General features: G+C 36.1%; 1 pseudogene; it reads right to left on the bottom strand.

The window, feature by feature from the left end:
- Positions 1-77,477: 77,477 nt before the first annotated feature.
- LOC112392751 (zinc finger CCCH domain-containing protein 18-like) lies at positions 77,478-77,893 on the bottom strand (annotated as a pseudogene).
- Positions 77,894-144,179: the final 66,286 nt, after the last annotated feature.

Below are 144,179 nucleotides of genomic sequence, written 5' to 3'. Positions count from 1 at the left end.
CTCCTTTGCCTTGATTGCCTTGATTGAGCTAAACTCCGAAGGATCATCTCAGTATCATAGCTTTCAGGTCATCACCTGCAATTATGTCACATTTCGACTTCCCCCTTCTGCCCACTGCAGCTTTCCTTTCTCTGCCTTCACAATTGTTCTCAATAGCACTGCCCAAAAAACCTCTGCACACAAGTCTCTGATTTTCAGTGTCTGTTTCCAGGGAACCTAATTTGCATCAGTTGGTACTGAGAATGGTGCTAGGAAGCAGACCATAAAATGGAATTTTGGAGCTGGGCAGACCAGCTGGCCATGAGGATTCCATCACTGATGGTGACTGGAGCATGGATAGCTCTTGACATGCTATAGTAGAGCAATTGTTAAAACTTTCCTTTTTTAGCAGTGGTGAGTTGGATGTAGTATAGGATATTGGTGCAAGGGACTGCACTAATAAGTGCAATATCTCAAGTTTTGAGAGATTTGAGGGAAATTGTAATTATAAGTGTCATGGCTTGGATGGCTGCATTGAGGGAATCTACACATTGGAGAAAGCCAGTGGAAGGCTGAGAGCAATCACGAATTACAAGCTAAGTGTGAAAGCCAGGGGGCCTCCTCATACAGTGTGAAAAAGACTCTCATCTCCCATGGTTTGAAGGCAGAAGAATCTGAAGTTCAGTCCAGGGCTTAGTTATAAGAGTAACAAATCTCCAGAGGAAGTTGAGTTCTCCATGTTAGCAAACTTGCTATGCCAAGGAGAAAAATGGGTTAAGGTTTTATGCTCTAAAATTCTTCAATATTTAGACTCTCTGAATTGTCTGGGACTACAGAAGTGGGCCACTGCTCCCAGTTAAAGGCTACTGCTTGATACTGAGCTCTCTGCTTTGCAAGACAGTACATAACCTCTACATCTAACCCTACCTTATCTCCTGGTGCCAGACCAATAAATAAGTTCAAATCACAATAATAAATCCAGCAGATAAATGCTGAGCCTGCTAATTTGGGAAAATAACTATTACCCTGATAACAATGGGAATGGCAGGATCCCAAAAATAATAGGCACAATAGAAGCAAGAGAAGTTGTGATGCAAGATTGGAGTGGTAACTAGGATGTAGGGAGATGTTGACTTGCTGAGAGCAATGGAGATGATTAATAGAACATGTTTTTCTCTAGGTAAATGGGCATATATCAAGGATATTGTTTACATATGCCATTTTTATTTTTTATAAATTTATTTATTTTTTATTGATTTATTTTTGGCTGCGTTGGGTCTTCGTTGCTACATGCCGGCTTTCTCTAGTTGTGGCAAGCGAGGGCTACTCTTCATTGCGGTGCACGGGCTTCTCATTTTGGTGGCTTCTCTTGTTGTGGAGCATGGGCTCTAGGTGCGTGGGCTTCCGTAGTTGTGGCATGCAGGCTCAGTAGTTGTGGCTCACGGGCTTAGTTGCTCCGTGGCATGTGGGATCTTCCTGGACCAGAGATTTAACCGGTGTCTCCTGTATTGGCAGGAGGATTCTTAACCATTGCACCACCAGGGAAGTCCCTATGTCATTTTTTTAGAAAAAGAATTGATAACTAGGAGGACAAGGGAAACTGCCATAAATAAATCATATCCCTTGCTCAGTTTCTATAATTAAGCCTGTTTAAAGGTCTAGACTCATCACTGACTGAAGAAAAGGTCCCAGGAAGACCCTATAATACTACAGCAAGTAAATATAATAACTAACACACTAATTTTTTAAGTAAAGAACTCATGTCCTTGTACACTAGTAAAAGAGGATTACTCAGACATTTTGAGGACTGTTGGTTAAAGTGTCTCAGTTAATCTTGCTATCCAGGGTACCTGTTAGAGTGGAGTATATGAGGCCCAAGAGGAGACATACTTGATATTTGGCAAAACCAACTACTGCACTGATTCCTTCACTCTATGGAATAAGAGCCATCACAGGAAAGGCCAAGCAGAAGTCTCTGAAACCTCTCCCTCAATGGCCTAACCCAAATTAGTTAATCAAAATAATTCTGGAAATAATGGCAGATACTGCTGCAACTATTAAAGACTTCAAGGATGCAAGGATGGTGGTCCCCATAATATCCTCCATTTAATTCTCCAGTCTAGTTTCTATGGAAACACAGACGAAGCCTAGAAGATGACAACAGACTTCTACAGAATCAACCAAGTAGTAACACCGATTGAAGTTGTTATGCCAAATGTGCTGTCTGTGCTAGAAAGATCAACACGGCCTCAGGCACATGGTATATTACCGGTGAATTGGAGCGTGTACTCTTTTTCATCTCCATCAACAAGATGGACCAGAAGCAAATTGAATTCTCACAAGGTGAACAAAAGTATTTATTTACTATGTTGTTTTGTATCTTGTGCTCTCTATCAAAATTTAATCAGAAGAGATCTAGACCACCTATACCTGCCAAATAATTTCACATTGGACTACTACACTGATGACATCATGTTCATCAGAGCAAGTGAGCAAAAAGCAGCAAGTACATTGAGGGTCGTAGTAAGTATGTGCGCTCTGAAGGATTAGAAATGAACCCTACAAAGATTCAGGAAACTGACTCATTGGTGACATTTTAGGGGTCCAGTGCATGCCAGCACATCTTTTCCAAAGTTAAGACAAATGGTTGCATCTCATATTCCTACCACTAAGAAATAAATATGGTATGTGGTAAGCTTCTTCAGGTCCTGGAGGCAGCATATTCCACGTTTAGAATTATTGCTCCAATCCATTTACTGAGTTACATGTAAAGCTGCCACATGCAAGGAATATGTTCCAGGCTGCATTTCAAGCAGTCTTGCCACTTAGACTATACAATCTGGCCTTCCCTCTGATATTAGGTATCTTGGTGGGTAAAACTCCAAAAGAGAATCATAATATAGACATGCAGCGATCTGGAGTCAGTCATGCCATCTGCAGCATAGAGTTATACACTATTCAGATAAACAACTCCTTGTGTGCTACTGACTGCTGGCAGACATGGAGAATGGGACCATGAAACATCAAATGTTCATGTGACCAGAGATTCCCATTGTGAGCTGGGTGCTGGCAGACTCGCTGAATTATAAGTTCAGGCAGGCCCAGGTATACTCCATATGATGGAAATAACTCATTTGGGATGGGGTATGAATAGAGCCATGGGGTACAACAGGCTTGAACAGGTTGCACAGAACCACACGTCATCTATCATAGTTGCACTGTCACCTTTTCCTTAGGCTTACACGTATGACCACACGAGGGGGTGGCCTTTAGACCAGGTGATAGAAAAGAAAAATGGCTGATTCTGTTTCACAGTTGGGTTGGCTTGGAATGAGGGTACAAATGAAGGAGAGTTCCACTCAGAGATGATCCCAACAGTGTGTTAAAGGGAAATTCTCTCGTTTGGCACAGCTTTGGTCAGTGTCCCTAGTCAAGCACTCCATGCGGAAAGAACCCCAGCTAAGAATATATATTTGGGCTTGTGGACAGTGTCAAATGGCTCAGCTCATTGGTTAGGTGGCTTGAAAAGAGAAATGAGTATTCAGAATAGAGAAGAGAAATATGAATAGTCCTATGTGAGTGGCATAAAGTGAGGTGATCTCTGAAATGCATGTTAATTTCCACCAGAGAGCATTCACTATGGGAAAAGTTACTAATCAACCAAGTAGGCAGCATCAATCAGCTGGTTGACATCAGTCAGCCTTTTGTTAACAGCCACCCAAGTGCTGCCAAAATGGGTTTATGAACAGAGTAGCCATGGTAGAAAAGATGGAGCTTCAGAATAGGTGCACCTACTTACCAAGACCAATCTAACTACTCTTGCTACTTAGAGTTCAGTATGTTGGCAACAGAAACCAATGATGATCCATTGATATGGCACCAGCCCTCGAGGGGATCAGCCACCAAATTAATGGCAAGCTGATTTCACAGAATTCTTTTTACTCTGGAAGGTGCTGTGATGGATATTGTCTGAGATCATGATAGGCTCTTGGTATGGGTTTTCACTTCCAGCATCTGTGCCTCAGCCAGCACCAATACCTGAGAGTGTTTGATCCACCAACATAGAATCTTGCTTAACATTTTCTTGGCTCAATGAACCTACTTTACAGCAATAGAGGTGTGACAGTGGGCACATTGTTATGAGATACAATACACCTGTCCTATCATATACTGTACCATCCAGTGGTTGCTGGTTGAATAGTCTCTTGAAGGTACAACTGAGGTAGTAATTTGTTGATAATACCCAGTGTTGATAAGTATCATTCCATGGGATGCACTAGTCAATAAAATAAATGACCATTATAGGGTGCTATGTCCCCCAAAGATGAAATGCATGTCTGCGAAAGAGGGTGTAGAAATATAAGTGGCCTCACTTCATACTTTTTGCAGTGACCTACTTGGGAAGTTTGTACTTCCCACATCTGTAACTAGTCTCCATACACCTAGAAATACTAAATCTTACAGGGGGATCAGGGGATATATCATGAGTTCCATTAAACTTTACGTGATGGATCCCACCCAGTCACATTTGATTATTTTTGCCAAGAGACCAACAGGCAAGGAGAACAATAGTGACCTTTGTAGGTTAACTCATTCTTATAATCAGGAGGAGGTAGGGCTGCTGTCACAGAGTGGGAGCAAAGAAGAATAGATTAGGCACCCAGGTGATCCACTGAAGCATTTCTTAGTACTCTCCTATACAACTTGGTGGTAAAAGGAAAAGGGAGCAACCATCGTCTGATAAATTTGTGGTGACCAGGGAACCAGACACCTCAAATATTAGGATCTAGTTCACTTACATGGTGACCTACTTAAACTAACAGAAGTACTGGACTGGGGGAGGATAATTTACAGCAGATTTTGGAAGAAGGAAAATGAGTATCAAATGTAGCCATGAGCTCTACTTTGTCACACTAACCTTCCTCTTGTAAGTTGTTCCAGTAAAAGAGCCCATCCAGAATTCTGGAGTTTCTCCTGGATAGGGTGAACCTGCTCTGTGAAGCAAGTAGGTCTGAGTGGCACAAGGGGTCAGCGGAAGTGGATGTGTTGTGGTGCGCTGGTCTGCTTTTAGGACCTGCTTGAGTCTCGGCTATTTACAGCTAGTTACATCCTTCTCTCTTACCTCTAGTTTAAGAAATCTTCCTTGCCAAAGGCTATGTCCAATTTTCAGGGCAGCCTGCACCCAGTGATTTGGCTTTATCCCTCTTCCCATGTGTGTTCCCCAATACTTCTTAAACTTTAACAACAGTAAGTTAGTGCTCATACCTATCATTTTATCAACTCTGTGAATTTATACAAGCTGTTTCCTTAAAGGAAACATCCTCTCTTTATACTTTTTCTCCTGTCATAGGATGGGCTCCCTAAGAAACTGACTCTGGGACTGTGAAATGTATACACAGGGGTTTCACTGGGGTGTGCTCTCTGGAATGATACCTGAAAAAGAGCAAGGGAAATAGGCAGAGGTTGAAGTTGCACTTGGATCAGTGGACTCAACTGACCCTACGGAGAACTCGGAAACTGGGAAGGTCATTTAGAGAGGTCCCCAGCCTAGGTAAAGCAGATAGACCTTTGTAAAGGTCTTTCACCCCAGTGAAACCCCTGTGTATACATTTCACAGTCCCAGAGTCAGTTTCTTAGGGAGCCCATCCTATGACAGGAGAAAAAGTATAAAGAGAGGATGTTTCCTTTAAGGAAACAGCTTGTATAAATTCACAGAGTTGATAAAATGATAGGTATGAGCACTAACTTACTGTTGTTAAAGTTTAAGAAGTATTGGGGAACACACATGGGAAGAGGGATAAAGCCAAATCATAAAAGACTTTGAATGTCAGGATGATTGCCTGAATGCCTAATTTAATGTACAATGTGGAATATTCATGGATTTTAGAGAAGGCAACGAAAATGATCTGAATTTGCTGTGGGAATATTGAACAGTGTGTAAAAGGCATTGACGTGGAGGGAGAGTTCACACTTCACCATTTGAGGAATTACCTTCAGTGTCCTAAGGGAGAAATCATTGTTTTGGCAATGGTAGTGACAATGGAAATAGTGGGGAAAACTCTGATGCAAGACAGTGTGAAGGTAAGCAGACTTGGTATTTGATTTGATGTGAGGACAAGTGAGAATTGGCAAAATGCAATATTTCTGGAAGTTTGAGTAAAACGTTTTGAGGCCTTTATAGAACTCTTTAGAAGAACCAGGAAGTGCCAGTTGCCTGGGTTTCCCTGGAGATAATATCCTAAAAATCTTCAAAGGGCATGTGGAAGCTTTTTGTTCAGCAGTTCCCTACTATAATCCTCCCAGCTGACTACAGAAATGTTTCCTAATCTCTGTGCCCATTTTCTCCCTAGGTTCAGCCTGCTCCATTCATCCTATGGTTTTGTTCTTTTGGGGATTAGCTGGGACAAATTGTGACCAGGCCAAATAGCTGCTTCTCTATTCCACAAACTAGGGCACTATTGTATAGGTCCCCTTTAAGAGCAAAGTTTCTTAATGACCCTAAGCTTTGACTTAATTATTCTTATTATAGTATTACTTAAACACCTTTAAACATAAAAATACATATAAACTCTGTGTGCTTATCAGCTTTATAAAACCATGTATAAGAAAAAGCATTTTACAAGTAGAAGTCAATAAAAACTACAAAACTCATAAAATTTAAATTAAGATCATTAATTTAATGGACAGATGAAGTGGCTTTGTGGAAATTAAATTGCTGCTCACAACCTAAATGACAATCAGGCTCCTTTGAGCTCGGAGCGCCAGTGCTATCTTGTCACTTATTATGACTTAATTCTCTCACCAGTTTCTATATCAAACTATAGAAAAATCTTTATCAGGATTTCAAATGACATTAGTTGGCCTTTATTGAGCAGGTACCCTTCATTTATCTATGAAGCACACTGCTCATTAGCCTTAGACAATTATAGGGGTGCAGATTGATCCAGTGATATCCTGAACACAAATGTGTATCTGGGAGTCAACAGTGAGTTATAGTACGTGGTTAAAGAGTTGTCACCCAATGTCCACAGTATGATTCCTGACAAAATTTTAGACTATCAAACTAAACGTACATCTACTGTTTTAGGAGCTCAGGACTCAAGCAGAATTTTTTTTTAAATTAAGTTCCTTGGTCTACTGATGGACTGTAAACTGCTGCAGTGGTGTTAGGGTCTTCCTTTGTTCTTTTGGATCAGTGACAAGCAATTCTATAGGATTTCATCTCAATGTACAAAGCCCTGTTATAGGCAAAATACTATGTAATTTATTCAAGGTTCCATGATTTGGTGTTTATAAGCCAAAATTTGTATAGTCTTAGATTTGCTGGATTTCTTTCTTTACTAAATAGTCTCTGACACACAGTGCCTGATGATTCTGAGAAGCTTCTAGAGATAAGTGGCACTTTCACCATCCTTAGGAAGGTTGCTTGCATGAATGTTGTGAAGCCTGTCTTGGGTTGGTGATGACTTTTTAACTATTATTCTTAGCTTTTAATTATAAGTTCCTTCTAGTTTAACTTCATCATTATCCACTTTGTTGTGTATTGCTTATTTAATTCTACAGTGGGTAGCAAGGCACAATTTTATCACTAATTCTTTTGTCTTCTAATCTTATAACTTGACTCTAAGATAGGTATTGTGAATTATATATGAATCATCTAACCCTAACCTCTTCCAAATTTAATGGTACAGTGAATGACATTTCATTCCTATCATGGAGTAATATTTCCCGTGGGAATTAAGAACAGGAAATGTAAATGAGTTTCAGGGTCATTTGCCATGTTGAAATGAGAACTGCTCAAAATAGTTTGAGAGTTACCATTCTAATTAGCAGGAGAAAACAAACCAGATTGTTTGTCTTTGTTCCTGGTTCTCCTCTAGGAAAGTCACACCTAAAAATGTGTTGTTTAACTAAATTATATTTATGTAAACTAGTTTTCATAGTTTACTGCTTAAAATCCTAAGAAAGAATGTGGAAAGGATCCTTAGTGTAATTCTAGCCATAATAGGTCAGGTTTGGTATAAAACTAGTACATGTTGGATCAAATCCAGATGGGTTTATTACCAAATGAACCAGAAGGATCTAATTATAACACTTGCACATAGAACATGTTCCATACAATGGATTTTAAGGATAACATAGTGAGAATGTAGTACAAATGAGAATGAGATGGATAGTTCTTTTGATGGATAAGGGTTGTAGGTAGAATAGGTGATAGAACAAATGGTTTAGAGAACACAGATGAAGATGATATAGGGAACCTGAGTCTGGAGTTATTTTAGCACTGGCCTTTGGGTATAAAAGGCAAATGAAACAAAAACTAAAGTCTATGAAATTTAGGTGAATGTCAGAGTAGTTCCTGGTTGAAAACATTTGAAACTGTTACACTAAAATCTGTTCAATATGTTCAGCATTATTATTATTTTTATAACTAATTTTTTTTATACTGTTGAGTACTATAATAAACTAAACTTCTCAGAATTTTTTTCTGGCAGCTTTCTAGAATAGGGCCTTACATATTTTCTGCTATCTGGGTTGTTTAAGGCATTCAATTGTCTACTAATTTCCCTAGGTGTCTTAAGTACAAAAATATAAATTTAAGACAATAAGAAAAAGGTTTTTTTTTTTTTTTTTTTCGGTACGCGGGCCTCTCACTGTTGTGGCCTCTCCCGTTGGAGAGCACAGGCTCCGGACACGCAGGCTCAGCGGCCATGGCTCACGGGCCCAGCCGCTCCGTGGCGTGTGGGATCTTCCCAGACCGGGGCGCGAGCCCGTGTCCCCTGCATCAGCAGGCGGACTCTCAACCACTGCGCCACCAGGGAAGCCCAAGGCTTATTTTTTAAAAATAAAGTTGCTAAGGGTTATGGGTAACCAAATAGAACTTTTTCATATAGTATTTCATTTCATATTTTCACTGCATTTCTTTATTATTTGCATAAAGGTCTTGCCTTTGGGATATATTGATATAATAGACTTTGTTAAGTACAAATCGATGGCAGTACTTTTGGAAGAAAGATTGGTGGTTAGTTGATGGTGGCAGTTTTAAAACCAGAAGCTCTGGTTTTTAAAATATGAATTTTAGTGCTCAGCTTTTTCTACAGAGTGAAAAAGGATGTGGATAGTACATATATAAATCTAACACTCTTCTTTGGGAAAACAGAAATTACCAAGATAGTCTGTTTATACAAATCTATTTCTGAGTCTAATTTCTTAACTTCTCTTAAAGTCACAACGGATGGGCTTCTCTTTCTCTAGTTGCTTATTTTTCTATCTAAATCTACATGTGCATAAAAATTACAAAGTGACTAGCTGGAGTTGCATTAAAATAGTTTTTTAACTTTGTCGCATCTTAAGCAAAACTTTACTTTTTTACTTTTGCCTCTACCTAAGAATATGCATCTGAAATGATGTTTTCTTAAATTTGTAATGGTTGTTATTTAGGCAAAAGCTTTCTGATAAATTCAGTGAATGAAACTCATACTCTGCTTTACCTCTCTGTGCTTTTTTCAAAGCAGCGCGATAACAGCTATGTCTAGAATACTGAAATTCCAGGACAGCAGGACAAGTGAACGTGTAGATTTTAGATCTGGGAGCTGGACATGGTCTGGTTTCAGTACAGTTCTATCTTCTCCAAGTTTGTATAATCCCCACATACTCCTTCATCCATGACTAGCTGTTCCCACACTCTTTTTGTCTCTGGAATTTTTTTCTGTTTATGCCCTGCCAACCATCTCTTCTATTGCTTGCCAACTATGTCCTCCCTTTGGTCTATTTTTCCACTAGGAGACATTTTCTGGTCTCTTTTAGTGGCTACATTAAAGGAGAGGAGACAATTTTGAACAAAAATGTATTTATACACTTTTTTTCCTGAAAATTAGAAAAATTTTAATCTCCCCCAGACTGAAATTTGTTCAGATAATGTCACATGTAGTATAACAAAGTCATATAGAACTCCATTATATTTGTGCATGTAAATAATTTTCCAGAACTTATCCAGGTCTTTTTTTTTTTTTTTCTTTTTTTATGGTACGTAGGACTCTAACTGTTGTGGCCTCTCCAGTTGTGGAGCACAGGCTCAGCGGCCATGGCTCATGGGCCCAGCCACGCCGCGGCATGTGGGATCTTCCTGGACTGGGGCACGAACCCGTGTCCCTGCATTGGCAGGCAGACTCTCAACCACTGCACCATCAGGGAAGACTTATCCAGGTCTTTTAAGAGTACAGTAATTCATTGATTGTGTCTACATAATGCCCAAACATCATCCTGGAAAATTCAGCCAAATCATTCAGTTGTTTGTTCCACAAGACACCAAACATTTGGATATTTGTTTAATTAGAAGATATCAAAGAACTGTTTCTTAATATCTGTATGAACGGGTATCACTAAATAATGATACAGTTTTTTTTAAGCTACTCTGGTTTCCAGTAGAGACAACTTTGTGGATGCTCTTTTAACACCTAGAGAGTAATCTATGTACTGTGAGCTCACTGCTGATATTTTTTCTATAATCAGGCTTATTCTAAGAAAAATGTTGGTTTCAGTTCATCACACAGGTTCATCTTTATTACATATGTCACACAATCAATAGGTCTTTATATATACATATATTATAAATTAACACAATTCATAGAATTCAGTTCTAACACAGAAATTTATTTTATCATGCAGTAATATATCAAAATAGTAACTGAAAATTTATTTTTATACTCATAAGATGTGCAAAATAAAGAATTTATACAGGAAGGGGCAGGGATAAAAGAAATATTTACCTAATATTATATTGGTGTGAATATAAGAACTCTTTATCAAGAAAAGTTACTATTTATCAACTATTTTTGTCAAATGAATATTTATTTATTGGTTTAATCAATTTTTAAATTTCATTTCTTCCTTCCTAACTTCCTAAGTATTTACACAATTCTTAACGTGAACAGGCATTTTGTACTAAATTTACATGGAAACATCTCCATGTTGCATTGTAAATGTTGTTTTTCTTTTGAATTTCTTTTTGATACTGTTTAAAAAATTTTCTAAACTTGTGTCTACACACACACACACACACACAGAATTACACAGAATTTAAATCATGACCAACTCAACAATACTTTGGGGTAATTTAACTAGATTAATCTGCTATAATAATGGAATTTCTTGGTCACAATAAGTTAAATAATTTATTGATTTTTTTCCCCTTAATCTATTTTAGCAAGTGTTTATTAAGCACCCATTTTGTACTTGAAACAATATGTGTACATAATAGCTGTTTGGGTTAACTACAAGGTTCAGTGCAGTCAAAGCAGATAGTGATTTAAAAATACAGAAATGGCATTTATACTTTTTGTTTTTGTGATGTGGTTGTATTTCTTCACTCAACCTTATCCCTATGTTTTCTAAGGTAAAGTTTTATTTGTTGAATGTAATATAAAAATAATTATTGATTCATAGCTCTTATATGGATAACTCAAACACTATAATTGTGATTTAATAAAATTTCAAATAATTTGATAAACTAAAGTTCAGAAAACCTCAGACATAAAATTTCCATTCTTCACATAAAAGAAAATTATTTTGCTTGCATATAACATAACTAAATAGTTTAGAAATTTATATTACTTCCTTTACATACTTTTTTCTCTTTAGTTTCTATTCGTTGCCTGTATATGCATATCATAATATTTGATAGTCACTTTATTAAAATCTATACTAAATTGTTATGATGACTTCTATATGAATGTATATTGCTTATTTCTTTAAAGAGTCAAACAATATTTATTAATTATCAGAAATAGAACTTTTGTAACTGTGTATAGTTTCTGCAATGTAATCAGATGTAACTATGACAAGTCTTTGAAAATAGAAGAAAACATTACATGGAATCTAGAATAGTAAAGATTGATTCACCAAACATTTATTCAAGTGCTAGATCTCTTTCTCCCTAGCACTAGACATCAAAATGTTTATAAATATTTATAAGTTTATAAATTTATACACACGTATAAACACAAATACGGCCACATATGAGTACTTAAGATTTCAATTGTTTTTTCAATTGTTATTTCAATTGTTTAAAAAACAACAAAAACAAAATGGAAAAAGATCGTTCCAAAATGGTTGGATATTTACCTGAGGTAATTATTCTCATGCAAAATTTCTAGAAGAATATCACTAACAAAAAAGTTACTGGGGCCAATAACACTGAAAATGTTCCTCTTTTTGTAGCAAAAATAAAGACACACATTTCTTAATGAAATAAGAAGGAGACAAGTAGTCTGAAACATCTAACCAAAGCAAATGGCTTAAATGAGCACGTATTAATTAATAAAAATGAAATTAAGAATTTAAACACACACACACAAAATCACTATTAGTGATAAAGAAGAATATTACATGACTTTCTTTAGGACTTCAGTCAGAAAGAGTTTGAGCTTAGCTTCCCACTGTCACTGCTAAAGAGATTAGTGATGTAATTGTCATCTAATCTGATGTCTTTCTAAAAAAAAAAAAAGAGTGGAATTTGAAATGCAAATCAGAATTTATTGAATCTTTTATGACACAGTGGAAGAATGAAAGAACTCTGGTTTATAATGAGAAGAAAAGAATGATAGCTAGGTGAGACCAATGTTTTTTAGCAAAGTAACAAAACAATATAAGCCTTATGACCAGATTTTGGGTGGTTTCATTGTAATAGGTAAGCAGATCTTTTTAAACTATTATAAGACAATTACAAAATTAAAAAAATTATCTTCTAGGCATTTAAGCATTCAAATGGCTACCTTCCCTTCATCTAAGCCACTTACTTAATGGGTTCAAATGAAATTCACAGAGGAATCTTAAATACTTGAAAGTCCCATTGTTGACAATGAGAATTGCCTGTATACACATACTATGCCCAATAGTTGCAGCCCTTAACTGTGTCAATAATAGTGGACATATTTGTTTTAGCTTCAGGGACTTAAAGGAACCTGACAGACATATCCAAGAATTTATATTTATATTCTGTAATGTAACATCAAGTAATATTGCTTATTTCATAACCTGCATTATAGAGGGAAACTCTATATAATCCTGGGTCTAGTTGAACTCAATCCAAAGAATTTTAGTGTGCGAGAATGTGTTTTATAATGCAAAGGCAGATACGGAGCCACTGTTAAAGAAACATGAGTTATTGGTTTTAAACAAAAGAAAACAAAAATGACCAAGTTCCCTGTTGAAAGAACATGGTCACTGACTTGACCAGGAAAAATAAAGGATGTCATAAACAGTGGCTAGTTAACTCCTTGGAGTCTGTGCAGCATTAATTGTGATGTTTGTAAAGCATATATTACTTGTTAAATCTAGGCACAAGAAATACAGGAAGTGACTCCTTAAAACAACTGTCCTTTTTTTGTTTTGTGGATATAAAAGAGATCACCTTGGACTGGTGCTCAACTGACTCATGAAGAAAATATTAAATTTATAAAGATAAGACAGAAAGCGGAGATCATTTTGGGCAAGGGGTATAACACACGAAAAGTGAAAAGCTTGAATAACAATATTAGGTTACAATAATAATAATAACTGTAGCAAACATTTATTGATTACTTGCATGAGACTCTGTTCTAAGCACTTTACATCTACTACCTCAATTCATCATCAATCTTTCTTATAAATGAAGAAATGAGAGTCATAGAGAAGCATGTGACTTGCCAAGGGAGGAGCTGAAATCCAGACCCAAGTAATTTTGGAGCCAGTTTACTTTCTTGGTTGAAATGATCAGATGTAAAACTTGATGGTTATGGGAAAGAATCCACTTAGTGCTGATGACATATGGACATCTTACTTGGTTTTGCTAACTAGTGTCAGGTATGACATATTCTATTTTTATTTTTTATTTTTTTGTGGTACGCGGGCCTCTCACTGCCGTGGCCTCTCCCGTTGCGGAGCACAGGCTCCGGACGCGCAGGCTCAGCAACCATGGCTCACGGGCCCAGACGCTCCGCGGCATGTGAGATCTTCCCAGACCGGGGCATGAACCCGTGTCCTCTAGCATCGGCAGGCGGACCTTCAACCACTGTGCCACCAGGAAAGCCCTGACATATTCTATTTTAAAATCAGATTATTGGGTTTCTCTATTTTCAACCATAGGAAATTTCAATTTCAGTGTTTGTAAAAATAAGTTACTGGTCTTATCCAAATGTGAACAGTACATGGCCAAAATGAAACATTAGTTTTTAGTAACTTTTAGTTTAATTGTCCTTTTTACTGATTTTCTTTACTGCCCCAAAGCAAATTCAATCGGTTAACTCAGAAAAAAAAAATCATGAAAGATAACGTTTAAAATGACCGATTGTTTGACTAGAAAAATGAAAAAAATCTCAATCTGTGAACACAGTCTAAATATGGAAAAACCATTAAACACTAAAACTTGGGGCAAACTTACAAGTTCTTTCTAAATTAACATCAAAATTAATATTACAAAGTCATTACAATATAGAGCTGGATATAAATGTAATTAATTGACATTAGAAATATCATACAATTTAATAGAATTATTTTGCCAATAGATTTTGAATTGAGACTTTGAAATATAAAATAAGTCATTTTGATAGATTTTTTCTGAGAATCCCAATAGACACTGTTAATATACATTATTTATGCTCAGCAATGTTTTTTATTATGTACATGTGCCCAAAGGCTTACACAATGGGCGAGGATTTTTTAAAATAAATGGAAAGAAAAAATAAATTAAATAAAATTAAAGCCATATGTTACTATTTTGGGGGGGGGGTGGGAAGCCATATTTATGTGACTGTTGGCTACTCCATATGTTAAGCTTGGGTCTGGCTTCAAGTAATCTTATGAGTAAAGGCCTATTCCCTAAATAGTCTAGGGCAGTCTGTAGTGACATACAGAGAAGGCAATGGAAGGATATTCAAGTTCAGCAGTTCCTCAAGAATCTTAAACACAATGCATAGAGCCTTTGACATAGCTGTGAGGCATCCTGGTAATTTAAAGGGATGATTTCTCCTAAGTAGGTAAATTTAGAGGTGTTCAGTACAATATTAGACAGTTTAGATCATCAGACATGGGCTTTCTTGAGGCTCTTCACAACCCCAAACCTGAAAAAAATATGAACCAACCAGAATTCTCATCTTTTCCAAGAGACAGTCTGGAAACAGATCAGAAGAAACAATATATTTCTCTATCTACTTTTTCTCTTCATCATCAAATGTAAGGGAAGAAGGGAGATAAAAATGTCGGGGAAGCAATATGAAATTTGTTAAAAAAAAATCTGCTATTATGGATTTACTTCCAATCATTCCTTGACTATATGATTATGTATTATGACAGTGTCATAATACCAATTTTTTGATGGAATGTCAGAAACATTTTACAAGTCTGTGGTTCCCTGAAAACTCAAGTGCTTTTATAACTCCATAATGTTACTATAATAGGCTTTATTCTTTCTTTTAAATGACTGTCAGAGGGACCTACCATTATCTTGACACTTATATTTGAGAAACTTTTGCTGGAGCTCTTATATACCTTCATGGCAACATTCAATTTCTAAGCCCTTTTGCAGCTTCCTCTGTCTGCTTCTCATTATGTCTAACCAGCTGAACGTTTTGTCTGTTTTGATCAGCAAGGTTAGAAGTGAGCTGAATTCTGAACATTTTTTGCACTGTTTTTCAGTTCTGCTTAAGAAATATTTACTGAAGCTCTGGACCCATAAAAATAAAGTGGATTTTGAGATTTTACTGTTGTAATTGAAGAGGAACTATTGCCCATTGTTACTATATCCAAAACATTTTAGAAGTACAAGCAGAGAAATATGTCTCTATCATCAGAATTTAATATGAAATCATGTTCTTCTGTCATACAGAAAATTTGTCATAGATTTTTATCTGCAATAAAAGCTATGTCAGTGGTGCCACATAATACATTTGTAAAGGTTGGAGATATTTTAACCCTCATCTGTGACCAGAATTATAATAGTAAGTAACCCACTGAAACACCAACGACAGATTGTTAAGAATCTAGAAATTTCCTGCAGACATAAATGCAAAAAGGAATCCATACATTGTAACACAGTGGGACCATTTTGAATAATGTTCTTGAAATGATACATTTATTACACAAGTAAAAAATATGTGATTACAAATTCCATCAATCTCATGTCCTTGTCATGGATTTGTGTTTTTAAAGTCCATAGAGATTATGCTGTTGTATTGGTTAAATTCTCACAAAAGCCTGTGAAAACATAACAGCCACATTACTTTAATGACTTCCTTTTTGAAATGTGTATTGTCTCAAAAATATAGGTTTTACTTCTCTAGATTTCAATTTCCAAAATTTATATAATTCTCTGTTTTTAATTCTGATAATTAGGGAAACAAATATAGAAGTAAATATTTGTAGCTGGATGGATTCCTTGGAAAATTAAAGCTGCTGCCATTCACTTTTGTAAAATTGTAATATCTCTTGTTTCCTTCCTATTTATATTTCCTGGTTTGACTTTACAGGCAGAATTTACTTTCTCCTTAATTGAACATTATATTTTTAAATTTAGAGCTGAATTTCAGAAGCTACGACTTTTCTATCAGGCAGTTCAGCAATTGCTGAGCAGCCACAAGACATACATTTCAGTCACGATAACCAAAATTGAATTATAAGAGAACTGCAATTCAGAACAAGCTAGAAAAATAAAGTACATTCTTAGATTTTCTTTTTCACTGCATGTACATAAGAAACAAATACTATTTGTACTTAAGAAAATCCAAATAAAACTTTTTTTTTTTTTTTTTTAAATAGCCCAGACAGTGGAATTATCCCAGCAACTGGGTGCTTTGCTTAAGGTTCAGTCTGGCTACTGGTCATTTCATTCCGACGTTCAGAATATATTTTGAATACAAGATGATTTAATTTAGTTGGTTTAATCCACAGTTTCAACTTTTGCCTTTTCTTCTAAAACAAGTTTCATAAAAGCATCTGCAGAAGCCTTGTTTTGATTACCCTTTATCCTTCAGCCTTAGATCAGTATCAGTCTTTTCCCCTTGCTCATAATCCATTATAGAACATACTATAGATTTCTACAGCATGACCAAAACTCCACATTATGTTTGCAATTTTCCGTAAGATTTGTATAGTATAAAGTAAAAATGTTTGCTTTAAGAGACATCTGCTATAAATAAAAAGACAGTGTAAACTTTCAAGAGAGCTGCACAATTGCTGTAAAGTCTCAAAACATGAGCCTACTAGAGCGGGTTCCAGCACTTTGTGATTTTCCAATGAGTCAATAGTGTTCACCTCAAGGTTCTTGAACTGCCTCCTACCCCAACTGCTGGTTCTCTCAACCTCCTTCCCAGCCCCTGAAATTGCAATGAAATTAGCCTGTAATGCTTTCAACGCCCCGGCAGATCAGCTTTCATTCTCTGGGAAACATGTGAATGGCATTAGAATACCCTTCCCACTCTCACAAAATATTTCCTCAGAATACTTTAGAAACTCAAACCAGTTACTTCAGATTCTGATAGTATGTTTCCTGAATAGCATCAGCCAGCTTGAAAGGGTCAGCCATCCTGGTCAGTGGTGCATATTGTTTAAGAAGTTCCCAGACCTACACATTAAAGCTCTGCCTCAGGAGAAATTTGTTAGGGAGAAGAAAGGCAGACTGGAATTTCTTCTTCCAAATCTTCCTGTTAGCATTCTTTAAAAACAAGTAACAGAATTCTCATAATATGCTCCTTTTGAATGACAGAATTTTTTTTATGTTTCCTCAAGTGAAGATCTCCATAGTGGTCGTGGTCAGAAACTGAGTTGAAAAATCAGTGATAAGAATGACAATGATAGCCCCAATATCCACTGAATTTCAGAGGATAGCAGAGCCGCTTTATTAAAAACTGCCATTGAAGAATATTAAAAAAAAATTCATTTAAAAACTCTTCATGAATGCCATTTATATTTTTTAATACAGAAGGTGAAATCAGAGCATCAAATAGTACTTCACAATTTGAAATATAAAATTCTGTAGAATAACAGATATATTATATTCAAGCTTTGACCTTAATAAAGGCTTCAGGGTTTGATGAAGAAATATGTAAATTAAGACTCATTATTTTCCAGATAACAAGAAAGGCAGTAGCAACTCGTGTGAATATTTCTTCATTTATTTACTGCATATCTAGTATGAAAGTATTTTTCAGTATTTATAGAAATATATTTTAAATTGCTTTTTCATTATAATACCCCAAAGGCAAATTAGTTTATTGGAAAATCGATTTGCTATCAAATAAAATAGAGATAAGAGTTTAAAACATCTAAACCAGTCAAATGGTAGAAATTTAGCTCACAAACACTACTGAATGTGTTACAATAGATTTGTATATGTATATATTTTAAACCTTCCCCTATTTTTTGTCCTCAAAATTGACTTTTTGTAGCAATGGAGGAAATGCTAGGCTGCCACTTTTTCAGACAGCAAGTGCTTAATGCACACAGAAATTACATAAATGGTTCTGACTATCAAAACCAATTGCCACATTTTTTTTTAACAAAATACTTCCCCCCTTATAAATGGTTTAATTTCCCCCTATCTCTTTGAGTCTTTTATCTTCTCCAATGTCCTACCCTGCAGTATGTGTGAAATTTTTTCAAAAGCTTTCTGATATTACCATAAATTACTGTGTAAGCAGAGCTATTGCTTATCTGTCAAGGGGGCTTTTTCCCCCCTTTCTTTAGCAATTTTCTCCATTTCTATATGTGTGAAAGTTTTTCCCTGCTCTTTCTTACCAAGGACTATACCTTAAAGTCTCTGACTTTTAGTAAGGGGATGTAGTAGAAACTTGTCCATAGAATAACCTCATGACACCACAAAAGGGCAAGAAAAGCATTTTAGTTCATCTGTTCTTCCTTTAACAAGTATTTGGGAAGAATAATTCCTATATGGTGGGACATATTCTTATGTTAAATATAGAAAATGTATTTCTTTACTGTGTTTAATGTATTTTTTTACCCTTTTGTAGTTCATTTTGGTTGTTTATTTTTCATGCAATGACTATTTACTATTTTTCCAGTTATTTATTTTTAAATCTCTTACAATATGTTTCATTAGTGCAACACAGTAAATGTTAATCTTTTGATAGGAATTATTTTACGGGGCTTTATTGTACCTGGTTAGTCATAATTTTTGACAACCATGCAATTATCTTTTCTATTGTGAGTTTTCTTAAAAAATATTCAAGGTTAATTGGATGAATATTATACTTTGGAAAGAAGTTATGATGATATCCTATTATGGACTGTATAATCTGGAAAGAGGCTGAATATTAGGGTTGTTTTATTACTGCCACAGGCAGAGATGGAGTGAAAATTCTATTTTGGGCAGCACAGGGAAAAGGGCACTTTGAAGATCCAGACTTTAAGAAGAATTGCCATGATAACAGAATATCTAAAAATTACTTTAAAGAAAAAAACCGTAAAGCCCTAGATGATGTGCCTGGGGTCTCATCAGTCAGCTGGAATTCCCTGTTTTGCACGCAATGACTTGTCCTGCCATATCTCTAATTTTACGTAAATGCCACCTCAGGCATATTTCAAAAGCCTTTACAAAAATTAGACAACCCATCCTTCCCTTTTTAGCACACACCATGTATTAGCCTCACAAGTGGATTGAAAAGCAAAATAGGAAAATGTGTCTCTGAATCTATCCATAATGAGATCTATACAGTAGCAATAGAAAATGTTCATATTAACCAAAAGACTATGTATGTCAACAGTGGTCAGATGCTTTCAAAGGCAACAGGAAAGATAATAAACAATGACACAAGCAAACGCCTCAAACTATCAGGCTTCCTTCTTCAATGGTAATTTTCTTCCCAGCACAGCTACTACAAACAGATGCCTTCACTCTTTGACCACAAGGCATGGCCACCTCTGCACACTTGATAGGAAATATACTTAGGCCAGCATGTCTTGTTATACCTGTTCTTTAATCACTGTATTCCCCTTGTATATTTAATGCCTTTGGTGAGGGTAAAATTGAGAGTGCTTCTTCTGGAGATGATACATTCTGGGTTCCACCACTGATGCTCCCAAGAACTAGATGTATGAGCTATTATGAGCTTGGACAAGAGTCACATAACCTGGGTCAGTTTCCCCATCTTCAAGATGGAGATAATCATGGAAACTACATCAAAGTGATTTTATAAGGTTTTGAAAAAATTATATATTTATCTATTACCAAGTTACCAATGACATGTATTTATTTATTTAACTTAATAGACTTCATTGTGGGGGACATTTTTAGGTTTACAGAAAAATTTCACAGGAAGTATAGAGAATTTGAAGGTACTCCCTGCCCTGAAACTCCCTGATTATTGACATCTTGCATTAGTGTGGTATATATGTTATGATTGATAAACCAATATTGATACATTATTATTAACTAAAGTCCATGCTTTACAGTAGGATTCACTCTTTGTGTCATACAGTTCTATGGGTTTTGACAAATGCATAATGTCATTCATTCACCAGTAGAGTATCGTACAGAATAGCTTCACTGCTCTAAACTGTTCCCTATGCTCCACCTATTTATCCCTCCCTCCCTCCCGCAAAGCCTTGATCCTTTTACTGTTCCCATAATTTTGCCTTTACCAGAAGGTCACATAGTTGGAATCATACATTATGTAGCCTTTTTAGACTTCCTTCTTTCCCTTAGCAACATATATTTAATAATTCTCCATGACTTTTCATGACTTGATAACTCATTTCTTTTTATTACTGAGTAATATTCCCTTTCATGGTTGTACTACAGTTTGTTTATTCATTCACCTATTGAAAGACATCTTGGTTGCTTCCAGTTTTTAGTTACTCTGACTAAAGCTGCTATAAACATTTGTGGGCAGGTTTTTGTGTGGATATGTTTTAAACTCATTTGGGTAAAAGCGCAATTGCTGGATCATATGGTAAGATTAGTTTTTTAAGAAAGTGCCAAACTGTCTTCCAAAGTGTCTGTACCTTTTTGCATTCCCACCAGCAATGAGTGGCAGTTCCTGTTGCTTCACATCCTTGCCAACATTTGCTGTTGTCATGTCAATGTTTTGGATTTTATCCATTCTTTTTTTTTTTTTTTTTTTCGGTACGCGGGCCTCTCACTGCTGCGGCCTCTCCCGTTGCGGAGCACAGGCTCCGGACGCGCAGGCCCAGCGGCCATGGTTCACGAGCCCAGACGCTCCGCGGCACGTGGGACCCTCCCGGACCGGGGCACGAACCCGTGTCCCCTGCATCGACAGGTGGACTCCCAACCACTGCGCCAACAGGGAAGCCCTATCCATTCTTATAGATAGGTAAAAGTATCTCATTGTTGTTTAATATACTTATTTTTAAAACAAACATTTGTTAGCTTTTATGTACCTGGCACTGTTCTAAGGACTGGGGCTACAGGAATGAATAAAACAGACAAAAAAGCCTTCTGTGGAACTTGTATTCTAGTGGGTAGAGGCTGGAAACAAGAAAAATAGTGGGTAAATGTATATAATATGTAGGATGCTGATAAGTATAGGGGGTGGGGACTACAATTTTAAATTGTATGGTCAGAGGAGGTGTCACCCAGAAGATGACATTTTAACAAAGACCTAAAAGAGGAAAAGTAAGCAGTTTTGCAAACATCTGGGGGAAATGTTCCAGGCAGAGGGAATATCAAGTTCAAGGCCCAGGGGAAGAAGCATGCCTGGAAGGTTTATGAAGTGGCACAGAAGCCAGTGTGAGCAAGGAGGAGATGATATCAGGGAAGTCCTGGGGGGTCACCTTATGTAGGACCTAGTAGGACAGGGTAAGGGCTTTGACTGTTACACTAGGAGAGGTGGAAAGCCATCGAAGGGTTTTGAGCAGGAAAATGATATGGTACTATTTATTCTTTAAAGCATCATTGGGCAAGATATACTGAAAATAGGTTGTAGGGGTCAAGGGAAAGTAGCGGATAGACAAGGTTGGAAGCTACTGCAATAATCCTCAGGAGAGATGCTGCTGCTTGCATCAGGTTTGAAGAGAGTGGTTGCAAAGTGCTTGTAACATTGCCTGTCCCATGGTATTATAGCTATTATTATTTTTCTTATTATTTTTATCACTAACATAAAAATATAAAATATCTCTTTTTCCTACAACATGTTTCCAATTACTATGATATCATATTCTGATGTTAATTATTCAACTATTTTGGTAAAATTATTGTAACTATAGTTATGAATCAAAAAAAAAATCTAACCTCTTCTACTTTGAAGAGTTGAAAAAGTTCTTATTGGATTACAGTTTCATGATATTGCTAGGATATATCTTTTAAATATATTTCCCCTATTGGAATATATTTAGCTCATTTAAAATATAATTCAGTTTCAATTTGCAATCCTTTTAGCTAGCAAGTCAAAGTGTCACATGAAATAAAGGCAGAGGCTTGTTAAAGTTTCAGGCTCTTAAACTTTTTTTTTCTTCCCCAGGAGCAGCAAAATTAGGGGGAGGAGTGTGGTTACAATACTTGTCATTCAGAATTATGAATAGGGGCACTTTTGTTGGAGGTTCAGATCACTGAGAGTGGAACTGGGGAGATTGTAGGGAGATAGCTATTTTTTTTTAAACAAAAGATTAAATCTGGAATGCTAAACGTCCAGCTAGCTGTGAATGGGAGAAACTGAAATCAACCCTGCTATCCTTCTTCTTTCACCCTAGATTGGAATACGGTCACTGGGTCTCAGGCAGCCTACAGAACCATCAATTATACTACAAATGAGTAAGAATTCTAGAGAAACTCTCCAGCAATTTGCTACCTGAATGTGGCATTAGGCAGTTATCTAAATTCAGTCCAACAATGACCTAAGTGTAGATATAAATATAGATGTTCGGTCATTTAACAAATATTTACTGACATGCTCTATATATGAGGAACTCTTTTAGGAACTAGGTTTACAGAGATAAATAAAACAAAATGTCCCTGCCTCATAGAATTTACATTATAGTAGGGGAGACAGCTGATAAACATTTAAGCAATTGCATATATAATATCATGTAACATTGTGATAAAGACTAAGCAAAAAAACATGAAGCAGGGTAAAGGAGAGACAGACTGTGCATTTTGGATAGACTTTTTAGGGAAGAGATCTCTGAAGAAATGACATAAGGATGAGATACAAATGCAGCGAACATGCAAGCCATGTACCTATTCCTGGGGAAAGCATTCCAGGCAGAGAAAATTCCACGTGTGAAGTCTCTGAGGTGGGAAAATTTCTGGTTTGATGTAGGAAGGAGGCCACATCACTACCTACCCTGAGGGACAGAGGAGAGGAGGGGTAGGAGATGAGGCTGATTGGGAAGGATGCTGGGTTTCCACATCATGGGAAGCCACGGGTGGTTGAGAACATCAGAGTATTATGCTTTGATTCTCATTTTGAAAAGATCACTCTGTAGAGCAGGAAGAGTAGGGAAGAAGAGACAGAAAGAGAAGGTGTAATCAGGCACCCAGGGAAGACCAGGGCTTGGACTAACTTAGCAGTGATAAAATTTGAGATACATTTGTAGGTAGAGGTGACAGTATTTGCTCATGTGAGAGAAAAAAAGAAAAGAGATTTGGTGTGAACGGTGCTATTTTACCAAATGAAGAGTTGCGAGAGAGAAGTTGGGGTGCAAGGAAAAATTTTTCAAAGTGAGGAAAATACGCCACTTTCTTATGTTCTCCATAAAGCCCACAACACATCTGAGACACAAAAAACAATTTCCGTTGTTTAAAAAAGAGTATAACTTGAGACAAAAAAGGAGATGAACTATTTACCTTTACTCCCTTTGAGATGAACATAAATATTTTCTAAAACAGTGATTCTCAAAGAATATTCTGTGGCCCATTGGTGATCTTTAAGCGACCTCCCAAAGAGCTCAAATGTACAGGTGATCCTTTACATCATTAATGAAAAATCAGGCTTTATTCCATAGACCTATCTTATCTTTATTTACAACTAAGAGGTTTTTGTTTTGTTTTATTTTACTAGTAACATATGATATTAACACTTGGTATTTATATACCAAAAATATCAAGTTGCTAGAGCTTCCTGCAGACTAATTCAGCTTTACACTCAGAAGTGTTGACAATGCTTGACAATGTTCCCTCAGTTTTTAAGGGAGGACAATTTGTTATCGGTGAACCAGAAATGTCTATATTTGGCCATTATTTTAATTGTTGTTATCTGTGTTTTTTAATTATAAATTAATTGTTGGTTTAGTTTAATCATTATCATTTTAGTTTCTTATGGGATGTTTCACTAAGCTTGCAGTGGGTAGTCATGTGCATTTGATCGAATAGTATTTTTAGATTGTAATATCCCCAAAGCATTGAATTCTAAAGTATTGCAATTTGAATATGAATCATCCATACCCTCTGTTGCTAAAACAGATGTCTACATAATTTCCCTCCTTCATCCCTTAACTTGCTTAGGCAATGACACATTATTGTTATCACTGAATTCATTTTCCACTGGAGGAAGTGATCAGGTAGGGTATGTGAATTATGGAGTCTTTGCTATGATCAAATACTTTAGTTGACAGTTTAGATCAAATAGTGCTACCTGTTGGTATACCCACAAATCTTTGTTTCTTCTAATTTCTCCTCTCTATCATGAAACACTTTAGTGATGAGTTTTATATTTTTTGTTCTCTTTTAAGTTTTCAGATATACAAAGAAAAGTGAATAGAAAGGACATTCAAAATTTGGGGAATTTTCCCTATGCTTCATTTAGAGTCAGACAGGTCTGTAATTAAGTTCTGGCTGTACTAATAACTAGCTGTTTGATCCCTGACAAGTTACCTAACTTTATAGCCTCAGTTTTTTCAGTGTAAATTGGGATAATATTTTCTTGAGATGGAATATATGAGTTTTATTACAGGTCAGGCACTAAAGTGATTTCAAAAATATCAATAAGAAGGTGATAATAAAAATATTAGCCAATATTTAGAGAACCATTACTGGAATAATACATGATTTTAAAAATCATTCTGGTCAACTGTTAATAGAATGATTTCAGTGAGTTTGACAGATTTGACTTTGTTATCAAAAGTATGGCTTTTAGATGTAAAGATTGAGTGAAGAATTAATCTGATGTAAAAAAACACATTGTAGAATATCTTTCCATTATATAGGATAAACTAATTACAGAGACTCTTTTCATATGAGTGAATGTATTTATGGCTAAAGATGAAACTTTGCATCAAGAATATATCTAAGTGGAGGTCACCTTCAAGATGGCGGAAGAGTAAGACTTGGAGATCACCTTCCTCCCCACAAATACATCAGAAATACATCTACACGTGGAACAACTCCTATATAACACCTACTGAATAATGGCAGAAGACCTCAGACCTCCTAAAAGGCAAGAAACTCCCCACATACCCAGGTAGGGCAAAAGAAAAAAGAATAAACAGAGACAAAAGAGTAGGGACGGGCCTGCACCAGTGGGAGGGAGCTGTGAAGGAGGAAAGGTTTCCACACACTAGGAAGCCCCTTAGTGGGCGGAGACTGTGGGTGGCGGAGGCGGGAAGCTTCGGAGCCACGGAGGAGAGCGCAGCAACTGGGATGCGGAGGGCAAAGTAGAGAGATTCCTGCACAGAAGATCGGTGCCGACCAGCACTCACCAGCCCGAGAGGCTTGTCTGCTCACCTGCCGGGGCAGGCGGGGCTGGGAGCTGAGGCTCGGATTTGGAGGTCGGATCCCAGGGAGAGGACTGAGGTTGATGGTGTGAACACAGTCTGAAGGGGCTAGTGTGCCACAGCTAGCCGGGAGGTAGTCTGGGAGAAAGTCTGGAGCTGCTGAGGAGACAAGAGATGACTTTTTCTTGCCTCTTTGTTTCCTGGTGCGCGAGGAGAGGAGATTCAGTGCACCACCTAAATGAGCTCCAGAGACAGGTGCGAGACGTGGCTATCAGCGCAGACCCCAGAGACGGGCATGAGATGCTAAGGCTGCTGGTCGCCACCAAGAAGCCTGTGTGCAAGCACAGGTCACTAACCACACCCCTCTCCCGGGAGCCTGTGCAGTCCGCCACTGCCAGGGTCCTGTGATCCAGGGACAACTTCCCCTGGAGAATACAAGGCACGCCTCAGGCTGGTGCAACATCACGCCGGCCTCTGCCACAACACGCTCGCCCCGCATCCGTACCCCTCCCTCCTCCCGGCCTGAGTGAGCCAGAGCCCCCGAATCAGCTGCTCTTTAACCCCGTCATGTCTGAGCGAAGAACAGATGCCCTCAGGTGACCTACATGCAGAGGAGGGGGCTAATCCGAAGCTGAACCCCAGGAGCTGTGAGAACAAAGAAGAGAAAGGGAAATTTCTCCCAGCAGCTTCAGGAGCAGTGGATTAAATCTCCACAATCAATTTCATGCACCCTGCATCTCTGGAATACCTGAATAGACAATGAATCATCCCAAAATTGAGAGAGTGGACTTTGGAAGCAACGATATAAATTTTTCCTTTTTCTCTTTTTGTGACTGTGTATGTTTCTGTGTGTGATTGTGTCTGTATAGCTTTGCTTTTACCATTTGTCCTAGGGTTCTGTATCTCTGTTTGTTTGTTTGTTTTTTTAGTATAGTTTTTAGTGCTTGTTATCATTGGTGGATTTGTTCTTTGGTTTGGTTGCTGCCTTCTTTCTTTCTTATTTTTCTTTTTTAATTTTTAATAATTAAAAAAATGTTTATTTTAATAACTTTATTTTATTTAATTTATTTTTCTTTCTGTCTTTTTTCTTTCTCCCTTTTATTCTGGGCCATGTGGATGACAAAGTCTTGGAGCTCCAGCCAGGTGTCAGGCGTGTGACTCTGAGGTGGGAGAGACAAGCCCAGGACCTTGGTCCACCAGAGACCTCCCAGCTCCACGTAATAACAAACGGCAAAAATCTCCCAGAAATCTCCATCTCAATGCCAAGACTCAGCTCTACTCAACGACCAGCAAGCTACAGTGCTGGACACCCTATGCCAAACAACCAGCAAGAAAGTAACACAACCTCACCCAATAGCAGAGAGGCTGCCTAAAATCATAATAAGGTCACAGACACCCCAAAACACACCTCCTGATGCGGACGTGCCACCCAGAAAGATAAGATCCAGCCTCATCCACCAAAACACAGGCAGCAGTCCCCTCCACCAGGAAGCCTACACAACCCACTGAACTAACCTTAGCCACTGGGGACAGACACCCAAAACAACAGGAACTACAAACCTGTAGCCTGTGAAAAGGAGACCCCAAACACAGTAAGTTAAGCAAAATGAGAAGACAGAGAAACACACAGCAGATGAAGGAGCAAGGTAAAAACCCACCAGACCAAACAAATGAAGAGGAAATAAGCAGTCTACCTAAAAAAAGAGTTCAGAGTAATGATAGTAAAAATGATCCAAAATCATGGAAATAGAAAATATATTTTAAAAAAAGTTTAACAAGGACCTAGGAGAAAAAAAGACCAAACAAACAATAATGAACAACACAATAAATTAATTAAAAATTTTCTAGAAGGAATCAATAGCAGAATGACTGAGGCAGAAGAAAAGATAAGTGACCTAGAAGATAAAATAGTGGAAATAACTACTTGAGAGCAGAATAAAGAAAAAAACAATGAAAAGAATTAAGGACAGTCTCAGAGATTTCTGGGACAACATTAACCTCACCAACATTCAAATTATAGGGTCCCAGAAGAAGAAGAGAAAAAAAAAGGGACTGAGAAAATACTTGAAGACATTATAGTTGAAACCTTCCCTAATATGAGAAAGGAAAGTTAATCAAGTCCAGGAAGCACAGAGAGTCTCGTACAGGATAAATCCAAGGAGAAACATTCCAAGACACATTTTAATCAAACTATCAAAAATTAAATACAAAGAAAAAGTATTAAAAGCAGCAGGGGAAAAACAACAAATAACATACAAGGGAATCCTCATAATGTTAACAGATGATATTTCAGCAGAAACTTTGCAAGCCAGAAGGGAGTGGAGGGACACATTTAAAGTGAAGAAAGGGAAAAAACTACAACCAAGATTACTCTACCCAGCAAGGATATCATTCAGATTTGATGGAGAAATTAAAAACTTTACAGAAAAGCAAAAGCTAACAGAATTCAGCACCACCAATCCAGCTTTACAACAAATGCTAAAGGAACTTCTCTAGGCAGGAAACACAAGAGAAGGAAAAAACCTACAATAACAAAACCAAAATATTAAGAAAATGGTAGTAGGAACATATATATCAATAATTACCTTAAATGTAAATGGATTAAATGCTCCAATTAAAAGAAATAGACTGGCTGAAAGGAAACAAAAACAAGACCCGTATATATGCTGTCTACAAGAGACCCACTTCACAACCAGGGACACATACAGACCGAAAGTGAGGGGATGGAAAAAGATATTTCGTGCAAATGGAAATCAAAAGAAAGCTTCAGTTGCAATTCTCATAACAGACAAAATAGACTTTAAAACAAAGAATATTACAAAAGACAAAGAAGGACACTACCTCATGATCAAGGGATCAATCCAAGAAGAATATATAACTATTGTAAATATTTTTGCACCCAAAATAGGAGCACCTCAATACATAAGGCAAACGCTAAGAGGCAAAAAACGGGAAATCGACAGTAACACAATCATAGTAAGGGACTTTAACACCCCACTTTCACCAATGGACAGATCATCCACAATGAAAATAAATAAGTAGCCACAAGCTTTAAATGATACATTAAACAAGATGGACTTAATTGATATTTATAGTACATTCCATCCAAAAACAAAGGAATACACTTTTTTCTCAAGTGCTCATGGAATATTGTCCAGGATAGATTGTAATTTGGGTCACATATCAAGCCTTGGTAAATTTTAGAAAATTGAAATCACACCAAGTATCTTTTCTGACCAAAACACTATGAGACTAGATATCAATCACAGGAAAAAAAATGTGTAAAAAATACAAACATATAGAGGTTAAACTATGCACTATGTAATAAACAAGAGATCACTGAAGAAATCAAAGAGGAAATCAAAAAATACCTAGAAACAAATGACAATGAAAACACGATGACCCAAAACCTATAGGATGCAGCAAAAGCAGTTCTAAGAGGGAATTGTATAGCAATACAATCCTACCTTAAGAAACAAAAAACATCTCAAATGAACAAGCTAACCTTACACTTAAAGCAATTAGTGAAAGTAGAACAAAAAAAAATCCCAAAGTTAGCAGAAGGAAAGAAATCATAAAATCAGATCAGAAATAAATGAAAAAGAAATGAAAGAAACAATAGCAAAGATCAATAAAACGAATTGCTAGTTCTTTGAGAAGATAAACAAAATTGATAAACCATTAGCCAGACTCATCAAGAAAAAAAGGGAGAAGACTCAAATCAATAGAATTAGAAATAAAAACGAAGTAACAACTGACACTGCAGGAATACAAAAGATCATATGAGATTACTACAAGCAAATATATGCTAATAAAATGGACAACTGGGAAGAAATGGACAAATTCTTAGAAAAGCACAACCTTTGAGACTGAACCAGGAAGAAATAGAAAATATAAACAGACCAATCACAAGCACTGAAATTGAAACTGATAAAAATCTTCCAACAAAAAAAAGCCAAGGACCAGATGGCTTCACAGGCAAATTCTATCAAACATTTAGAGAAGAGCTAACCCCTATCCTTCTTAAACTCTTCCAAAACATAGCAGAGGAAGGAACACTCCCAAACTCATTCTACGAGGCCACATCACCCTGATACCAAACCAGATAAAGATGTCACAAAGAAAGAAAAATACAGGCCAATATCACTGATAAACATAGATGCAAAAATCCTCAACAAAATACTAGCAAACAGAATCCAACAGCACACTAAAAGGATCATACAACATGATCAAGTGGGGTTTATCCCTGGAATGCAAGGATTTTTCAATAAACGCAAATCAATCAATGTGATACACCATATTAACAATTTGAAGAATAAAAACCATATGATCATTTCAATAGATGCAGAAAAAGCATTTGAAAAAATTCAACACCATTTATGATAAAAACCCTTCAGAAAGTAGGCATAGAGGGAACTTACCTCAACATAATAAAGGCCATATATGACAAACCCACAGCCAACATCGTCCTCAATGGTGAAAAACTGAAACCATTTCCACTAAGATCAGGAACAAGACAAGGTTGCCCACTCTCACCACTATTATTCAACATAGTTTTGGAAGTTTTAGCCGTAGCCATCAGAGAAGAAAAAGAAATAAAAGGAGTCGGAATTGGAAAAGAAGAAGTAAAACTGTCACTGTTTGCAGATGACATGATACTATACATAGAGAATCCTAAAGATGCTACCAGAAAACTACTAGAGCTAATCAATGAATTTGGTAAACTACCAGGATACAAAATTAATGCACAGAAATCTCTTGCATTCCTGTACACTAATGTTGAAAAATCTGAAAGAGAAATTAAGGAAACACTCCCATTTAGCTTTGCAACAACAAAAAAAATAAGACACATAGGAATAAACCTACCTAAGGAGACAAACGACCTGTATGCAGAAGACTGTAAGACACTGATGCAAGAAATTAAAGATGATAAAACAGTTGGAGAGATATACCATATTCTTGGATTGGAAGAATCAACATTGTGTAAATGACTATACTACCCAAAGCAATTTACAAATTGAATGCAATCCTTATCAAACTACCAATGACATTTTTCACAGAACTAGAACAAAAAAATTCACAATTTGTATGGAAATACAAAAGACCCCGAAGAACCAAAGCAATCTTGAGAAAGAAAAACGGAGCTGGAGGAATCAGGCTCCCTAACTTCAGACTATACTACAAATCTACCCTGATCAAGACAGTATGGTACTGGCACACACAGAAATATAGATTAATGGAACACGATAGAAAACCCAGAGATAAACCAATGCACATGTGGTCACCTTATCTTTGACAAAAGAGGCAAGCATATACAATGGAGAAAAGAGAGCCTCTTCAATAACTGGTGCTGGGAAAGCTGGACAGTTACCTGTAAAAGAATGAAAGTAGAACACTCCCTAACACTATACACAAAAATAAACTCAAAGTGGATTAAAGACCTAAATGTAGTAAGGCCAGACACTATAAAACTCTTAGAGGAAAACATAGGCAGAACACTCTATGACACACAGGCAGAACACTCTATGACATAAATCACAGCAAGACCCTTTTTGCCCCACCTCCTAGAGAAAGGGAAATAAAAACATAAATAAACAAATATGACCTAATGAAACTCAAAAGGTTTTGCACAGTAAAGGAAAACATAAACAAGATGAAAAGACAACCCTCAGAATGGGAGAAAATATTTGCAAATGAAGCAGCTGACAAAGGATTAATCTCCAAAATTTACATGTGGCACATGCAGCTCAATATCAAAAAAACAAACAACCCAATCCAAAAATGGGCAGAAGACCTAAATAGACATTTCTCCAAAGAAGATATACAGATTGCCAACAAACACATGAAAGAATGCTCAACATCATTAATCATTAGAGAAATGCAATTCAAAACTGTAGTGAGATATCAGCTCACACCAGTCAGAATGGCCATCATCAAAAAATCTACAAACAATAATTGCTGGAGAGGGTGTGGAGAAAAGGGAACCCTCTTGCACTGTTGGTGGGAATGTAAATTGATAAAGCCACTATGGAGAGCAGTATGGTGGTTCCTTAAAAAACTAAAAATAGAACTACCGTATGACCCAGCAATCTCACTACTGGGCATTTACCCTGAGAAAACCATAATTCAAAAAGAGTCATGTTCATTGCAGCTCTATTTACAATAGCCAGGACATGGAAGCAACCTAACACCCTAAGTGCCCTTTGACAGATGAATGGATAAAGAAGATGTGGCACATATATACAATGGAATATTACTCAGCCATAAAAAGAAACGAAATTGAATTATTTGTAGTGAGATGGATGGACCTAGAGACTGTCATACAGAGTGAAGTAAGTCAGAAAGAGAAAAACAAATACCGTATGCTAACACATATATATGCAATCTCAAAATAAATAAATAAATAAAAAAGGTCATGAAGAACCTAAGGGCAGGACGGGAATAAAGACACAGAGGTAGAGAATGGACTTGAGGACACGGGGAGGGGGAAGGGTAAGCTGGGATGAAGTGAGAGAGTGGCATGGACATATATACACTACCAAACGTAAAACAGATAGCTAGTGGGAAGCAGCCGCATAGCACAGGGAGATCAGCTTGGTGCTTTCTGACCGTCTAGAGGGGTGGGATAGGGAGAGTGGGAGGGAGACCCAAGAGGGAGAGGATATGGGGATATATGTGTACATATAGCTGATTCACTTTGTTATAAAACAGAAACTAACACACCATTGTAAAGCAATTATACTCCAATAAAGATGTTAAAAAAGATATATCTAAGTGGAGTAAAATCCATTCTCTTCTGGAACTATAAATGGTTATGATTAAATGAATCTGTTAATATATCCTAAGTAGACATTGACTCAAATGGTTCTTTTCCCCTTAAGAAAAGAGACTAAAGTTAATTTTGACAGATCTGGCAATTATCTGATAACTGCCAGCTTATTTTGTTAAAAACTACCCAATAGCAAGAAACTTTGATTATCAGAAATCTTATCTGTAAAAAGCCATATAGTGGCACACTAAAGGGACAGTGATGATAACCTGAGAACCAAATTTTGCTCCAAGAAGAGAAGGACCGTCACCAGCAAAGCCCATTAACTATTCCCTGGGATTAAAAATAGAGAATCTGTGTAATAAAATAAAGTTTAACCTTTTTTTTTTCCCTTTGTGTTTAGTCTAGTTTGACTTGCACATAGTGTATATCATGCAGAGGCCTTGCACTTGGCCCTTCAGACCAGAGTCCCTTGTGTGAAACGGTGCCGACACCTCAGATTGGTGGGCTGTGGCAGCAGCATCGCGAGTGACCTCCTCAATCCAAGATGGTGGTGGCAGGCTGTGTGCAGAGATGCTGCACCCGTGCCGGGCACTGCCATCTGGAACCTGAGCAGTACGCCTGCGCCTGACCCACAAGAACTCCGCCTCCTCCTCGCGGAAAAGAACCCTACACAGCATCCCTGCCCACAGCCTGTCAGGGAGAGTATACTTTAGAGCGCGAGCTCGCACCTCTCCATTTTTGATGAAAGAATAAATCTCTCCTTTGCTTCTGAACCAAACTCCGTCTTGTTCTATTGGCACAAGTGATAGCGGGCGGAAGGAGCCTTGTTGGGGACTGACTCGGGAGGGTCCTTAATAGGTCAGTGAAGAAATTCAGGGCCAAAGTGAAAACATTCCCTGGCCAGATAGGTGGTGGTCTGCTAACCCTCATAACTAAGAAATGAGAATGGAGATTGTTTTCCCCTAAGTCTTGGTGTAGAAGACTGATTATTATTAACATTTGCACAAGACTTTTCACATTTTGTTAGGTGCTTATAACACAACAATGAATTTTAAAGCGGGACCAGGAGAGAAAAATGAGGTAAGAGGTCAAAGAAGGAAAATGTCATTTCAGCGCTTTGACTCTTATTGCCAGGTACAGTTTTTCCCAACTCTCAGAGTCCTGTTAAGTCCTCTTGAGAAGGAAATTGGACCATGGCTTTCTCCTAACATCATTTATTCTTATTCTGTGCCTTAGATTGTCAAATACCCCAACTGCCTCCCCTCCCCCCATCCCCACCCCTGCCCAAATGGCTTAGTCACTAAGGTCAGTTTATAAGTAGTAATGGAATGGTGATAGGAAAGACCAGTGGTTGAAACTATACAGTTGTTTTACTAACTAGAAAGGCTGAAAATATGGGGAAGGTTTTTAATAAGACCCACAGTGCGAACTCAAATTTGTGCACAGGTGAATAAGCCTGTGTCAATGGTTGTCACTGTATCACATAGTGCTGTTCTTGTGTAAGGGCTCACATACTGTTAAGACATCACTCTCTGATGGTGAAAATTGGACAGCTATATAAAGTTAACATCCTATTTTAATGAGTCTAAAAGGTGCTCAAGGCATTATAGAATTTCAATGAAAAAGGGAAGTCTTGGGGTTTTGAGAAATGATTCTATCAGGATCCAAGTCTAGGAGTTATGAGGCTAGTTGTAAAACACATTCCAAAAATCGTAAGCTGGAAGTTGTAGATGAAACCCAGCCCAAAGACAAAGAGATTGGGCTCTGATGGTAAGTTTTAAGACACGTGATCCCCAATGTGAAAGAGCCATTTTCTTTCTTCTGGCCCTTTGCTTCGGATCAGAAAACACGCAAGAGACTGCGGAGATTTGGTCCCCATAGCTGTGAGAAATGTAGTCACATTTATGGAAAGTCAGAGCAGTACTCGAATTGGTTGGTTTCATGATGCTCCCTGAACCCAAGTCTTAGCAGGTAAAGAGTTAGAAGATGGCCTTTATCCTGACTGTGGTGTTCCTGTGGAGTAAGAAAGGGCGTATCTAGAGCCCTGACAGTACATTCCTGAAATTCTGCCTGATTTCTGATCCCCCGATTCCTAACCTAGGGGATGCAAAATGTCTAGAAGGACACTGAGAGGATACTTAGGAAGCAGTTGAGTTTATATAGTTCCTTTTTGCTTGCTTTAATGAAAGTTTATTTTCTTTGACTTTTTCATAGAAAGTACTTTCATTACCCTTCATAGTCATGTTTTTGTATTCAGTATACCACTTGTTTCCTATGGTTTCTCTCTTGAAGAGACAACATAGCAGATAGCCTAAAATTATTTCCCTTACCTAGAGGCAGCTACCCCAGAACTAAACTCTGAATGAAGCACAAACATTTTTCCCAAATGAAGCGCAAAAATTTTCCCCAAAGTCATGAGATCATGAAGTCCTGAAAATGTGAAGGGTCTCATGATAATAAAGTCCCTCATTGAAAGAAGGGAGGGATGTCACCATTCTTATCGTGGATGGGAATCCCAATAAACGACAATAGAGAGGGCAAGATAGCAAAAAGGAGCCTGTGACATCTAATGTTTTCTTTTTTTGCGGTACGCGGGCCTCTCACTGTTGTGGCCTCTTCCGTTGCGGAGCACAGGCTCCGGACGCGCAGGCTCAGCGGTCATGGCTCACAGGCCCAGGCGCTCTGCGGCATGTGGGATCTTCCCGGACCGGGGCACGAACCCGTGTCCCCTGCATCGGCAGGCAGACTCTCAACCACTGCGCCACCAGGGAAGCCCTCTAATGTTTTTAAATATTTATAAATTAAGACTTTGAGGATTATCAGAATCAGATCAGTTTTGAACCATTTAAGCTAATGAAATTTCATCTAAGCCAAAGACGTGGTTAAGACACCCTTCAGAGCTAGAATGGCTACATTTAAATTCTTTATGCCATTTACTAGTTATGTGACCTCTGGCAAGTTATTTAATCACTCAGTTTCCTTATCAATAAAATGGAGACCACAATTGAATTAACCAAATTAGGTAGATTATATGAATCAATATATAGAAAGTTCTTAGAAAAGTGCCCGGTGTTTCACATTAGTGAATACTATGTAAGAGTTAACTTTATTATAATTGACTAGTTTCTAAGACCAGATCTTAAGTTCTACTAGGTCAGTTATCACCTGAATTACTAAAATGCCTCCCTGTCTAAGGTCAGCCTTCTGCAAAGTATGAGGAAATAGGGTCTAAATCGTAGGCTTAGTATGATGGTCTTTATATATATATATATATATATATATGTATATATAAAAATCCAAATAGGTACCCGTTACTATTTTTATCATTATTATTTTTTTGTAATCTCAATGCATGCTACTTAGTGTTTTTTTTTTTTTTTTTTTTTTTAGAGATTTAAAAAGAGTGACTAATTCTTCAGTACCATTTAATGAATTCACACATTTGCTTACTCTGGAAAGTATGCAATTGTGTTTACTAAAACATATGGATGTTTACTATAAATGCTTCATTCCTAGGATCTGCTTTCCCATGTGCATATCAGGCATAATGATAATATTTTAACCCTAGTAAAGTAATGCATGTTATATCAATGTGTATAATGTGCTTCACAAGATCATTTTCATCCTCACGTTAATTATTGGAGTAAAATGCAAATATTTAATTGAATGTAAAAATTGATCCTTTACATATTTATCTGCTTTCTCTACTCTCAGTATATTTAGTATGATTACTACGAGCATAATTTCAACTGACTTCTATGAAAAAGGTTTCACAGTTACCTGAAGTAAGAGCCTGCAGTCGTCATTATGGAAAGCCCCCAAAAGGAACTTGCAAAATCTTGGGAGGATTTCCTAAATCTTATGAAAAAAAGAAAGAAAGAAAGTAAAAGCAGATTTCTCCTCAAAAAGAAATTTGAAAATGCAGTAGTAAAAACCAAGGAGTTCTTAATCTACTGACATTTTAAACTCTTACTATACCTAGATTTTTCTTTCATTGTTCACTTTACGTTATTATGTATCTCATTTCAATAGTACTTAAAAATTGCTGCATATTCTTAAGCCACAAAAACAGATGAAAATTGAGATGTAAAATTTTTGTACTTTAAAAGTACTTGCAAAATGGTTTCTTTGAAGGGTCACACACCAACAAAGGATAAAATTAGTGCATTAAGAGAAGCTGGAATACAATATGGTGTGGCTCACCACTAGAAAATATGATTTTATTTCTATCAAAATGTATCTTGAAAACTTCACGGATTATACATCTCTTTTCAATGTATTGTTTAGAGGATAAAGGACAGAAATACTGATGAAAAATTAATGGGCCAAGACAGGTTTTGTGAAACCCAGATCTTGCTGTTAATATGTTCATAAATAATATGTGAATGTTACAGCCCAACAATCTTTTGCCCTATTCAGGATACTGTAAGCCAAAATATTTTACATAAAATGCATGTTTTTTTTTCTTGCCTTCTTTTTCTGTTTTGTTATCTTCAGTTTATACTGTGTTTTTGATATTATAGCAACTTGGACTTTGCACCACTAAATGTAACTCTATAAAGGGCCTCTGATACTGTACTTTGTTATATTTATGTTTTTAAAATATAAAAACAATATACCCTTGAGGGTAAACAAAAACTCAGAATTGCATGATTTCAACTCATTTGCAATGTGACTTGTTTGACATTACATATAGTATAATTATATCACTCGTAAAACAGAATATTTACAATCCTTGTACTACCTCTACAATCTCAAGAATTTTAACGCTTGAATTTCATGACATCTTAAGAAAATATGTTGGCTTAATGGCCACCTAGCCTAACCTGGGATTTTCATGTAATTTTAAAAGTTCTGGGCAAAGACAAGAGAATAAAATTACTTAACTAGGAGTCATTAACATGTAATAACCTTGTTGTTTTTTGATTTTGGAAGAGTGCCCTATGAAAACTTACTTATATATGAGAATGATCAGAGATGATCCTATAATATTATTTATAAACTTTCTTACAATAATCTATATTAGCAATTTTCACCAAAAATATCTTTCACCAAAAAATTTTATCCTTGTATCCTCTTTTGGACCTCCTTCAATGGGTCATAGTTATTCTTGCATCCAATATCAAATTATACAGACACTTTCACACAAACACATTCATAAACAAAGCAAATTGAGAAATATGTCAAAGTTAATGTGGGTTATTGTATATTTTAAAAATGCCTGGGAATTCACTGGTGGTCCAGTGATTATGACTCAGAACTTTCACTGCTGAGGGCGTGGGTTCAATTCCTGGTCAGGAACTAAGATCCCACAAGCTGCACGGTGCAGCCAAAAAAAAAAAAAAAAGCCTGAAAGATAAAACTAAAAAAAGAACTACTAATACAACTGTGGAAGATCTCACCGTGTTTTCCATGGACTCTCCTATCCATCAATATTCAGCGAAAGCTGAAAACAATCATTCCATAAAATCTTCTCAAAATCCAAAATATTCTGTTTCTTTCATGTGAACCTCAATAGTACTTACTGTCTCTTTTTTGTCTTCAGAAGATGAGTTCTACTTGTGTTGCTACCTAACTTGCTGCGTAGTTTTAGGCAAGCCACTTAACGTCTCTGAATTACTATTCCTTAATGTGAAAATTTGGATAAAAATATTGGTCTCTGTCTATCTCACAGGATTGTTGTGAAGATCAAATGAAGATTATATACACTAAAACATGTATATATAGTTTATATACACAGTATTTAGCTAGACACATAGCATTAGATGCAAATAATTTTTCATTCGTAGAAAGTAACCTATGACTCCTCATCTTTTTTTTTTTTTTCGCGGGCCTCTCACTGTTGTGGCCTCTCCCGTTGCGGAGCACAGTCTCCGGGCGCGCAGGCTCAGCGGCCATGGCTCACGGGCCCAGCCGCTCTGTGGCATGTGGGATCTTCCTGGACCGGGGCACGAACCCGTGTCCCCTGCATTGGCAGGCGGACTCTCAACCACTGCGCCACCAGGGAAGCCCGACTCCTCATCTTTTATAGACACTTCTGTTTTATTTATTTATTCTGCAAACCTTTATTGAATATTCTCATTCTGAGTGATGAGTGTATGGTAGAGCTGTCCATAGGGAATGCTGCAGGTGAGATGTCTGGAAAGTAGAGGTATCTGGGTCTTACTTTCTGTGCCAGTCCTTGCTGTTGAACTGCCTGAGATTTAATCAGGTGCTGTAACAAGAGGCTGTGCAAGGTCCATACTAGGTGCTTGGGGGTGGGAGGGATGAAATTCAACCTCCTCTCTGTTGTGCCTCAGGCCATATGTTCTGGCAAGCAAGAGAGGTTCTGTATCTGCTTGGAGCTCGGGGTTCCTTTTTTCATTCTTCAAAAGCCAGAGCGTGAGATAACCCTGTGTCTCTTTCCTTGGGATCATCTCTATTGTCTTCAGGTGAAATAGGATTATTCTTAGCCCTGTAAGAAGTGCCAGATCCTTTTTTTAAAAAAAATAAATGTATTTATTTATTTTTGGCTGCGTTGGGTGTTTGTTGCTGGCTTTCTCTAGTTGTGGCTAGTGGGGGCTACTCTTCGTTGTAGTGCGCAGGCTTCTCATTGCGGTGGCTTCTCTTGTTGCGGAGCATGGGCTTCAGTAGTTGTGGAATGTGGGCTCAGTAGTTGTGACTCACGGGCTCTAGGGCTCAGGCTCAGTAGTTGTGGCCCACGGGCTTAGTTGCTCCATGGCATGTGGCATCCTCCCGGACTAGGGCTTGAACCCATGTCCCCTGCATTGGCAGGCAGACTCCCAACCACTGCACAACCAGGGAAGCCCAGAAAACCCAGATTCTTCAAGACATATTTTAGAGAGTTTTTCTCTAGGTCCTAACCATTTCTCAGACCACAATATAGGAAATTTGCCTGACCATATATTTCTAACATCCCCACAGATTCCACACATCTGAGAACTGCGCCAGAGTCAAAACTCTGTCAACAAGGCATAGCACAGCACCTGGAGATGAGGTGACATGTCCTTCATCCTTTTGTGGACACTGACTTTCAGCTCTCGGGCTCAAAATATCACCCACATTTCAGAAACTTTCCTAACCCCATTTTTTCAGTTTCACTGTAAAATATTTGGGTTGAACTTCTCTGCCATTTATGCAAACTTCAACACAGAGTTCTGAAAGTGTGCTATTGATATGGCTTGGAAAGTTTTACATCTTGGATTGTACACAGAGAAAAGTTAAAATTCTAAATATGAATGTCCAGTTAAGCTACAAAGGATCTTTAACTATTGCCATATATTCTGTCCTTGAAAATCCTTATTTCCCATTCGTGCAAAATCATTACATAATCTAAGAATATAGAATTATTAAAGCATATAAATTCTAAAACTTGTGGCTTGTTTCTGGAAATAATTACATTGATTGAGGCACCGTGAATTTGAAGTAGAATGCTTTTGTGACTTGCTGCAGGAGAAAACTCTTAGGCTTCATAAATCTAAATTGAGTGACTGAGAAAAAAGAAAAGGTCTATAAAGCTATGAATACCTATTCTAGTAAAGGATGCAAAAATTTCAGTAAAGAAATAATTGGTAATCTTGAATTCAGTGACAGAAAATTATAATATGTCTCTTTTATGAAGTCTTTTGTGTGAAATATGGATGTGTTGAGGTTATAAAAAAACATGTTTACCAGCAGGAGCCTAAATCAACAGCTTTGAACATGATAGTTCAGAAATCAGCAGGGAGCCACTGTTCCTGAGATGGGCAACACTGACATTTATTTAATTTTTTACTTTCCCACTGTATCCATTTCATCTCTTGTCATGCACCTCTCTACCTTTGTCCTTGGTTAAGACAAACAGTCATAGCGTTAAATCTGTCTACTACAGTTAATTACTTCAGTTCTGGGCTGAAGCGTTTAGTTGCAGCCCCTTCTCTCTATGGGTTTTGAAAACACAGTTTAACATTAGTTTGTATGGTGGTTGATGTACATCTTCAAACCATATCAAGTGCTCCAAGGAATAATGAAATATTAATTTCGAGACAAAAAAGTAAGTGGCTTAAAGAAAAAGCTGTTGTCTATCCCATGAGTGGCTTTTAAGACACTGATATCTGTGCTTTGAACGTAAAAATTCTTAGCCATTCAAACCACAGGTAATGAGCCCTAAGTAACTGTCTACCCTCAACTGTGTAGCACACAGATCGAAACCACCAATCCTTTCTTTCTGTCAGAGCACAAATATGAAAAAAGCTTCCCTTTTCTTATCCACAGTCTTTTATTTTTTGACAATACTATGCCAATATAAAAGACCAGTTATTGTCTTATAAACAAGAAAACTGGAGAAAAGAAATACATCTAATGCTTAAAGAAATAGTAACAACCAAATATTCTGTGGTATGTATACATGTGGATTTGGTAATGCTTTTCCATACTTATTTCATTAAATACTTTACTTGTGAAAAGAAAACCCCAAATGCCAAATGGAAATCTTTTTCTCATTCATTCATACAATAAATATTTATAGAGCATTCTTTGTGAGTAAGGGTTGATACACAGATGATTTGCTCATCCAAAAATTAAAAAAAAAAAATCATTAAAATAAAAATGGATAGAAATAAATTTTTGTTATAAGAAGTGACTTAAATACCACTGGTTCTCAATAAATATTGAGCAATGATAATAATTTCAAAAAGTAAAAAAGAAAAAAAATACCTTTTTTTGGCTATATGTTATTGGCCTTGAAATTAAAAGCTACATTCATAAGTGTTATACTAATTTGATGATGGCATCAGCTTTTTTTTTTAAGTATTTTTTTAAATAGATCTTTATTGGAGTATAATTGCTTCAGAATACTGTGGTAGTTTCTGTTGTACAACAAAGTGAATCAGCCATATGCATACATATGTCCCCATATCCCCTCCCTCTTGAGCCTCCCTCCCATCTTCCCCATGTAGGAGGATGGGAGGGAGGCTTAAGGTCGTTGCAAAGCACGGAGCTGATCTCCCTGTGCTATGCTGCTGCTTCCCACAAGCTAACTATTTTACATTTGGTAGTGTATATACTACTCTCGCTTCACCCCAGCCTCACCCTCCCCTCCCGTGTCCTCAAGACGATTCTCTATGTCTAGGTCTTTATTCCTGCCCTGCCATTTGGTATGCGGGCCTCTCACTGCTGTGGCCTCTACCGCTGCGGAGCACAGGCTCCGGACGCGCAGGCTCAGCGGCCATGGCTCACGGGCCCAGCTGCTCCGCGGCATGTGGGATCTTCCCGGACCGGGGCACAAACCCGTGTCCCCTGCATCGGCAGGCGGACTCTCAACCACTGTGCCACCAGGGAAGCCCAAGGTATCAGCTTTTTAATTTCACTACCAATTTTCCTGCAAAGTAGTAACTCTGAATGCTTAATTAACTCAAACAATAATTATTTGTAAATGGTTTGTGGAACTAGGGTAAGATGCGAAGGGGTATAGAGACAATGTATTGGGGGCAATTCTGATAAGGACTGACTGCAAGCTTTAGGACAATTCTTGAAGCCGAGAGATGCTGGTGGAAAAGCTGAGTAGGTACATGAACCAGCAACCTCTTAGAAAATCCTCAACACAACACTATAAGAACATGGTGGAGAAACATCATTTAAAGAGTAAGAGCTTAAAGGGATCCCTTTTCTCATCAAGAATTTTATAAAATATACATGGACCACATGGATTATATGCACACATTATGTTGAGGGACATGATGTCATGAGAATCTCTTCTGTTAACGTTCCCAGAACTCTGACAGAATCAATATTCATTGTCCTGGTTCATTAAAAAATACATTTGTCTCCAATATAATGAAAGCTTACAGAACCAAGGTTTTTAAGCCTCTCCTACTTAATATTCAAGACCTGGATGGCCAAATAGGATAGATATCTTACTGATTGATTCATGGGCTTATCAAGTACCTTCAGCAAACTGTACTTAATGCTCAGGATTGGTATGTTATTCATAACTAGAATTACTATTAGAAAGATCTACCGTTTGACTTCACAGACAAAGCATGTTTATAATATTATATAGCCTGAGAAAACCCAGGCTATTCATGAATATATGATTTCTCATCACCATCTCTTTCAGATGGTTTAGTCTGCTCTTAAGTCTATGCTCTTATTTTGTTGCTCTTCTACACTGGGGTTTGTTTAGCTTAAATGTTTATTTATTCTTAAGATGTTATGACAACCACTATTTTAATTTCTCTGTAGAGTTTCAATTTTTTTTTTTTTTTTTTTTTTGGGGACCTGGGCCTCTCCCGTTGCAGAGCACAGGCTCTTGACACGCAGGCTCAGCGGCCATGGCTCATGGGCCCAGCCGCTCCGCGGCATGTGGGATCCTCCCGGACCGGGGCACGATCCCGCGTCCCCTGCATCGGCAGGTGGACTCTCGACCGCTGCACCACCAGGGAAGCCCTAGAGTTTCAATCTTAATAGTCCCACTAGGAAGCCGATTGAGGAAGCAGGGCTTGAGTGTTGAATGATTACATCTGGAATTTTGTCCCACTACAGGTAGAAGCAACTGCAAATAGCAAAAGGAGGCAAAGTCTCAAAGAGAGCTGTACTGCATCCTCAGTATTAATCTCTGGTGAGACATTTGTCAATTTACATCTACAAACCAACTAGTGCTTCTATCGACACCTTCTCCAAGTTGCTACTTTTAGCATCCCTTCCTTCTGTGTCATGCACTGAACACAATATGTCCTCAGATACATTTAGTACCATGAATGTAGCAGCGCTCAAAATATTATTAGTCTCTTGGAATAATGCACCTCAGCAACACTTGAAACTGAGCTAAAAATGGGATTTCTTTTTTTATCCAGAGTGTCAATGATTTCAACACCTGAGAGTTGTCTCTTTTCATTAACAAATATAAAAGTAAATGGAAAGAAATGTACCAATCTGGTGTGCGACGTTGACATTGGAGGAAGCTGTGACTGTGTGAGGGTAGGAGGTCTAAAGGAACTCTCTGTATTTTCTGCTCAATTTTACTGTGATGCTAAAACTGCTCTAAAAATAGTCTTTAAAAAGGGGGAGGGAGTAATACTTCATTTATATAAATAAAGGTGACACATTTAATATATTATTTTAGAGATTTGGTTTCATGTTTCAGATTGATTTTATATTTGCCATCACTTACTGTTTAAGGTGCACTTATTAGTGAATTTAAGTCTTAAGCCAAACTTTTTCACCATTGTTTGCTGAATGCAGCTTTCTCTGAAGTTGTAATCACCATGCCGAAAATTGTAAGGATTTTATACATTATTTTTCAGCCTACACAGCTGAATGAATGAATGTAATAGGCAAGATTTTGAATTATAAAGATGGCAATGTAGAAATATAAGATTCTCGCTTTTGATATTTTTCTATATGTACTGTAATATGAAAAGGAAATGAATGGAAGAGAAAAAGTGTATGAGGAAGAAGGACACTAGAATAACTGAGAGATCAACCTTGTTGAAAAACATACTCAACATTGAAGACTGTGTTATTTTTCTGTTTCTTACATGTTCATAAATCTATCCTTATGTTTTATTCACTACTCAGTTAAAGACCTAATCTTTTTTTTCATATAGTGATCTAGAAGACACCAAATCTAAATCAGAAATGAGATGCAGCGGTAGAGCCTTAGAGTGTGTATAATGTTGAAAGCATATATGTAAATCAAACAATCTAACTCACTCATCAGAAAAAAAAAAGGATCATGGGTATACTTGCGTTGCACTCACCAAATAAAGCACCTGCTTTGGTAGGAGTAAAAACTTGTACAGACAGAATCTTTCTAATCTCCATCTCACATATATTTTGCACGGAACACTCAGGATTTAGAAACCAGAAAACCAATTCACAATGCGAGACTTGGTGTTCAGAATGTTGAACAAAGAATTTGAACTGTTCATTGCTCCACAAACAGAATTTTCAGAAGCCCAGACAGCCAAAGCCTGGCACTCTGTGCAGAATGATGTGCTTGGATCTGAGAGAAGAAATTCAACAGCACTGACACAGTCTGTCTTCATGTGATAGAGTCCTACATGACAAACGGATTTTTTTTTTCCCCAAAAAAAGGTTTAATTTATTTTCCCAAAATATAGACTTCTTTTACATCCTCTTAAAATATATAGCTTTTTTTTTTGCATCAGGTTTGTTTTTGTAGGGTAAGTGATTCAATCACTCAGGGACTCTGTCAGCAAAGGCTGTTTGAGGGATTCCTAAGTGCTAGAAGGTGCTAACTTGCCTCTTCTGTAGCCCGGATTCACAGAGAAAATTAGATTCCCCCACACTATGGCAAAGATATTAGCTCTACACAACTAAAGTGTAGGGCAATTCTCTCTTCTCCCTGGCTCCTTTTCAAATAGGTTAGCAATAAAAGTTGTGTACATGAAGAGAAAATTAAATGCCATCTAATTCAGACTGCACTGGGGTATTCAATAGATTGTGGGAGGGGCCAGATTTCCTTAATATTCACAATAATAGTGGAATGTTAGGAATAATTTAAAATATATATTAAGAAATAGACTTCTATAGATTTGAAACTGGCTGCCCATCACCAGGGAAGAGAACAAAGCATGGGGATGTTGATACACACACAAACTGAAATAGGAGACCCTAGTCAAAGACAGCAAACAAAACCACAAAGAAACAGGAAAAGGGATAAAGCGGGAATCAATATGTAACCATGCAAAAAGAAAAGTTTGGATTTAAGTCTAAGCTGCAAAACACTGGATGAGCAGGTTTATTGTTCTCTTGAAAAAGAAATCGCTACTTCAGCATTTAAAGTGAGAATATACTCAAGAAGGCCCCTTTAGGCTTTGGCTATTTTCACAGTATCCTATTAAAACGTACCATTGCATACTAATGAAAGTAAACATAGAGGAGGTGAAAGGGAAGTTGGGGAGATTGAGAGTGACAGAGAGAAGTAGAGAGAAGGAAAGAAGGATCAAGCCTCTCTTTCAAAAAGAATTTAGAGTTTCTAAAAAGCAGAGTTCTCAAACCACTGAAGAATTCACTGTTGGTTTTTTTTTTCCCTAATTTTTCTAAGAGTAGAATAGCCCTAGAAGAAATCTCCTAGTGACAGTTTAAATAGGAACTGAGATAGAAGTTTGGAGGAAAAGAGAATGGAAAACAACAAATGTAAAACAAAACCAAAATAAATATGCTAACTTAGTCAATCAAGGTGAGTTTGTGTGAATTATTCTAGCTTCTCTACAACAGTCAGTTTGTACCACTGCAGCTGCTTTTCTCAACTGCCTGTGGCATTAACTTTTAAAACTTTAATTTTCCAGTCAGATGCCAAGCATACCTGAGTTCACTTATGATGGGCATGATTAGCCATGCTTGTTAGGCATAGTAACCATGGGGTCTTTACTGCAATGAGGAATTAAACTTTAAAAAGTCATTCTGATTTACAACTATACAAATTCTCACAACGTGGTAATAAAGAGGCTACATGATGAAACCTGACAGGATGTTAAGCTTATTGCACAAGTGTGGACAGCTGAAGAGGCAAGAAATAATACAGTTGTCACTGGGCTGTTTCACCTCAACACGGAGCAAACAAAAAGAGCGTTGTTAATCAGTTCAACTCTTTGGCTGGATAATCCTAAACCAGTAATTGATAAATGGGAAAACCATACGACCTCAACTCTGTGATTCATAAAACACATGAATATTCATACCATCTCCTTTGGTCAAGAGGCATTCTACATGCTTCTGGGCAGGCTTTGAAAGAGGAATACAAATAGTTTCTTGCTCAGCAGTAAAATACTGCCTCCCCTTTCAGGCCTATTTTCTCCTATTAAAAGTGAAGTTTAGCAATATACAGAGGACAGTAAACACAGTAAATGAAGGTAAATGACAAATGGTTCCGTAGGAAGTGCTGTACTTTAGCTTTTTCATACTGCTGCATTTGGAAAAATATTAAATCCTTAAAGGAAACTGAAGACTTACACTACCAGAGAAATCGTGCTGGCAATATAACATATTCATCCTGGAAAAATGTACTCAAGCCCTGCATTTATGAGAATCATTTCTTTGCCACCCCACCAAATCTTAATATCTGAATTATTGATACTCTTTATACAAATAGTAGATTTTGGACAATATATAAAAATAATTTTCAGTATAATGTTGATATAAAATATTCTGCTTATTCTTAATAAAATCCGTTTTAAAAGTACATAAAAATAAAGTTTATGGTATTTGTATCAATTAATTTTATCTTTAAAAATGTATCTAAATTATAGTGAAATAAACTCAAGGCACATATCAACAGAAATTTGTGCACTAAGGCATATAATTTAATATGTTATAAATATGAGTATACTTTAAGCACATTTGTAGTTTTAGACCTTGTGGGAAACCATTCATATAAAATGAAGAATTTGTTCACAGTTTTCTCTCTTGTAGAAACTGATTTTAATATGTGACTTTCCTTAAATCAGAGCACCTGTTGCTATACCTCATTTATGATATAAATATCATGGATTATTCCAGACTTCAAAGATAAAAGCAGAGGAAGAGCCAAAATTTAAGGAAAATAGTGGTGTATTTTGTTATACAAAAATATCAAACAGTCAATATAAGGATACTCTTCAACATTATTTAGAATACTAGTAAAGGCTAACCAAAATGACCATTGCAAAATAAGGACTGATAAGATATACTCATGAATGGAATTCCAGGCAGCAATTAAAAGTCATAGCTTGAAGAGTAAGTAATGATATGTGCAAGGTCTCATGTTATAATATATTTATAAAAATGGGTTGGGGCTTCCCTGGTGGCGCAGTGGTTGAGAGTCTGCCTGCCAATGCAGGGGACACGGGTTTGGGCCCTGGTCTGGGAAGATCCCACATGCCGCGGAGCGGCTGGGCCCGTGAGCCACAATTACTGAGCCTGCGCGTCTGGAGCCTGTGCTCCGCAACGAGAGGCCGCGATAGTGAGAGGCCTGCGCACCGCGATGAAGGGTGGCCCCCGCTTGCCACAACTAGAGAAAGCCCACTCACAGAAACGAAGACCCAACACAGCCATAAATAAATAAGTAAATTAAAAAAGAAAGGGTTAAAATGACTTATGCAGTGTGATCCTGATATATGTGTACGTATGTGTAATTAATCTATATTATCTATATATATAATTAATCTACATGTTTGGGGGGATTTTTCAGTCCCCAGACTCTCCCCTGTAGTTTTTCTCAAACATATTAATTCTGCCAGATCACTCTGCTCCAGTCCTTAATTTCTGTTTAATAAGAGTTTGATTTTAAATTGTCCTTTTTTGTGTTAGTTTTGTTTCTCCAACTAAATCATATGCAATTTGAAGATAGGGAAAATTTATATATATAGTGTGTATGTGTGATTCTAACAATGTACTGCATGTAACAGAGTGTCAACATACTCTATTTGTGATTGTTCTTTGAATTTTCTATTATTTGGATTTTAATGAAATTTAAAAAGTAATTCTTCTGGCACAACCCATGGGGAGAAAAAATTTCTCCATCATGAATGACATCCTTTTTGTCTTCACACTCCATCAAAAAATAGAAAATTTTAAAGCAGTACAGTGATCCATTTTTTGTTTCACTGATAACTTTTCTACAAATTTTATTTTACATACAAAATGGAAATAACTTTTCCTAATAGGTAATTTAAGCTTTTGCATAAAATATAACCAACTTCGAGGAAGTAAAGTCTCTTATTAATTCCTACTCTTCACACCATTAGTTTGCTGTGTAATTTCTAGACTCTACTTAATTGTATGTAAACCTCCGCCACCCAACATTTTAATATGAAAATTTTCAAACATACAGAAACGTTGAAAGTATACTACAGTAAACACCCAAATACACATTACTTAGTTTCTACAATTAAATTTTACTATATTGTATCTTAAGCTTTTAACATGTAAGAAAAATCATGTGTCTTATTTCTTAATCATTAAATGACTTTCATTTTACTGGCATGCAAAGTATGTAATGAAAAGGAATCTTAACACAAGAAGAGAAGTGTCATTTATATTTTTTCCTGGTTCTCTGAGGTCTTCAGACTAGGAGTGAGAAAGAGGCTTGAACTGGAACAGATTGAAAGCTTGACAGAAAGTGATACGTGTGTCCTATCTACTTAAAGAAACCCCAAACAAAAAACAAAGAAGCAGAAAAACTTCATGTGTGTTAAATTTAAAATAGGTGGCAGCTGATTACTTTCCCGAGTTTTGTTTCCATAAACGTTGCCAGCATCTACTGTTATCTTGCAGGTGCAGCCTGAGAGGATGGCTTGTAAGTGTTGCAAACTTTACATCCAGTTCTATCACCATCAGACCAAGAAAGGAGTTAACAGTTTTCTACAATTGCTTACTTACGCATTTGCTGCCACAGGTTTGTCTACAAATTGCATAACAAATCTCCAGACTCTAGGACAAACATTCTAGAATTCTGGAGTAAAGATTTATAGCCCCTAGTAAAGTCAATGACAGATAGTTAAATATAGTGAGCAAAGAAATGGCAAACTTTAAAAAAGTCTTCCTATTTTTAACACAGCACAGTGCTTTAAGTTTAAAATATCCATTCGATCCATTTTAATCAATAAAATGACGTTAATACAATACCCATCACAAACATATCTTGAGGTCAAAATGATATAACATTTAAAGCCTGTAATCTACTGACTGTCATATAATAAATAGTCAATATATTACAGTATTTGCTACCTAGTGCTATTCTCCTTATTTTCAGAATTAAAGTGACAATTTGCTCTAATTATACTGTATTTCTAAAAAAATAGGTAACTATATGGATTATATATACAAATATAAACATATGTTTAAATTGTTTTATCAAAATATATAGGTATCCCTTCCAGTTAGACTATAAATATTCCAAGAACTCTAAACTGTGTTTAGAAATAGTGTATATATTAGGATGGAATGTCACAAATTAGTTGTGCTTTGGGGAGAGAGAGAGGAAGGGAGACTCACATAGAAACACTTTATTCCTTCATTCAGCAATGAAAGTGGTTCAAATTCTAGCTACGAAGGCACTACATGTGGCAGGCTTATGAACAGTGTAAGACGCCACAGATGCAAGAATTTACCATGTTATCGTGAGAATTATATTCTACCTTTCAGAGTTACCAGGACCTAGTGAATTTAGGACAAGATCTTTAGAAGAAATTATATATATATGAAATACAAGAAATTATATATAAAAAATATATATATTTTCACACACTTTCAAGATCATAGTTTATTTATTACTTCAGATAAAAAGATAGTATATATATACATATTAGGGAACCCCATATATATATATATATATATATATGGGCTTACTTATGACTATGCACTTTAGTCCTATTTCACATTTTGATCCAAATACAGTCTTTTAACAATAACATTATTTTTTCTTTAACCAATTTCCCCTTTAACCATCACTCTGAATGATTGTTTTTAAATTAATAGTAATAAAGTATTTAAGAGGAAGCTTTAACTATTTTTGGTTTTAATTCTTTAACTTTTGTTAAGTTTGAAATTTCCTTATTCTTTCTGATTTAATTTGTTTAGGAGTGAACATGACCCCCTGGAGTTTGAGAAAATTACAAGGACTGTCCCAGAAATGCTTATGAAGCAACTGAGATTGTGTTTAACTTTTAGTGATGAGGATTTAAATATTTGCCCAAAGATTTAGGTACATAACTGGGAGAAAGCTATAATACTGAACTTTCAGACATTTACTTACTAAAATTATAAAAGACATTATTAACTGACATTTAATGTGAACAGCTCTGGGCAGATCCAGACTCAATCTATTTTTGTCCGTCAACACTTTGCTGACAGGTTTAATGGACACCTTTGTAAATTATTTTAACTGGTATTAACAATACCGATCCTTAAGCCCCCTCAAACCTTATCCCACAGATTGACTGCCAATGGATTAACTGAATTTAGCAGACAAGAGCTGCCAAATCATTAGCATTTCTTTACATTTCAGTTTTGGCTTTATGCTAATATGTCAATGTTTACTTTAAAACTAAACCCGATCTCTGCAAAATATTTTTAGTCCATGTGCCAATAACGTCTCACGCTATGGCACAGGTAATTATAAGTAATGGAAATCGGCAGTGATAAACTTGCTTTATAATAATCTCAGAGATGCTAGCAGTACGTGGAACACATGCTTTTTCAATCCATTATTAAAAACATCTGATACATCTGTGAGAACTGGAGTCCCCCCCCCCCGCCCCCTCTAGTGTTCTGAGTACTCGGAACAGTTACAACTACAACATTTTGAGAGGCAGATTTTTTTTCTTTAAACACAAAACCATGAAGGAAGCTCTTACAGGAAGTAACAAATACTCCTAAATGACATTTCATTAAAAATGTGTTCCCTTGGAAAGTGGACAGAACTAAAAGCCATGATTTTACTTGGCAGAGAAAGTGGTACAGCAGGCAATGTGTGAAACTAAGGAGCATCAAAATCTACTTTGCCATGGATGTGAGCAGCATTCTGACCTAGAAAATAAAAAGGCAAAGGAATTTTACATGCGCTTTGATATCTTCTAAACTAAAATTTCAGTGGAATTCCCATTTCAAGCAAAGAACAAACAGGAAATGCAGACAATTGTATAAACTATGTTAGTATAAAACTACCAGATACATTCTTGGTTTCATTTTTTAAATATCTTATGTCATAACAATAAAAACTAAGTGTTTCTTTTCTTTTTTTTTAAGAAAAGTAAATTTGGTTATGTGTATGCTAAATATGTCAATTTTCAACTCTGGATAAATCAATGACAGTATGTCAGTTTTTTCCTCGTATACCTTTTCCTTCTATTTTCCCCCTTTCCTTTTCTTTTTATTTCTATTATTTTTCTTTTTTTCTGGTTTTTTTTGTGTTTTTTTTGCCAAATCAGATTTAGCTAAAGCTCCAGTGCATGTTAATTGTTTCTGTGATTAATTGAAAAATAATAAGAAAATTTTAAAAGTTGTAAGCACAGTGGCCAAAATAATACTTTAGGTCATTCTTACCTAAGACATCTGCTTTTAGCTATTCTTACCCAAAGGACAAATGATTAATGAGTCGTTTTCTTCTCTTCTAGATAGAAGCATACGCAAATCATCTTTCCTCTTGCCCCCTTCTAGGTCCTAAAAAAGGAGATTAAAATTGTCATTGAAAAATCTTATGCCTGTGACAAGTTTTAACATATTCAATAAGAGTTTGCAAAGCAGAGTTAAAACTCTACTGGGAATGGCATTGCCAATTTGTTTTTCAAGGTTACTTTCTCTTCATCAAAAACTGTAAAATAATAATGAAGAAGAAACTGCTTCCCATTAAGGAAAGAATAAGATCACTCATCAGTTTTACTGCTCCCCTACTTGAACTTTCTCTTGGTTTGAAGGTAATGCTGCTGGCTCCTGTTTCTGTAAAAATTCTTTGCTTCACATTCCCTATAAACAGAAAAGAGCCATAATTACACCACATTTGATCCATATCAAAGCAAGTGACCCATGTATCGATTTACATAAAGTAAAGCATATAAAACATTTTTGCTTTTCACCCTTACTTCACCACTTTCTAAGGAAAGTTTCCTTTTACATACTTCATTTGAATACAAAACGCTCCCGTTGAAATTTGTGATGTTAAACAAACCATACCAATCATTCAACTTTTTAATTAAGGATTCAGTGTTCCATCCCTTTTCTGACATTAAAATTCAGGTGCAGTCATTAATCTTTCTAAACGAATTCACCTGTGGCTAATACTGATGTATTTTCTATGAGGCTTGTCATGGGCTGCATGCTGCATGCATAGCCACTCCACAGTTAATTACACAGGGGATTATCGTTAGCGTCATAAAGATAAAGCCTTGCTAGCAGCATTATAGAGAAGTTTCTTTTTCTTTCTCCCTCTTCCCCCTTTTTTTGGAGCAATGCCCTATTTCATTTTAACATCCAAATGGGTGTTTAAGAATAAACACATCGTGTTTACCTCAATGGCAGGCTGAAGATAGAAGTCAAGGAAAAAGAAGGTAGGCATGAAGGGATACCTAGTTTAGAGTTTTGTTATGACAAACTAATTTGTAAGATACAGCCCAAACCATAAAACGCTGAGAATAATATAAATAAAATGTACTTTTTCAGTTTTAGGCACCTTGGTTAAATATATAAAATAGATTTTTTTCCCTGAATTCGTGACTTGAATGGTAGCTCATATACCCACATTCAGAAAACCAAAAGAAAAAGATTTGCCAGTTTTAGTAAAAGACCATTTGAGATATGTAATGAGTAAAACTTACAGAAGAGTTCTTTTCAAAAAATATAAAGTAACTTTACAGTCTGAATTAACAACAATAAAAAAAAATCAAAAACAAAAGATAAACAAAAACCAGGACAGCAAGTTACATGTGTTTTACTTCAGCAATTTAGACCAATCATATATAGCAATTCTATGTACTTATACTTTGTTAGAAATAAAATCAGAATGATTTTTTATAGTCACACATTGAACTTTAAATACATACATTCTAGTTGCAATTGACTGATAATTTTCTTTGAACCTGTTATCCACAGTATAGTACTGAGTATAGTACATTCTCAGAAAATAGAGAAAAATGTGTAAATATAAAATACAGGGGAAATTAAGTGAAAATATAAGAGGTACATAAGCTTCAGTTAAAGACAACTTAAGATTACTTTAACCAACAACAATCTTAGTTAAAGAGTCTGAAATGCCATCCGATACATTACAGTAAGGGAGAAATTAGGACAAAAGAAACTTTAAAAAAGCCTAGCTGCCATCAAAAGAACAGAAAATGTAGGTTTTTTTTTTTTTTTCCTATTTCTTTAATGTGGATTAAACATTTTAATTTTTAACAAAATATGGAAGAATAGAATTTTTATTATACCTTTTGATACCATTATATTTAGAAATATGAAGGAATTGTTCCTGTCAGAAATTTAGGTATTTCCAAAATCTAGGCAATTGCCTGTATTTAAAATTTTTATCTATGTTTGGCAGCAAGTAGATGCAGCCACATTGTTTTTTTGTTTTGGATAATGAAATGAAATCTATTTTTAATCCACTAGGAGATGATCAATTTGACTGTTTTGCTTCACCAAAAAGCAGCTTCTTTTGTTTTGAGTAGACATGAACTGATTGCTAAACTTAAAAGATTAATTAATGATATTTCTCACAAAATTTTCAATTTCTTCATATTAAAAATTTTAAATGCAAACACATGACATTCCTGGTTTTTTGATTTATCTACCCACTTGAAAACTATGATTATACTTTGCTTTTTTGTTTCTTAAGTTCTTATGTTTTTAAAGACATGTTTCTGTAAAAAATAGATCATGAGATTTAGGCATATGATTCGATTTAAATTGATTATAACAATAATGGAGTAATGCTGTGGTAGACACTGAGCCTCACAGTGGACAATCTTTTACTAGCATCACTGCCTTTGTCGTGAATGATCTGAAATGGAACAAAATATCTTTCATGGGCCAGATAGTTTGCATTTAAGAGTTTGGTCGCTAAAGTCCATCAGCAGAGTTTTCTCCCCCATGCCAATGTGATTGTGAACAACCAGGCCCTAGGACGTGATTGTGTTCCTTGTTCTTTTGATTAGGTGCATGGTGATAACTTAAATGGATTCTCTTCTATGACTTCCTTATGTTTCCTAATGTTTTACATTCATGTGTTCTGAAGAATGTCTGATGTTTTCTTTCTTAGTGCACAAAATGCTAACAAAGTTAAATTAATAATACAACCACTATGAAATACAAAAACTTTTTAAAGTAAGAATAAAATTATTTTTACCCACTCAACTTTTCTTTAAAGCTTTCAAACTTGATGGGAAATTTTTTTGAGATTTCTGTTTAAGTTATATAAGTATATTCCAAAATATACTTTTAAAATCATGACTTTTCATATCATTCCTAACGTGGTAGGCATTTATACCTTTCAGATATTACTTCATACCAACTGCTTTTATCATTTTTTTTCATAAAAAGTTATCCTCAAAGCAATCTTCACAAAAAAGTCTTGCTTTTCATCCTCACAATTTAATATAAAAATTATTACTCTCTTGATGGACATTAAATTTGAATTAATCTGCAAAAGGAAATAGAGGGAGTATAAGAAGATAAGTGTGCTTGGATAATGAGGTTTTCAAATTTTGTGGTATTTACTATTTTCTTACCCCTGTTAGATTTAGTGCTGATTGTAACTATACCTTTAAAAACTTGGTTTTCTTCTTGCTTCAACTTAAGTGATTTAGAGTTATACAAACTTTATAATACCATATATTATTTAAAAACATTTTTTTATTACTTTCAATACTTCCTACCCCCACGCTGTCTATTCAAAACTGCTTTCTGTGATCCTTTCTATGTACATTCTTCCCATCCCTCAAAACTAAAATACTGACTAAAAAGCAAGTTAGAATGTATAGCTGACAATTCTTTCATTTTTAATGTACTATTCTATACAAGATACATTGCAGCTCAACTAGTGTAAATATTATCCAGGAATGCATATGTAGGTTTCTGAAATTCTTAGGTAAAGCAGAATTAATAATTGGACTAATCAGGCTTAAACATATATTGACTTTTTTTATGTGTGTTATAATAATTGGAGCGTAAGATGGTGCTAAATTTTATGTGTTAGATGCAGTAGTAGTATCTTGGCAATTTAAAAAACTACATCTGTGGTCTCTGTCAGTTTAACAGATGATTGGAAAGACCTAAATCTGTGAACAGTTAACATGGTATTTTCTTGCCATAGATCTAGGTCAGTATATGTCATATTGGTCTATAATATTGCAAATCATCATACAGCTTTAAATAATCTCCTATGCATAAGATGGTCAATTTGACGCTCCTATGATTTGCTTGGAAATGTTGACAAATATCTGCTATAATGACAAAACTAACATTTTTAAAAACATTAGATTGCAATATTTATTCAATTTTGGTTTGCATTTATTGTCAACAACTTTAACCTAAAGACCAGTAATATTAAATATACGTATATGTCAGAGTGTAGAAATGTGCTGTATGAATTCAGAACAAAGAAAAAATAAATGAGGTAAAATCTGTGTAACTAATACTTGAGGAGACTCAAATTTTTACTTCAATGTTTTAGAAAGTAAAATATTGATTTAAATATTCTTTTTTAGCAGAAATCATCTTATTTCTCAGTGTTCTTGATTAAATTAATAACAGGTAACTGAAACAACATGTGCCAGAAGAGAAATTGTGTATATTCACAATTTTTCATTTAAACCTCACGCCAATTACCTTAACTGAAGAAATAGAGAAGCTTCTTATTTTAAAAATCTCTTCCATTCATTGGGTTAGAATCAAGAATTACAATACCAAGTATAAATTCCAGGAACCTATTTTCAAGCAATATTTTAAGATGATTTTCAGGCCATGACCTTCCTTCCTCCCTCTCTCCCTTCCTTCCTTCCTTCCTTCCTTCCTTCCTTCCTCCCTCCCTCCCTCCCTCCCTCCCTCCCTCCTTCCATCCCTCTCTCTTTCTTTTTCTTTCTTTCTTCTTCTTTTTTTTTTTTTTACAATTTCAGAAACTATACAAATCTCTAGTTTGAATTGGCTGCCAGTTATTAAAGTCAAAAACATTTAATACAAATTCAAACTCAGGTAGTGAAAACAATATCCTAACAGACAAAGACAAAGTTCAGCATTGTGAGTTAAGATTACCACTGATCTCACAGTATTTTCCTTAATCATAATGATCCTTTCTAGTTTTTGCTTGCTGTGCATACTCCTAATCTAATTCAGGATCTTGAATTTCCTTGTTCATCAATATCTCTACTCAAATGGAAAACATATTTCTTAGCCTAACTTTTGTACCTATGGAAGAAAAAGAACATTCCATCTACCTTTCATGCTGGTTGCGCACAGTAGACATATGCTGCACCCCTAATAGTCCCAGACCATGACTTTGGCTTTACTGCAGACAGCTTGCAAACCTACTGACAGGATACAGTATAAACACACCAGGCTTTATGGAATTAGTTGGTGCACTTGCAAGGTTAATGTAGCATCTGTGATGCAAATATGTGACCGTTCTAATAGCTTTATTGGTAGACTGATGCCATTTCTCAGATCTGCTCTTGAGTTCCATTAAGCAGTTTCCTAGTCACCATTAACTTCAAGTATCATTTACGTAATAAATATATGAATCTATGGAAAGGAATACCAGAAGTGTAGCCCATTTACACACCACAGGATACTGTTGAATCACAGAAGCACCAATCGCATTTAGAATATCCTGAACTGACAGCACATTCCAAAGCCTCACTTTGCATTTCTGGACACATGTTCAATTTCTGCTTACGAGTAAGCTGGTCACTGGGCTGATACATTTGTTATGAAAGGCTTCATTTTCCTCATTTAGGAGTTCAGCAACATGTCTTGCTGAGGATATTTATGTCATATGCTAACAAGCATGGAATAGACTCTGGAGTCAGGAACAAATTTCACACAGGACAAGCTTTCTTTTTTATCTGAGAGCACTAAGGCTGAGAGCCCAGCAGGATTCATCTAGTCCACAAAAGCTCTTCCATCTTGCACACAGTGTGTGCTTAGCCAGAACACCCACACATCGTGTTTTCTTACCAAATGACATTTTCTGGTTGCTCACTTCATATTTGTCACTTGTATACAAAGTGTAATGTCTAAAGAAAGCACGATCAGCTTGTGCATCACTAATCTCATTTGTGTAATAGATCTGAAAACATGCAACAAAAAAGTAACTGGTAAGCCACTACACATACACATGCCATGCTCAGCATGCACTCATTGAAATGTGAAATTCACTGGCTGCTAAGAAAGGCAGTGGTCAGCAGTGCCAATCTGACTTCTCACTCCCTGTTGCAAATGAAGAATAACTCCTCAGACCTAAATGAAAAGTGTGCTGACAGGTCTATCCACCTTAACACGCTGTCAAGTACAAGGGGGCAGGGTAATACCCACCAACCTTTCAAATCTGATTGAATATTTCTCTTTTTGGAGACAGGAGCAAAGGAGCTCTGTCTGTCCATTTAAAGTTTTCTTATTGTCATTTATTCTCCCTTTCATTAGACTATGACTCCTTAGACTTCAATTTGAGGTCTATGGAGACCCAGATTACATCATTACTGTTATGTGGTATGTTACACACTAATCATAACCATTACCACTTACAAGTCAACAGCTTCATTCAATTAGCTGCCTGACATGGATTTTTAAGTTAATTCATGGTGAAGGTCAGCAGTGGTCAGAGTGGCAGGTGCATTCTGCTACTCTTTGAATGCCAATTATCAGTCTTGGATAATTAGAGTGATTCTTAAATTCAAGTTAATTAGAGAGATCAAAACCTAAGATATGGAACTTATGTAACTGTCCAGTACTATAAAAAATCATATAGGATAGTCTATGTATTTAAATATCCCTTAATTTATTCAAAATTAAAATCTATATCTTTACACTTAACTCTTTATTCTTATTACAAAAGAAAATGTGTATACCATGGATATAAGGGTATATATAATATCCTTAATATATATAATTGACTTCAATTGATAGGCAATAGTAATAAATCATAATATATGTTTTTGAAAGTACTGTTAATTATAATTTCAGATATTTTTCTGCATAAAGTTTGTAAACTAAATCACATTTATAGTTTAAGTTTCCCCCCACCCTTTCCAAAATTGTCTTTCTTGAAAAACTAGAGTCTATTTCTGATAATTAGAATTATATATAATATGCACTCCTCTGTGTTGTGCTTATCAGGAAGCTTGGTGCTAATTATGGTGTTCCTTTAAAGTATCTATATTAGCCATATCCTTAACATATTGCTTTCTTTCCTGATTCATTTACTTTGATTATTTTAGATCTTTTAGGTAAGTGATATCAATATATATTATATACCTAATAATTTCATGTTATAGATTATATATCTTTAACAATTATATGTATTTTTGAGACAGCTTACCTCCTGTCTCAAAAGCATATGTGTTTGTATTTGACTGAGCACACACACACACACACACACACACACACAGGCACACACATAGACATATATACTTAAATCATTTTAAGTGGATAAATACTATAAATCAGTCACTAACTTAAAACTGGTTACTTGGTGGACCCTCAAGATGGCAGAGGATTAAGACATGGAGACCACCTTCCTCCCCACAAATACATCAAAAATACATCTACACGTGGAACAACTCCTACAGAACACCTACTGAATGCTGGCAGAAGACCTCAGACTTCTCAAAAGGCAAGAAACTCCCCACGTACCTGGGTAGGGCAAAAGAGAAAAGAAAAAACAGAGACAAAAGAATAGGGACGGGACCTGCACAACTGGGAGAGAGCCGTGAAGGAGGAAAAGATTCCACACACTCCGAAGCCCCTTCACTGGTGGAGAAGCGGGGGGTGGTCGCGGTGGGGGAGCTTCAGAGCCACGGAGGAGAGCGCAGCAACAGGGGTGCAGAGGGCAAAGCAGAGAGATTCCCGCACAGAGGATCGGTGCCGACCAGCCCTCACCAGCCTGAGAAACTTCTCTGCTCACCCACTGGGGCAGGCGGGGGCTGGGAGCTGAGGCTCAGACTTCGGAGGACAGATCCCAGGGAGAGGACAGGGGTTGGCTGTGTGAACATAGCCTAAAGGGGCTAATGCTCCACAGCTAGTCGGGAGGGAGTCCGGGAAAAATTCTGGACCTGCCTAATAGGCAAGAGACCATTGTTTCGGGGTGTGTGAGGAGAGGGGATTCCTTCCCTGTCTGCCCACAGAAGGCAGAGCACTGCCTAAATGAGCTCCAGAGACAGGCATGAGCCTCAGCTATCAGCTCGGATTCCAGGGACGGGCATGGAAAGCTAAAGCTGCTGCTGCAGCCAACAAGAATTCTGTGTGCAAGCGAGGTCACTATCCACAACCCCCCTGGGAGACTGTGAGCCCGCCACTGCCAGGGTCCCATGATCCAGGGACAACTACACCAGGAGAACACGCAGCATGCCTCAGGCTGTTGCAACATCATGCAGGCCTCTGCCGCCACAGGCTCACCCTGCATTCCAATTATAACTACCGTACCCCTCCCTCCCCCTGGCCTGAGTGACCCAGAGTACCCTAATCAGCCGCTGCTTTAATCCCATTCTGTCTGGGAAGGAACAGAAGCCTGAGGGCGACCTACATGCAGAGGTGGGGCCAAAACCAAAGCTGAACCCCAGGAGCTGTGCAAAAAGAAGAGAAAGGGATATTTCTCCATGCAGCCTCAGGAGCAGTGGATTAAATCCCCACAATCAACCTGAGGTACTCTGCATCTGTGGCACACATGAATAGACAACAAATCAACCCCAAATTGAGGTGGTGGCCTTTGGGAGCAACTGTAGACTTGGGGTTTGCTGTCTGCGACAGACTTGTTTCTGATTTTTATGTTTATCTTAGTGTAGTTTTTAGCACTTGTATCATTGGTGGATTTGTTTATTGGTTTGGCTACTCTCAGTTTTATTATTACTTTTTTATTTTAATAATTGTTATTTTCTTAAAAATTATTTATTTATTTATTTATCTTTCTCTTTTTCTCGCTTTTCTTCTGAGACGTGTGGCTGACAGGGTTTTGGTTCTCCGGCCTGGTGTCAGACCTGAGCCTCTGAGGTGGGAGAGCCGACTTCAGGACATTGGACCACCAGAGACCTACCAACCCCACATAATATCAATCAGCAAGAGCTCTCCCATAGATCTTTGTCTCAATGCTAAGACTTAGCTCCACCCAACAGCCAGCAAGCTCCAGTGCTGGATGCCCCTTGACAAAATCTAACAAGACAGGAACATAACCCCACCAATTAGCAGAGAGCCTGCCTAAAATCATAGTAAGTTCACAGAAAACCCTGAAAAACATCACCAGATGCAACCATGCCCACCAGTCAGAAAAGATCCAGTCTCATCCACCAGAACACAGGCACCAGTCCCCTCCACCAGGAAGCCTACACAAGCCACTGAACCAACATTACCAACTGGGGGCAGATACCAAAAACAAAGGGAACTATGAACCGGAAGCCTGTGAAAGGAGACCACAAACAGAGTAAGTTAAGCAAAATGAGAAGACAGAGGAATACACAGCAGATGAAGGAGCAAGGTAAAATACCTCCAGACAAAAAAAATGAAGAAGAAATAAGGAGTCTACCTAAAAAAGAATTCAGAGTAATGATACTAAAGATGATCCAAAATCTTGGAAATAGAATGGAGAAAATACACGAAACGTGTAACAAGGATTAGAAGAACTTAAGAGCAAACAAACAATGATGAATAACACAATAAATGAAATGAAAATTCTCCAGAAGGAATCAATAGTAGAATAACTGAGGCAGAAGAATGGATAAGTGACCTGGAAGGTAAAATAGTGGAAATATCTGCCACAGAGCAGAATAAAGAATGAAAAGAATTGAGGACAGTCTCAGAGACTTCTGGGACAACATTAAACACACCAACAGTCGAATTATAGGGGTCCCAGAAGAAGAGAAAAAGAAAGGGACTAAGAAAATATTTGAAGAGATTATATTTAAAAACTTTGCTAACATGGGAAAAGAAAGAGTCAATGAAGTGCAGGAAGCGCAGACAGTCCTATACAGGATAAATCCAAGGAGAAACATGCCAAGACACATATTAATCAAGCTGTCAAAAATTAAATACAAAGAAAAAATATTAAAAGCAGCAAGGGAAAAACAACAGATAACAGACAAGGGAATCCCCATAAGGTTATCAGATGATCTTTCAGCAGAAACTCTGCAAGCCAGAAGGGAGTGGTAGGACATATGTAAAGTGATGAAAGGGAAAAACCTACAGCCAAGATTACTCTACCCAGCAAGGATGTCATTCAGATTCAATGGAGAAATTAAAAAATTTACAGAAAAGCAAAAGCTAAGAGAATTCAGCACCACAAATCCAGCTTTACAACAAATGTTAAAGAAACTTCTCTAGGCAGGAAACACAAGAGAAGGAAAAGACCTACAATAACAAACCCAAAGCAGTTAAGAAAATGGTAATAGGAACATACATATCAATAATTACCTTAAATGTAAATAGATTAAATGCTCCAACCAAAAGAAATAGACTGGCTGAATGGAAACAAAAACAAGATCCGTATATATGCTGTCTACAAGAGACCTACTTCAGACCTAGGGACACATACAGACTGAAAGTGAGGGCATGGAAAAAGATATTCCATGTAAATGTAAATCAAGAAAAGCTGGTGTTGCAATTTTCATAACAGACAAAATAGACTTTAACATAAAGAATATTACAAGAGACAAAGAAGGACACTACATAATGATCAAGGGATCAATCCAAGAAGAGGATATAACTATTGTAAATACTTATGCACCCAAAATAGGAGCACCTCAATAGATAAGGTGCTACATAATGCTAACAGCCATAAAAGGGGAAATCGACAGTAACACAATCATAGTGAGGGACTTTAACACACCACTTTCACCAATGGACAGATCATACAAAACGAAAATAAATAAGGAAACACAAGCTTTAAATGATACATTAAACAAGATGGACTTAATTGATATTTATAGGACATTCCATCCCAAAACAAAAGAATACACTTTTTCCTCAAGTGTGCATAGAACATTGTCCAGGATAGATCATATCTTGGGTCACATATCAAGCCTTGGTAAATTTAAGAAAATTGAAATCATACCAAGTATCTTTTCTGACCACAATGCTATGAGACTAGATATCAATTACAGGAAAAAAATGTGTAAAAAATACAAACATACGGAGGCTAAACTATGCACTGTGTAATAAACAAGAAAGTGATTCAGTGATTTCTTCTCACTGAAGAAATCAAAGAGGAAATAAAAAAATACCTAGGAACAAATGACAATGAAAACACAATGACCCAAAGCCTATGGGATGCAGCAAAAGCAGTTCTAGGAGGGAATTTTATAGCAATACAATCCTACCTTAAGAAACAAGAAACATCTCAAATGAACAAGCTAACCTTACACTTAAAGCAATTAGTGAAAGTGGCACAAAAAAATACCAAAGTAAGCAGAAGGAAAGAAAACATAAAATCAGATCAGAAATAAATGAAAAAGAAATGAAGGAAATAATAGCAAAGATCAATAAAACTGAAAGCTCTTTCTTTGAGAAGATAAAGAACATTGATAAACCATTAACCAGACTCATCAAGAAAAAAAGAGAGAACACTCAAATTAATAGAATTAGAAATGAAAAAGGAGAAGTAACAACTGATAATGCAGAAATATAAAGGATCATGCGAGATCACTACAAGCAAATATATGCCAATAAAATGGACAACCTGGAAGAAATGGACAAATTCTTAGAAAAGCACAACCTTTGAGACTGAACCAGGAAGAAATAGAAAATGTAAACAGACCAGTCACTAGCACTGAAATTGAAACTGTGATTAAAAATCTTCCAACAAACAAAAGCCCAGGACCAGATTGCTTCACAGACGAATTCTATCAAACAATAGAGAAGAGCTAACACCTACCCCTCTTAAACTCTTCCAAAATATAGCAGAGAGAGGAATACTCCCAACCTCATTCTACAAGGCCACCATCACCCTGATACCAAAACCAGGCAAAGATGTCCCAAAACTAAAATTACAGGCTAAGATCACTGATGAACATAGGTGTAAAAATCTTCAACAACATACTAGCAAACGGAATCCAACAGCACATTAAAAAGATCATGATCATGATCTTGTGGGGTTTTTCAAGTGGGGTTTATCCCAGGAATGCAAGGATTCTTCAATGTACACAAATCAATAAATGTGATACACTATATTAACAAACTGAAGAATAAAAAACATATTATCATCTGAATAGATGCAGAAAACACTTTCAAAAAAATTCAACAGCCATTTATGATAAAAAAACCTCAGATAGCAGGCCTAGAGGGAACTTACATCAACATAATAAAGGCCATATATGACAAACCCACAGCCAACATTGTTCTGAATGGGGAAAAACTGAAACCATTTCCTCTAAAACCAGGAACAAGACAAGGCTGCCCACTCTCACCACTACTATTTAACATAGTTTTGGAAGTTTTATCCACAGCAATCAGATAATTAAAAAAAATAAAATAAAATGATCCAAATCGAAAAATAAGTAAAACCGTCACTGTTTGCAGATGACATGATACTATACATAGAGAATCCTAAAGATGCTACCAGAAAACTACTAGAGCTAATCAATGAATTTGGTAAAGTAGCATGATACAAAATTAGTGCATAGAAATCTCTGGCATTCCTATACACTAATGAAGAAATATCTGATAGAGAAATTAAGGAAACACTCCCTTTTATCATTGCAACAAATAGAATAAAATACCTAAGAATAAGCCTACCTAAGGATACAAAAGGCCTGTATACAGAAAACTATAAGACACTGATGAAAGAAATTAAAGATGATACAAACAGATGGAGAGATATACCATGTTCTTGGATTGGAAGAATCAACATTGTGAAAATAACTATACTATCCAAAGAAATCTACAGATTCAATGCAATACATATGAAACCACCACTGGCATTTTTCACAGAACTAGGACAAAAAATTTTCCAATATGTATGGAAACACAAAAGACCCTGAATAGCCAAAGCAATCTTGAGAAAGAAAACGGAGCTGGGGGAATCAGGCTCCCTGACTTCAGACTATACTACAAAGCTACAGTAATCAAGACAGTATGGTACTGGCACAAAAGCAGAAATATAGATTAATCGATCTGGATTGAAAGCCCAGAGATAAAACCACGCTCATATGGTCACCTTATCTTTGACAACAGAGGCAAGAATATACAATGGAGAAAAGACAGCCTCTTCAATAAGTGGTGCTGGGAAAACTGGACAGCTACATGGAAAAGAATGAAATTAGAATACTCCCTAACACCATACACAAAAATAAACTCAAAATGGTTTAAAGACCTAAATATAAGGCCAGGCACCATAAAACTCCTAGAGGAGAACAAAGGAAGAACACACTTTGACATAAACCACAGCAAGATCCTTTTTGATCTACCTCTTAGAGAAATGGAAATAAAAACAAAAATAAACAAATGGGACCTAATGAAATTTAAAAGATTTGGCACAGCAAAGGAAACCATAAACAAGGCAAAAAGACAACTCTCAGAATGGAAGAAAATATTTGCAAACGAAGCAGCAGACAAAAGATTAATCTCCAAAATGTACAAGCAGCTCCTGCAGCTCAATATCAAAAAAACAAACTACCCAATCCAAAAATGGGCAGAAGACGTAAATAGACATTTCTCCAAGAAGATATACCAATTGCTAATAAACACATGAAAGTATGCTCAGCATTACTAATCCTTAGAGAAATGAAAATCAAAACTACAATGAGCTATCACCACACACTGATCAGAATGGCCATCATCAAAAATTTTGCAAACATTAAATGCTGGAGAGGGTGTGGAGAAAAAGGAACCCTCTTGCACTGTTGGTGGGAATGTAAATTGATATAGCCACTATGGAGAACAGTGTGGAGGTTCCTTAAAAAACTAAAAGTAGAAGTATCATATGACCCAGCAATCCTACTACTGGGCATATATCCTGAGAAAACTATAATTCCAAAAAATCACATAACGTAATGTTCATTGCAGCACTATTTACCATTTTCAGGACATGCAAGCAACCTAAGTGTCCATTGACAGATGAATGGATTAATGAGATGTGGCACATATATTCGATGGAATATTGCCCAGTCATAAAAAGAAACAAAACTGGGTTATTTGTAGTGAGGTGGTTGGACTAGAGTCTGTCAGAGAGAGTGAAGTAAGTCAGAAAGAGAAAAACAAATACCGTATGCTAACACATATATATGGAGTCTAAAAAAAGTGGTTCTGATGAACCTAGGGGCAGGACAGTAATAAAGATGCAGACGTAGAGAATGGACTTGAGGACACGGGGAGGGGGAAATATAAGCTGGGACGAATTGAGAGAGTAGCATTAACATATATACACTACCAAATGTAAAATAGATAGCTAGTGGGAAGCAGGTGCATTGCACAGGGAGATCAGCTTGGTGCTTTGTGACCACCTAGAGGGGTGGGATAGGGAGTGTGGGAGGGAGACACAAGAGGGAGGGCATATATGTTTACATATAGCTGATTCACTTTGTTACAGCAGAAACTGACACAACATTGTAAAGCAGTTATAATCCAATAAAGTTGTTAAAAAAAACTGTTTACTCACTGTAAATTTTTTGAATATTAATTATATCAACAGTATATTCTGTAGGCTGTTCCTATTGAGACTGTAAGACTCTGAATTCATAATTTAGAAAACATGCCTTGTGTCAGACAGTGGGCTGGCTAGGCAGTAGGCATAAATAGTGAATCAGACAGACTTGGTTCTACTCACCGTTGAAGTTAGAGTCAGGTGTGATGCCCAATATACCATCAATTCAAATAGAGTGTGATAAAAAATATGCTATGAAGGATGGCAGAATGATAACTGTATATTTAGTTGAGTTACATGTGCTCATGATATCATTCTCTCTATATTGATATATTTGGAGCAGATTAAGCTCAATTTTTTAAGGTAATGTCCTTCTTGTGGAGAAAGTGACTTATCAGCTTAGATGGAGCTTGGTAGATTCAGCCAAGAGAAGACACCTGTGAAGAAATGATTGTGGTGGGATACAGAAAACGGCCTCCTCAAACACTGCAAGTACTTGAGTATTTTCCCAACAATAACAGAATGTAGTTCAAGACAAAGTCATGAGACATGAGCCTGAAGAGGAAAGCAAAACCCAAATCACCAAGGCTTTTCAAAGTAAGTTTCTATTTTATTCTGAAAATACCTTGTCTAAGGCCAAAGTTTGTAAAGAACTCTGTTATAAGTAGTAATGTATTTTAGTAATAACATTTACATTTTCAAGGAGTTGAATCAATGCTTTGGGGACAATGTTTTATTTTTTTGTATGTGAATAAATAATTAGAGACTTTGAAAACATGATACATGAATATAAGAAGTTGAAGACACTTTATAAGAAGTCTGGACAGAGTTTCAACTGATTTTTCTAAATAGACATTTATACAATATTGTAGCCCTTAGTTTAGTAGAAAGAGTCATTGTACAATATAAAGTCATATCTCAGAAAAGTTTATGGAACTGTGGAGGTGGCATGAATGCTGACTGGGATAGTCAGTTTGTTGATAATTGAAAAGCCATATAAATGGTGTGAAAGTGCCTGTTCTGGAACAGTCTTCTATAGAGACAACTATAGCCTGACACATAGCCAACTGTTCAATAGGTCTTATTTGCTTGAATTTATACTAGACATAAATTAATACAGTCATGAAAGAACCAGATAAAAGGAATAAGCTATTAAGCTGACCAATACTTAGTTTGAGGAGTCCTTCAAGATTTTAGAATTTTATTTGTTGTTTATATCAGTCATTCCTACATTTTATTGATTCTTACATTTCCTTTGATTTATATTAACATTCTACAATCCTAAATCTCCTAAAACAGTTCATCTAAACAATGGTAATGAAAATCTAATGACATTAGTTAAAGGCATTAACTTTACAATTGTTACTTTACAGCCTCATTCCCAAAAGTTATGAAAAATACCTAGACATTTGGAGAAGTAAATTTGCATGCAACTCTTTTTTTTTTCCTAAGATCATTACTATCTGTAAGCACAGAACACTTCAGAAAATAACTGTAACAACTTGTAGAAGGTAATGATATACCGGGGAAACTATTGATTTTTAAAATTTATTTAGAAAGTAAGAGAAAAAAAATCTACTGTCTGGATTAAGTCAAAGACTCAGCATGAAAAGTTGGTAATCAGTCCTGATTTTCATGTCTTTTTCAATAAGAAAATAACATCCTATGTGTAATGGGACAGACACAAACACAGACATTTAGGTTCATAAATACCAGATGACTGCAGAAATGTGACTCTGAATGGATCACCTGGATTTACTTTTTCTTCTGAAAAGTAATGCTCTTTATTTATATTAATTGGATATCTCCTTCATTTGAAAGTATAAATTACCCATCAGATGTCAAGGACAATATGTCACTACTGTAGTATGGTGGGTGATTTTAAATAATTTGTTAGAGAACTTTTATCTTTTTACTTCTCTTGGAAGAAGTAGCATATAGTTTAATAATAATAGTTTGGAAATTATTCTTGTCTTTAGTTTTGAATGTAATGTGTTATTTTACCTAATTTTTAAAAGCTCATTGAAGTGTTAAATATTAGTATATTTAAAACACTATAACATACCATTTGAATAAAAGACAATATGCTCTAAGACACTGTGAAAGAAGATAAGTTATACTATCTTTGAGAAATAATATAGAAAAAGAAGATCTGAAGCAAAACTAGCGACTACTGTCTATAAAGGGAAGAACTTTTAACTCCTTCATTAATTAGCATCCTATTTTTGTGAGGTAATTTGTGGGCTTGTGATTGGCAATTTATGAGTGGAATTTGGGATCCAACTACAAAATATAAGATGCACAAAATTTAAATACAGTTTTGTTATATAGAAACTATGATAAATACAATAATTTATTCTAAGATACATGAAGAGAATATATTTGACCACAATAAAGGAAAAAAAAGAGATGAATAGAGTTTGCAATACAAACAGAATTCTAGTTAAATGTATTATTTTTCCCCTACTCAAAACACCAGCCCCTTTTGATTTTTACCAATAGTACATAATGTCTAGATTAAGTGAAAGACTTAACATGAAACCTAGATAATTATTCCTGGCTTTCATATCTTTGTCAATAAAAAAAGAGTGTCCTATATGGCAATGGGACATACACAAGTACAGATATTTAAGTTACAAATGTCTAATGGATGAAGACATTTGACTCTAAAGGATTGTATTGATTCTAAATATATGTTGATTTTTATTATGGAATGAAAGAAGAATTTATGGAAATGCAGAATTGACTTTTGGCTTTTCTAGAGAAAATATTATACACAGTAAAGTAATAGTGAATAACATTTCATAGATTTAAGAAAGGAAAAAATGTGTGTGTTAGTGGAATATATTACTCAGAATTATGATTTTAAATTTCATGGATAGTGATTTGCTTGGGAATTATTTTTTGATGTGTTTCATGGAAAGCAATTGTATTTAAACTTAGCTGCAAGAGGTCTGAATAACTTGAAATATTAGCACTGTTTCTAATTGATTTATTAAGAATTTTATGTTTTTAATAAGAAGCTTACTAAGAAATGTTAGTTGCTTGCTGCACTTCTAATACTTTTCTTTTTCAAGCCATATTTAAAGTTATATTGTATACAATCATGACATTCTACCTACAGATTTTTCTTTGCATATAGGTTCCAATGAAATTAAATATCCACATAAAATATTTATTCAATATGTACTTATTATATACTTACTACAAATGAGTTTCTGTGCTAGGTACTAGGATACAAGAATAAAGGTTTATAACTGATAAAGATTTTTTTATAACACATGTGACAATTCCCAAATAAAAAGGTATTTATTTAACTTTTTATTCACTTTTACAATTTTTTAATATGGCAAAAGTATATACAGCACTTAGAAATGAAAATCAGAAGATTCACTTATGATTTAATCCTATCTTTGAAATTCACCAGTGAAGGACACTAAATTAAAAAGTTAAGTGGAAGTTAAAAGAAGCTGTAATATTTTATGATGGCTAGGTATTAACTGAACAAACTTAATTCTGCAAACTATAACAGTGACATAAGGGTTACCAAAAGTAATCCCACAAAGATTAAATTTGCAGTGTTATGGAAAAGATCTTTCTCTTTTCCCACCAAACTGAAGATAATCTAAATGCACTTTGATTATTTTGCAAAGTATTCTAAAAATCTTTCTCTGACACTTGGAGATAAATATTGCCAGTATAGATGCCAAATGGCCAATTGTTTATTGTAATTAAAAAATTATAAGTGATAAAATCTTTTAAATTATGACCATTATATATAACTTTTTTTGAATTATGATACCTATATGTGATATTTATTATACATATACAAAAAGAATAAAAAAGTAACTCACAATTTAACAAAATGTGTATTCATTTTATTCTATATGCATTTATTATATAGTTAAAATATATAAATCAAACTATCTAGTGATAATATGTATTTATGCAAAGTATATATTTATTTGTATCATAAATAAATAACATGTATAGTATGAAATAACAGGAATGTGTATGTGTATGTTATGAAAGCAGCAATATACTTTTCAGAAATATAACAAATGATTTCATGAATTGCTTTGCACTGGTGTGTATGCTACATAACTAATTTACACTAATAATCCAGAACAATAAATGTGTTTAATATGATTCTTCAAATTTTATTTAATAAACTTAGATATAAAATTTGTTCTATATAGATACCAATGCATTAAATTTTAATATTTTTTAGCTACATGGAACATAATGTCTTCTACCATAATTATCTATGTATGTTTCACTTTTTTTTTTTTGCATTTTTACTTTCAATTTTTTTTTAACATATTTATTGGAATATAATTCCTTTACAATGTTGTGTTAGTTTCTGTGTATAACAAAGTGAATCAGCTATACGTATACATATATCCCCATATACACTCCCTCTTGCATATCCCTCCCACCCTCCCTATCCTACCCTTCTAGGTAGTCACAAAGCACCAAACTGATCTCCCTGTGCTATGTAGCTGCTTCCCACTATCTATTTTACATTTGATATTGTATATATGTCCATCACACTCACTCACTTAGTCCCAGCTTACCATTCCCACCCACCTATGTCCTCAAGTCCATTCTCTATGTCTGCATCTTTATTCCTGTCCTGCCCCTAGGTTCATTAGAACAATTTATTTTTTTTAGATTCCATATATATGTGTTAGCATACAGTATTTGTTTTTCTCTTTCTGACTTATTTCACTCTGTATGAAAGACTCTAGGTCCATCCTCCTGAATACAAATGACTCATTTTCGTTTATTTTTATGGCTGAGTAATATTCTATTGTATATATGTGCCACCTCTTTATCTATTTATCTGTCAATGGACACTTAGGTTGCTTCCATATTCTGGCTATTGTAAATGGTGCTGCAATGAACACTGTGGTATGTAACTTTGAAATATGGTTTTCTCAGGATATATGCCCAGTTGTGGGATTGCTGGGTCATATGGTAGTTCTACTTTTAGTTGTTTAAGGACCCTCCATACTGTTCTCCACAGTGGCTGTATCAATTTACATTCCCACCAACAGTGCAAGAGGGTTCCCTTTTCTCCACACCATCTCCAGCATTTATTGTTTGTAGATATTTTGATGATGGCCACTCTGACTGGTGTGAGGTGATACCTCATTGTAGTTTCGATTTGCATTTCTCTAATGATTAGTGATGTTCAGCACACTTTCATGTGTTTGTTGGCAATCTGTATATCTTCTTTGGAGAAATGTCTTTTTCGGTCTTCTGCCAATTTTTGGATTGGGTTCTTTGGATTTTTGATATTGAGTTGCATGAGCCGCTTGTATAGTTTGGAGATTATCCTTTGTCAGTTGCTTCGTTTGCAAATATTTTCTCTCATTCTGAGGGTTGTCTTTTTATTTTATTTATCGTTTCCTTTGCTGTGCAAAAGCTTTCAAGTTTCATTAGGTCCCATTTGTCTATTTTTGTTTTTACTTCCATTTCTCTAAGAGGTGGGTCAAAAATGATCTTGCTGTGATTTATGTCATACGGTTTTCTGCCTACATTTTCCTCTAAGAGTTTTATAGTGTCTGGCCTTACATTTAGGTCTTTCATCCATCTTGAGTTTATTTCTGTGTATGGTGTTAGGGAGTGTTTTAATTTCATTCTTTTCCATGTAGCTTCCCAGTTTTCCCAGCACCACTTATTGAAGAGGCTGTCTTTTCTCCATTGTATATTCTTGCCTCTGTTGTCAAAGATAAGGTGACCATATGTTTGTGGGTTTATCTCTGGGCTTTCTATCCTGTTCCATTGATCTATATTTCTGTTTTTGTGCCAGTACCATACTGTCTTGATTACTGTACCTTTGTAGTATAGTCTGAAGTCAGGGAGTCTGATTCCTCCAGCTCCCTTTTTCTTTCTCAAGATTGCTTTGGCTATTCAGGGTCTTTTGTGTTTCCATACATATTGGATAATTTTTTTGTCCTAGTTCTGTGAAAAATGCCAGTGGTAGTTTCATGGGGATTGCATTGAATCTGTAAATTGCTTTGGGTAATATAGTCATTTTCACAATGTTGATTCTTCCAATCCAAGAACATGGTATATCTCTCCATCTGTTTGTATCATCTTTAATTTCTTTCATCAGTGTCTTATAGTTTTCTGCATACAGGCCTTTTGTCTCCTTAGGTAGGTTTATTCCTAGGTATTTTATTCTTTTTGTGGCAATGGTAAATGGGAGTGTTTCCTTAATTTGTCTTTCATATTTTTTGTTGCTAGTGTATAGGAATGCCAGAGATTTCTGTACATTAATTTTGTATCCTGCTAATTTATCAAATTCATTAATTAGCTCTAGTAGTTTTCTGGTAGCATCTTTAGGATTCTCTATGTATAGTATCATGTCATCTGCAGACAGTGACAGTTCTACTTCTTCCTTTCCAATTTAGATTCCTTTTATTTCTTCTTCTTCTCTGATTGCTGTGGCTAAAACTTCCAAAACTATGTTGAATAATAGTGGTGAGAGTGGACATCCTTGTCTCGTTCCTGATCTTAATGGAAATGGTTTCAGTTTTTCTCCACTGAGAATGATGTTGGCTGTGGGTTTGTCATATATGACCTTTATTATGTTGAGGTAAGTTCCCTCTATGCCTACTTTCTGAGTTTTTTAATCACAAATGGTGTTGAATTTTGTTGAAAGTGTTTTCTGCATCTATTGAGAAGATCATATGGTTTTTACCCTTCAGTTTGTGAATATGATGTATCACACTGATTGATTTAAATATATTAAAGAATCCTTGCATTCCTGGGATAAACCCCACTTGACCGTGGTGTATGATCCTTTTAATGTGCTGTTGGATTCCGTTTGCTAGTATTCTGTTGAAGATTTTTACATCTATATTCATCAATGATCTTAGCCTATAGTTTTCTTTTTTTGTGACATCTTTCTCTGGTGTTGGTATCAGGGTGGTGGTGGCCTCGTAGAATGAGTTTGGGAGTGTTCCTCCCTCTGTTATATATGTAAGAGTTTGAGAAGGATAGGTGTTGGTTCTTCTCTAAATGTTTGACAGAATTTGCCTGTGAAGGAACCTGGTCCTGGGCTTTTGTTTGTTGGAAGAGTTTTAATCACAGTTTCAATTTCATAGCTTGTGATTGGTCTGTTTATATTTTCTATTTCTTCCTGATTCAGATTCGGAAGGTTGTGCTTCTCTGAGAATTTGTCCATTTCTTCCAGATTGTGCACTTATTGGCATGTAGTTGCTTGTAGTAATCCCTCTATATTCTTTTCATTTCTGCAGTGTCCACTGTTACTTTTCCTCTTTCATTTCTAATTCTGTTGATTTGAGTGTTCTCCCTTTTTTTCTTGATGAGTCTGGTTAATGGTTTATCAATTTTGTTTATCTTCTCAAGAAGCAGCTTTTAGTTTTATTGATCTTTGCTATTGTTTCCTTCATTTCTTTTTCATTTATTTCTGAGCTGATCATTATGATTTCTTTCCTTCTGCTAATTTTGGGGTGTTTTTGTTCTTCTTTCTCTAATTACTTTAGGTGTAAGGTTAAGTGGTTTGAAATTTCCTTGTTTCTTGAGGTAAGATTGTACTCCTATAAACTTCCCTCTTAGAACTGCTTTTGTTGCATCCTGTAGGTTTTTGGCTGTTGTGTTTTCATTGTCATCTGTTTCTAGATCTTTTTGATTTCCTCTTTGATTTCTTCAGTGATTTTTGGTTATTTAGTAGCGTATTGTTTAGCTACCATATGTTTGTTTGTTTCTTTTTTTTTTTGGTATGCGGGCCTCTCACTGTTGTGGCCTTTCCCGTTGCGGAGCACAGGCTCTGGATGCGCAGGCTCAGCAGCCATGGCTCACGGGCCCAGCCACTCCGTGGCATGTGGGATCTTCCCAGACTGGGGCACGAACCCGTGTCCCCTGCATCAGCAGGCGGACTCTCAACCACTGCACCACCAGGGAAGCCCCCGTTTGTATTTTTTACACAGCGTTGTGGTCAGAAATGATACTTGGTACGATTTCAATTTTCTTAAATTTACCAAGGCTTGATTTGTGACCCAGGATATGATCTATCTTGGAGAATGTTCCATGAGTACTTGAGAAGAAATTATATTCTGTTGTTTTTGGATGAAATGTCTATAAATATCAATTAAGTCCATCTTGTTTAATGTGTCACTTAAAGCTTGTTTTTCCTTATTTATTTTCATTTTGCGTGATCTGTCCATTGGTGAAAGTGAGGAGTTAAAGTCCCCTAATATTATTGTGTTGCTGTGATTTCCCATTTTATGGCTGTTAGCATTTGCCTTATGTACTGAGGTGCTCCTATGTTGGGTGCATAAATATTTACAATTTTTATATCTTCTTCTTGGATTGATCCCTTGATCATTATGTAGTGTCCTTTTTGTCTCTTGTAATAGTCTTTATTTTAAAGTCTATTTTGTCTGATACGAGAATTGCTACTCCAGCTTTCTTTTGATTTTCATTTGCATGGAATATCTTTTTCCAACCCCTCACTTTCAGTCTGTATGTGTCCCTAGGTCTGAAGTGGGTCTCTTGTAGACAGCATATATACGGGTCTTGTTTTAGTATCCATTCAGCCAGTCTATGTCTTTTGGTTGGAGCATTTAATCTATTTACATTTAAGATAATTATTGATATGTATGTTCCTATTGCCATTTTTTTAATTGTTTTGTGTTTGTAGGTCTTTTCCTTCTCTTGTGTTTTCTGCCTAAAGTAGTTCCTTTTGCATTTGTTGTAAAGCTGGATTGATTGTGCTGGATTCTCTTAGCTTTTGCTTGTCTGTAGAGGTTTTTATTTCTCTGTCAAATCTGAATGAGCTCCTTGCTGGGTAGAGTAATTTTGTTGTAGCTTTTTCTCTTTCATCACTTTAAATATGTCCTGCCTTCCCTTCTGACTTTCAGAGTTTCTGCTGAAAGGTCAGCTGGTAACCTTATGGGGATTTCCTTGCATGTTTCTTGTTGCTTTTCCATTGCTGCTTTCAATATTTTTTCTTTGTATTTAAATTTTGATTGTTTCATTAATATGTGTCTTGGCATGTTTCTCCTTGGATTTATCCTGTATGGGCCTCTCTGTGCTTCTGGGACTTCATTGATTATATCCTTTCCCTTATTAGGGAATTTTTCAACTACAATATCTTCAAATATTTTCTCAGTCCCTTTCTTTTTCTTTCTTTCTTTCTTTTTTTTTTGGTGTTTTAAAACATTTCAGTTTGTATTCCTAAGTATATTTTGTTGTCAATGGTCACATATATCAATGTGTCCATTTGGGTAATTTAACAATAAACCTGCAGATCACAATAACAACAGAAATATAGCTAACAAACATTTTTTAAAAAGCATTTTCGGGCTTCCCTGGTGGTGCAGTGGTTGAGAGTCCGCCTGCCGATGCAGGGGACACGGGTTCGTGTCCTGGTCCGGGAAGATCCCACATACCGTGGAGCAACTGGACCCGTGAGACATGGCCGCTGAGCCTGCTAGTCCGGAGCCTGTGCTCTGCAACGGGGGTGGCCACAACAGTGAGAGGCCCGTGTACCGCAGAAAAAAAAAAAAAAAAAAAAAAAAAAGCATTTTCAAAGATATAATTTACATACCATAATATACCCCCATTTAAAATGCACAATTCAGTGGATTTTGTACATTCACAAAGTTGTGCAACCATTGCCACTACCTAATTCTAGAACATTCCATCCCCCAAAAGGAAACCCTGTACTCAGTGGCTACCCATCTCTCTCTGGCCTAGATAATGACTAACCTACTTTCAGTCTCTATGGATCTGCCCACTCTGGACAATTCCTGTAAGTGGAACTGTACAATATGGGGCCTTTCGTGACTGGCTTCTTTTACTTGGCAGTGTCCTCAAGGTTCAACCGCGTTGTAGTATCAGGATGGACCACATTTTGTTTATCCGTTCATGAGCTGATGGACACTGGGGTTGTTTCCACATAGTCACGTAGCTGTTGTGTCTATGCTGCTAGTATCAGTCTTTGCGTGGCTTACGCCTTCGTTTCTCTTGGATAGACACCCAAGAGGGGAGTGGCCAGCTCAGAGAGCAGATCCGTCCATCACACTGAGCAGGCTGTGCCCAGGGCAGCCACACCGGTTCACATTCCCACCAGCTGGATATGAGGTTCCATTTCCCCACATCCTCCCCAAACACGAAAAACTTCATTTTATTTTTAAAGTGACCCTCTTGCTACTGGAGAAAACTGAAACGCATTCATCTCAATTCAACACCAATCTTACAAACTGCAGGTAAGCAAAAACATTTACATCCAAAACCTTTCTCATAACTAAGAAAAAGCAGGATATGTTCCAGAACACCCATTTCCTTCTGTACTCTATCTCATTATTCTGTAGAATAAACAAACAGTATGGGGGAAAGGTGACTAAATATTAAAAAAATACATTCCTGAAACAAGTTACGGATCAGGCCCAATTAAACTGCAAAAAAGACCACTTCCCACTAGCTTCAGAGTTTTCCACTGCGAAATGCCTGACCCACTGGTCTCACTCCCCAAAACCCCAACTGGGCGCTCAGTGTGACCTGGAGGCACCTCCCCTCCTACTGTGACATGACCCCCAGACGTCCCTGGAGAGGGCACACTGTCCTTGTCTGTCCAGGCACCTCCCGATGATGCTGACCTGCAGTACCACCACCAACTTTACTTCATGGTGTGTGTGCTTCTGGGGCTAAATTCTGGGAAGTACTTCAGCAGTGGGACCCCAAGCACCTGGACCCGAGCCTCTGTGGCCTCAACAGTGGATGCTGCTGCCTCCTGCCCTTGCTGCCACGGGGGCCTCTGGCTGGTCTTGACCGATGGCCAGGTTTCTGAACCACACGGTTTGTGGACAGTGCTAACTGGAAATGACTGCAGTACATATATGTGTATGCATGCGTGTTTGTCTCCATCATTTTACTCCAGAAATTCCAGAGATGGGCTGACGTCATTATGAAAAAGAAGTCTGCGGCTTAAGTTTAAATTTTCTGAAATAATGACACTTAAAATACCAAAGCCTTGGAAGACCTGTAACAATTTACTTTCTACAAGGTACTGCACACGTATCTGCAACCCGAGGGCGGCTATGCTCCCGTTCCACTGGCACAGCACACACGGAGCCATTGCATGGCTGTCTAATTCAGACGAGCCGGACTCCCCCACTCGGCAGAAACCAGCAGCACAGAATTAGCACGGCCCAGAGGACACGCCCCCAGCACTCGCTGATCAGGGCCCCGAGTGTTCCTGTGCACCCTCTACCTTGGGTCACCTCAGGACAAGGGACAGGCTTGTTTGAGGCCACTTGTAGGATGGGGCTCCACCGCCCCCATGCCCCCACCCCCTGTGCAGGCAGCACACAGCTCCTGTGAGCCTTGTCATGGCCGCTCTCTGCCCTCAGAGTCTCCCCCTTCCCCTGGCTTCACAGCAGTATTCTGGATCCAGGAGAAAGGAGTCTGGCCTCTGGAGCAGGGGGACTGTGAGTTACTAAAGAGATGAATATCGTATATTTTGTACCTTTAACCTGGACTCTGAATGGTATGGAATTTGATATTGGTGAAGGAGGAGTGGACAATGGTGTCACAACATCTTTCATGAAGAATCGGCAGGTGGGATGAGCCCTCACCTTCCTGTCACTGGGGTCCTTCACTTCACCCTCCTCCAGGTCATCATCATCGATCTCTCCATCGTCGATCTCTCCGTCGTTGTCCTCTTTTCTCACTGGCGGCCTCCACGGGCTCCCTGTCCTCCATGCCGCAGACGCCCGCCTTCCCGTCCTTCCCCGGAGCCCCTTCTCTCCTCTCCTCGTCATCCTCGGGCCCGGCCTTCTAGGTGTCGTCCTCCTGCGTGGCGGGGGTGGGCTCCTTGGGGACCTCCTCATCGTAGTCTAACTCATGCTTGTCCAGGTCCCTGGTGACCGACGAGGCCTCGTCCCTCAGGTCGCTGGTGCAGTCTTCCTTCCCCTGGTACCCCTCAGCCTGTGGGGGCCTGGCCGGGCCTCCGCTTGGCTCCTGAGCCTCAGAGTCCCGGTCCTCCTCATCGGAGCGACTCTCCTCTTCCTCCTGGCTCAGTCCCGGGGCGACGTTCTCCTTGTCCTCCACATCAGAAGCCCTCCCCCCGCCCCATCCAGATCCTGCTTAGACCCACTTTCCCTCAGGATGCCATTGTCGGAGAGCCCCTGCTGCTCCCCTTCTTCATCCTCTGGAGAGCAAGGGTTCCAGTCAGGGCTCTCAGCCACATCCATTAGTATCCACGGTTCTCAGCACAAGGGCAGAGAAGGCACCACGGCTTCGCAGGTGTCAGGGCAGAACAGAAAAGACATCCCTCAGCCCTTCCACTCCTCACAGGCTCCAGCCTGAGGCGCGATGCAGGCGGAACAAACGGGCTCCACTTCCCGAGGGGGCCGGCCATTGTGCGACGTCATCAGGCCGCAACGGTTGTCTGCGGGCCGGCGGGCTTCCCTCGCTTGCCACACCCTCTGTCCGCTTCCTTTGAGCCTCCGCGCAGCCGCCTCTGTGTGGCGGCGCCCCCACGGTGCACCTCTTTTTCTCTTCTTCTTCTGGGACTCTTATAATTCGAATGTTGGTGTGTTTAATGTTGTCTCAGAGGTCTCTGAGACTGTCCTCAATTCTTTACATTCTTTTTCCTTTATTCTGCTCTGAGTAGTTATTTCCACTATTTTATCTTCCAGGCCACTTATCCATTTTCCTGCCTCAGTTATTCTGCTAATGATTTCTTCTAGAGAATTTTTAATTTCATTTATTATATTGTTCATCATTGTTTGTTTGCTCTTTAGTTCTTCTAGGTCCTTGTTAAACGTTTCTTGTATCTTCTCCATTCTATTTCCAAGATTTTGTATCATCTTTACTATCATTACTCTGAATTCTTTTTCAGGAGACTGTCTATTTCCTCTTCATTTGTTTGGTCTGGTGTGTTTTTACTTTGCTCCTTCATCTGCTGGGTATTTCTCTGTCTTCTCATTTTCCTTAACTTACTGTGTTTGCGGTCTCTGTTTTGCAGGCTGCATGTTTGTAGTTCCCGTTGTTTTTGGTGTCTGCTCCCAGTAGGTAAGGTTGGTTCAGTGGGTTGTGTAGGCTTCCTGGTGGAGGGGACTGTTGCCTGTGTTCTGGTGGATGAGGCTGGATTTTGTCTTTCTGGGTGGCAGGACCGCATCTGATGATGTGCTTTGGGATGTCTGTGAACTTATTAGGATTTTAGGCAGCCTCTCTGCTATTGGGTGGGTTGTGTTCCTGTCTTGCTAGTTGTGTGGCATGGGGTGTCCAGCACTAGAGCTTGCTGGTCTTTGAGTGGAGCTGGGTCTTAGCATTGAGATGGAAATCTCTGGGAGAGCCTTCACTGATTTATAGTACTTGGGACCGGGAGGTCTTTGGTGGTCCAATGTCCTGAACTCGGCTCTCCCACCTCAGAGACTCAGGCCTGACTCCAGGCCGGAGCACCAAGACACTGTCAGCCACATTGCATTAGTTGTGCCACCTGCATCTTCTCACTGAGCTTTAGCCGAGTCTGCAGGAAAAGCTTTGATAATTTTCTGGACCTGCCAGCCTTTCGTCCTGGAGTATTCAAGGTTCTCTCAGCCCATGGGTGCACTGCTGGGGAAGAGGGAGGCAGCCACTGACTGGATGCGGCATGGAGCCTGGAGCCAGGCAGGGAACGCACTCAAGCCCTGAACCCCTGGCTGTTTCACCTTTAGTAACAGTTTTCAACTTTGTAATATGTATTGTTCTTTCAGTTAAATTTTATAAAATATATTCATCTGACATTTGGGCCAGATTGTGTGACAAAAAGCAAATGCCATGCATTATAGAGAACACCTTCAATTTACTTTATAATAGTCTAATAGTTCGTTTACTATTATTTTTGATGTTCAAATAACTGTAGCAGAAAACCAGAAACATTGAAAAAGAAGTCTAATTTTTATTTGTTTAAATCTCAAAGGATCACATTTCACAAAAGAAAGTAAAGTCAAGTCCAGGGGCCTGGTATAAGGCTCTTAGCTCTAGCAATTACTTGTTGTGTCCTCTTGGAAAAATGACTTCTTGCTGCCTCTTTTTTTCTCATTTGTAAAGTGGGAAGATTGTAATAGAACCCACTCCAAAGAATACAAGGAGGAGAAATTAAGTAATCCACAGCAAATGCTGGTAATTAGGAAACAATTGGTAAACATCAGCATTATTATCTGATGTTACGATTTTGAGTACACATACATGCTTTTCATTGTCATAGTTTCCTGTATGTGATTTTTTCCCTTCACCATGGTAATATTTTGTTCAAAGGCAAGAGGATGAACAATAGATATTCATTAGCCCACAGTTTGTCTGAAAATGATCATCTTGCATTTTTGGTACGAGTTGCTGAACTTGAATAGTACTAAAGATTAAAAAAATGATAAAATTGAGCATCCCTGGTGGCGCAGTGGTTGAGAGTCCGCCTGCCGATGCAGGGGACATGGGTTCGTGCCCCGGTCTGGGAAGATCCCACTTGCTGCGGAGCGGCTGGGCCGTGAGCCATGGCCACTGAGCTTGCGCGTCTGGAGCCTGTGCTCCGCAACGGGAGAGGCCACAACTGTGAGAGGCCCGCGTACAGAAAAAGAAAAAAAAAAAAAGATAAAATCCAATGAATATGCAGATTATACTAGATACTAGATGGACCAAAACATATTAGAAGGACAGAGCAACAAATTTGTTTTTCTCTTCTTTTAATTGTGCCCTATGAAGTTAAAATGTGTAACAAAGTAATTTTTTAATCTCTGAAAAGAATTATTTTATTCGCTGTTTATGACATACCAAAATTATTTAATTAACATGGAATTAGATAATTAAACATTTAATCTACATTTGGGAAATATAAGCAGAAAATGCCACTATAATTTAAAAACGTATTATGCATTTATATAAAATATTCTATATTCTTGGTATATTACTAGGTAATTTTTGTTGTAAAATTAAACTATTGGTCCTTATCTTTAAAAGCATAGAAGCTCAGAGTGATACTGATGATACAAATATGTAAGAACTTAGAAACAACTGAAAAAATAAGGCACTAATACCAGTGAAACAAAGTTCTTATTTGAAGTACACTCTGGTGGGATTAGACTTTATTTACTCTGAGAACTGTGATTGTATTACCTGCAGAACTGGGTGGGTGGGTATTATTGTACGCTTTGTATACTGGCAGGGTTCAAAAGTTCACAACTCTCTTTTTGCCAAGGGTTATGTCTGCCTGTTTGGATTTTCCTCTAACCTCCCTCTCCCCTCACCCTGCGCGTGCGTGCACCCACACACATACACACACCCCTCACTTGTAGTTTCTGTATAACCCATTCTTTACTCATCTTCCCAGATCTGAACTTGGATCTTAACCTCTGGCACATAAATTAGCTGTGAACTCAGTCCAGTTATTGAAGCTCCATGAGCCTCAGTTAACTGGGTTCATTCACTCATTGTGATAGTAACCAACTCACACAATTTTTTTGTCAAAGATATGAGTAGGTAAAATATTTAAGCTGATTTTATGAGTTTCACATCCTTGCTTTAAAATACTTCCATTAATCCAATGAACCTGTATATTCCTATAGAAAATGTTCAGGGAAAAAGGATTTCTGTGAAATCCCCCAAATGTGAGACTTTAAAATAATGTGTTTTATAAATGCATGTGTGTTATAAAATGCCTCCACCAGTGAAAAAATATTGCTTTGAAAGAAAACTCTGAAGCCAGTAAAGATTTGATTAGAGGCAACTTCTTTGGGAAACTACCTGGTTTGTAAAGGTGACATTAATTCTCTTCTTACTCTCAGGAATTTGACAATACTTAAATATCTTATTTCCTTTCTATTGCTCAGAACTCTCTTGACTCATCCTCTATATTTTTTCTTTGTCCTGTTATCCCACTAGACAACAAAGCCCCTTGCACCTGAAAATCCTTTCCCTTTGGATCTGCCAAATCAAGGTCTTCTGCAAATTCCCTTTTCATGTTGCTTCTCTGAAGTTTGCAATATGCACTAGACAGAACACTAGTTGAACAACAATAGGCACCCCAGGAATAGACTGATAAATAATAGATGGACAGACAGAGAGATGGTAAAAGCTATTGACTCTTTCCTTCCATAGTTAAAAAAGAGAAAAATGAGCAGGAAAGATGAACAGGGAATTGAATCAAAATTAGCCAAACTTTAAACCATTGAGCCTTTTCTTAAAATTCATTAATGCCCTTATAATAGCCAAGAAATATTTTTTGTTATTTGTAATAAATATATTAAATGAGGCTAACATTATTAAATGGATTAAGTTTCAACTGCTAAGCACAAAGAACAACTTAATTAGATGTTAGTATTGAGTAGTAACTTAATTAGATGTTAGTATTTATCATATGTAAAGATCAATACCTCCAGATAAAATAGCTAATGTTTATATAGTGTTTACTATGTCCTAGGCAAACTAACAAACTCTACCTAGATTAACTTATTTAATTCCTACAGAAAAAACTATAAGCAATATACTGTTACTGAGGTTAAGGGAGGTTAGAGAGATTTGTAATAGGGTAAAGAACTGTCTGAATTTATTCAGTTTAGAGGTAGAAGGGTCCAGGTATGGTTGCTGATCACTTGATGCTTCCAGAGCCAATGCTCTAAGCCTTTATGCTCAAAGACCTAAATAACAAACAAAGCTGGAATAAAGAGCAAAACATACTTTACAAAATAACTTCTGACTTGAGTGGCATTTTTTATGTTAGAACATGATTAGCCAAATATAATATTGTATTAAACTATTCCTGAATCAGATATTTTTTCCATGTCTAGCAAAGGTTTTAATACAAGATATTATCCTACTGGTATGCAGAAAATTTACAAAATCAATATATTTTGTATAGTCTGTTAATAGATATTTCAGCAGAGCATTTTGTCTCATGTATGTCCAGCAAAATTATTATACCTCTGAAAAAGAAGGCAAAGGTTTAAAAACATTTAATTAAGAAATATTGTTTAAAAATTGCCCTTAATTCCATGTATTTTCCTATTCATATGTTCATCTGAAAAATATTTACTTCTAGATTGTCAGTGCAAAAAGAGAAAGTGTTTTTTCACATTCATCTCTATATCTTTCTCCAGTACATTGTATTCTTATATAATTCAGATATGAAATAATTATTTTGTGGTTTCAATGTTTTAAAATATAGACATATCTACATTCATCCATGAAAAGTGACTTGTTTTTCTTTACATGTATGTAATTGGGGTAAAATTAAGTAGTGTTTTTATTTTACCTAAAGAACTTATTCAAGAAGTCATCTTTTGACAGATTATATGCTCATTTATTTATCCTCAAATTTCAGACTGTGTTTTGCAAACTGATTTTTTAAATAACACGTATTATTTTCTGTTCCTATACCACTAGGGAAAGCCATTCTTAACAAATAGAATTAGGATTGGTATTGCACCTACATATATATACACATATTACATTTAAGACTTTAATAATATTATAAGCCTAGGTTAAGACAAATTTCAATAGATGCTAACTATTAAAACTGAACTGCTCTGAGTTCAAATTTTCTATCAGGTGGAAGGAAAGTAAGAAGCTCAAAACAACATGTTCTAAGGAAGAATTTTGGAAATTTATCCTAAGGAAAAATAAATTTTATTTCTGTGACATGTACTCAGAAATTATTAGTACTATTGTGAAGATTTGAAAATAGTTTATCTAAAAGAACCAGAAAAGGAAGAACAAACTAAGCTGAAATTTAGCTGAAGGAAGTAATGAGATCAGACCAGAAACAAATGAGAGACTAAAAAGACAACAGAAAAGGTCAATGAAACTGAGTTGGTTTTTAGAAAAGAAAAACAAAATTGACAAATCTTTAGCAAAACTAACTCAGAAAAAATGAGTGATGACATAAACTAATAAAATAATTAACAAACAATGAGACATTACAACTGATACCACAGAGATACAGAGAATAATGAAACTACTATGAACAATTATGTGCCAACAAATCAGATAAATTAGGATAAATAGATAAATTTTTAGAAACACACAACTTACTAAGACTGAATCATGAAGTAATGGAAAATCTAAGCAGTCCAATAACAAGCCAGGAGATTGAACTGTAGTCAGAAATTCCCCAACAAATAAAAGCACAGGACCAGATGGCTTCACAGGTAAAATCTACAAAATATTCAAAGAAGAATTAATACCAGTCCTTCTCAAATTCTTCCAAAGAATTGAAGAGGAAGGAACACTTCCAAATTCATTTTACCAGGCCACCATTACCCTGATACAAAACCAGACAAGGACATTACAAGAAAGGAAAATTACAGGCCATGTCCTTGAAGAACATAGATGTAAAAATCCTGAACAAATATTTGCAAACCGAATTCAAGAGCACATTAAAAGAATTATACAACATGATCAAGTAGGATTCATTCCTGGGATGCCAGGATGATTCAACATATGTAAGTCAGTAAATGTAATACACCACATTCACAGAATGAAGAATAAAAATCATAAGATCATTTCAATAGGTGCAGAAAAAGCATTTAACAAAGAGCAACAACTTTTCATAATAAAAATTCTCAAATTATTGCATAACTTTAATATGTTGAGGGAATGTTCCTCAACATATTAAAGACCATATTTGACAAGTCCACAGTTAACATCATACTCTGATAAAAAGTTAAAGACTCCTATAAGAACAGGAACAACACAAGGAAGCCCAGTTCTTCTGTTTCTATAGCACTGTCTTTCCATTAACATAGCACTGAAATTTCTAGCCAGAGCAATTAGGCAAGTAAAAGAAACCAGCCATACAAATCAAAAAGGAAGAAGTACAGTTGTATCTGTTTGCAGATGATGTAATCTTATATTTATAAAGCCCTGAAGACTCCACCAAAAAACTGTTAGAATTAATAAATGAGTTCAGTAAATTTGCAAGATATAAAATCAACTACAGAAATCAGTTGTATTTCTATACACAAATAACAAATTATCTAAAAAAAAAATTAAGAAATTTCATTTACAATAATATCAAAAAACAATAAAATACTTAGGAATAAATTTAATCAAGGAGGTGAAGATCTGCATACTGCAAACTATAAGGCATTGATGACAGAGATTGAAGAAAACACAAATAAATGGAAAGATATCTCATGTTCTTGGATTGGAAGAATTAATATTGTGAAAATGTTCATATCATCCAAAGCAAACTACAGATTGAACGCAATCCCTGTTAAAATTCCATGGCATTTTTCACAGAAATAGGAACATTATCTTAAAATATGTATGAAACCACAAAAATCCCTGAATAGCCAAAACAATCCTGAGAAAAAACAAAGCTGGAGTCATCAAGCTTCCTTATTACATGCTATATTACAAAGCTTTTATAATCAAAACAGTAGGGCAGCAGTTCCCCAACTTTTCTGACACCAGAGACCGGTTTCGTGGAAGAAAATTTTTCCACGGACTGGGGGAAGGAGATGGTTTCGGTATGATTCAAACACATTACATTTATTGTACACTTTATTTCTATTAATATTACATTGTAATATATAATGAAATAATTATACAGCTCACCATAAAGCAGAATCAGTGGGAGGCCTGAGCTTGTTTTTCTGCAACTAAATGGTCCCATCTGGAGGTGGTAGGAGACAGTGACACTGACGTGTGCTGCTTATGTCTAGTCTACTCTGTAATCTCGTTTTGGTTGCTGTCACTGCAGAAAACTCTGCTTCACAAAGATAGGATATTGGAAATGAAAGTAGACTTTTCATTGCTTTTGTGGCAATCTCAGGTTATCCCACCTTGACTTTAATCCAGAACATATGGAGATTTGAAGTTGTCTCAAACGTACTTTTTTTCTTTTTTTCTTTGCAGTATGTGGGCCTCTCACTGTTGTGGCCTCTCCCGTTGTGGAGCACAGGCTCCGGACGCGCAGGCTCAACGGCCATGGGTGGGATCTTCCCGGACTGGGGCACGAACTCGTGTCTCCTGCATCGGCAGGTGGACTCTCAACCACTGCGCCACCAGGGAAGCCCTCAAACACACTTTTAAGGCCACCATCACTTGCAGGCTCAAGCAGTTGATCCTCTTCTAGCATGGACAAAGTCTATTCACCTGGCTTATTCACAAATGGGTCATGGATCCATTCCTTCCCAGTTTGGAGGTCTTTGGTGGTTGGGAAGTAATGCTCAAACTCTTTTGAAAGTTGAGATCAGTGATCGTGCACCAGCTGGGAGAAAGAAGGCCCTGGCTCAGTCTCTTTCAAAATCTCTGCTAATGTTTGAAACATGTCAGAAATCCCAATGTTCACTCGTTGTCCCCATAATTCTAGTTTGGCTTTGATGCAGCCACTTCATATGCCAACTTGAACACAGTTGTTGTTCTCCCCTGATATGACAGATTAAGTTCACTGAGCAGGTTGAATATGTCACAAAAGTAAGCAAGTTTTGCAACCCATTCTGTGTCACTGAAATGTGCTGCCAGTCGTGACTGTTCTTCTAAAAGAAATCTCTGGAGCAGCTCTCATAACTCAGAAACTCTGGCCAGTGATCTACCTTTAGAAAGCCATCTCACTTCTGTGTCTAAGAGAAGACGTGTGTGCTCTGCGTCTGTCTCCTTAGAGAGCTGTGCAAACAGATGCGAGTTAAGGGCATGTACTTTAATGTGGTTGATAATTTTAATCACATCCTGCAAAACGTTGTTAAGTTCAGGTGACATTTCTTGGCTAGCCAGCATTTTCTATGGGTGACACAGCACATAGACTCACATTCAGAAGCAACCTCTTTGACCCGAGTAGTGAAACCAGAAAGCCATCCAGTCATGGCAGCCGTCCCGTCTGTGTGTATACCGACACAAAATGACCAATTCAGTTTTCCTGATATGTAATCATCCAAAGACTTGAATAGTTCTGCAGCTGTGGTGTTGGTTGGCAACAAAAGTGCACATAACATATCCTCACGCGCATCCTCCCGAAAAATATATCATACAAAAGCAAGCATTGTTGCCTTGTTGTCAACATCGGTAGACTTGTCAACCTGGATTGCGTACCATGGTGACTCATTAGTTCTCTCTAACAATTGTGTCTTAATATCCTCTGCTATTTCATCAGTTTGTCTAGTTATGGTGCTAGCCGAAAGAGGAACATGTGCCACCTTTTGAACTGCAGCCTTTCCTAAAAGTTCATGACAGATGTCCTTAGCAGCAGGCAGGATCAAACCTTCACCAATAGTAAAGGGCTTCTTAGCTTTAGCAATGCAGTTAGCCACCAAGAATGATGATCTCAGTGCAGACACATTTGATGAAGTGGTGACCTTCAGTAATTGCTTCTGTTCTTCATGTTCACAATTTTTTCTTTTGAAAAACTCCAAAGGCTTGTTTTGTAATGCAGGATGCTTGGTCTCCATGTGGTGAAGCAGTTTTGAAGATTTCATGGCTTCATTGGATAGCTAGTCATCACATATTATACAAAGAGGGCTTGGAGAATGTGAATCACCTGTTGTAATGAACCTGTAGTTTAAGTAGGACTCCTGGTATTTTCTTTTAAATGCAGCTTTCTTTTTGTTGGCAGTCTTAGAGTCTTCTGCTGTCTCATCATTGGGTCTTTCCCCCTTTTCAAAGAAGCTCTCCAGTGACGTTTGCTTTTTACTCATTTTGGCTAGAGTTAGCTTGTGAGCTTACCAAAACCGTGACTGAGACAAGTACGCAGTGCAGGAAAGAGGCACAGATGGAAGTGGTAAATAAAATAATGGGTGGGCCTCATTTGAACTAAAATAAGTGTCCAATTCTGACTTAAAGCCTGCGACCAGATGCAGCTTAATTGTCACTTGCCACTTGCTGATGGGTTTTGATATGAGTCTGCAAGCAATTGATTTATTATGGTCTTTGTGCCATCAAACTTCTCTGCTAATGATAATCTGTATTTGCAGCCTCTCCCCAGCGCTAGCATCACCGCCTCCGCTCCACCTCAGATCATCAGGCATTAAGTTCTCATAAGGAGCGTGCAACATAGATCCCTCACATGTGCAGTTCACAGTAGGGTTTGAGCTGTGAGAATCCAATGCCACCGCTGATCTGACAGGAGGCAGAGCTCAGGCGGTAATGCCAGTGATGAGGAGCAGTTGCAAATACAGATGAAACTTCGCTCACTTGCTTGCCGCTCACTTCCTGCTGTGTGGCCTGGTTCTTAACAGATCACAGACCGATACCGGGGGTTGGGGACCCCTGCAGTATGGCACTGACATAAAAACAGGTGCATAGACCAGTGGAACAGAATAGACAGCCCAGACATAAACCCACGCATATATGTTTAATTTTTGACAAGGATGTCAAGAATATAGAGTAGGGAAAGGATAGCCTCTTCAATAAATGGGTTCAGAAAAATTGGATATCCACAATATCCAGAAGAATGAAAGTAGACCTCTATCTTACACCACTCAGAAAAATTAACTCAAAAAGAACCAAACACTTATATGTATGACCTGAAACTGAAACTCCTCAAAGAAAACACAGAAAAAAAGATCTTTGACCTTCATCTTGGCAATGATTTCTTGGATAAGACACAAAATCTTAGGCAACAAAAGCTAAAATAAACAGGTAGGACCACATCAAACTAAAGAGAAAGGAAGATCAAAGGAAAAAATCAAACTGCACATCAAAGGAAATAATCAGTAAACCGAAAAAGGGGGAAATATTTGCCAATTGATAATATAAAAAGAACTCATAAAATTCAACAGCAATAAAACAAGTAATCCAATTAAAATGCAGACAAAGAACATAAATAGACATTTTTCTAAAGAAGACATACAAATGACCAATAGGTACATGAAAAGGTACTCAACATCACTTATCATCAAGGAAATGCAAATCAAAACCATAATGAGATTTCACCTCACACCTGTTAGAATAGCTATTATAAAAAAGAGAAGAGATAAATGTTGGCATAGATGTGACACTTTATACACTTTGGATGGGAATGCAAACTGATACAGCCACTATGGAAAACAATATAGCAGTTTCTCAAAAAACTAAAAATTGAACTACCATATCATCCAGTATTCCTACTCCTGAGTATATATCCAAAGGAATTGAAATCAGTATTTTGAAGAGATATCCACACATCCATGTTCATTGACTCAGTACTCACAAAGTAAGATATAAAACAACCTAAATGTCCTTCAACCAATGAATGAGTGAATAAAGAATATGTGATATATATGCATATAATGTTATATATATATATATATATATATATATATATACACACACACATGATGGAATATATATATCATCTCTCTCTATATGTGTGTGTATATATATATATATATATATATATATATATATATATATATGATGAAATTTTATTCAGCCATAAAAAAGGAACTCCTGCTTTTCTGACATGGAAAGACCTGGATTGTGCTCAGTGAAGTAAGCCAGAGAAAGACAAATATGTATATCACTTACATGTAGAATCAAAGAAGAGAAAAAAGCCAGTTTTAGAGAAACAGAGAGTAAAATGTTGGTTGTCAGACGCTGGGAGGAGGAAGAATGGGGTGATTTAAGTCAATATGTACAGCATGATGACTGTAGTTAATAATATGCTTTTGTATACTTGAAAGTATACGAGTAGTTCCTAGGTATTCTCAACACACACACACACACTCACTCACAGACACACACACACAAACACAAAGTTAACTATGTGAGGTGATGGATGTGTTAATTATCTTAGTCTTGGTAATTATTCCACAATGTATATGTACATCAAAACACCACACTGTACATTTCAAATACATACAATTATATTTGTCAATTTTTCTTCAATTAAGTTAGAAATAATTCAATTAACTATTCATATCTGATTTGGGGAAAAAAGAGGAAGGCTTCACTGCTTTCTGTTTTCAAATTTTTCAATTGGTAATCCAACTCCCCTACCTGACATACACACACACACATGCATACTCCAAAACATATTCCAAGTTGAAATCTGAAGATAATTGTGTATTGTAAAATAACTTATAATTTAGCAAAAAAACACAAGCAACTAGGATTCTCTCATGAATCTACCTGGCATGGGTGATATGCAAGAAATGTTATGCTTGTCAAATTCCACTGCAAAAGCACGCAGGTTCCCAATCTCTAAAGTCTCTTTTGGAGTCCTTAACCAAAGCTGAATTTCAGATATGAAGAATATTAGTTTCCAAAGGATATGCCCTGCTGATTCTTTCTCTGTTAATAGTATTAAATCATCTTTGAACAGAAACCCTTTAGAGTTTATCATAGGCTGGTAGCCCAAAGATACAGGTGACTTCTATTTGTGGTCATTCAGGTGGGGCACCTGAAGTCATTGATATACATATATTCCTATAATGCAATTTTGAAAGAAACAGTTATCTCTTTCCTTTTTTGTTCTTAATGTAAATATATCCTCCCCTTTTTTTTCTCCCCAGCCACTCTCTCCAATTCGGGGAGAAATCTTACGTACCCTGAAAACCAAAAAAAAAAAAAAAAAAAAACACCCAATCCCCCAAAACAAAAATAGGAAGTCAAAACCTAACCATTTTAAGGAAAAGAAATGCAAATTGAAGAAGAGCTTCTGAATGCTTTAACTTTCTTCCCGCCTTTCACAACCTCTATCATCAAACTGGATTGTCTGTGATGTAAAGAACTATTCGTGTTAGGCAGGTAGTTAATGTAATATGCTGTGATGGCGATGACTTCTACAGGAGCAGGAAGACACAGTCTAGCACTTCTATTTTGTAGTTAAGCAAGGCAGCCTTTGTATGTTGTTTGTTAAATACCTCCACTGCATACACCATTAGGTCAGTTGTTTACTTCCAAGTTATTTCAAGCTTCAAACCAGACTCAACCAAGAAAATATGTCAATCACTTGTATTTGTTTCCTTGAAAAAGGGAAAGAATCCAGACAAAAATGGCAATTTTACAAATTTGGTGACTAACCAATCATCAGATAGCTACAAAACCATTGGAGAAAATAAAATATAAAATTTGTATTCTTACTGGGAAAATACTTTAGCTTAAAGATAACTAAAATTAAAAGAAAATAATTTTTGAAATGTGGGATAATTAGCCAATGGCATTTTACGTGTGACTTTCTTAAACAGAAAATTTAAATTATTTTTGCTTCAGTCCATCAGGTACAGGTAAAATAGGTAGACCGAAAAAAAAAATTATTTTGGGTATCGAAGAGGGGGGTAAAGAAAATAAGAAATAGTTTTTCAACGTAACAAAAAAGGATGCATATGATATAAATTTAATTTAAAAAGTCTAAATTTAAAAATGTAGAATATTTTGCTCATTATTTTTCTAATTTATTTTACATTTCAAAATCAGCAACAATGAAATCATCTAGAATATTCTTTTTGTCAATAGTTGAAAGGAATTTTTTTTTTTTTTTTTTTGCCGTAAGCAGGCCTCTCACTGCCGCGACCTCTCCCATTGCGGAGCACAGGCTCCGGACACGCAGGCTCAGCGGTCATGGTTCACGGGCCCAGCCGCTCCACGGCATGTGGGATCTTCCCGGACCGGGGCATGAACCCATGTCCCCTGCATCGGCAGGCGGACTCTCAACCACTGTGCCACCAGGGAAGCCCCGAAAGGAATTTTTTAGTGGAGGAGAGTTTTCATATTTGAAGTGAGTAAAGCAAAAACAATATTGTTTCTTATTTTGGTTGAAAATGTTACAGAAGAAATTCATTGCCTCTTGGATTTAAGGAATCATCTGTATTGTAAGCAGAAAATAACTATTTTTTATTAACATCTTTATTGAGGTATAGTTGCTTTATACTGTTGTGTTAGTTGCTGCTGTATGACAAAGTGAATCAGCTATACGTATACGTATATCCGCATATACCCTCCCTCTTGCGTCTCCCTCCCACCCTCCCTATCCCACCCCTCTAGGTGGTCACAAAGCACGGAGCTGATCTCCCTGTGCTATATGGCTGCTCCACACTAGCTATTTTGCATTTGGTAGTGTATATATATTAGTGCCACTCTCTCACTTCATCCCAGCTTACCTTTCCCCCTCCCTGTGTCCTCAAGTCCATTCTCTACGTCTGCGTCTTTATTCCTGTCCTGCCGCTAAGTTCTTCAGAACTTTTTTTTTTTGTTAGTATATGGTATTTGTTTTACTCTTTCTGACCTACTTCACTCTGTATGACAGACTCAAGGTCCATCCACCTCACTAAAATAACTCAGTTTCATTTCTTTTTATGACTGATTAATATTCCATTGTATATATGTGCCACATGTTCTTTATCCATTTGTTGATGGACACTTAGGTTCTTCCATGTCCTGGCTATTGTAAATAGTGCTGCAGTGAACTCTTACATGACTCTTTTTGAATTATGGTTTTCTCAGTGTGTATGCCCAAGAGTGGGATTCCTGGGTCACAAGGTAGTTCTATTTTTTTTTAAGGAACCTCCGTACTGTTCTCCATAGTGGCTGTATCAATTTACACTCCCACCAACAGTGCAAGAAAGTTCTCTTCTCCACCTCCTCTCCAACATTTATTGTTTGTAGATGTTTTGATGATGGCGATTCTGACTGGTGTGAGGTGATACCTCATTGTAGTTTTGATTTGCATTTCTCTAAGGATTAGTGATGTTGAGCACACTTTCATGTGTTTGTTGGCAATCTGTATATCTTCTTTGGAGAAATGTCTATTTAGGTCTTCTGCTCAATTTTGGATTGGGTTGTTTCTTTTTTCTTTTTTTTTTTTTTTTTTTTTTTTGATATTGAGCTCCATGAGCTGCTTGTATAGTTTGGAGAGTAATCCTTTGTCAGGTGCTTCATTTGCAAATATTTTCTCCCATTCTGAGGGTTGTCTTTTCATCTTGTTTATGGTTTCCTTTGCTGTGCAAAAGACCTTAAGTTTCATTAGGTCCCATTTGTTTATTTATGTTATTATTTCCATTTTTATAGGAGGTGGGTCAAAATGTATCTTGCTGTGATTTATGTCACATAATATTCTGCCTATATTTTCCTCTAAGAGTTTTATAGTGTCTGGTATTACATTTAGGTTTTTAATCCATTTTCAGTTTATTTTTGTGTATGGTGTTAGGGAGTGTTTTAATTTCATTCTTTTCCAGGTAGCTGTCCAGTTTTCCCAGCACCACTTATTGAAGAGGCTGTCTTTTCTTCATTGTATATTCTTGCCTCCTTTGTCAAAGATAAGGTGACCATATGTGCATGGGTTTATCTCTGGAATTTCTCTCCTGTTCTATAGACATATATTTCTGTTTTTGTGCCAGTACCATACTCTCTTGATTATTGTAGCTTTGTAGTATAGTCAGAAGTTAGGGAGCCTGATTCCTCCAGCTCCGTTTTTCTTTCTCAAGATTGCCTTGGCTATTCAGGGTCTTTGTTTTTCCATACAAATTGTGAAAATTTTTGTTCTAGTTCTGGAAAAATGCCAGTGGTAGTTTGGTAGGGATTACATTGAATCTGTAGATTTCTTTGGGTAGTATAGTCATTTTCACAATGTTGATTCTTCCAAACCAAGAACATGGTATATGTCTCCATCTGTTTGTATCATCTTTAATTTCTTTCATCAGTGTCCTATAGTTTTTTGCATGCAGGTCTTTTGTCTCCTTAGGTAGGTTTATTCCTAGGTATTTTATTCTTTTTGTTGCAATGGTAAATGGGAGTGTTTCCTTAATTTCTCTTTCAGATTTTTCATCATTAGTGTATAAGAATGCAAGAGATTTCTGTGCATTAATTTTTTATCCTGCTATTTTACCAAATTCATTGATTACCTCTAGTACTTTTCTGGTAGCATCTTTAGGATTCTCTATGTATAGTATCATGTTATCTGCAAAGAGTTACAGTTTTAATTATTCTTTTCCAATTTGGATTCCTTTTACTTCTTTTTTGTCTCTGATTGCTGTGGCTAAAACCTCCAAATCTATGTTGAATAATAGTGGTGAGAGTGGCATCCTTCTCTCGTTCCTTATCATAGTGGAAATGGTTTCAGTTTTTCACCATTGAGAACAATGTTGTCTGTGTTTTTGTCATATATGGCCTTTATTATGTTGAGGTAAGTTCCCTCTATGCCTACTTTCTGGAGAGTTTTTATCATAAATGGGTGTTGAATTTTGTCAAAAACTTTTTCTGCATCTATTGAGAGGATCATATGTTTTTTCTCCTTCAATTTGTTAATATGGTGTATCACATTGATTGATTTGTTTATATTGAAGAATCCTTCCATTCCTGGAATAAATGCCACTTGATCATGGTGTACAATCCTCTTAATGTGCTCCTGGATTCTGTTTGCTTGTATTTTTTTGAGGCTTTCTGCACCTATGTTCATCAGTGATATTGGCTGTAGTTTTCCTTTTTTGTAATATCTTTATCTGGTTTTGGTATCAGGATGATGGAGGCCTCGTAGAATGAATTTGGGAATGTTTCTCCCTCTGCTGTATTTTGGAAGAGTTTGAAAAAGATAGGTGTTAGGTATTCTCTATTGTTTGTTAGAATTCTCCTGTGAAGCCATCTGGTCCTGGGCTTTATTTGTTGGAAGATTTTTAATCACAGTCTTAATTTCAGTGCTTGTGATTGGTCTATTTATATTTTCTATTTCTTCCTGGTTCAGTCTCAGAAGCTTGTGCTTTTTTAAGAATGTGTCCATTTCTTCCAGGTTGTCCACTCTATTGGCATAGAGTTGCTTCTAGTAATCTCTCATGATCCTTTGTATTTCTGCAGTGTCAGTTGTTACTTCTCCTTTTTCATTTCTAATTCTATTGATTTGAGTTTTCTCCCTTTTTTTCTTGATGAGTCTGGCTAATGGTTTATCAAGTTTGTTTATCTTCTCAGAGCACCACCTTTTAGTTTTATTGATCTTTGCTATAATTTCCTTCATTTTTAAAAAAGATATTTCTAATCTGATCTTTATGATTTCTTTTCTCTGCTAACTTTGGGAGTTTTTGCTCTTCTTTCTCTAATTGCTTTAAGTGGAAGGAAAGGTTGTTTGTTTGAGATTTTTCTTGTTTCTAGAGGTAGGATTGTGTTGCTAAAACTTTCATCTCAGAACTGCTTTTTCTGCATCCCATAAATTTTGGGTCATCGTGATTTCATCGTCATTTGTTTCTAGGTATTTTCTGATTTCCTCTTTGATTTCTTCAGTGATCTCTTGGTTTTTTAGTAGTGTATTGTTTAGCCTCCATGTCTTTGTATTTTTTTCCACTTTTTTCCCTGTAATTGATATCTAGTCTCATTGCATTGTGGTTGGAAAAGTTACTTGATATGATTTTAGTTTTCTTAAATTTACCAATGCTTGATTTTTGACCCAAGATATGATCTATCTTAGAGAACGTTCCATAAGCACCTGAGAAGAAAGTGTATTCTGATATTTTTGGATGGAATGTCCTATTAATATCAGTTAAGTCCATCTTGTTTAAAGTGTCATTTAAGCTTGTGTTTCCTTATTTATTTTCATTTTCGATGATCTGTCCATTGGTGAAAGTGAGTTGTTAAAATCCCCTAATACTTTGTGTTACTGTTGATTTCACCTTTTATAGCTGTTAGAATTTACCTTATTCATTGAGGTGCTCCTATTTTGGGTGCATACATATTTACAATTTTTATATCTTCTTGGATTGATCCCTTGATCATTATGTGGTGTCCTTTATTGTCTGTTATAATAGTCTTTGTTTTAAAGTCTATTTTGTCTGATATGAGAACTGCTACTCCAGCTTTCTTTTGATCTCCATTTGCATGGATATATTTTACCATCCCCTCACTCACTCTCAGTCTGTATGTGTCCCTAGGTTGTAAGTGGGTCTCTTTGGGCACGAACCCGTGTCCCTGCATCGGCAGGCGGACTCTCAACCACTGCACCACCAGGGAAGCCCAGTCTATGTCTTTTGATTGGAGCATTTAATCCATTTATCTATTAAGGTAATTATCAATATGTATGTTTCTATTACCATTTCTTAATTGTTTTGAGTTTGTTATTGTAGGTCTTTTCCTTCTCTTATGTTTCTGCCTAGAGAAGTTCCTTTAGCATTTTTTTTTTTTTTTTTTTCTTGCAGTACGCGGGCCTCTCACTGTTGTGGCCTCTCCCGTTGCAGAGCACAGGCTCTGGACACGCAGGCTCAGCGGCCATGGCTCACAGGCCCAGCCACTCCGCGGCATGTGGGATCTTCCCGGACCGGGGCACGAACCCGTGTCCCTGCATCGGCAGGCGGACTCTCAACAACTGCGCCACCAGGGAAGCCCTAGCATTTGTTTTAAAGCTGGTTTGTTGGTGCTTAATTCTGTTAGCTTTTGCTTGTCTGTAAAGGTTTTAATTTCTCCATCGAATCTGAATGAGATCCTTGGTGGATAGACTTATCTTGGTTATAGGTTTTTCCCTTTCATCACTTTAGATATGTCCTGTCACTCCCTTCTGGCTTGCAGAATTTCTGCTGAAAGATCAGCTTGTAACATTATGGGGGATTCCTTTGTATATTATTTGTTGCTTTTCCTTGCTGCTTTTAATATTTTTTCTTTGTATTTAATTTTTGATAGTTTGATTAGTATGTGTCTTGGTGTGTTTCTCCTTGGATTTATCCTGTATGAGACTCTGCACTTCCTGCACTTGATTGACTATTTCCTTTCCCCTTTAGGGAAGTTTTTAACTACAATCTCTTCAAATATTTTCTTAGTCCCTTTCTTTTTCTCTTCTTCTTCTGGACCCCTATAATTCGAATGTTGGTGTGTTTAATGTTGTCCCAGAGGTCTCTGAGACTGTCTTCAATTCTTTTCATTCTTTAATCTTTATTCTGCTCTGCAGTAGTTATTTCCACTATTTTATCTTCCAGATCACTTATCTATTCTTCTGGCTCAGTTATTTTGCTATTGCTTCCTTCTAGATAATTTTTAATTTCATTTATTGTGCTTTTCATCATTGTTTGCTCTTTTATTCTTCTAGGTCCTTGTTAAACATTTCTTGTATTTTCTCCATTTTACTTCATGATTTTGGATCATCTTTACTATCATTATTCTGAATTCTTTTTCAGGTAGACTCCCTATTTCCTCTTCATTTGTTAGGTCTGGTGAGTTTTTACTTTGCTCCTTCATCTGCTGTGTATTCTCTCTGTCTTCCTATTTTGCTTAACTTACTGTGTTTGAGGTGTCGTTTTCACAGGCTGCACGTTTGTAGTTCCCATTGTTTTTGGTATCTGCCCCCAGTGGCTAAGGTTGTTTCAGTGCATTGTGTAGGCTTACTGGTGTAGGGGACTTGTGCCTGTGTTCTGGGGGATGAGGCTGGATCTTGTCTTTCTGGTTGGCAGGACTGCGTACAATAATGTGTTTTGAGGTGTCTGTGAAGTTATTATGATTTTAGGCAGCCTCTCTGCTAATGGGTGGGTTTGCGTTCCTGTCTTGGTAGTTGTGTGACATGGGGTGTCCAGCACTAGAGCTTGCTGGTCATTGAGTGGAGCTGGGTCTTAGCGTTTCAATGGAGATCTCTGAGAGAGCTCTTGCTGACTGATATTATGTGGGTCCAGGAGGCCTCCAGTGGTCTAATGTCCTGAACTCGACTCTCCCACCTCAGAGGCTTAGGCCTGACTTCCGGCTGGAGCACCAAGATCCTGTCAGCCACTTGGCATAAACAATTGACTGGTATCTTGGATTTTTCTTTGCTGGGTGATTTATCCAAGCCAGGCTCCCTTTGTCAGAAACATAGCAAACCAAAAACACTGAAGCATCCAAGGTTTGCAGCAAAGACATGGCTTATTCACAAGGCAGCCAAGGAGTAGACAGGAGAACAAATCTCAAATCTGGCTCCTCAAAGAGAAAGGACTGGGGTATTTATGGGATAAAGAATAACGTAACAGGGCTGTCTGAGGTGTAGGGAGCATGGAGATCATGGGCAAAAGTGATTGGGGAAAGGTGTGGTAGGTGTGCTAATCACCCGTTCAGCACAGGTGTCAAAATAACAATTTTGAAATGAAAATTTCTGCTGCTGTTCATATTATATCCTTAAATACACAATTTAAAAAAAAAAATTACTTTAGCCACTTAGACTAGCAAAAAATATATTAAGTGAAAATATAAATTAAGATTGAAAAAATCATATATGCATAAATAACTGGAGTTTAAATTCTGTCTGAGCTTTTTCTAGGTTTGTGTGACTCTGTGAATCTCAGTTTCATCTTTAACATGGCGAAAATATCCATTCTACAGGATAGTTGTATAGATTAAATGAGATTATTTTTATGTAAATGACCTAATTTGTTATCTGAGACATCTATAAATAGTAGCAATAGTAGTATATAAACAGGAAAGAACATCAGAATTACACAAATAATTCAGGTACACAGTTTACACCTGCAAGGGAAAAGAAAAGCAGCAAGATATAAAATAGCATAAGATTCTCCTCTTACTTTTCAGTCCTCCCCCTTCTTTTCTTCCTCTGTTTCCTCTTCTCTGTTTTTTATTTTGAATTTTATTTTATTTGTTTACTTTTTTTAAACAACAGGCTCTTATTAGTTATCTATTTTATACATATTAGTGTATATATGTCAATCCAAATGTCCCAATTCATCCCACCACCATCCTCTTCCTTGTTGAAAAAAAAAAAATTTCAAGGCAAATTTTTCTTAATGAACTTATTCTAGAAAGATTTGAATCAAGACATATACATTAAGACACTGGGAAAAGTATTTGTAAAATATTGTGTATTAAATTTCTATCTATGTGGAGTATGAGAAATGTTTAAGATGGTAGAATGTGGTACTACCTTGTCCCACTAGGAGTCAAAATGTTTTTGGAAGAGAAAATACCAGAAACAAGTTATACTCATTACAAGTAATAAACCTGAGAGATTAAAATAATTGATGAATAATTCCATATTATGAAGCCTTGCTAAGATGAAGTCATTATTTCTACAATTTTTGATTTTCAATTTCTACTTGACCTTTTGTTATATATGTGTTTTATTATATATGTACTCTTGTGTAATGAATCTCAAAAGAAACTTTGGTGCTAGTAGGGTAGAAATTACATGTAAAACCACACAAGTTATTTTGATTCATTTTTCCATCAATTACAGGCAAATCTTTGATTCATTACTGGTATTTAAAGATAGAGAGCTCTATGGTTTCTTTTTTAAAATTGGTTTAACAGATTTCTCAATATCTGATTTAAAAATAAGAAATAAAACCACATATTAATGTTATGATTTTTATATAGGTAGAGACTGTAAACCAAGTTTGAAAGTAATGTAAGTTTAACTTTGGGTCAGTTTAAAATTTTCCACTTATAGCTTATATCTGCAAAACTTTAAATAAAAGAGGTAATACACTTCACCTAAATAGAGATTATAAATAAATTATATAAATTATAAATAAAGTAATTTGGTTCTGAAACACATATTTGTCTCTTCTAATAAAATAAAAGGACTTCTTCCATCTCTTCTCTTCATTTTCTGTTTTGTACTCACAAAACAATATCTCTCATCTGAAAGCCTCAAGCTCCAATTATCAGTAATGAAACTGCAATCATTAGCAAACATATAAATATGGAACTATATTTCCATTTCTACCTTATGTCCAATCACATCAAAAATTAAATAATCTAAGACTTTTAGAGAGTGTGCAATGGTACTCAAAGAGTGAGTTATAGTCCACTTTCCCCATTTCTAATCTTAGCATTGGTAGTACTAACAAGACATCCATCCAGGTTCGCTGAACATTCTAAACAATGCACGTTGAGGCTTCAGTAAGTCAGCAAAGTTTCAAAGGTTGTACCATGTAAAAGTCAAGTAATTAAACACTGATTACTTACTGTTTTTTTAAAAAAGAAAAAAGGACGGCTGGGAAAAGTTGGATTTGGAAGGTCTAATTTCGCAGGGAAGATTTCAGTGAAAATTAAGCCTTTAACTATATTCTGCTTGCATTGATTTGAAAGAAAAGGATTAAAAGAAAGATTATAAAAGGCATTCAGTACTGTCTTTCTGCAGCAGAGATTTGGGAGGTGACAAACAGCCACTGATAATTCATTCAGTCATCTTTTCCCCAAACAGCATTTAGATTCTCCTTCAAAATTTGGCTGCAACTCTTCTGTTTCATTATTCTTTCAAAACAAAAAACCTCCTCCCTTCTGTACTCTTGGCTCCAGCTGAAATGTTTTAGTTTCCTAAAAACAGCTAATTTCTAATAAAGTTTGCAAACATGGCAAAGTCCATTTCACCTGATGCTGTTTTATTTCTCACACATAAAAAAAAGAGAGAGAGAACCAGTTATCAAGTTCTAAATTTGACCTATTTTCAACCCTACTGGTATTTAATGGTAGAAAACTTTATGATTACCTTTTTTAAATTGGCTTAATTTATTTCTTGATATTTGATTATAAAATAAGAAATAAACCACATTTTAGTATTGTGATTCTTACACAGGCAGAGACTGTTAAACAATTTTGAAAGTAGTATATGTTTAAATCTTTTCATTCAGGACAATTAGAATTCATATGCCATATATAAGACAGGTGCCAAAATTCTTTCTCTTGCTGAAAGTCATCTCAATTTTTATCATTCTTATGCTACTCTTCCTGTTACAGGGGGGCATTTATTTCCATTAAATGGATGAGATTAGGATTATTTAATCAAAATAGTTATGCTTCCTGTTAAAATTTACTTAATTTTTTTCTTGGAAATATCACCAACGATCTGTTTATAAGAACATATAAGATTATTTATTTTCTTATTGGTCTTAAATTGCCTGTGCTGAATTTATCAAATATTTTCTTGTTCAATTTTTCCTAAAAAAGCAGGTCTATTTTTACTGACAGAGAAAATCAGTTTGGATTATTATGCGTACTGAAACACAAACATAAATATGTGAGCCTATTCATACCTACCTTGGAATAAATATTTCAGTAGGTTAGACACACTGCAGGAACTTTTTGTAGCAAGGATGAAGGAGCAAAGGAGAGTTGCAAATCATGTATGAGCTACTTAATAATTAAACATCTTTGAAGATGCTATTGATGAAAACGGTTGTAGTTGAAAGGAAAAATTTGGTACATAAATAGGTAATAATAAAATGTGAAGCATTTTTATTTCAGACACCTTCACTGATAGTATTGCTTTATTTAAATTAGCTTTATTTTTATATGAGAAATGTTAAAAATAGTAGTGGAGTTAAAGAGGATTTTCATAGATATTGGCAGTCAAACTGAAATTTTTATAATAAAAATAAGATCATAAATATGTATTTGGAAAATAGTATTTTTAAATGCTAACATTTTTAATGACAAAAATATTTAAAATACTGTGCAGTGTAACTATTTTCATAAATCCAGCATTCACCCAATATTTCCGTTTTCTTCCCTTGTGATAATCTTTTCTCATCCAGGTAAAGGAACTACTGTTCACTGGTGAAATCCTACCTGGGAGACAAATGGTTTTCCAGGAACATTTGTTGAGTGAGAAGAAAACCATGTTCTTTCGTAAAGAAAAAAGATGGTGTGAAAAGTGTATTAAAATGGTTTTTACAAAGAACCTGTACCAACAGGCCTTTTACTCTTTTATGGAGAACATTTGAGTCTAATTTCTGAACATTTCCAAAGATTGCGGATTTCACCATGGTCATGCAAAAGCGGAGTAAGATGTTGCTTCTGTGATGCACAGGAGTAGGAAAGTGAACATTAATATCCCTTATGAAGAAAGATAGCCATTGGATTTTACCAAGAAAAACAGTATGGTTGTAGATGGATTCCTATTAAAGAAAATTGCATTGGAAATTCTTTGCCTGAATGACTTTCAGAAAAATACTAAGACGAGCAATGTGGGTGGTATCTTTGCCACTTCTCTGGCAGAAATAATGGAATAACTACTAGGAGTCAGAAACACTTCACTTACGATCAGATCCTACTCTTATCTCCATTTTGACAGCCTCTCCTTCTACTTGTTAAAATAAAAATAGCAATCTCCAAATTTTTATACAGTTCAAAAAGACTGTGTCAAAATGAGGATATTTTCTTGGTTTATGTTCTCTAATACTTTTGATTCATCTATGAAAGCACAAAATCTCTTATTTTATTCTTGAAATTAACATTAACTAACTCGATAACATGACCCAATAATCCATAAGACACATGTATTTTGGAGGAACTTTTGCAATGTAAATAATAATAGTTTATTGAGTTACTAAAGTTTCTTTTAGAAAGCATACTTGCTGATAATTTCAGTCTTGCTAACTTGGTAAATATTAATCAAAAGCTAGGAAAACTCAAAAGCAAGCAACTTTGTCTTGATAAATTACAACTGCATTTTGCCAAGCCTGTTTCTTTGAATATGTAAAACTGTCATATACAGGAAAAACACAATCATTGACTTGATATTCATGTATACTATGTTTTCATCATCAAAATCTTTGTGAGAGCTAATTCATATCTAATGACACTAATATTTTCAATTGAAAATGTTTACATTCCTTTAAGTTTTTTTTTTTTTAAACAACCAGCAAATAATATAACCTTAATAAATTTAAACACAAAGGTGTTCAAGTTACTCTGTAATCCAGGAATTTGGGAAGCAGAATAAATTTCTTAAAAGGTTTTTCATATTGAGATACAAAGGTATCAAACTCATAGTGATATTGAAATTGTATGTGCCATATTAGATCAAAGAGAAATTATTTTGTCTGAAAGAAACAGAAAATCTGGGCAGTAGTAGCTGAAACAAATACAGGTTTATTTTTCTCTCATGTCAAGAATCTCAAAATTGCTGCTATTGGTGAAGTAGCTAAATGTTATCAAAACCAACGTTAGACTTTCTGTAGTGGTTCTTAGATAGAGGATCAAGTGTAGACATTAAGACTCTGTTAAAGGCTGGAAAAATAGGTGAGTGAGTAGGGGATAAAGGACTAGCAAGTAGCCATCTGTCATTTTTAGCAGGAAAGCACATGTTTTCTGGGATGTCTGCTTATATCTCAGCATCCAGACTCCATTGTATTATTATCACTCTCTGTTGAGGAAGTTGGGGAAGGGTTTGGTTGTATTTTGCCTCTTTTAGCCTATAAAGTGAAGGCAAACAAGAGAGGAAAAGTTGAAATGGGTGTTGGGTTAGCTTCATATAGTACTTGCCCCATCTTTTTATTCTTTCCTTTTTTTAAAAAAAAAAATTATAAAATAGTGAAACATTGTGAAAACTTGGCAAATGGAATATGAAAAAAAATCTTGTTTCAATATCGTAACAGGGCCAATATCATTTTATTCTGTTTCTATATGCACATGTTTTAAAATCTGTTCTTGCTACAATGTGATGGACTCCTTTTCTTTTACAACGTTTCATAAGGCTTTTCAACATTTGAAAATAGTCTTTTTAATCAATATTTTTAGAGGTTCTTTAGTATGTAGATTTACCTGTTTTCCTAGTAATCTCATATTGCCAATACATGGTTTCTTTACATTTTTCATTTTCTGGTTGCTGTTGTTAACAACATTTCAATTTAAAGCATATTAGAGACTTTCTGAGGATTATTTTATAGACGTCAGTAGGCAAATATAGCACAGAGCCAGGGGAGGTGTAGTAGAACTGATGCAGGATGCACCTCAGTTAAAAACTGGGAAGGATTTCTGAAAAATAAAGGTTGTAAAACTTTGAAATATATTATCATGGAAGATAGAAATGTCATCTTTACAGAATATTCTCTAGAAAAGGGTCATATTGGATGATTTAATTTCTGTTCAGACTAAATTTGGAAGAATAAACTAGATGACCTCTCAAAGTTTCGTTAAAGCCTGTGGATCTATGCTCATGGTTCATTTATTTATGACTCTTGTTCATAAGTTATGAGTACCTTTTAGAGAAAGTGATTCCCTTATATCTGAGTTCTTAGAAGTCAATAATATAATGATTTAATACAGATTTTATGTTAAAAAATTGAGTTTTTTGATAATTCCTTTTGAGTTTTAAGTTAGAAAATAAACTATCATCTGTGTTTAAGCTTATAAAGCATTTATAAATGAAGAAGTAATAAAATATTATTAAGAATACATATTGAAATTAAACACAGTTCTTCCAAAATTACACACCAAAGGATTTCACTAACTTGAGAGTTACAAAAGAGAGGTCATGAATAGAATGTAACAACTTGATAGTATTTAAAATAATTCCTACTCTAAATAATAGGCTAGATGAAACCGTCAAATGGTATTAAGTGCAACCCAGTGGGAAGGTTTTCTATAATTCAGCTCTAAGATTAGATATAAATGGAGCTATTACCATGGAAACTATTTTTGAGGCTAATGAAAGTGTAACAAATATGGACTAAAAAATACTTACAAAACCTCTACCCAGACAGTAGATGTTCCCTTCTTAGTAAAAAAAGAAAAAGCCTTCAGACATATAGACTCCTTTGTTTAGAGAATAGTTGTTTTCAGCTGGTTTCTTCTTTTTTATTGGAATGTAAAGCTTCCCTTCAGGGTAAAAGTGAGATTGTTCTGATGCATAAAGGGGGGAAAGGGTTTAGAGATAGTGAAATTTGTGGAAAGCACACACTTTAAAATATAGTTTCTTTCCTACCTTAAGTGTAAACCATAGTTTATAAACAAGATCTATTGTTCCCTCCTTTCTTTTAAAACAGGCATGACTATAATACAGTACAGGTAATTTATAACTGCCCAGGAAAAAAAATCTTTTGTAGTTTTTTTTTTTTTTTTTTTTTCCCTGAAAGCCTCTCTGAAAATATTTTATATCATTTTTACTTTTGGAGTAAAATATATTTTATTTATGATGCCATTTAAAAAGCAGTGTTAATTTTAAAATACAGTTGTAAAAGGAGTCTAGGTGAGGATTTGCAATGGAAGGCATTTTTACAAGTACTTTGCAAAAACGTTGAACCTCAGTCCACTGGAATAATAATTCATACGTCTTCAGAAATGATACTAATCAAATATTGTTTTACAAAATGGAATGTAATATTCTGGCTAAGCAAGAGGAATAAAGGCAAAATATAATATAATTCGTTTCTGATTCATTAATAGACCATTTCTAAAAAGATAAGTGAATAGTCCACTGAGCAGTAGAAGTTTCTATCCTTCAATATTGCTGGTCTATTGGCAGGGTCACAGATATTAACATCCAGTCTCTCAAGCATTTTCATCAGCATCCCAGTATTTCTCTACTTTGATGTAAAAGTTTCCCAGCACCAAGCAGGTGGTGCCTGACCAGGCTAATTAAAGAAATATGCAGTATAGTTCATATTAAAACAATCCACTGGGCTGGCTTTTGTGGAGTATGAATGGTCTCTGGGTTATCCAAGCACAATGGGTATAAGATACACAAAGATACTGACAGCACAACTTCAAGCCCTTTGACATTTGTACAAGCTGCCTTAAAATGATATCAGGTTGGTCAATCTGATGTACATACAATAAACAAAGATATGGAACTACTCATTTTTAGGTGATGATAATAGAGCAATGGGCCTGTATAGTGGCAGAAGCTACGTAATAATAAAAAAATTCTGGAAAGGAAGAAGACCTCAGGCTCTGGGTCATGTTTTCATACTACTTGCAAAAAATGCTAGAATCAGTGGCATCACATTCATTCACAGTTATTTATTTAGCACCTAGTATTCAGGTACTGTTCATTGGGAATGCAGTGGTGAGTAATATAAAATCTCTGCCTTCATGGGGCATACAATCTTCTGAAAGGAGATATAGTTAAGTGAAAATACATTATGTACTTTATACATTGGGAATTGAATAAAGACGTTATTATTTACTATTTTATTTAATCATAACAAACTTATAAGATTGTATTAGTTTGGTTGGTGTGCTCTAACAATGTACCAGAGACTGGTTCTTATAAACAACAGAAAGTTCTCAGAGTTCTGGAGGCTTCTAGGAGTCTTAGATCAATGTGCTGGCATGGTTGAGTTCTGGTGAGGCCCTCTTCCAGGTTACAGGCTGCCAACTTCTCCTTGAATTCTCACATGGCCAAAAGCAAAGAGCAGCAAGTTCTCTCCTGACTTTTATAAAGGCACTAATTCCATGTATGAGGGTTCCAGCCTCATGACCTCATCTAATCCAAGTCACCTGTCAAAGCCCCTCCCTCCTAATACCATTACATTGTGGGTAGGATTTCAACATATGAATTTTGGGGTACACAAACATTAAGTCCATAACAAAGATAACATTAATATTCATATTTTATAAATGGGTAAAATGAGACAGAGAGAATGGTTGCATAGTCAAAAATCTATGTAAAATACAGTTAGAATTTGAACTTGACTTTACATAACACTATAAGCACAACCAACCTCTATAGACTACCCCATCTACCTATCTATTTATCTATCTATCATCTATCTAATATTTTTGTCAATATTTTTAAAGAATATTTCTTTTTTTTTTTTTTTTTTTTGTGGTACGCGGGCCTCTCACTGCTGTGGCCTCTCCTGTTGCGGAGCACAGGTTCTGGACGCGCAGGCTCAGCCACCATGGCTCATGGGCCCAGCCGCTCCGCGGCATGTGGGATCCTCCCAGACCGGAGCTGGAACCTGCGTCCCCTGCATCGGCAGGCAGACTCTCAACCACTGCACCACCAAGGAAGCCCCAAGAATATTTCTTTGCCTCTAATCAGAAAACATATAAACAGAAAATCACCATGTGATTAATAATTGCTACATTAATAACTTGAAGTATAAGTTGTTATACTTCTGATATAAAAGATGTATTCAGGAAGGGACCTTGACAATTACATGGATGAAAAATAAACTTCAGTCTTTTAAAAGTAATTGCCAAATCAGATCTTCTATATAAAGATACTCTCCTATCTCATCTATTCAAGTATGTAGGTTTAGCAATCCTTCTCTAGCAACAAGTTTTCACTCTCGCTCGAATTTACCCATCATTATACAAACATAATGTTATTCCTACTATCTTAAAAAAAAAAAAACTTTTCGTGACCTTCCTTGCTCCTCCAACTGTCATTTCTCTGCTGTTCTTCATAGATAAAATCCTTGTTATCTCTATTCCATGTCTTCATTCCAATCAGGATTCTCTTACCACTCCACCATAATTGTTCTCGCCAAGGTTGCCAATGACTGCCATGTTGCTAAATCCACGAGTCAATTCATGCTTCTGCTTGAGGACATCTGCTTTTGACTTTTCTTCCAACTTTGAACTGCCCCCCTCACTAGATATTAATACAGCTCACCACTTACTCCTTTTAGTCTTTCCTCCAATGTCACTTTCCCCATGAAGGTTTCCTTAACTGCCTTATTTAGTCTTCAACCCACCACAAACTCTATTCTTGCTCACTGTCTTACTTCTCTCTACAGCATTTATTACCGTCTATTGCTTAGTTTACATATATATTTTATTACTTAATCCAATCCTTAACAAAAAAAATAAGCTTCATGAGAACAAGCATTTTATCTATCATGTTCACTGTTGTATCCCTAAGCCCTAGAACACTGCCTGCCATATACTAGTTGTTGAATGATTGAATAGAAAAGCAGATAATTACTAAGAATAGGTTAGGTGTTGTTCACTTTGCTAGGTGCTGCAATTACAAAGTCAACAAGATAGATGGGGTCTTCCTCTTCAAAATACCAATGATCTAGATTGGAAGAGAGGCATTAATTCACTCAATTTCTATACAACATGAAAAACGCTCTTAGAGATGTATAATAGGAACATGCAGGAGAAATACTGATCCAAAATTTGAGGCATCAAGGAAGGCAGTGATATCAAACCAAGGAAGAGACTGATATCAATTTGGGGACCTTAAAGACAAATAGAAGTTATCCCTTAGAAGTGAGTGGGGGAAAGGGTATAATTCAGGCAAAAAATGGGTTCAAATGAGAATGGTACATTTGAAGAACTTTAAAATTGAACCTTCCTGCACTGTTGGTGGATATGTAAATTGATACAATCACTACGGAAAACAGTATGGAGGTTCCTTAAAAAAATAAAAATAGAACTACCATATGACCCAGCTATCCCACTACTAGGCATATACCCTGAGAAAACCATAATTTAAAAAAAGACATGTACTACAATGTTCATTGCAGCACTATCTACAATAGCCAGGACATGGAACCAACCTAAATGTCCATTGACAGATGAATGGATAAAGAAGATGTAGCACATATATACAATGGAATATTACTCAGCCATAAAAAGAAACAAAACTGAGTTAATTGTAGTGAGGTGGATGGATCTAGAGTCTGTCATACAGAGTGAAATAAGTCAGAAAGAGAAAAACAAATACCAGTATGCTAACACATATATATGGAACCTAAAAAAATAAAAATAAAAATAAATGGTACTGATGAACTTAGTTGCAGGGCAAGAATAAAGAGGTAGGCATAGAGAATGGACTTGAGGATATGGGGTAGGAAGTCGAATCTGGGGTGAAGTGAGAGTAGCATCGACATATACACACTACCGCATGTAAAATAGTTGCCTGGTGGGAAGCAGCGGCATAGCACAGGGAGAGCCGCTCTGTGCTTTGCGATGACCTAGAAGGGTGGGATAGGGAGGATGGGAGGGAGGCTCAAGAGGGAGGGGATATGGGGACACGTGCATGTATATGGCTGATTCACTTTGTTGTGCAACAGAAACTAACACAATATTGTGAAGCAATTATACTCCAATAAAGATCTATTAAAAAATAAAATTCAATTAAATCAAAGGAAAAAACAGTTCAGTATCCACTGGAGCACAGAGTATGAAATAAAAGCGATGAGAGATGAGTTGGAGATATACACTCATTAAGATTGGAGTCTCAAAAGACAGACTCCTTGAATTTGAAGGTGCACTGTGCCATTTACTCCTTATTACACTGAGGCAAGTTATTTGGTCTCTCTGGGCTTCAGTTTACTTATATGTGAAAGGGAGAAATCGTCTCTCAATTGGTGTTTTGAGCATTCGATGAGGTATGAATCTAAGGAATTTAACATAGAACCTAAATTGTTTATTGATAAACAATAAGTCATCAATAAATGCTAGCTGCTGCTGTCATTGTTGTTACTGTTCCACTTGTGAAATAAGCTGGGAAGAGCCCACTGTGATTCTTGCAGGGCAACTAGATACCTCATCCACTTCCTAAAACCTTTGAGACGTTATGTATTGCCAGTGTAATCATTTTATTTATTTTGTATCATTATTATTACAAGTGAATACTTTTCCTGTTTCCCAGAATTGTTTCTGTGACATTGAATAGAAAATGGAGGATTTGTTCACTCTCTTAATTAAAGCACTTGCTGAAAACACAATTCATTTGATCTACAGAGACATATTTTTGGAGTATGTTTGTGATAAAACATACAACAAAACTCAGTAAATCACAGCTAATTAAAACAATACAAGCAATGAATATAATTGTAAATAAATGTATTTTATTCTTATATTTGAACATAATATTTTATTGAAATATGTATACTTTAAGTGGTTATCTGATGTTTGTTAAAATGAAGTTCTGGAATGGTATTACAATGGACCTCCCCCGCTTCCCCACCTACTAGCCTTTACCTGTTCTAGAAAAGAGACGATCTAAGTTTCAGTACATTTGAGAGCCTGAATCATTGGAATAATTACCTTAATTCTCTAGTAAAAGAAAAATATCTTAAAAGAAATCTTCTTTGATAGACATATGTCTGCATTTTTAAAAAGATATTCAGAAGAGATATTTAGTGTAACTATTGACTTTCACTGCATGACACAATATAGAGTGTTAAAGGCCCAAATCCTGGAGATGTAGGAACCTTATTGCACACTCTTTTCTGGTCACCTAGAAGGCAATCCTCACTTACTATTAATTAAATGCCAACTGTGTAAGTAATCAGCAATGAAAGTAAGCATCTATTTCTAAGAGGGTGAGAAGGGTTATTTTTAAGCTTCATTAAATCCATTGTGCTTTCTCTTGTTCATTTGTTGCATTGTCTGCTTTTGGCACAAAATTGTCAACAGGTGTAACAAAGTTTAAATGGATGCATACTGCCAACTGCTTCTAACTCTGGCATGAGAAAGGACCTCCTGGAAGAAGAGCTGCCTCCTGAAGCATTTTGTTAGCTCTCATTGGCTGCAACTCATGTCTAGTATAAGAGGCCAGCCAACCCATGAGTAGGCAACCTGCCATCTAAACAGATGGGCATGGGTTTGGCAGTCAAGAGGCCAAGAATATACAACAAATATAGGTATCAAGGCTTCATTTCCAACTGATATTGCTAAGAAGTCTGTTAGTCCTGATCTCATATAAGTTGTTGCGATGGGTTTAATTAGTTTTTTAAGACATAAATGACATTACTTATTCTAACAAGCATTTCAATACTTTTGATTTGATTGATCATTAAGACCTTATTAAGAAAAATGGAGAATTAAACAGGACAGAAAGCATTTTAAATAGAAACTAAATCTATAAAAATTATGTTCATATATGTTCATATGAGGAAGGTAAAAGTTTTATGACATCTTTATATTGTCCCTTTGGAGCACAACTATTCTGAGGTCAAGAAGAATTTTCAAGGTATTTTTGTGATGAAACATACAACAAAACTCAGTATATTATTGGCGATTAAAACAATAGAAATATTGCATAGTACTCTCTAAATAAAACTATGATGTAAGGGGCCTTGAAATTCTTACTCTTGTTACTTTTCTCTATGCTTAGTAAGTGCTCAGTAAATGCTTGTAGAATGAATGTGTAGTCAGTTTAATTCTTTAGTAATGTAACATTTGCTTATTTTGTTTCAAATAAGTTCAATGTAATACAATACTTAAGACATTAGACAAGAGTGAACTTGATTATAACTCTGACTACTCCGAGAGGGCTTTTAAAAAACTCACAGTCTAAATGTATGGATATTTGAATGAAATCTGTGCTGACTTAATAGTTGCATTTGGAAATTTTGTCAGTCTCAAAGATATCAGATTGACCTCATGTTTATTTCAAATATATGCAGATAGATACAGATATAATTATATCCATAGGTGAGTATACACATATATACATATGCTCTAGCTCTGTCCCCTGAGGTATACCCTAAGCAGTGACACCTACTAGTAATAAGCACAATGAAAGCCCAGATCTTGGTTTCTAAATACCATTTTCCAATAAAAAGAGATAGTATTCCTTGGACAAATGACTTAGTCTAGGGCTGGGGAAGGAAATAAATATGATCCTGGAGTAGTAAAGAAGAGCTTAAGGGAAAAAAAAGAATGGGATTATGTCAAAAAGGATATTAGAGCCAACCTAAAAGAGACTCCAATGGCCAAAACTGCAACATTTTGAGCAATAAAATGAATAATGATAGTATTGAGTTATAACATGAGGATAAAATTATATACTCATGAATTCATACTGATATAAATAAATGATTAATAAGTGAATAAAAAGTGGGAAAGGACTATCTCTTTTTCACAGAATTTCAAGTAATAAATGTATAAGGAATGAGGGAAATAGAAGATCACAATTTGAATACCAAATCTACTGATGAATACTAAAATTAGTGGGTAAAACTTTAAGGAGAAACAGGACATTTGCATAGACTCAAAGTATCTGCCCCAAATACTTATTAATTATTACAAATCGTTGATACTCCTTCCTTCAGGGGCCATGTGTGTATGTGTGTTTGTGGGAGGGGCTTAATTCCCCAGCCTTTGAGTATAGGCTGGACTTAGTAACTTGCTTCCGAAGAATAGAGTACGTAAAGTCAAAAATAACAGAGAAACCTGGTAGACACCATCTTAACCAAGTGACAAAGATTAACATCACCAGGAATAAGTCATGTTCATACATATATCCTGATACGGTGTGATGAAAAGGCCACTTCACATCTGTGATGCTCTCCTCCAAATCGATAAGCTCAGTTTAATCATGGGAAGACATCAGACAAACCAGAATAGAAGGATATTCTACAAGATTCCTGACCAGCACACTTTAGAAGTATCAAGCTAATGAAAAACAACAAAAGACTGAGAATTATCACTGATTCGGGGTTCCTTAGGAGGCATGATAGCAAAATACAGCATGGAATTTTGAATAGACCAGGACACTAGTGGAAAAACTGGTGAAGCCTGAATAAAGTCTCTGGCTCTGATAACCATATTGTACTACTGTTAATTTTGTAGCTTCCAAAAGTGTCCCATGGTTATGTTAAGGTGTGAACATTAGTGGAAGGTGGGTAAAGGGTATACAGGGACTTTATTATCTTTGAACCTTTTTTGTAAATCTAAATTTATTTTAAAATTTAAAATGTTAGATTTTTAAAAATTAATAACAATTCACTCATTATTTGAGTAATCTGTTTCTTGGATTTAGAAACAGAATTAAATGTAATTACAAATTTATTTATATGATTTGTTGTTTTAAAACAAGAATTTTCTGTATTGTTAATTACATCATGGAATAAATTTAGAACACCTTGTTCTTGAATTCAAGTATTTATTTAAAGACATTATAATTAGGATTATCATATTCAGATCAAACTGTAATAATATAAATATGGTTGCTATATATTTTTTCATTCTTCAAGAACAACCAATTTTGCAGGCTTTGGTTTTACCCACAAATGGTTGCAAATTGCTATGTAAGGGTCCCTACTTACTTCCCTGAGTATAAATCCACAAAACCTGAAATGGATATCAAAAACTACTCTTGTAAAGTACTTACAAAATTAACCACAGAATACCTAACTAAAGTGGCATATCGTCTTACAGCTAATGAAAATTGCCTGATTTAAAAATATATATATATTTAAAATAGCATTCATGGTAAAATCATAAAATCCTCTCCAGGTCCCATCTGTGAGCTTACCTGGAACAGAACATCTAAAGAATGAGACATTGCTACAGATCACTTAAGAACTCACCTCTGACAAACCACTTCAGAAAACTCAAGTTTCTTATATTCATTTAGACATGAAAATTTATACTAGGTTTCTTGAATAGAGTGGGTTTGGCAATGATCACAAAAAATCTAGATATACTCTTAGTTCAAGTTTCTTTATTTCTATGCATCTTGGAAATTACAGAAAATGCTCAACAAAATTCCCCAATTCAAACTGCATTCAGAAAAAGCAAAACCACAAAAAGATTTGCTATAAGCTTTTAAACTAAGTTTTCTCCATTTCACTGCACTTCACCAAACTAGAAATATAGGGCAAGTGGGAGATTCAGCATACATTTGAATTCTGGGAATTGGGTTGACTAAGAGAGGAAGATCTAGAAGAAGGAAATTTCAGTGGTCTGATTTCAAACATCTTAGCTTAATATTTGGAGTCTTTCTTGTCCCACCCAAGTTTAGCTTTTAAGTCATTCAGGTCAGAAAGTATTTGATTGCAAGGAAAACAGGGCTGCTCAAACTAGCTCAAGCAAGGTTTTTTTTGGAGAGGTGAATTAATTTTAAGAACATAAGGACTCATGTGTGGGGAATATAGGCAGGATTGGAAAATAGTGATTTAATAATAGTAATAGTTGACATTGCTTACCATGTTCCTGGTACTGTTCTAAGAACTTTCTGTGTATTATCTCATTTAATTCTCATAATAGCCCAAGGTAATTACTGTTTCTATTTCATCCTACTTTACAGGAAGGTTTAGTAACTTTCCCAATATCAACATGCTTTTTAGAGGAAAAGCTGGGATTGACTCCTTGTGGTCTAATCCCAGAAATCACATATTTAGACATTCTACCATATATTTCTCTATGTGTTTGGCTCCATTTAGATCTCTTCTGCTACTCCATAATAACTACAGTTTGTAGTTTGCCACAGAACTTATTTGCCACAGAACTTATTCTGATTTCATGATCTTGCTGTTTTTCTTCCTCGAGCTAAGTGACTCAGGTTCACAATGTTTCTGTTCCAAATTTCTGGAGGAGATAATCTGGTTCATCCAGCCTGCATCAGGTATCTAGTGCTGGCCCAATTAGGTGAAGGAGGGAGAGGAAAGAATGGAAAAGGGCAGGTTTGGGTGACTTTATGCAAACATGCTAGACCTATCCTTTTAGATTCTAGATTCTTAGAAGAGGTACAAGAATTCAGATGCAATGGTAGCATCTTTCTTCACCTACCTTCTTATCCTTTCTTTTTATACCTGTTCTACAAATCCTTTGCAGTAATCAACCAGATACATTCATTAGTCTTTAAACACATTTAAGGCATTCTTCTATCAGTGCTTTTACTTGTCCTATATTTCTGGCCTAGAATTTAATCTGTCCTTATGATTCAACTCCTCTGATTATTATCAGTGCTTCAAGGTAAAAACCATGTAGTACTTCCCATCTCTGAACTCCTACAGACTTAGTCTTATCACATGCTTGGAGCTTTATCAGAGTCTCTCTTGCATTGTTATTTATGCTTTTATTAGTATGTCTTTTCTCCCCATCTATATCAGTTAATCAAGACATGTTTCTTGATATCACAATCTATGTATTTAAATTTGTATTATAACCACAACTGTAGCAATGTTGTACACTGACTGATGTACCTACTGATGAAAGAAAGAAAGAAAGAAAGAAAGAAAGAAAGAAAGAAAGAAAGAAAGAAAGAAAGAAAGAAAGAAAGATTTTAAAAGAATGATTGAAACAGAAATTGAAAGCTGTTGGACTGAGAGGAATATGGAGATATTTAAATGTTAAGTTTTCATTTTATTTTACAAGATTTTTATAATTCTTTATAGGAATTAGAATATAATTTAAATTCCTGATGAATAAAGGCTTTTTCCCTTTATTTCTCAAGCCTCATCTAGTTTCAGGTAAATGTTGGCTGTTGGTTAATATTTCAATGTCTGACCAACTCATGAATAAGCTTAAGTATTAATTTATTTTAAATGTTCTAATGCCAATTATAAACCTAGAAAAATTTTAACTTGAAATTATAATTTAAAACACAAGATATATCAATGATACATTTAAACTGGAATTATGTTCTAAACTATGGCTCTATTAGGTCAAAATTTCTTTAAAATTATAAACATTTAAAATATCATATTGACTTCATTATTTCCATTTTTGTTTGATATACCTCATTACTTCACTGGGTTAGAATACACTTATTGACTAATTTTTTAAAAAGCCATTTCAAATAGCTTGGATTTGTTTCCCTAATTCAATTTCTGGAAATTATTCTCTGTTGGTGACTGTCACCTGTCCCTGTATTGTATTTGCAGTAACTGTAGAGGTTTGAGGCAAAATATAGTTTTCCAGAGTTACAGCCATTTTGTTATTCAACAAAGATAAAAGCACCTGCTTTGTGTCATCCTTCCAGGTTTGGACCAGAACAAAACTGTCAAGTAAATGGTGTTTGACATTGCCAACCTTTGCACTTCTCTCTTTGTTATGAATTCACTACTCAGATCTCCAGTGTTTTGTCCCGATGGCCTTAACTCCACAATGCAGCACCTTCCCTCAACCATCTCTCCTTAAGAAGTGCTCTGGAGTTATTCTTCTTGGTTAGGCAACATATTTATTTTTTTCACAAGAAATTTCCAAAGATATAATACCTTATCCTAGTAAGGGTTTTCAGACTCTACACACCTCTACAAAGAGGAAGAAATGTATTTTACTTGGTGACCTAATAAGTATATGTGTGTATCTGAAATGAATGTTTTATGCAACAATTCTTACCCCTAAAACTGAAACAAAAATCACAGCTAATATTGAATATAATTTTATTAATAATGAAGGACAACGTTGTATTCTATTTCATTTTGTTAAACCACCAGTCAGAATCTACTAAATTTATTGTAAGACCTACTAAAAGGTCACAAATAAGAGTGACTTTATTGGAGGTTTTTTCTGGTACGGAAGTGGCTTTTACGCATTCTTCAAAGGATTTAAAGTAGGGGCCTGTGGCTCCGTAACATTCACCCACATTTCCTGGCATTTCTACTTTGTTGTAAGAGAAGGTCTTCTGAGTATAACAGAGTTTGGACAAAAGTGAAATTGTCAGAGGGAAACATACATCCTTAAGGAGTCCTTTCATTCTTTTTCTATCATTTATACTCCACAGGATTCTTGGGGATTGCTTCACTGAGAAAGTCATCTGTATATCCAAATTTGGAAAAGTGATGAATATGCAATTTTGCCTCCAGATTCAGCTCTAGTCTCCCCCTTCTTCCAGTCAGATGAATATATGCTTACTGAGTGTCTCCCACCGGGTTTTCAAGTTAAGTAGGCATCATGACATTAAAGTTATTTTTTTCCATGCTCAAGAGGGTTGTATAACATCTAATGTGATCAGACTCCTTACTGAGTAATGAATATGGAAATTAGATAATCGAACTACAGTAAAAGGTTAAAATGAACTCTAAGAATTTAAATAAATGAAGCTGAAGGATGTGGATACATTTGTGTGCCTGTGAGTGAAAGTATGTGGTAATACTTGTTGCAGGTGACACTTTTTGATCCAATAATTCTTAGAACAATTGTTTTAGCTGCTTGTAATTGAATACCTTTATGAATAGCTTCTCACATAACCACCCAATAAGTACTCTGGATTTGATGAAAAACATTTCTGCATTTCACTTAAAAATCTTAAGTAGTTATATTACTAATTTGCGGGAGAGGTTTGAGGGAATGTTTATTAAAACCAGGGAATAAAACAGGGGGCCCACTGAGATACTACATGCTCTATGATCAGGTTCTTTCAGTCTCAAATTCACTGAACCAAAAAGCCAGGTTTAGCCAAGTAGAAAGTGAATAACATTTATTGCCCTGCTGTGGGAACTTATCTCATCCTCTCCTTCTGTTCTTTAATTTTCAAGGCTTCTTGATTCCTTTTTATTTTGATTTTGTGCATATGGTCACCTCAGGTTATGGTTATATAAGTGAGAGACAGCTAGGTCAATATATAATATACTTGTCTTTTTTCATTACACAGTAACTTTCTTAAGGAGAAGAATTAAATCTTCTACTTCCTTCACAGTGATCTACAGCCCCTAGGGTTCTGTTCATAAATATGCTCAATAAATGCTGTTTATGTGTTGATCTCCTGCTCATAAATGGAATATTTTACAGATTCTCCCAAGAATAAGGGTTCAAGGAGGTCAAAACTGAATTAACCTTTCTATAAAACCATTCTAATAAACCCAACCTTGAACTCCAATTCAAATCAGATACTCAGGAGTGGAAGTCTCCTTGAAGTCATTATGCAAGACAAATAATCAAAGCTACTGTACTTAGACATCAAATATTTAATTCAGTATTTGTATCTAGTTGATAAGTTCAGAAAACTTAGACAATATTGATACATCACATTTAGGGACAGATTCAGAATTGTTTCCAAGTTGGCAGAAGGTATGGCATAGAAATTTCCATGCTCTGTATGTGCGTGTGTAAAGATTCTCACACACACACACACACACACACACACACACACACACACACACACACGATGTGAGAGAGAGAGAGAGAGGAAGGGAGAGAGACCAGATTAATAGAATAGTTTAAAAAAAACCTATAAGCTATGCTTAGGGACACATTTTAACAGACTTCTAGATCATAGGACCTAAGCTCAATTTCTTATTTCTAGTGGAATAAAAATAAAATTTTATATCTCTCTGTCTCTAATATATTCTGCTCATGAGGAATATAAAAATTGTTAAATAAAACTTGAGACATTTTTTGGCATCCTCTTAATAACTAGGCTAAGCTCTCTTCTATATTTAATTTATTTTTTTCTTTTCTTTTTCTTCTTTTGGTAACTGGGTAGCTATGACAGCCTTGCTAAGTTTAAAAGAAATAAAGAAAAGAAAAAAAAGAAGCATGCTATATTTTTTTACCTGAAAATACAGTAGACCCTCTCAGTATCTTACCTGGCAGGCAGTTGTGCTCTAAGGGCCTGGGCTAGAGGAATAGGAAGAGAACTCTGTCAGTGCTTCCTGAGGACAAAGGAGAAAGTCTCCAAGAAAAAGGCTTGGCTGCTCTCTTTATGTGAGTTCACTAGGGAAAGGGTGTCTCATTCTTTCAGTAAAAAATGAGAGAAATAGTTGTTCAGTTTACTCAGCAAAACAATAAAAATTTAAATAAAAATAATTGAATTAGAATACAAGCATGAAAATGGTGCTGATTCTCTTTATATTAATTCTATCTACCCATGGATTCGAGCCTGGAAATTGTTCCTTTAACCCATGTTTTTCTCTGTAGTTATGGTACATTACTGAGCTCTGCTTATTTTACCTTCAAAATGAATGTCTAATCTATAGCTTTTCTTTCCATTTCTACTGCCACTCTCCCTCCTAAGCTAAGCCATCACTATTCCTCTTTTGAAATATAGCTGAATTGTATATCTTTCTACTTCCATTCTTGCTCTCTTTTAATCTATTATTAACATTAACAACCAGAGTGACCTTTGAAGAACCTCCACCAAATTGTGCCACATTCTTGTTTTCTCTTGCATTTGGAAGCAAGCAAATTAAAAGGCCAACAAGTCTTAATAAGACCTTTCATGATCTAGCTCCTATTCTCAAATTCATCTCATTCCACCTGTTGTTTCCTTCCAGCCACACCCATTATTTTCAATTCCTTGGTTTCACCATGTCCTTAGTCCTTGCATGGGCTGGACTAACAGCATGCATTTCTTTCCTCTCCCTACAACTTTTCATTTGACTGAATCTTTATTTTTCAGATTTCAGCCTAATTTTTGCCTTCACAGAGAAATCTTTCTACATTACCCAGTCTAAACTAGGTCTTCCTTATGATTCTTTCCCACCGGGTTTTAGTCTTTTCTTCCTTCCACTTACAGAATTTGCAATTACGCATGTTTATTTGTTTACTTGCCTGCTTTATCAAACTGAATTCCACGAGCACCCAGATCTTGTCCCAGCATTATATCCAACAACCAGCTCAGGGTCTGAAGCCCAGTAGATACTTATACAATATCTGTTGAGTGAATTAACTAATTAGTTGCTGTATTAATAAACAATTCATTGAGTCATAAATTATAGCATATGGTCCAGATATAAATTTTTAAATCTCTTCAATTAAGAAATGTGAAAAGGACCTTAACCACTTTTATGAGATTGTTTAGATTACTTTCCTTCCAAGTATTAAAAATTGTCTTGTGGTCTTACTTATTAACCCTAAAATGATTTTTTGTCTTTCAAATACCAGTGCTCTGTCTTGCCTGATTTACAATGATCAGCAGTCTCCCCTTTATCATAATTGCAGGGAGGGTATTTTAAACTGCTTTTGAAGGGAAATCTCTTTCTGAAGATACTAAAGAGAAAAGCCATCCATTGTTGAGAGAGATGACCAGGCAACTGCCAATACAAAAATATTAAACTTCAATTCCTTCAGCCTCAGCAGCTTATAACGTTGAGAGTAATCCAGTTTAACTCTATCATTCTCAGGATCCTACCTGGCTAGAGCTTGATAGAAGCAACTGTTTGGGCAATTTATTCATATTCTGTCCAATTAGTGAGGCCTAGTATAAAATGTTAAATTCAAACTGACTGAATGATTCCCGAACCAGCATCTTTTCAATCTATGTAGTGGGAATCATTTAACAGCCAATTGTTGGCTGTTGATTTTCCCATCTTTCTGAACATATCCTTCCCCATTGTTTTGTCAGTTAATGGGACTTTCATTTACCAAATTGCTCAGGTCCAAATCTCAGGAGCTGTTTGTGATTCCTCTCTTTCTCTCATGACTTACACACAATCCATCAGCAAGCACTTTGGGCTCAATATCAAAGCATTTCCTGAACTACACTACTTCTGACTTTTACTCTTAAACACTCAAATTCAAGTTACTATCATCTTTTATATGGACTATTGTAGTAGTTTTTTGACCTCCGTTTTAGTCTCATTTCCCTAAGGTCCATTTCCACAGAGCAACAAATGCATATTTAAAATACATAAACCCTACCATAGCACTCCTTTGCTTAAAACCATACAAAGACTTTCGATTCTTTGTTAGAATAAAATCCAATCTTCTTACCATGGTCTTCAAGGCCCTCCTAATCTGGCCTCCAACTAGCTCTTTGGCATCATTTCCTCCATGTATTGCACTTGCTCAATTTTCTTACAATCTCTCTTTTTCTCACACATGACAATTTTTCATTACATCTAAGCCTTTGCACCTGTGGTTCCCTACGTCGGGAACACATTTTTCCTAGATCTTTGCCTTCTAATTCATTCTCATTATTCAGATGTCAGACAATATTATCTCTTCAGGTTTGCCTTCCCTACTACCCTTTCTTAAGGATTCCCCCCTACCCAGTCACTTTCAAGCCCAATCTCACAATCTATTTTCTCTATGACAATGGTCACTATCTGAAATAATTTTATTTTCCATCTCACCTCCCCATTCCCACTCAAATAGACACTCAACAATCTCAAGAATCCTCATTCCCCATTGTATCCCTAATCTGTAGAACAATAAAGGCACATGGTAGAACCTTAAATATTTGTTACAGCTTACTCAATGAATGAGATTTGTGAGTTTGTACTTCTTTGCTCTGTTAACTGGTGCTGGAAAATATGTTAAAAAGGAAAGCATGAAAAGAAGAGTTCATTCTTCAAATGACTCTTTCTACCTTTTCAACAATTAGAACCACAAAAAATGACAGGTCTTATAGACCTGACCCTTTTAAGGTTCACCTACAGCTAAAAGGGCATACTTCATTTTGTTTCTACCACATCTACATACTTAAACAACAGTTGGCAACAAGAGCAGAACTTCAAAAACGAAAGACAAGAATAGTTCCTTTTACATTTATTTCTCAACTTTTAGAGTTGTTGATGATCTGTGTTTCTTTTCTTTGGAGAACAAATTCTTAAAGAGGATTTAATAATTAAAAATAAACCATGAAGATAGATGCTAGTACTAAATACAATCACAGATCCTCTTCTAATCTCTGTCCTAAGGTTTATATTTCAAATTAATTACATATATGCTCAATGAAGGAAGACTGTTTGGTTTTTCTAGTTTAGATATATTCCCCTCCTCCAACCCCATCACCCCAGGAAAGGAACCAGTTCACACAACTGTTCTATGTTACTATAACTAAAGAGTTTGTATTTACCATAAAGAAGGAAGGCACTTTTGGTCAGTAAAGGAACTGTGAACAATGGTATATAGTTAAGCCTCACATCAAGATATGCTGTCCCCAAGGTTCTGAAAAGTTCATTTTTGAATGTTAAGGATCAAGGACACTATTGATCACAAACAAGACTGAAGAGTGCATACAAATATGACAGTTAACTTTTGTAAATATAAGAGATTAGGCTCGGGTAGACAAAACAGAGCAGAAAATTGATACTGACTAATGAATGCAGACAATATGGACATTGCAGTTTTTCTTAGAACATTTGATATCTTCAAAATCAAATTTTTCAAACTTCTTTGCCTAGGTTTTTGTCTTTGTGTCCAGAAAAGCATAACAATAATAGAATAATAAAAATAATTTTATTATCTGTTTGGAAGATAGTATATTTTCACATGCCTTTACTACCTTGGAGTAACAAAGCAAAGATACAGGAAAAGATGTATAGAACAAAACTTAAAATCCCCCAAAGAAGAAAAACTGAGGTGGATGATAGATTCATTTATTAAAATTGACTTCTTTTTTTTTAAGATTCCACACATAAGTGACATCATGCAGTATTTGTTCTCCGTCTGGATTATGCACTTAGCATAGTGCCCTCTGGGTTTGTTCACGTTATCATAAATGGCACAACTTCCAGAATTTTATTTGTCAATTATACCACAATAAAGCTGAAAAAAAAATTTTTTTAAAGACGGAAATAGACCTTACATTGCATTTTAAGGAAAAGGCTTTTAGTTAATAAGTAAACTCATGCTCACAAATCTGTTTTTTTATACATAACTGTTAATGTGTGTTTTTGCATATGAATCACAATATGCACATAGATAGATGGTCCTCATTGTAGAGCAACACAAAAGTTGAAAGCACAAATTACTGACCAGTACTCACTTCCCAACCGAATGACTAAAAAGGCAGTGGAATTGTGAAGAGAAGCTTGTGAATTTTAGGTAAAATTTTTGAAATTGTTTAGGCCCTGGGTATGTGCTGATTCTCCTAGCTACCTAAATATCTTTAATGAATTCCACATGCCCTAGTCCCATTCCTGTGTAGAAAGCATATGGGATAGTTTCAAAGATGGTGAGGTGCAGCATCATTGAGGACACAGGTGAGTGATTCCTGAAAGCTGATCTATGGTTGAATGGAGACTGAGAAAGGAAGAAAATTTCAAAAGAATAAAAGAGTTTTAAAGTAGCTTTGTGGAGTCATTGAAGGAACAGCATCTGGAAGTGCCTCATTCCAAGGCTTTTGGCCCCTTCCATAAGCCTCACTTTCAGATAGTGACCATTGTCATAGAGAAAATAGATTGTGAGATTGGGCTTGTAGGAGGGAGATGCAAGAAGGAGGGGATATGGGGATATATGTATACGTATAGCTGATTCACTTTGTTTTAAAGCAGAAACTAACACACCATTGTAAAGTAATTATATTCCAATAAAGTTGTTTAAAAAATAATGCAGCATTATTCCAATAAAGTTGTTAAAAAATAATGTAGCATTGTGAAGACTGATGAGGATAACCAAATACATTAAATAATAAATGTATTAGAATATGACCATAGAAACATAGTTGTTGAAAAGGCACTTGATCTGTAATCTGGATGCTGAGAGAATAACAGTCAAACTGAAACATCTTTAAATCTCCAAATTGAAGAGTCTGGACTCTATAGCTTGTTTGTCTACTATAATAAAAGTCCCATAAGTACTGACATAGGAATTATGAAATCTTTTAAAAATATATATATAATGTGAATAACTTTTGCTATTTAGTTCTCATTTAATATAATATTTTAGAATATTAAAACTAATCCCTGTAGAAAGAGATTAGAGGTCAATTCAATGACCTGTGTACTATGTGACTTAGGCAGTAAGGGGAAAATCACAAAGTTCTAAAATATATACCAAAGAACTCAAGATCAAAATAGTATTTTGGACTTCTTTAATATATGATCACTCAGCCTGATATATTTCCTTACAAATAAATATAAGCATCTTTTAAAACACCAGTTCTATTCCACACATTTTAAGTTCCTTGAGGCAAGGACTGAGTCTTCACAGTTATATACCCAGTGGGAGAACAGTAGCTGGCACATAAAAGGAGGCTAATAAAAGTTGTGTTATTGAATGACTGTCTCTGAAACTCTAGGGAGAATATATTTTCTTTGTCTGTATATCTTTTGAGCTAACATTTGATTCCCTTATACCTGGAAGACTACAGTGGATGCCTTTATGTTGATCATAGTCATTAGTAATGACGTATATTGCTAATAAGATATAATATGGCCAATTCTCTAAACAGTAGCTTCTAAAAGAGGAACACTGTGTGACCTTGGACAATTCATTTAACCTCTCAATGACACAGAGTCTCCATCTGTGAAATGAGAATAATAGTACCTATCTTCTGCCTACTTCACAGGGATATTAAGTCCACACCTGAGATAATGGCTATATATCATTTCGAGCTCACTGGAGAAAAGAACTGTTTAATTACAATTGTTATTATTTCCTAGAGAGTGTTAATGATGATGGGAGAAGAAGAGATGTTATCCAAATTATATTCAAATGCATCTAGATAGGGGCAAAAAAAAAAAGAAAAAAAAAAAAAAGAAAAAAGAAGCATAACTAAAATTCTTGCCAAGTAAAGCCAACTGAATTATTTCTGTTTTGGATTACAAAAATTATAACATTTTCTTCTGAAGAGGTAAAAAAAAGCTAACATAAAAAGGTGAGACTAAGAAATAGTTTTTTGTGTGATTTTTATCTGAACAGGATAAAGAATTAAAAAAAAGAAAAACAATCAGCAAAAAAGAAAAGTGTTAAGTTTTCTAGTTCACTTTTTAGAGACAAGTGCCTCTTGGTTTTATGTTTGTGGCTTATCCACTTTCTGTACTATCTAAGTTAAATCTGCACCCCTGGGCAGACCCCTTGTCTGCATCTTTCTGGGTCAAGTCCCTCTTTCTGTGCCCTCTCCCCGAGGGAGTTTTTATGTCAAGGAATGCAAACCAATTTTAATATTAGCCTAAGGTAAACATAATTAGAAGGGTACATTTTCTGCCAAAAGGGGGGAAGTCTACAATGCATTTCAAACTCAGATGTAATTATTTTAAAAACTTATGTCTTACGCTTCTCCAAAATATCATATCAAAGAAGCCCGGTGTTAGATATCATCCCTAAATGATTACCACTTGTCCAATGAAGAGAGTATCTTTGAAACAATATTTTAAAAGTAACTAAACCTGCATTTTCTTGCAAAATAGTCAACAAGTCCCCCCCAAATTATCAACAAATTGCAACACCACAAATAAACATATAGAACTCCATAAATATTTAATATCAATAAAATGCATTCCAGGTAAATGAAGAAAATAAAGTAAAATAAAGATATATGGGGAAAAGGTAAATAGGGAGAATAATAATGGGGTAGTTTAATGAATAAGAATAGAATATTGGGCACTGAGAGTATAGGTGTGAGCTACTTGGAGCCAGGAACTGATTGCCTTTTTCATCATTATATTCCTCCAGCAAATAGAGGAAAGGCTCAGTAAATCACTGGAGAATGAAAAGTAGAATAGGATAGGCAAGGAACAGAGCAAGCCTGAAATCCAGACATTAAAAAAAAAGTAAAAAGCTGGCAGAAGGTAAAAGTTTTATGAGTAATGAAAACAAATTTAATTTTTGTAAAAATGTTTTCTTTTTCTTTGTTTGTTTTTAGTCCTATAGATAAACTTCAGGTCATTGCTATTTTTATGGTTATTTTCTAGATTTTTTTCTATTTTCTGGTGTTTTCTAGTCAAATTAGTTCTGTTGTGCTCTTCTGCAATTCACATTCTTGTATATGTTTTCAGTCTTGAAGTTTATGCCTAGGAAGGATGAACAATTTTCTAATTGGCAACAAAAGGGTCACCAATCCAGATGACAGTTGGGTTCCTAATAAGTGTCCTGCCAAAAAAGGGCAACTGGAGTCTTCACTTCCAGGCTAAGTGCCCTCCTCTGCCCACAGCCTTTTTGTGCCAGAGGATGTTAGACTGGCGGGTCATGAGAAGATGGGTATTCCCAAACAGAAAACCCACCGGACAACAAGAGTGAACAAACACCACACACATCTTAAAATGTTTCCATCCCATATTTTCTCCCATTGGTGTTGGTCTTCTCTTGTATGTAGCTTTCAAACATGGATCCCACTTATACCACTGGTTAATCTTAAAATACTTATAGTACAGATTTGACTTATTTCCCTTCACCCAAATTTGAGGAGCTCTCCTCTCACTTTCTCTACTGGCTTAGTGCCAAAGAACTTTCTAAGGCAACCTGAGAACAAAGAGAATACTAAGGAATAGTTTTATATTTTACTTTCAGAGCTCACAATTCACCTGTTTTCTAGACAAACTTGAGTGATTTAGAAATAATTTGGCCTAGTGCTCTTTTAAATCAATAGTTTTGATTAAAAAAAAAATCTACCCATTTAAGAGAAGGGTTCGGGTATTTCAGTGACTTGAAGTAGTGAAGCTGGGATCTACAGTATCTCACGTTACAACTTTCTGAGAAATGAGCCTCCATGGGAAGCAGCACAGCTGCACTGCAGCTCTGGATCTCTGGGTGCTTCTTTGGGGACAGAGAGTAAATTGCATAAGCAATTTCTTGGGGGAACAAATGATCTCCACAACAAAAAAGTTAAAAAAACCCAGCAACTAAAAATAGGCATAGTCTCCAGTGTGAGAATTCGGTACTGGACCCTTTGACCTTACTCCTCTTACACAAATGGATCTGCGATATTAATGCGGGTTTTATGGATATTAGTCATGGAAAAGAAACCAAGCTACACAGTGAATTCAGGGAATAAGTTGCATATTTCTGTAAGCTTTGAAGACGAGCAAAGTTTGTCAGCAGGCAGATCTTGCCCATCTATGATTATTAATGGCTTTCAAGGTTTCAGAGGTCGAGAGTATATTGTCCCCAACACTTTATATTATTCTGTCTTTGTTTATATCTCCCAGGTAGACACACACTCCACTTTAAATGAGGAGCTCTTTCTAAGAGACAGCTGTAAAGGATCCTATTTATGCACAGACTTGAAATAAGACATATCCTAACCTTTAATTATGAATTACTACATAAGTTTCAAGGAGTGTGAAAAGGGGTGGAAAAGCAATGAGAAAATCAGGGAGATTTTTTTTTAAGATGACAAAATCTCGAGGTTGATTTAATAGGGACTCTTTGACTTTAAAAGTCGTATGCTGAAAGCTCTTGTAAAAAAAGATCGCACAGGTCACCCTGCCAAGGATAAACAATCATTCTTAAATCCTTTGTTTCAGGCCACACTGAAACTTAATCCCCTAGGCGTTCCTGTCTGTCCATGCATGCATGTGGTCTCACTGTTCCTCTAGTCCTGGTGCTTGCTTTCAAGCACAGAGCTCCTGACTGCAAGGCATTTGATTTCTGGTAATTAATCAGCTCATCATACACACTGTGTTTCTCCCCCAGGCCCAGCTCAAGTGAGTGATCCAAATCTGGCTTCAGGAAAAAAGAAAGCATTTATGCTCTGAGTGCACAGAATGAAACACTGATAAACAGTTCTTGGTAAAACATTGAATTCTAATGGTATTATTTTTCTTTTCAAGACATAAGCTGTCTCTAAAAAATACACATAGAAAAAACCAAAACAAAAAAACAAAAAATAAAAGTCAAACAAAAATATGTTTGATGCCCTATAAACAGAAAGCATTTTGTCCTGATAAAAAGAGCTATCAAGATTTGGTGGTGTTTGTGAGTTTGGTGCTGCAGCATTTTAAAGTGTTCGCTTAGAATATTAACGTGCGTTTTTTAAACACCTCGCCGTTTGAATCTTTATCCAGAGCACTTTATCTCAGAATATCTTGTTTGGCTTGTCTCTATAATGACCTAGTTACTACTAATTTTATCAGTTGTTGTGAACAATCTGAACTTGTATTAATAATTCTTCATGCCTAGAGATTTGGCAATTTTCATTCTTTTCAGTTACTTACTTGTCTGCCTCAACAGCCATTTGTAAAGAAACGTTTTGTTATTAGAACTAGGAATACCCTCATATATTTGTCTTGCAGGTAATTTTGAGTCCTCTTGTTTTCTATAAATAAAGTAGTCCTGTAATGGGTTCCCTTTTCTTGTCAGTTATTCTGCTTAAAACTGAGATTAATCAACCAATCAGTTGTCAAAAGCATTTCTGAATTGTCTGTATTTGATTTATAGAAGCTACGCATGAACTTTAAGCAGGGAAACATGGTGTATCAAAACTATAATAAACTTTAATGATTTTGAAGGCAGCATGAATTTAAAGTAAAGCCAACCCACAGAAGTTACTTCAAGTCTGATAATGTTACTCATTGCCATGATGTAATAATCTTATTTTAAGGAATTATCTCTTCTAGACATCATTACAATGATAGGTTTCATTACAGATTCTCAAGATTTTGTTTCCCAGGAAACTTGGCAAATCTGGAGACATTTTTGATTGTCACAACTGGGGAGGGGAAATACTACTGGCATCTAATAGGGAGAGGTCAGAAATACTTGTAAATACTCTACACTGCACAGGACAACACCCTAGAACAAACACCGCAGAACAAAGAATTATGAGGTCCAATATGTCAGTAGTGCTAAGATTAAGAAATTCTGGGTTACATATATATGTACATATTTATTTTTAATTTAAGTACAGGGATACAGAAAGTGTACACATCATAAATACACAACTTAAACAAATTTCACAAATTTAATCCAACCATTTAAGTAACAGCAAGATCAAGTAAAACAAAATGACCAATACCCAGAAGCCCCCTCATGCTCCCTTCCAGCCCATAACCCCTCCAAAGGGGTTATCCTGATTTCTAAAGACATCCAAATGGAATCACAGAGTAAGTTACATATATATGTTACATAAACTCTATAGACACACTTCTCTCTTTCTATTTGATCCTAAGGGCCATTGAATCCTACAAATTGGAGATAGGATTTATTCTGACTCAGGGAAAATTTGAGTTTACAATGCATTTATTGAGGGTTGCTATTTATTATAACTTAAGTAGTGAAAGTAGTTACTTCCAATGTGTATCTGTTTACACACCTTCACCTTATCTCAATTAATGTTTGTTGGAATGATGGAAAGACCTACTCTCTGATCAGAGTCAGAACCTTTACTATGATGGAAAAGGGAGACGGAGATTCATAAAAGAAAGCAGACAGGGCTGGTAAATAAAATAAAATGAATAAATGTTCTTTGAGCTTTTGTTTTGTTTTACTTCAAACACACTTACCTACAAAGACAACCCTTGAAGCCACTAGTAAATGATGCAGACCCTTAGCCCCAACGGGAAAGTGCGTTCTACGTCATGTCTTGTGCCCTTGGGCTGTTTCCAATTTTTCCTGCTTCTTAGTTCTAAGCATGCCATCCATATAAGTGAAATAACCACACTGGGCTAAAGCTTAAGTTAAATATCAAAATCACTGCATGCTGACCGTGAAAACTTACCCTTGCTGAACATTTGTGGGTTATCAGGATCAAAGAAGACCTCGATATTTATCAAAAAATTTAGCCCACCACGGTTTAGCCTTCATTAACCTGGTATGTATTTGAAGAATTCAATAGAGTTAATGCAGGCCAAGCCTGAACTGAAAGTTTTTTAACTTAGGAAAACACTTATGCTCTTAAAGGGATAGGTATCGGTTTTTAAATATTGAGAAAGGACAGAATAACATAAGGTTCACACATGCTATTTGGTTGTCTGAACGTAATGAGTTCTCGGCAGGACGGAGTTATGCTTTGTACATGAAGAGACACAAGAACAAATCTGTCTTTTATATAATGCTTCTAATAATGATTTGAGGCACTATGGGAAATCATACTGAGTCTAGACAACACAATTTTTCTGGTTTAGACACAAAAAAAATTTAAATGAGGACAAGCTCAGTTGCAAAATCATGAGCTGTTATAGATATCAGGATAAGCAGAGAGACTCCTCCAATAAATTTCATGTACAAATATGTTTTCTGCAGAGAAATCTGGATGATAGGGTGGTCTCTCCTCAGTTAGAGACAAAGAGAAGTTTATCTTAAAACAAAAAACCTACTCTTTTATAGCATCATTGCCTTGCTGCACGCAAAGTGGTTAGAAAGTCCATCATTTTATTTAAAAATTTCAATATTATGATCACTGGTGTGTTTATTGCCACTTACCATTTCAATGTATTTCTTACTTGGAAGCAGGGACATTTCATTCATTGTACCTGTTGGAGGACAGTGCTATTGGCTTTAGGGGGGAAGTGGAGAAAGATCAAAAAGAAAAAAAAAAAATTGTTTGCATCAAAATGCTAAAGAGATTTTCCAGATGATTTCCTGGTTTAAGGAAAGTGCTCTGAATCAGAAAAGGACAGACAGAGACAGAGGAAGAAACTCACAAATTTAAATCAAGAATCTAAAACTTTCCAGGAAAATAATTAGCATAGCACCTGTTATTACATGATTTTACATATGCCATCTTACATAACATAGAGATAAAACATAATAAAATTTTTTTAAGAAAGCATGTTTAGGAAAAATTCATTTGTTTTTGCAGACTTCATGTCTTTTATTAAATGTCCTTTATTTAGACAATTAAAATAGTGATTTGTCATTTTCCCCCTAGATATAGTTATAATTCAGTGCTGCATTGCTTTCAAGGTCAGTTTTCTCCTCTCTACCTCTAAGAAACCCTGCTTTGGTAATAGAGTTGCCCATGCATAATAAGTATGCAATGCTACAATTATTTGAAAATATCATAATTTCTGTAACTATAGAATCAAAGATCAAGGCACAGTTTTAATGTCTTCATACAAGTTACTCCTGTGTCTTTTCCATTGTGCGAGGTATTCCTTGCAAACTAAGGTATACATAGCTGCAAACATTCACAGGAATCCACTGGTGAGAGTTTGCATTTGTCTTAAAACAATGTTACTCTAAGTGTGGTCTGGGGATCACCTGCTTCAAATTCCTTAGGAAGCAATGGCTGTTTGTCAAGACACAGATCCATGGCCCCCACTGTAGTTCTATTAAATCAGAATATCTGAGGTTTGTGACTAACAAGATGCATTTGAATATATTTGTGAGTAATTCTTAGGTAAAACTTGAGCCTCACTGCTCTAGACAATGCTGATATGCTTATATCATCCTCAAAATTACAGTTTCTCCCAGGAAATGAGAAGCATTTAAAAAAAAATCTGTTTGGAAGGCATTCAGAGAGAAACAAATAGCTATGGTGTAAAATATCTAGGTGTGAAATCATTTCAGAAGTAAAATTTTGATGTTTTTTATGTTGTTGAAATTTTACTCTTAATGCATAAACAGATACCTGGATTTAAAAAAATAACTTTTTGTGCATATAGCTAAGCTGTCAATATCCATATAGTTAAGCTAACCTAGAAGTAGGGACTATCATTATCCATTTTACATTTGAGGAAACCTAGGCTCAGAGATGTTGTGACTTAGTCAAGCTTACATAGATACTAAATTGTGGAGCTGTCATTTACTCTAGTCAGTTTGATGCTACTTTACATAGTGTCTCGTGTATTTTTAAAATTTAAATATTATAGGATATTAAAGCTGATTTTTACGTCAAAGTCAAAGCTGAAAAGGAAAGATGCTAGATAACTTGTCATTTCAACTCAGCTAGCATTACCAAAGTCTGATTGGCAAGAGTACTGGTATTTGAATTTCCTTTGAGTCTGGAACCATGGAAGGTTAACTGAGCTAAAGTAACGTTGCTGATATCTCACTTAAGATAGGTCACCTGCATTTTGGATGTGGATAGCCCATAGGAGTTTAGGAGTTGAAGAGTTGAACTTGAGCCTGAATCCGAGCCCAGTATTGAGGAAACTTCATGGGCTGCCCAAAGAGCACATTTGCTGCCCACGAAGGTCCACATTCAGACAGTGATGATACAGAAGGCATCAGTGCTAGCCAAAGAAAAAACAACACTCTTGCCCTGTTGCAAAACAAGATGTTTCCCTTCTTCCCCTCATCTTTCTCCCCTAACCCAACATCCAAAATGGAAGTGGAAGAGAGATGTGTAAAATAAAATGGATGCTTCTAGCTCTACTCACATTCCTCATGCCTGGAAGCTGTCTCTGTGGGGAGAGGAAGAATTCTACAAAGCTCTACAAAGATATATGACTGAAGTTTTAAACTAACTTGAACTGTGTTTTAATTGTCAAAAAGCACCCAGAGATCCGAGGACTGTCCTACTCTCATTAAGGGTTGAGGCATTGAAATTTAATACAGCATGACTAATAGCACTGATTGAGGAAAAAATATATTTATACCAATTAAGACCTCTCAATAAGCCGTTTATGTATACTACATATTGCAAGTAGAATTTCTTCATCAGAGTCCTCAAATTTATACTGAGAGTTCATGGTAAGGTCTAGTAAGGACCTCCAGATATTTCCTAAGGGCTAGAATACAGGAACGAGAGCTTGAGTGTATATGTGGGCATATTTAGGAACTCACAGTGGTGTGAAGAACCTGAAGACAGTACTTTGGCTTTAAAACTGGAACAAATATTTACAGATTTTCAAAAAATTAGACCATTTTTATTCCAGTCATCTTCTATCACATACACGTAGGCTTGCAAATAATTATTTACCTCAGAAGATGGGTCCTGGAACCAAAGCCTCTCTCTGGCAGAATTATTTCTTTTAGTCCAGCAATAAACTCTTTATTCCAAGCTAAGGGGTCAAGATTATAATCCATTTTGTGTTGTACAGCTAATAATCTTTATTCACTGGTAAGGTGAATGCAGAATTGACCACACAGAAGAGAAACCTGGCACCAATAGTTTGATTAATAACCAGAAATGAAGGCATCATAGCTTCAGAACCATCTGTTCTGCATGCTTCTCACATAACTCCTCTGTACTTCTGTCTATACCTGCTTGGCTCTCTAGAAGCTTTCTCCAAAAGCATAGGGTTGTTACAGTAAGAACATGAAGATGGGTGTACAAGTGGTGCCACATGAAACGGAAAACATAAAAAGAACACAGTGAATCATTTAGGCTTGGAGTGTGAACAGAGTACAGTTTATCTGTGTATTAATTCTGCTGCTTAATTCAGCTGCTAGTGAGAAGGTTTGTAACATACATGATGGTAGCCAACTAAAGTTTTAATACTCTAGGAAAAAATGATGGACTACTCTGTGAAAGGTGTAGAAAATAGAATGCTTGGTACAAAACCAGTTGAAGAGGCTCTGATTTATGTCACAGTGAATACTTTATATACATGTATGGCTAAACTGCAGTTTACATTGTATTCACAGCACAGAGCAGAGTTCCGGTATGAAGAATCAGCAGGCCACCTGTCTTTATTGAAAATGACACATTGGAATGTATCTGCAGTTGTTTGAATTGGGAGAGTGAGCCAAATTATTTTACCAGAAATTCTCTCTTGGGGACGGAATGTTTGCACGTGTATATTGTTACAGCACTCAGGGATTGATAGAACACTTCCCTATTGTTGGGGACCTGTCTCATCATTCAAGGAATGTGTCTGGCCAGCCATCCGGGACATCTCATCACTTCATGGAGGACTTATTCCAAAATGAAACAACAGGTCTGAGCGAGATCTTTACTCACCTCATTTCTTGCTATCTTAGTTTTCTTTGGTATTTTTCATCTAAGAAGTCAGTAGACAGAGTTGTTTACTGTAAGCTTTGATGGGAGAAAAGTTTTGACCTGAAGGCTGTTGGTCATCCACAATGTACTATCAAGATGCAAGTGCCAGGAGATAGAACACAAGTGAGTCATGTACCGTCAAGAGACTCAGAATCATTCATCTATTAATTGGGGAGAAATGTAAATATTAATGGAGGTTTTTTGTGAGGTTATCATATAATTAAATACTGTGCACTTATTAAATATGAGGGCATAGGTCAAAAACAATTGCATAGAGATACATCATTATTTATGTATTCAGTAAACTTGGCAAGAGGTAGTGATGACCTTTGTAGACATTTTGGTGTGGCATATTTTTCTGAACATTTTCTGATGCAAGATGCAAAATTTTACTTCATTATAAAATGCATTTGATATTCTGTCTTTTTAAGAAATACTTCCTTCTACCAAGGGATCTACTAGGCTAGATTTCCATGGGCATATTCATTTAAAAGCAGTTATTCAACATAATCATAGAAGGTCACATGTGTCATACTTGGTGAAACAAGTTATCATCTAGCCAGTCTATGATTTGGTCTCTGATGCTCATCAAGGTATATTTGAGGCTCTTAGAGATGCTTGGCACAATTCACACTCCAAAAAGAATCCCAAGCATTCCTCATTTGCTTAAAATGCTCTTTTATAATTTAGTTACACCACAAATATATTTAAAATGGTTTTGAACTTGTTTATTTATAAACTCTTTATCTTTTAAAGGTGATGAAATTTTCAATGTCAGGAAGCCTGAAGTTTTCTACAGAACCTCCACAGAGCCCATCTCATACTGGACTCTTCTTTTCTTTCTTGCTGCAAGCTGGCAAGATTCCTTTTAGTCCATTTTCCTGTCTTTTCAATACTGCTGTAGCCACTCTATCTTCTGGGGTTTTGTTATCTACCAAGAAGGAAGGCAGAGGCTTGTGAAGTCTGGCCAGTTTTGACCCTTTATTTACTTACCTTTGACAGAATCACACAGACTTCTTTTGTTTTAAGGATTTTACTGCTAATTCCTCTGGTAAAAATATTGAAGAGATAAAAATAACAAATGTGGGAATGTGATGAAGGTTACAGACACTTAACAACGTTCTTACAGACTTATTCCCTTGGTGGTGGCTTCTTGACTCTCTTCTGAAGACAGGAATTGGAAACTTCCCTTTGAATCCAGTCCTGTAGTTTTATTTATAAGAGTGGGGTTAATCCAAATGTCACTTCTCCTCTGACCCATCTATGGAGCAGGTGTTGTGCAATCTTTTCTCCTTGAGGGCTCCTGGTTCACCATGGGAAAGACTTGAGGCAGATGCAAACTTTCAGGAGTTCCCCAATTAATCTGGCCTTTATTCACACAGGAGTTACACCTTTCAGACATTTTCTCACAATATGTTACATTTTACTGTCTAAAGTCTTGATTCCTACCCATGCCACATAATGCAAGTTTGTTTTTTTTCAAACTTCCAGGTATGTTTCCTTGTTCTAGTGTTTCATATTTTAATCACAGTGTCTCTCAGTCTTAACTATTTTCATTTTTTCACATATAACTAAATCTATCTTCGTAATTTTTATTCTTCTTTTAAGAATAAGGCTTTCTTGGAGTGAGACTTCTAGAAATACAAAATGATTCAGTTTTAGTACAAGGTCAGATTTTTACATTTAGCAAGCCTGTACTTATCAGCCAATAAGTGCCAGGGACTCTTGTAGGCATTGGGGACACAGCTGTGAACGAAACAAAAGACCTTTGCCCTCATGAAGGTTACATTCTAGTGGGTGCAGACAGACAAAGAAATATAGCATATAGTGTGTTTAATGGGGACAAAAGCTATAGAGAATTTAAAGCATGGAACAAGTAGAAATTGCTGGCTTGTAAGGGAGTGTTTACAATTTTAAGTGGATAGCAGGGGAAACTTCACAGAAAAGAGATACTTGAATAAAGACTTAAAAAACGTTAGGGAGACAATTATGTGAATATCCAGAGGAACAAAAATTAAGAGCATCAGCAATCCAGCTGTCTAACAGATAGAAGGAAGAGTCACTGCAAAAATCCAGGAATAGGAACATGCCTGGCATATTGAGGAAGACCAAGAGGTTTAGTGAAGGTGGGTAGAGCAAGTGAGGGGTAGGAAAGCTGAATAAGTCAGAAGAATTAGAGAAATAATTCTCCCCTCACTCTGCTTACTGTTCTTCCTCATATACCCAGTGTTTTGTAGGATATTTTGACAATAGCAGATATAGTGCCATATTTTCAGATATATCTTCAAAGACATCTGTCCAGAGACTTCTTATTATTCAGTCTCTAGCTATCAAAAGTGTTATTTCTGGTTGAACCACTACAACAAGTTATAAAAATACTTAGACATTTGTCCAGTTCTTGAATTCTTTCTGGGAAGTCATACCATAAAACAACAACATAATAAAACAAACACAATAAAACAAAGAAAAAAAAAAACCCACCTAAACCAAAAATGTTGGCAAATCAGCTAACAGACCTTTTGTGGAGAAGTAACTGTGTAGCAATAAGCTCCAGGGAGCTTAAAATATATGACACAGACACCTGGTACTAACAGCAACTCACCATGCTAGTGCATTCTCAGGGCTATAAAAGACAAAAACTTTAGCTCACATTCACCTTAGGAAGTTATAGCGATCAGAAATCTATTATTTCTAAGAAATAAAATCCAAATTCAACTGGCTTAAATAATAAAAAGGAATTTATTGGTTCACATACAGCTGAAAGGACTGGTGGATGGACTTCCAGGGGTGGCTTAATACAGACATTCATTGATAGCATCAAGTATTTTTTTTTGTTATAACTTTTTTTCCATCTGAACACTCAATACACTGGCATGTATTATGTTGGTTTCATTCTAAGGTGAGCTGTTCTCAAGATAGAAATTTTTTTTCTGGAAGCTTTGAGGACTTCATATTCACATGATACCACCTAGTGTAAGAGAAACAATGTCTTTGTCCCAAAACTCTTAGCAAACTCCTGAGAATCAGTTTGATTGGTAGGATTAATTTATCTACCAATCTCTAAACAGTCATTGTAGCCAGAGGGATGCCATGTGAAGGAAGCCAGGAAATGATACCAAGTTGTCCTGAAGCTCATAAGCTAAGAGTTGAGGAGTAGGACATGGTTTTCCCAAACTAAACTGAGGGAATCGTGCCCGAAGGAAAATGAAGATTCCAGGAAGTAAGAAATACAAATGTCCCCATAGTGATGAAATACAGATAAATTGTGTTCTCGGGGCTTTGTACTGTCTGGTATATGGTAAGTGCTTATGTTGATTCACCTAATGAAGAAATGTTTACTGAATGAATAAACATTGCTGATTAAGAATATAAGTGACAAAAAAAGGCATAATAATCCTTGCCTTTGTAAATTTTGTGGAAAATCAATGCTAAAATATGTATATTTCAGCTACACTATTTCCAAAGAGTGAACTTACCTCTCATTTTACCTTTAAAACTCTTAATAGAATAATCTGGAAGATAAAACATGAACCTGGTTTGGAATAGAATTAAAGGACTCTAAGAAGGAAGAAGAATTTCACATCCAGAGAAATGTGGTAAAGTTTAGCTAAATGTTCTTTGCATCTTAAAAAAAAATAGAACAACTTTTTATTGTCTTTTCCTCTAAGTCATAAGTCCAGTTAGTTACACTTTCAAGTAAAGTTTTCTCTTTTTATGCTTTGCACATTTCTAGATAGCTTATGCATGTTATATCATCTATTCTCACAAAAGTCTCACAAAGCAGTGTAGAGTAGAGGTTAAGAACCCAGACGTTGGAATCAGACTGCCTGGGTTCAAATCCTTGCCTCTTCACTTGCTAGCTTTGTGACCTGGGGCAGGCTATTTTATCCTCTGTGTCTAAAGGCCATCATCTGTACAATGGGGAGATAATGTTTACTTCTCAAATTTATTATAAGGAGTAACTGAGTTAAAATATGCACAGTACTAAAGAGCATGCCTGGAACATGGGAAGCATTCAATAAGCATTCTCTCTTGTGATAATGCTGCTGCTTCTTTTCATATGTGGGAAATTGAGGCTGTTAACTCTTCTGCAGTCCCAAAGTTGGAATGTCCTAAAGCCATATTCGAATGCAGCTGTGTTGGATTTTGACTTCACAGCCTTTTGTATTACACCCTGACCCCTCTAACACTTGTGTTTTTACTGGCATGTACATACAACTCTATTAATATTAAATTCTCATCTAGGTCAAATCAGGACTTTGAGAAGTACCACAGGATCTTTGCACAGGGTTTAACACCCTATAAATACTGCTAATGTGTTCAGGAATATCCTGCAGGGAACCTTTGTTCCCGATTGGCTTTAGAAAAGCCACCAGCACTGGAAGGCCTACTTGAAAACGCACATCTTCACCTTAGGAGGACCAGGCACATTAGCCTTCCTCATAAATAACATGAGGCACATAGCTTTCTCATAAATAACATGCCACGAAGCAGTTTATCAGATCAATTGTTTGTTAAGGTAGGCAAATTGGAGGAGCATAGAGAATCAGATTAACAGGGCTTAAATAATAAAAGGAAATTTATTTTATTGGTTCACATATGACTAAAAGGACTGGAGAATTAAAGTTTTAGAGGTAGCTTAATACAGCAATTCAATTACGGCATCAAGGATCGTTTTTGTTGTAATTTTTTTTTCCAACTGAACACTTAACAGGGCAAGACTAGAAAAGGTATGGCATTGTATGTGACCAGAGACCATAATGGTCACCAGTTCTGGTTAAAGATGGTGCAGAGATAAGGGACAGTTTACATACAGGGCACCAAAACTTCTGCTGAGAGACCTCGAACTTCCTATAAAAGTGGGGATTCTTGCTCTTCTATCTATTGTGTGCACGTAATAGTTGCAGATAAGGTCATAAAGAAAACTGTTTGTTTTAGAATGCAATGGCTGGAAGAAAACACACCAAAAAATGTCAACAGTGATGGGGTGGAATATTAGCTATTTTAAATTTTTCTCTCTTTTACATATTTTCTTTTGTAGTATAATTATTAAAACAAATTTGTGTTTAAGAAATACAGTAACATTGAACTTTCTACCCAACTTGAATTGGCTAGAATAAGTTTTAAAAATTTCAATTTAAGAATTCATGTGTATCTTTGTCTATGCTAAGTTGATGGTTTCTGGGGAGTTACATTGGCATGAAACTGCATGAAAAATGATGATATACACCAAGTAGAAACAGTTAAGAAACATAAGATGTATATTCAGCGGGGAGAGAGGACACACACACCAAAAGCACCAAACACATCACAAACATAAAAAAACAAAAATTCAACAACTCAGATACCCATGCACTTGCCAAAGCAACTAATTATGTCAATATACTGTGCCTATTATATAGAAAAAAAAATTTAGGGCAAGTTGAGTCATCTAACAGATAAAATGTAGCATATTAAAAACATTATTATACTTTCAGCCTTTTTTTTTTAACATCTTATGCTTCCATGTCCTGGCTATTGTAAATAGAGCTGCAATGAACATTGTGGTACATGACTCTTTTTGAATTATGTTTTTCTCAGGGGATATGCCCAGTAGTGGGATTGCTGGTCTTAAGAGGGTTTTTTTTTTTTTTTACCAGAAGAAAAGGTTATTCTGTGTGTGTGTGTGTGTGTGTGTATACACCTGTGTTATCCAAAGCGTATTTAACAACATGTCAGGAAACTGAGAGCTAATTATGTCATAGAGAACAATAGATTTCCCAATACTTGTGTTTTCACTCTCCAATAGTTATAAGGAAGTTTAAAGACAAAGACATGTTAAAAGATGCTTCTTGTGTGTACAATTGTCAGAGGAATTCTGCAATTTGTAAGATCTAGAACATTTTGCGGTAAATGATCCAAAAGGCGAAAATCATATTAGCCCGATCTCTCACTGTGCTAAGTGTGATCAAATTAAGCTGCATAACTAACCCAAAATAGCTAGCCAGGGAGATGAGCAACAGGGTAAAAAGTCAGAAAAGAATAAAGAATTTCCAGGACAAAAAAATATGACCTTTTGTCTTTGGAGGTAGGGCTCCTGCCAAAAAGGAGACTGCTTTTGAGTAGAATCTCATTCAGAGCACTGAGCCCCCTAAAATCCTTTTGTCAGCACTTTAGAGCTTTATACATTTTGTCTATAAAGAAAGAGCGGATGGAACATCTGAATGCTTTTCCAACACTATTCCAATATGTAAGAATTATTTTTATTTCGGAAATAATTAACATACTGGATAAAAATAATTTTAAAAAATGCTAAAGCAGATCACAATTTGGTTTAAACCTATTTTCCTTTGTCTTCGGCATTCAAAGATTTACAGTAATTCTATTTTTAATCCTCAGGAACCTTGGTCCTTGGAGCATTACTCTTGTACTTCTCATGCTCTAATGTCTCTTCAGTTTGTATAAATCTTTCTCTAATTCAACTGAAAACAATGAAATCTAATGATATTTATAAATGCTGAGTATTTAGCCAGAGTATATGAAAAACCACAGAGGTTTATAAGAGGAGAAGTCTCACAGGTGCAGCTATGTATCCCAGGCCTTCTTATGGCCATTAGCACAAAATCTCAGGAGCTACTCTGGTTCTTTAGTTGCTGGCACTCTCAGGAAATGGGGATCTCAGAACTTGCACAGAGGAAATGGGTTCCAGTCTGTGTCAACTCTAGCTCAGGTCTTACACTGAAGAAATTTTGGAAAACACAACTATAGATCTTATTTTGAGCCAAATTCCACTTTCTGTTTTATTCTTCAGATTAAATCAGAAGCATGAAACACCTTGAAATGGACTCTCTAAAACCTGAGCCACCTAAGCTGCCTTGGAACTGTACCAAACTATGAATGTTTTCTGCCACAGAGTAATATGAAAAAAACTCAGGTCTGAACTAGAGCCCTACAAGCTGTAAAACTGGTTTGGAATTTAGAGATATAGAACCCATTTTGTCTTGTATGTATTGAAATGGTCTAGAAACTCTCCTTTGTCTTTTGCCCTGAGCCTGGGTTGTCATCATCACGCAACAAGGGTTGCTAGAATGACATGGGAGCTAAATGCACTAAAATACACTAAAATGATAATGATATTCATGTCATTTAAAAATTTTGTTTTGTTTTCAGCCTGGTTAAAACTATGAAGCAAACAAGTAAGACAGGCAGATACACTTACTGTGAACTTGAGTCCTGAATCAATATTAAAAGCTTGCAACTCTCCTATCTATTCAATTCTCAGCTTTGTGTCTCTCCTTTGCATTGTTATAGCTTTATTTATTTAGTTAGTTGTTTACAGCTACTTTATCTTCAGATTTTTCTTATTCAAGACAAATTGTATTTAAATTTACTAAGCTAATCACTAAGTACACTTTATAGAAAAGAAAGCCCAGGCAGACACATATGAGGTACTGACAGCAGAATAATCCAATCATTTATTGAAATGAATTAACCTAAATGTTTTTATGCATAAAAAGTTCAATAAGTTATAAATCTCAGAAGTTAGCCTGTGTTTATTAGAATTTTAAAAACCTTTTATCCCCTGCAAAATACTTCTATCTAAATCATGGTCATGACATTCCATTTAAAATAAAAGTAAGTCTGAAAAATCCCCACAATTTCCCCATTTGTAATCAGGAATACTGATTAACACAAGTTCAGTTTTCCATTACAGAGTAATACAGTGATAAGATAAAACTTCAATTTCAAGGTTGAAATAATACTGCTTAATTCTACTGTGTTTTCACCTTGAATTTTTGTTTTTAACTGGAGTAGTTATGTTCCAAGTAATTAAGATGCCGCAAGTCTCTTTGAAGCCCAGAGAAATCTAATCACTTGTACAAAAAAGGTTTTATTCCCATAAGTTAGCTGCTGGCAATTGCAGATGTTTTTGAACAACCTTATACTCCAGAGTTCCTCCAGACCTCTTGACTAAAGAACAGGATGAACTTTGCTTCTTAGTGTCATCCACAATTTTGTAAAAGAAAATTGATTCACTTTTAATTTCAACTAGATTTTAGACCCTTTCACCAAAGCAGTACACAATACAGTGATTTTTATTGAGTTTTCCATAGAAAGGCAAAGCTTTCTAAACATCAAGTTCCATTTCCTGTGCAAGAAAACAATCAAAATTTATAGTCATCACCACTTAGGCCTGTTGGCATAGCTAATTCTCCATTTACACTTTTCTTTCAAATCCTTCAGAAGACAAGTTGCAAAGCAGAGGTCCATGAGCAATTTTTCTTCTAACATTCTGCAGTGCCTACTTAATTTTTTTATTCAAGAATTAGGTTTCTTTATTTATTTTGGGCATAAAGCCAATATTTTGACCTTCTTGAATTTATACAATGGAAGGATTTTCATCTGTGGCAAATTGATTGTACGAGTTACAAACCAAAAAGAGCAGAGAATGATTAGAAAGCAGTTTTACAGTTGGCACCTGAGGTGAGTTGAAACCAAGATGACAGTCAAATTTTACAGTATCTATGAGTATTTCTCACACCTTCCAGAAATAACTGAGGGATACTTTGAGGCAGATCTTGAAGACTGTCTTTTTTGGCAGGAGAGAATTGCCAGAGTCAACAGATTGTGAAACATAATCTTATATCAAAACAGATATTATTCTTATAAGCATTATTTACATTGTATTTATAGTCATGCTGTGACATTTGTCCTCTGGCCATGGCTTGATGCTATAGAGTTTGAAGAAATTTTGCTACTACCATTCAAAAACATGTACTAGTACATAGATTTGTATTTGACAGCTCAAGCAAATGGGAGGAGATCTGAAACCAAAGTATCTGAAACCTTGTGTGTATGAATATTTAATGTGCTATTGCAATGAATACATGACAAAATACTATCAGTAATTTAAAGATCTGATAAAACACTGATGAGCTCAAAAGTGAAATAGTTTGTTTTTTTTACATACAATAACCCTCCGATGTGTCATTACAGTGATAAGCAAAAAAAAATAAAAAAAAAAAAAAAAAAAAAAAAAAAAAAAAAGACAGTCAAGTCAAATTAAAAGCAGTTCTTTGATAGAAATAAAATTTAGGACTTCTAAGCCCATAAAAAATTATAAAATTTTTAAAAATTGCAATATTTTTTATAGGTTAACTCTGATTATCTAAAATCTAAGGTAGCAGACAAAAGAAAAAACATAAGCTTGTCATGAAAATTTAGTCTCCTTTTGGAATGAAAGACTCTTCTGTTATCAGAATAGATCAATATGTAATGTATTTGTTGAATGCAAATATATGTGTTGATTGAATGCATGAGTGACTGAATGAATTAGATAACTTACTCATATTCCTATGAACATAATCTACACTATTCAAGCAAGGACAATTTTATTATTCTCAAATGGAAAATCAGAACAATGTTGTCCTAAAACTCCAAGTGGCTAGTCCCCTATGAAATGACTACTTATATAATATTGTGTTTATTCAACTTAATCGAACCCTACAGAAGCCTGTGGAAGCTTTCCTGATTTCTACATAAAGAATGTTGAAAGATTAAATTTGATGATTATTCTTTATTACTTCTATAGCAATAACCAAGGTGAAAATAAACCCCAGAATTCACCAACCCTAGAATCTGCAACATTTGACTATCCTTTGGCCTTCATTCTTACATGGATAGTTCAATTGGCTGCAGATTGAGTTCAGTTCAGTTCACAGGGCAGAAGGCAGAAGGGCCAACAACTGGCTGCTTGAACACTGTCTTGGAGACTTTCAGTAAATATTATCTTACAAAAGCGAATGAAGTAGAACACCAGCAAGAAAATAGAGGAGATGGTTGAAATTTACTTTAAAATTCTTAGTTCTTCTGATACCACAACAAAACTAAATCCACATTTTATCAGAAGAGTTTTGAGAATAACACTGAGAAAAAAAATTTTATTTTCAACTCTGATCTGTGCAAATGTTTGAAAACAATATTTCAAAGTATATTAGAACTATTAATTGCTCACCATACTATTGATCATTGGCTCTATAATTTTGGATTTGCTGGAAGGACAGATGAGCTGGCTATTTTGGATATGAGTCTGCTTTAGAGAACGGCCTTCACGAGAAGAGGAAGTATACAGACTGCTTCTGTTGTTTTCTCCACGAATAGCTTTGCTTTGACGCTGGGAGGATGAAGAACAATCCTCAGACTATTGTTCTTCTGTATAATTAGAAATATCTTCCAGACTTTGACCATCATGACCATTAGGTTGTTGAGAGCAGCTGATTTACCAAATACCTCCTGAGTTGGCAAGGAAAGACTCACCCTGAGGTCAAGTTAAGTTAAGCATAAATATTTAGCCTTTAAAATTTTGAACTGATTCCCTTCCAGGCTCAGGGTACATTATAGACATTGTGTCATTAACCCTAATATACCCCCCAATACAGCTCCAGTCAAAAAGAAACAGGGAAAAACTTCTTTCCTTCATTTATTATGTTCAAATTCTAATATCTCTGTCAGCTGGCCTACATAATTTTGATCATAAGTGCCAGAGAATAATTAACTGGATAGGTGGAAAATAGATTAAGTTAAGGGTTCACCAAGTTCCATGTCTATTATTGTTGAGGATTCCTTAACCACCAGTTTTCTACTTAAGCATTTTCATTGTGTTAAAAGCCTCCATGCTATTTTAGTGGATAGCTATCATCTTCCAGGCCCGAGACATCACTATTTCAACCAGAAGAGAGTAAAACATTTCTGAACCAAAGAAACAGTGGAGACTCCCATGTAATGGATCCCTATTTATTTTTAAAGTAATCAATAATTGTTTGCAAGTAATTGCACAGTATAATCTGTAAGTAAGGTAAGACTGAAAACACACATCTGAGTTAAGAGATGGTCTAATCTGTTCAAATTAGGGGACAAATTACAGATGATCCCTAGACGTCTAGTTTTGGTAAATCATCATTGGCTGGCTTTGTACTATATATTTCAAAGGAAGAGTAAACTTCCTTGAACTACTGAATTACAATACTGATTGAAGTTAAGTACTGCATTTCTATAGAAATCAATGAAGCTAATCACACAAGTACAGTTAGTTCAGTGTTTCCCATTCAGCAATCTTGAAAATACTTGAATATCATAATTGGTCTGCAGCTGAGCACATTTTGGTTTTCAGATCTAAGGGGGATGAAGTATCCTCCTCAATTCATCAGGCACATGTGAATAATGAAAGATTTAAACCACCGAGTGTTGTTGTTTTTTGTTAAAGAGACTACTCTTGAAATGGTTGCAGAGGGCTAAATTCTCTTCTTCCTACTCTTTCTAAAATGAATAGTACTGAGCCCTACAAACATGCTAAGTATTTCCAAGCAAACAGTGCATGAAAAGCTAAAGCCTTATCTTTCACAGAAAAAGAAATGTCTTTTATCAGTAAAAGGAATTTGGGAATAATAAGTAATGGTTTCAGAGGACATCATAGGTCAAGACGTAATGCTAAACAACCCAGCGTGTTCTCTGAAAGTAATAGTTATCTTATGAAGAAGGTATTATTGTTGTCTCTGTTTTGCAGGTGAGAAAACTGAGACTTAAGCCACCTATCTAACTGTACAGTCAGGGATGTCTCGATCCTATAAACTTGAGTTTAGATTTGTAATGCCTACTCTAATCTAGCCAAACCGAATTACCAGTTTGGTAAGTGTTTTGTTTATAGGAGGGCAGGAAAGGTATATCTTTTCTGCAGCACTGCTTATGTGCAAAGCGTGGGCATAAAGTGTGGTGGGCAAAGCAGGAAACATTGATTTCAGTCAGCACCTTGGTCTGATTTATGCCTCAAATTACAGTGGTCCCACTAATGTGAGCAAATCTCCTAA

Source organism: Neophocaena asiaeorientalis, unplaced genomic scaffold (assembly GCF_003031525.2).
Source record: "Neophocaena asiaeorientalis asiaeorientalis breed wild unplaced genomic scaffold, Neophocaena_asiaeorientalis_V1.1 scaffold15, whole genome shotgun sequence".
Taxonomy (NCBI): domain Eukaryota; kingdom Metazoa; phylum Chordata; class Mammalia; order Artiodactyla; family Phocoenidae; genus Neophocaena; species Neophocaena asiaeorientalis.
The sequence above is the reverse complement of the archived record's forward strand: the minus strand, read 5'-3'. Positions and strand labels throughout refer to the sequence as shown.